General features: G+C 37.6%; 1 protein-coding gene and 1 long non-coding RNA gene across 4 annotated transcripts; one reads left to right on the forward strand and one right to left on the reverse strand.

Moving 5' to 3' along the window:
* Nucleotides 1-25,823: 25,823 nt before the first annotated feature.
* LOC135414583 (uncharacterized) lies at nucleotides 25,824-55,457 on the reverse strand. Its single transcript, XR_010430730.1, has 3 exons — nucleotides 55,234-55,457; nucleotides 28,476-28,546; nucleotides 25,824-28,315 (listed from the first exon to the last, which is right to left on the reverse strand). It is a non-coding gene; the product is annotated as an uncharacterized LOC135414583 (long non-coding RNA).
* On the forward strand, nucleotides 55,429-112,911 carry KITLG (KIT ligand). 3 transcript variants are annotated; one of them, XM_064655496.1, is made up of 10 exons: nucleotides 55,429-55,997; nucleotides 80,881-80,994; nucleotides 90,812-90,874; nucleotides 95,432-95,611; nucleotides 97,513-97,675; nucleotides 98,553-98,648; nucleotides 105,358-105,467; nucleotides 106,116-106,192; nucleotides 107,667-107,750; nucleotides 108,901-112,911. In XM_064655496.1, the coding sequence occupies exons 1-9, from the start codon at nucleotides 55,983-55,985 to the stop codon at nucleotides 107,704-107,706; spliced, it is 858 nt and encodes a 285-aa protein (XP_064511566.1). In that variant the 5' UTR covers nucleotides 55,429-55,982; the 3' UTR covers nucleotides 107,707-107,750; nucleotides 108,901-112,911. The 3 variants fall into 3 exon arrangements, with proteins under 3 accessions (XP_064511566.1, XP_064511565.1, XP_064511564.1); XM_064655495.1 differs by having other exon boundaries at nucleotides 108,924-112,911; XM_064655494.1 differs by having other exon boundaries at nucleotides 55,430-55,997; nucleotides 108,921-112,911.
* The last annotated feature ends 31,268 nt before the right edge of the window (nucleotides 112,912-144,179 follow it).

The following is a 144,179-nucleotide window of genomic DNA, read 5'->3' on the forward strand; positions in this document are numbered from 1 at the left end:
GATGTTTGAGCTTTTTGCATCCTGAAAGGTCATCTTGCATAGAGAAGCTTTCTGAGAGGATTTCTATGCTTTTTCTTCTAAAATTCTTTAAAAGATACCTTTAGAATTGTTCTTGAAATTAGAATCCAGTGTTCACCAGCAAAAGTTAAGCATGAGATGTTCCAGTAAAATGGCATTATCTTGCTCTCCATATCTCCCCTCAATCATTAAAAAGATTTTTTCCTCTAGATACCATATTAGAATTTGGATTTCATAATGCATCTGCCCAGCGTTTTCCGCAAACAGAGTATGAAGGCATGATAGACTAAAACATTTTCATTAATTAAATGTGAAAAACATGTTAGATGTATTTTCATTAAAAATTTTGGTTTGCTTCCGCTAGGTAACAAATTATTATTTTATTTCTTTTACAGTACATGGATCAATTTCAGAAAGTTGCTGGATGGAAATATCTGAAAATATGGTACTTCTCGAATTTTTACTTACTGGGTGTGATGCTTTGTTTGCAGCTTCTATGATGCAATTCAATTTGTGTATAGTATCCCCAAATAACACATACAGAGAATTAGGTGTTCGACAGTGCTGTCTGTAAAAGCAGTGCATTCAGCAAGGAGAAGCCTCCAGAAGACTTGAAACTAAAGGGTGTGCTACAAATCTTTCCTCTTCTCCAGAATAATTACTAATAGAAGGCAAAGGTTCATAAGGTAATTCATGATGGAAGGGCTGATATCTGCCTCTTCAATTAAGGGGGAGAAAAAGACTTACATTTTCAAATAAGAAGAAATTGAGCACTTGGACACCAAATCAGGCTAGTTTGAATTGCTGGACCCCCACAGAAGAGTCAACTGTCCTAGTTTATACTTGCACAATGTAGTGTTGATATTTAAAAGCTATCGTGTGACTCAGCAAATGCAAGCGCAACATGAACTGTCTGGAGGTACTCAAGAGTCTGGAGGCATTCCATGTGAGCTTTGGAAAAAGACAGAGCTTGAAAGGATCACGAAATTACAGGACAGCTCAGGTAGGAGGGGACCTTAAAGGATCGCTTTGTCCAACCCTTCCTGGAAAGGGGAGTCTGGATGAGATTATTTAGCACCCTGCCCAATCACATCTTGAAAACCTCCAATGAAGGGAGAATCTTCAGCCTTTCCTCATAAGACAGGTGTAGTGGACTGATTACAAGATGGAGCCTGCTTTGCCATTGTCTTGAGCATGGAGTTAAAAAGCCTTGATGCCACAGCTGGGCTGCTGCAGGAACCAAGCTACTTGCAAAAGCTCCAGGAGGTACCTACTAAGCCAGCAGAGGCAGGTAGACAAGCAAAAAAGATAAAAAGTTGTTACAATCAAAAAACACGGCAAGGACTTTCCCAAATAAGGTATGCCAGGCAGGTCTTGCTTGGAGACTGGGGAACCAGCCAATGGACACTCAGGGCCCATGAGGTACCAGGTACCAGGTGACCTTTCCTAGGATACCGGTGAACTGGCCAGTGGGCATCCAGGGGCTACCACAGCAAGGGTACTTAGGGCCGTGCCTGGGGACTGCGGGGGAGGCTGTTTGGGGACTGCTGCAGGAGCTGCTGCCACCCTGTTACCCTGCCAGTTCGGCTCATTCCTTGGAGTACACAAGGTGACCAGGGAAGAAACCCAGCAGAGATCTACCAGCTTGCAAGCCAGCAGCACTTCATGGTGGTAACTCCTGTCCTGTGCTTTTAACAGTTACCCTTAGCTTTTCCCACTTTTCTGTCTTCCTTCTTTCTCTCTGCTCTTTTGTGTTACAAAATAAAGTTGAATTATCATTTTGAGATCCAGCATCTAGCCTCATTTGTGCCTTAATCTCACTTATGGGAATGTTTTTAGAACCTGGTTTCCCTTTGTATCTAAGCAGATTGGAACACAGGCTCTCTACCTTGCAGCAGAGCTGATTGGGCTTGGTGGCACAGTTAGTGCCACAGTGCCACAGTCTCCTGGTTTTGCTTCCTTTGGAACACAATCAGGGTGAGCTTGTGTCTATTGAAGTGGCTGTAGTAAATATGCCCTACAGAGTAAAAGCAAAGGATTAGTTCCTCCAGGAGCCCTGAAAACTACAGAGCTCTGTAGAGAGTTCCCTGAGGTAGGTTTTTGGTGCTCCAGGATTTTATTAGCACCTGAGGGAGATTTCTAGAATGTCAGGCTTAAGCACATACATAAATCAAGTTATGAAACCCTGACTTTCTTTCTAGAAAAGAGCCTAGATGCAGTACCTTTTACTGTAATGATGCACATACTGAGTAAAATACTGGGTGTCCACTTTTAGAGATATCAGCCATCCTACCTACTGAAGGAAGATCGAAAATATGGAAAAAAGCTGTTTAAGTATCTAATTTGAGACTATATCATCTGATATATGTTCATAGAGGAGGAAGAGAGGGTTAATTAAATTTTTACTAGTTATCTTGATCTGATGTTCTCTGATTTCCTGGTATAATAAAGAACAAGTGAGATTCTAAAAGACGTCGTAGAAATAGGGAGAGAACTTGCAGCTGAGAAGCTGCACTGTTCAAGGCAAAATATTTGAAAAAAATGCAAGGAAAGTCCAATACAGAAGGAATAAGGAAAAGAAGTTTAAAGCAGAAAATGATAAAAAGGGGAAAGTGCCAACAGCTGAATAAAGAAGAAAGGTATATCTTTTTACTCTTCTCCATTTGAGTTTATAATTAATTAATGAAACCACATCTTATAAATGTAAAATTATGCTATATTTTAAGTTTACATATTTTATTATTTCAATATCTATCTGAAGAAAATAATAATAGTGTCAACACTGTGGAAAATGTTTTCACAATTAGAGAAATGTTAGGATATCAAACGGTAAGTCTATTGTTTTAAGCACATATATATCATATCAACCTAATGTCATCTAAAAATAATAATAATAAAAATTAACATTAAAAAACATTTAATGATCAACTCTACATGTGATCTCTCAGCATTTTTTTACTGACTCAAATTTAGATGTCCAAGCAATTATGCAGGTTCCCTTTATTAACACATTACATACTTCTGCAGACATCACACTGAAAACTCAGTAGTCATTATTGTTCCTCAGTAAATTTTACGCTATCTATAAAAGGAAGAGATACAGATTAATGTAGTAATGGCATCTCATTCTGAGAAGCCACCCATTCACACATCACAAAGGTTTTGCAAGAACAACCTGTCAAATCAAAGGACTGAAACATTAAAGAGTATATTTTTACAGGTCACTCTTTTTGTAGAATGTGGTAAAGGTATTTAAGGGAAGCCAAAACCTGCAGGGTGCTTCTGCACTAATACATCCTTTTGAACAAGGAACAGTAATGATGGCTAAACTTTTGGGCAATTTAGGCAATCAATAATTCAGATATTTTCATGCTCAACAATCATTTGACTTGCCTGCAATATACCAACACTGTCAAATTCATGTATAAGTACATCCAGCAGTTCTTAAATATGAGAATAATATACTTGTGGAGAACTCTTCACAGAATGAGAGATCTGAATCTATTGCTAGGAGATAATTATCTTAACAGAATTAAAAAATGGAAACCTTTGATCTTCTATATTTGACTTCTGATCTTAGTCCAAAAACTTGTTATAAATGTATGAAGAAGTTCATTTCTCCTAGAATATCTTTGAAACATCATGCCATCATCTATTCAATATCATTTTGAAAAGTGATTTACTCAGAGCACTAAATATATGTAATGATGATCATTTAATAATTCAATAATTATAAGAAACACTTTCATATACACTTCCAAATATTTTTGCATTCTTTCAGACATGTAGCTGTAATTTTTGAATACTGGGTCTATTTTCCCCTGCAGTAAATGAACTGTTTTGGAAACAGCTCTGGGTTTTTTCGTGTTGATACAATAAACTTAAATATTAAGAATGTACATTTCTGTTGGTTTGGATTTTCTAATAAACAACTTTGCTCGACACAGTTGCAGCATAACATGGGATACAGAGAAACAGAAAGAAGTCATAACAGAAAGGAGTTATAATCCCTATAATAAATTTTCAAATTATTATGAGCTCATAAATGAGCCAAAGAGGAAGAGAAAAGTTTTATAAATATGCGTGGTAACAAACTGAGTAGTTACCAAAACATTTTCAAAGCATCATGATGTGCCTTTCTTAAATATTTGAAGATTTTCCATCCTTCTCTAGAACATTGTTAAAAGCGCTTCCTCAAAAGTCAAAATGAAGTCCTGCTGAGCGTTAGTGGTTTCATATAAAATATAAAACTGTGACATGCAAGTTCTTAAAGTAATTGGACAGATAGAAGTGGATTATTGGATGTATGATTATTTTCTATTCCAATAATATTTAATGAAATCACTTACAAAAGGCTCTCTGAATTATTAGTAAACAATACAGTATGATGCTGGGATTTTTAGACAGTTTTTTCAAGGCAGAAATGTCTTGTCAATTAGTTCAATATTAGACAGAAAATTAACTTCTTTCCCAAAAAGCAATGCTGCTATTTTATGAAAAAAGACCTTTTTTTTGTTTACATATTCCAAAACTTACAAAATATTTGTGAAAACTTTCTGTAAGGTGGTCCTGCTAGCTGACCTGTACCCAAAGGCACAGAATTTATATACATGCCCCTCTGCAGTTTCAGGATAATTTACAAACACACATTATACGCATCTTCCAACATTCCAGAGATAGATATTGATTTCTGAAAAAATACATTAAAAAATACATAAAATTTATTAAATGGGATTTAACAGCAAGTGAGTTTTACAACCTGGGTAAAACTAAGGAGAATATGGCGGCCACATAGGGGTTCAAACTACTACACATTATAATCTCTCTCCCAATTGCAGAGAAATTACTATCAAGCAGAAGGTGAGTCCACAGGCTAAACAGATTTAGGGAATTTCATCCTTGTGTCACCTGTTCTGACAAGTTTCTTACTCTTTTGTATGTACCAGCTGCTAAAATAAGTGTTGAAATTACTGGGAGCTAATTTTTGGGGGCTCTACCGGCAAATAGAAAGAATGATTGCAAACTATATCTGTTGTTTTGGGGGTTTTTTGGAATAGATGTTTTCAAAGACAATGGGGGTCACGTTGTATGAATGATCTCATTCAATTCTGTTTGAAAAGAGGAAATTGAAACATTGCATCAACCCTGGAACTTTTTGGGATATTGCTTCAGTACTGTTTCAGTGAAATAAAGCTGTCCAACAAAAATGTCCAGGTTTGGTGGTTTGGGATTTTTTAATTTTTTCTTCTCCCACAAGAAGTATCACAGTAATACTTGAGGTAGCATCCACCTAGATTGGAACCAGTGTGTAAAAGTCTACTGTAATGTGCTGGTTTAAAGGTAAACCAGCAGGGGAAATGAACTCAAATCAAAAGAGAGATTATAAGTCAGAATAACAATTTAATAAAATAATACAATAAGTATGATTATACAGACAAACAATTGGTTTTAACCCACAAAACCCAAATTTATAACCCAGCACCCTGGGGCATGAACAGAGTGGTGTTCTTTGGGCCCCCTGAGTCCAAAGTAAAAGGAGAGGGGAAAACCTGTTGGTGAGAGTGCTCTTGCAGTCTGGTCAAGAGTGGTGATTGCAGTCTGGTTGAGAGCGGTGATCTGCAGTCTTCCTCTGGATCCCACGAGTGGTTCAAAAGGTCCCAAGATTTTATATCTTCCAGTTCAGGCAGGAATGCTCAGTACCTCCCTCAGGGCGGGGGGTTCCTTAATGGGTGTGAGGACAAGAGCAACTCCTATCTCGCAGGCCTCTTAGCACCTAGTTTATAGCCTGAGGAGTCAGGATCTATGTGCAGATGGTGTAAATGGTTCATTGATAACAGTTTGTGGGAAATGGCATAGAAGGCTATAGAATACACAGTTTTGGGTTACACTCATCCAGTGATGAACTGGTCTCAGCTGTTCTAACTAAGACATTATCCACCCCTTATTCTATGCCATCCATGTCATGCCCAAATTAACCCCCTTTAAAAACTATATCCCTTTAAAACTATATACATCTATATATATATATACAATGAAACATTACAGACCATTCTCACTCAAAATTAGGTCCCCTTGTGGTACACAACGTGTCTCCCCATCTTTTTGCATTACCCACCAGGTGAAACCCGGCCCTTGGGCAAAAACAATCCCTCAGATGGGTTTACCTTTGCTTGAGGTGGGACTAATCCAAACAGTCTTCCCTAACATACCTCTCATACGCACTACGGGGACTTTATCTCCATCTACAGTATGCAAAAGTTCTGATTGGGCAGGGCCAGCTCGATTGATGGAGCCTCTGTTTAGGTCCTGGCCCACTAAAGACCCTTGAACAGTGCTAGATCTGATGAATCCTTGTTTCCATCCACCACAATAGGATTATGAAACACATCATTACACAGAGCAAAGACCACACAATCTCACAGCACTGCTACTGTTAGACTAGGATTGACTACCCAGAGGGGGAAAAAAAAAAAAGAAAACCCAGGAGGGATAATTCATTTCTTCAAGGCAAGTGATAACTACAGCAAACAACCTTACAGGCTCTGTAAGGATACCAAATCTCTACACCTCCAACATTAGGGTAAGTATACAAATCCAGATAAAACACCTACATGCTTTCCCTTGTCTCAGTTTCCTCAGCAGTTTGAAACACTTCTTTGATCTCAGATTAGAATCCCCTAGGGTGTTTTTGATCTCTGCCCCTGTAGCTCATGATTCCTGATCTGATCCCGTCTCACTTGTGTATCCAGTTTTCTGCTTTTGATACTTTTCCCTTCTTTTCTCTGAAGCATACCTTAGTCAGTAAAAGACTACTTCACACTGTCTTAATCAGCTTTTAAAACCATAGCTGTTTCCTAGCTATCTTCCCCTGTAGCTTGATTTTAAAAACTGGCAACCATCTCCAAATGTCAAGAGGATTATGCAAGCGGGGGCCTTCTTCTGAAGACAGTGGCCCACTGTGCAACAGTGAAGAGGAAAAAAGAACGCAAATAGACCCCAGTCAAAACAACTTCATTTTGTGTTCAACTTGGAAGCCTTCTGTATCTTATTCAGTTCATAGAAGTGATTACTTAGGCATTCATGGGCAGACATTTGAGATATGAAATATTCATCTTAAATTTGGGTGATTTTGAAGAGTTCACTTTCTTGATGAAAAGCTGCAAATTTCTAGGAATAGCAAAGTATGGTTTATGCTTTGGGTTTTTTTAAAAAAAATTGTATTTCTACCAAAACCCACTTCCAATGAAATGCCCAAATTACTGAGAGAATTAGTTTCATAGACTGTTTGACAGAGTTGTAAGCTTATTTTTGAAGATATAGACAAGCATATAATGTTAAGGAACAGGATAATCTTTGGTGTGAAGCACAGTATCATAACTTTTTGAGTAACCTTGTGGGGTAATTGTAAGGAAACTGAGGTAAAATGAGTAATGAAGAGTCAAAGTTATAATGTTTGTGGAGTAGGGTGGCTGGGAAACCTGATGAGCTATAAGATTTATTATTTATTAATTAAGATAAATATTTTGAAATGTATTCAAAATAAGATTGGTAAGATTATTCCTGATGCTGTACAATATGATGAGTTAATAATGGTACTCATTCATAGAAGAATTAAAAAGGCAAAAATAGTAAGCTTTGAGAATAACATTAACCGTATTTTTAACACATTTATATAGGGCCAAAGAGCAACTGCAGGGATAACAGCAAAATAAGAATCAGGCAGTTAGACAGGTAAATTTAGATGCTGGAAATAAATTATTGAAAAAAATCACTAAATTTTCTATAAAGATAGTATACATAAGCTATAGCAAATAAATAAATACTTTAACTAAAAATATTTGTGAATCCAAGAACAGTAGTATTGCCAACAGATACAGAGAAAAAATAATTAGAAAAGGCTTGGAAAGAATTATAAATATCTACCTTTTGTTATCTTGCTTTAAATTTCAGCAAGCTGACATTAAAAAAGAGAAGAAATCAGCATTATCACTGATAGAACAGAGACCACAGAAAAAAAAGATGAATTCAAGGTGTGTTTATACTGAACGAGAAAGAAAAAATGGGAAGAGTAAATCTGGCAAATTAAAAATACTCAGAAGTTTAGTTTCTGGTCGATCTGATTTCTTTTCCTTCCTTAAAACACTTAAGTGATGCTTTAAGCGATTCTTCCTTAGATGATGTCAGTTTTGAAATGAAAAACACTATTTAACATAGATATATAGGTTTTCCATTTGTAGATTTCAAATCAGATTCTATTTTCTCTTGCTATGTGCTAGATTTAGGTGCCAAACAGTTTTCCTTATGAAGTCAAAAGAGGTATGATACACCTCTTTTTGATGAGCTAGATCTAGCTAACATGAAAACTCATATAATTCCCACAATAACACAAAATTTTTGATAAAGTTCTTAATACTAAAGAAGTAGAATTGCCTTCTTAGTTACCTCTGGCATGTATTTATAAAAGACTTTTCCTTAAAAGACTTTTCTTTAAAAGTTGTGCAAGAATTTTATTCATTTTTTTTGTCTACATAAGTACATTTCAAAAGGCCAATTAAAGATTTTGCCCAGATAGGCACAATTCTTTCTTTATTAAATTTCAAAAGGTAATCACTGCCTCTTAAGGTTTTTGTTCACTTCACAGATGTGTAAACTCTTGTAAATGTGTAAACATTTGTACTAGCTGGTGGCTGCAGCTGTTAGCAGCAGATACTCCCATACTAGGGCTAAGGATGGAATACCCATTGGAGTAGATGGAATAAGAATTATTACTGACACAGCATAAAATAATTTAAAGGCAGAGGTTTGGAAAATGGTTTCTAAGGCCATTTGCAAAATACATTGACAGACACATATCTAATGGTATCTAAGGTAAATAAGAACATTCCTCAGTGGGAATGTGATGACAGTGCTTCTAGTATGTGTGGGAATACAGACACAGGGCTATTGGCTAACAGAAATATTTTAATGTCCTTTGATCAAAATGAAAAAGAAAAACAGTTAAATAAATTTTGAATTTAAAATACTAATAAAGCTGAAGTATAACAAAGATGTGGGCTGAGAATTCCCTGTGCTACAAAATGGATTACCTTGTTATCCATAATCATAAGCAACTGTTCATTACTTTACCAGTCTGAACTCTTAATTTGGTTGAAAGAGTCTGAGATTTTGCATTTATACCCTGGAGAGCTAATTTTCTCTCCAGGATGCCCCTAAAGTTTTGGCAGTTGCTAGTGCTTTTCCTGCCCCTCCAGAAAATGAATAAGTTGATGAGGACTGATAAGAGGAACTATTTGCTGTTCCCTTGAAGACTAACTGGGCTGAAAGCTAGTTGTTTTCCTGGATGGGATAGGAAGATGAACCATTTTATGGTATCAGTATCTTTCCCACAACTATCTCATTAGACCTCCACAGCAAAATCTTTTTGGAAAAGTTTTAAACTCCCTTCTTACTTCACATCCAAGCCAGAACTAGCACGCCTCCTTTAAAGTGACAAACTTCCCCCAAATACAGAAGTCATTTCTCTTCAAGTCTTTCCTCAAGTTTCTGCAATCCAGACAGTTCTTCTCTACTGACAAGAAAAAAAATTGTATTTGGTTTTATTTACGAATTTTAGAGTTGTTTTACTGACTCATCTTCATCACAGGAGACAGATTAGGCAGTTGAGAGCTCTTAAAGAGTACACCATATCTGTTCAGCCATTATTATTTCTGCTACAATTATCTAAAGGTCAGTTGATTTCCCACTGCTGTATTAGAAAAAATACTGCTTACACAGTAGTGCCAACAGTATAAGAGTATTTGCATTTGAAACACTTGAAAACTGACATCAACAAAGAAGCTTAGATCTTTTTAGACATTTGAACAATTAACACGAAAAAGCTGACCCCTGAAAACAGAATTGTTACCTAAATGCAAAAAAAAATTAATAAATTAAAAGTAAAGAAAAATTAGACAACATACATATTGGCAATTACTACATTACTGCAAAATATTTTAAACAGCAATATTTCTAAAATGATCCATAAGAGCATATTTTTTTTTTTAAATCACAATTAAAGAAGCTAGGCTTGGATTGCCTTAACGAACCAAGTCTTCCCTTTCAGATCAAAGAAAAATATTCTTACTGGCTTTTAAAAACACTCCTGCTGATTTGAAACAATTGCCAAAATCAATTATTTTCATTCCTTGCCTATAAATAGCAATTCCAATGCCAACAAAACACTGTACACCAAGTTCTTTAAAACTTAAGAATTATATAGATGTTTCTTAGACAGTATAAAGTTAAGCAGATTATTAAAACACAGCATCTTTATAAAAGGGTTCTCTAAAACTGCTCAGTGGAGCTTTCACAAAACCTGTGGACTGTGGGAGATATGCCTCTCTTGAACCATCAAAATAATAATTTTTTTCCCCCTACCTCTTTACAAACTGGAAAGAAAGTTTATGAATAAATCTATAAGCTCTCAACTCTTGCAACATCTGTAGAATTTTTCCAGGAACTTTTTTATGTTTGAAAGGCCATTGCTACATCAAAAATCTGAAGCAAGGTCACAGAAATATCCTTTCCAACTTAGACCTTGGCTTTACTCCTTCTCAACACTGTTGAAGTTCCCTTGGAACTAGGAATAACAACACAATTATTGCATTATGCTGAAAATTGTGAGATCAATGTGGAATTTTAAAATCAGTTTTAGAAATTTATGTTTTCTGAATTATTAATGCCTAAAGCCCCTAAGATACAAGACCTTGGGCAAATGAGTACACCAGTGGTTATAATTTTAGAGATAAAAATTCTACAGGAGACACGGCTGGAAAAATATCTCCTGGACACTAGTTAATGAAAGTATTGAAATGAATGATATAAACAACTGCAGTGAAGACCTTATTGTTATCTAAAAGCACAATTGTGAGCAAAACCAACCACTCTTTTAAAATGAAGATTCACTTAACATCCTGAATCTGTAGTACATAAGTCTGTTACAAGGGAAAAAAGCCTGAAGGAAATTGCTTAGCCATGAAAGAAGGATGTAAGGTACTCTAGTTAAAAAAATCAAAATTAAAAGGATTTTTTTTTAAATTAGGCTGACAGATGAAATATATGAATTGAGTAGTCCAGATGCCAAAACAGGATGTATTTCTCAAAAAAAAAAAAAAAATCAAGGAAATTTACACTAGTCTGATTTCAAGGTGAATAGGAAATTATTAGTTCCACCTCAGTTAAACACTTCAAGATATCAGCATAAATTTTAAATTAATAAATAGAAATTAAGATGCTTCTGTTTACCAGAAATACTATAGGAACAAGAGGAGGTTGAAGAGCAAATCTTGCTCTCACACTCACTTTTGCATTGATTTTATTGAGATTAAATGAAGATAAGGAGAGAGTTGTTTTTTCTTTTCTGTTTTACAAAAAAAAATGGTATCTTAGATTAGTTGATACCAACCCATGAAAATGTACTGTTCTCTCATTTTATAAAAAATATTTTTCATACTATATATCCTCTACAGAAGCATAGTAGCCATCATACTGCTTGTGAACAAATGCATTTGAAAACATTCCTGACATTAGAAAATTAAAGACATGAGCAAACAAACAAGTTATTCCAAGGTATACTAATGTTTGAATCTTTGCCACATCAGTTTCTCTTCAGGAACTACCCATATGCAATGTTCTTACCCTGAGGCACATGTAGGTAAATGATAGGGAGGTTATTCCTCTCTCCAAAGGATAAGCTCTCTCATGTTTCCACAGAGTGGGAATATGCAGACTGCTCCTGTGGAAAGGCCCTGTTGTAAATTAGTACATAGTTTCACTTGGAAAAAAAAAAAGCCCACCCATAGTCTTAGAATTAAAGGAATTAATGCATCAAAGCATTAGCAGAGAAAAAAGATAATATAGAAAGACACAATGGCAGATGAATTAATGTCCGATACCTTGACTATTGTGTCATATTGGAAATAACTGGGATGCAAAGAATGCAGTAATCAGCAATAAATATTTGAGATCCTTGTACATTTCCTACAGAAGTGTTTACTTTAGTTACAAAAATTAACTAAATGATATAATTTTATTAGATCGATGAGTCCTACAAGCTGCACAACCAGTCACTCCATTACAGGTATAATAATTGGCATTTATCCAGAGGATAATTGATAAAGGCATTCAGTTTTGGCAATAAGAACTCCAAGAGGCGGAAGCAGTAGTAGTTTGCTACATTGTCTTCTAAAAACTTGAGCCTTATTCTTCCTTGAAAAATACACCACCTCACATTTCACTTAGGCACAGCACGAACCAGTCTCTTTCATGTGAGGAAGGTTTTATCAAGTCATTGTATCATCTCATTTTTAATAATGTAAACAGACTGAGCTTCTCAGTGTAGAGCAGTTTTCTGATATTAGAGCATTTTTTTTTTGTTTTGCTGCTATACCCTTCTCCAATTATTACAGTACTTTAAAATTACCAAATATGATACTCCATCATGGGGCACAACTATGCTGTAAGCATAACTTCTTCAACTCATTACTGCTTTTTTATATACTCTCTACATCTAGAGATTTTCTCCTCTGACATTCATGCTGGTAACACATTCCAGAACATCTGTCTAGATTTTCTTGCAAAGGAGACTTTGGAGGACAACTGAGAAGAGGAAGAATTAGTCGGACATTCAGAAATTTCAGAGAAACAATCCATGTGTGCGTGACTGGCCAAGAAAAATAGCAGTACTTCTTAAAAAGTTAAGAAACCATGAAATGGAGGCTGGCAGCAAAAGCTTAGCAGGGTCAAGAACCATCTATCAATATGATGTAGGAGGAGAAAACTCTAAAATGTACAGATAGAAAAAATAAATACAATCAAAGAGGGTGGAAAAATAGTTCTCACATGTGCTTAGAACAAAAAAAATGGTTCCACAAAGACCAACCTAGGAGAAGATGGGAGGATAGATGGAGTGGAATACACAAGTAGCATCAATGGTCTGTGCAAAAGCGAGTTGTTACCTTTTTCCAGTTTCCCATTCCACAGTTGAAAAATATCAGAACATCAAAATTCTTTCAGCAGTGCTTCTATGGCTTCACAGAAAAAGGTCGGCTGGATAGATGCAGAGCAAGCACTGTGACTCTCTGACAAGGATGAAGAATTAGACAAAGTTGTGGAACATTGATAACAAGTTAGAGCTACATACTATGTGCTGTCTCCTTTCCAAAGTTATTAAGCCTTTGATCTACAAGCTCATTAAACTTTCCAACACGCTTAATATCCAGTCAAAGGTGAAAAGAAGTTTTATTCTGAATAATAGACATAAAATTAGACACCCTGCAAAGTAATTAATACCACCCCATTTAGCCTCCCACCTCACAGAGAGCATGTTATCGCCCAGAAGGTGGATTCATTTAACTCATTCTTTTCATTAGAAAGACTGATGGCAGACCCTTCCTTGCTTAGATTGCTATGTACTTGAAGACTTACAGTTTTATTAAGTCCAAATAGGCAAGACAGCTATGCAAAATATGCTCTTCAAATACCAGAGATATTTTCACTTCACTTTTTCTGTAAAAATACTTTTGATCTGCTGCATTAAAATCACAATAAACACAACAAGTTGAGACATACTGTATACTTTATGTAGCTAAGTCTACATACAATGAAGTCTCTAGGTTTAGTTTAACAAATTTCCACATAGAAGAATTTTCAGTATTATACTTACTTGTTATAAAACAAATTATATTACAAATTAATTACATTTTTATACTGTGTTATTTATTAGCACAGGTAGATTTTTTAAAAAACCTGGTGTTGACAGTTTTCTGAAAGCCGTTGCACATTGCTTAAAACTCTTCTACATTAAATTGTGTAGTGATTTCTCTAGCCTATTTACTTTTTAATCCTACATTTAATTGTGCTCCCTTCATGAATTCAGGACAGTCTAGAGCCTCGGTAGATGATCTCAGATATGAACATGACAAGGTACTTAGGTTTCCATTGTAGCTATACAGAAATATAATTTTCTACAGTTATGAGAGTCTGGCAATCACTAACGTACTTCAAAATTGACTAGGTCATTTGTCCTCTCTGTCTAAAAGCATTGAATACAGGGTTAAGCTTTTAGTGAGAGGAAACTATTAAAATGAAAGGGAAATCTTTTTTATAAAAGCAATAAGGAGATGCTTTCCAGATTCCTACTGCAATTAATTTCTTTTAATTCTAACCCAAAACTTTTAATAAATTATTTCATTGTTAAACTCAGTATTTTCATTTTTGGGCAGTGTTGGTTTGGTTTAGGTTTTTTTTTGTTTAGGTTTTTAAATACCTTCATGCAACTGTCTTGATACGAAAGTATATTAAAAAAAATCCAGGAAGACATGCATCAGATGTTTTTATATATTTTTTTTTAAGGAGAAGATTTCTAATCTGTGGCATTTGAATAAAGAGATGAAGGGGGGGGCTGAACTAGTGTTTTTATTTTAAATGAAAAAATATATTTCCTGTTTCCTTTTTAAAATCAAATTATCAATAGACAGAAAATGCAATTCACTGAGCATCTGCTGTTCTTCTCTTAGATCAAATTGCTTAAAGAGAGAAAGTTATTCTGTATGCAGCAAAACAGAGGGAGCAGATGCTGATCAGCAGGAATGGCTTTTCAAGAAAAATGTATTTCAAGATGGGCAACAATTATTGCCTCATTCTCCTCTGTTTGTCATCTTTGATGGGAGAACAGACAGAGAGCAGAGTCAATCTTGTATTAAATTTTGGTTGAATTTAATTTTAAAGCATTGGTCAGGACTTTGCACCTCAGAAATATCTTGCTAAGGACTGTGTCAGAGCTCTGTACACAGTAGTTATTGTAACTAAAAACCCATTTAGCACATTTTAAACCAAATATATTGAAATCATACTTTATGAATACTCATTCACAAGTATGAAAAAACCCTAATATTGTAGGCCTGTTTGTTCTATCTTCTCACAGGAGCTTAAACTGGAGATATTTGCATTGTTGACCTTTAAATACCTGACCCTAGTAATTTATCTCAGAGGCTCATTTCTCTGAGCTATTTGTCTAGCAAACTGAAAGAATGTGTATGGGAGCTTTAGCTTAAAAATCACAGAATCACAGAATATGCCAAGTTGGAAGGGACCCACAAGGATCATTGAGTCCAACCCTTAGCCCTGCACAGGACCATCCCCAGGAGTCACACCATGTGCCTGAGAGTATCATCCAAATGCTTCTTGAACGCTGGCAGGCTTGGAGTTGTGACCACTTGCCTGGGGAACCAGTTCCAGTACCCAACAACCCTCTAGGTGAATAACCTTTTCCTAATATCCAACCTAAACCTTCCCTGACACAACATCAAGCCATTTCCTTGGGTCCTATCACTGGTCACCACAGAGACGAAATCATCGCCTGCCCCTTCTCTTCCCCTCATGAGGAAGTTGTAGACTGAAGTGAGGTCCTCCCTCAGTCTTCTACAGACTGAACTGGCCAAAACTGCACACAATATTCCAGGTGAGGCTGCACCAACGCAGAGCAGAGCAGGACAATCCCCTCCCTCGATAGGCTGGCAATGCTTTGCTTGATGCCCTCCAGAACACAATTGGCCTTCCTGGCTGCCAGGGCACTGCTGACTGAGATTCAACTTGCTATCCCTAACTTAATCCAGTCATGGTGCCCAGTTTGGGTAGATTACTGTAGTCCAGACATACTGTGGAAGACGAAGAGAATGGAACCCCAGGCCAACACTGTTTTCTGGTGTGACATGAGAAAGCAGCTGCATGTACCAGACTTCCAAGGTCATTCTGTCCCCAGGTCTATCTTATTGTTCATATTTGCAGTGTTTTAATTTATTTTGTTCCTAGCAGAAGGAGAACCATCTACTTTCCATCATGGTAAGATTCCTTGGCAGAGTAGTAGACAACACATTATTTTAGTGCATTAATATTTATGTTTGAGGGTCCTATTTAAAGTACATTTTTGTGAACACTGTTCAGACTTGCATCCAGAAAATATTTTTAATTTTAATCCAGTTCTTTCTTAGAATATAAACACTCTTCTTTCTACAATATACATAAGCCTCATAAAAAAAAGGCCTTTTCCCCCTCTGATATTTCTTGTTTTAATATATTTTTCATCATTATGAAGAAAATGAAATATGGCTTACCATATGCTAGTTGCTAGCTATAGGCTGAGAAATGCCCTCATGTTCACAGAGATATATTTTCAAAAAATAATGTAAGGCAGAACCTTGTAGGTTGTAGACCTGAGGCTCACAGTGTTCATTACTAAACTTTCCAGTGGAAAGCTAGATCTGTCTTTGTTTAACACAACAAATGAGGCCCTGATCTTGCTTTATGTCCAATTCACAAAACTTATTCCCAGATTAATGATGGGTTTGTTCTCATCAAATAAGCAAGAACTAGTTAAAAATGAAAACAAGGTTGCTGCAGGTCAGGATACAGACTGTGTTGTATTAAACAAGGGAGACAAAGCTTTTGCTGTGCCCATGCATATCATACTTCCATGAAACCTGAATTACCAGTCTTTTACTTCTTCAGTTATTAAAGCCAAAGAACTTGAAAAATGATTTTTCAAATAAAAATGTCTTTTAGTTTATGTGCTCCTTACTCCAGACTGTATTTACAGAGGCTAATAAATGCTGTTATGTTTAAGTATTTTCTTCTTGGTTAGATATATGATAACAGTAATAGTCTAGCATCAAAAGTGCATAGTAAATAAACACAGAGTTGATTTTCAAACACATAAAAATAATTTCAATTTTTTGTCCCTCATTAGGTATTTCATCTTTGATGAAATTGTAGATGTCCAGAGGCTTATATAAGCTTATTGACTTCTTTCTTTATCAAAGGTTCTGTAAGAACTTGTTTTAAAAGGGTGTTGGTATTATATATATACTTGAAAGCTTTTTCTCATTTAATAATCCTGAACATGACAGCCAGCTTTGGTTATGCAAACAAAACTCAGAGCTTTGTTTCATAATATTTTCGTCTGGTTATTATTGATAGCAAATAGCAACTGCTTCTCAAATAATTTTTCTACCCTTTATTTTCCTTTGTATTTCAATACTAAATCATTCTTTTGCATCTTTTCATATTGCTGTCACATGAGGATTTAGTCTAGAAGTTGATGTGGAAGGAATCAGTGTTCTCAGCTGCTCCCTGACAGCACTTTTTTGAACTGTATAAATAAAAAAATGCCAAAATAAAGACCAAAACTATGGGGTTTTTCTTGCATTTTATTTAAAATAGAACAACAGATATGAGAGAAAGAAGGAAACCTGAAGTATCTTCTAATTCAAACTTCTGTCCCGAGGCTAAACCAACCATCCTTAAAAACATTTGTGATGTATTTTCTTCCAACCTGTTTTGGAGAATCATCAGTGACATAAATTTTTCCATTGCTAGTAAACAGTCTCATTTTTTAGGTATTTATAAAAATTAAAAAAATCTTTCTGCTTCCTGATGTTCTGCTCTTAATTCTTGTGCACTGGTCCCTGGGATCAAGGAAGGACTGTGACCTGTTTGTAGTGGAAGTGAAGATGAAGTAGGGAACCTCATTTTGTTTTTTTTAGAAAACCAAAGACATAAACCCCAAACAATTTTTATGCCCCTACTTTGTAATGATAAAATTCTAATTTGTCCTCCCTCATCCATCCACTCCACAGTAAGAACAGTAGACATGACATGAAAAAGATTGAGGACACTGGGGATGGGCCTACTTCACCACCTGCAGACTGAGATGACTGGAAGCCCAGCATGTGGCCATTTCCTTACTACATTCTTCTCAGGATGGGCTCAGGGTAAGTAGGACAGTGCAGATCTATGGAACTCTTGCAAAATGAGTTGTGGTGAGCGCATGGCAGTATATGCTCTTGTACTGGGGTAAAAAGGTATTGGAAGCTGAAAAGTTAATGGCATGCAAACTTGGCTTCAGAGACATCCGCTAAATGAGTCTTTGAACAGGACTGGCAGCCAGGACATGAAAAGCAGCAACATCCTGCCAGAGGGAGAAGGCTTCAGGATCCTGTCCTCCCCTCTCTTTCTCTCCACCACCCCCTTATCTCTGTTGGCTCCAAAGGGGAAATCCATGCCTGATTAGAGAGGGCTTGGGGCACAAGGACCTCCTGGTAATGAAACATGCCACATCCTGTCATTGCGAACCATTCTGTCCACACACAACAGATACCATTAAAGTGCGACTGGGCAGCTGTCAGCAATTCATCCTGGCAATGGCCACCCACATCCAATGGTGTTTCCTGATGACCATTGGATGTAACTATACTGAGTGTTCTCCAAAACAGCAGCCTTGACAGAATTGTTATTTAGTACAGTGATGCAACGACCCAGTGATTGCAGACCCAATTCTCCCTCATCATGGTCCTTGAGAGGGTCTATTTCTCACTCTTCTCCCAAAAGCAAGTGGTTGACTGAAGCGTGCGATCTTCTCCTTTTCATCCCTTCCCTCACCAGGAAATGTTTGCCTGTTGTTCTGGCTATCCTCTGGGGGTTTTCCCACTCCACATAGGTCTGTTAGAGGATTAAAAACTGGGGTGACTAGTGTCATGAAATGGCTGCCACTCCAATGGGTATCAAGAGTACTTCACAAAATGACAGAATAAGCTGAGTTGGAAGGGATCCACAAGGATCATTGAGTCCAACCCTTAGCCCTGCACAGGACCGTCCCCAAGAGTCACACCATGTGCCTATCATCCAAATGCTTCTTGAATGCTGGCAGGCTTGGTGCTGTGACCACTTGCCTGGGGAACCAGTTCCAGTACCCAACAATCCTCTGAGTGAACAACCTTTTCCTAATATCCAGCCTAAACCTTCCGTGACACATCAAGTCATTTCCTCGGGTCCTGTCACTGGTCACCACAGAGAAGAGATCAGTGCCTGCCACTTCTCTTCCCCTCACAAGGAAGTTGTAGACTGAAGTGAGGTACCACCCTCACTCTACTCGAGACCGAACAGACCAAGTGACCTCACACGGCTTCCCCTCAAGGCCCTTCACCATCTTCATTTCCCTCTAATAGTTTAATATCTTTAATATCTCTAGTAGTTTAATATCTTTCTTAATTGTGGTGTCCAAAACTGCACACAATATTCCAGGTGAGGCCACATCAGTGCAGAGCAGAACGGGATAATCCCCTCCCTCCACCGGCTGGTGATGCTTTGCCTGATGCCCCCCTGGACACAGTCGGCCCTCCTGGCTGCCAGGGCACTGTTGACTCATCTTCAATTTGCCATTGACCCGGACCCCAAGGTCCCTTTCCACGCAACTGCTTTCCAGCATCTCATTCCCCAGTCTGTAGAAACATCGGGGGTTGCCCCATCACAGGTGTAGAAAGCAGCACTTCCCCTCATTGAACTTCATACGGTTGGTGATTGTCCAGTCCTCTAATTTGTTGAGGTCTCGCTGTAGGGCCTCCCTGCCTTTGAGGGAGTCAACAGCTCCTCCTAGTTTTATGTCATCTGCAAACTTGCTTCATATCCCTTTCAGTCCTGTATCCAAGAAATTTATGAAGAAGCTGAAGAGCACAGGGCCTAAGATGAAATCCTGTGAAACCCCACTAGTGACAGGTTGCCAGTCTGATGTCACCCCATTCACCTTCTGTGCTCGATCCATGAGCTAATTGCTCACCCACCACATGATGTGTTTATCCAGCTGTGTGCTGGACATTTTGTCCAGAAGGATCCTGTGAGAGACAGTATTGAAAGCTTTACTGAAATCCAAAAAGATTACATCAACTGGCTTTACTTGATCAACTAGGTGAGTTACCCTTGCCATAAAAGGAAATTAGGTTAAATGAGCAGGACTTTCCTCTCATGAAGCCGTGCTGGCTGTGATTACTGACTGTGTTGTCTTTCAGGTATTTTCCAATATTTCCTAGAATAATCTTCTCCATAAATTTACCAGGCACTGAAGATGAGACTGACAGCCTTTAGTTTCCAGGATCCGCCTTCCTACCCTTCTTGAAAATGGGGACAACGTTCTCCATCTTCCAGTCAGCTGAGATATCTCTGGATTCCCAAGACTTCTCAACAATCCTCAAGAGACGTTTCATGATGACATCAGCTAGCTCTTTGAGGATTCTGGGATGAATTCCATCAAGCTCCATAGATTTGCAGGGATCCAGCTGGAGCAGCAGATCCCGTACCATTTCACGGTCAGCTGGGAGTTGATCATTCTCACAGTCATAGCCCTCTAGCTCGGGGCACTGAGACCCCCTTGGTCCGTCATCTGTGTTGAAGACAGAGGCAAAGAAAGCCTTAAACACCTCTTGTCTCTGTCCCTGTTTGTGAGGTGACCATCCCCACCCTGTAACAGGCTGATGATATTTCTATACTGCCTGTTGTCATTAATGTATTTGAAAAAACGCTTTTTATTGGCCTCCCTCTTTTTTCTGACCAGTTTCAACTCCAGCTGAGTATTGGCCACGGGAATTTTCTCCCTACAGTGCCAAGCAACACCTCTGCATTCTTCCCATGTCACTTGACTTTGCTTCCACTGGGCATACACCTTTTTTTGCCTTATTTCCCAGAGTCGATCCGTACTCAGCCAAGTTGGCCTTCTGCCTCTCCTGCTTGACTTCTGACATTTGGGAATTGCCTGCTCCTGTGCCCTTAGGAGATGATGTTTGAAAAGTGACCAGCACTGATGGACCCCAGCATCTGCAAAAAACTTTTCCCAGGGGACCTTACTTACTAATTCCCTGAGCAGCCTGAAATCTGCTCTCCTCTCCGGAATTGAGGTTTTGCTGAGACTTTTCCTCCTGTCAATAGAGATTTTAAACTCTATCACCTCATAGTCACTGTGGCCAAGACAGCCACCGATCTCCACGTAGCTCACGAGATCCACTCTGTTGACAAGCAGCAGATCAAGGAGAGCACCTTTCTGAGTTGGCTCCCTTAGGACCTGTTCCATAAAGTTGTCATCGAGCTCCTTTAGGAATCTTCTGGCCTGGGTTGTACCAGCTCTATGATGTTCCCAGCTGAAAACGTCCCTTAGTTCCTCTGAGAAATGTTGGCATCATTTTCCTGGCTAGGAGGTCTATGGCATACTATCAGAGGCTGATTTTACAGAAATTACTTTTTCCAAAGCAAATGTCTTTAAGTGTAAATAATGAAAATTATAAAGAAAATAAATAATGTATCAAGATCTCCAAGTCTTCTTGTTTACTCACTGTGCTGCTTGAACACTGAGGATATTTCAGATTACCATACTGTTTTCCTGTTTGTGTCTTCTAGGACCTTATTATAAGTATCTAAATCTCTCCTGATTTTTAGTCCTGTTTATGCATTTGCCTTGTTAATATTGATGATGTGGTGTTATTTGAAACCACTAATCTTAGCTTAATGCCATTCTCACAAGTCTAGCTAACCTGTGGTCAAAGGTATTCTTCCTATTCTTCATGGTATGAACTCTGCTCCCTTTCTTAGAATTTGACTCTTGATTAAGGAAACCAAAACATGCCTAAGAAGGCATTCCTCTTCTAAGGTGTCCTTGTCTTCTCCTAGGCATTTTTCATCTGCCACCAGGGGTGGTGACTATTTAATGATGAATAGCATCCAGTTGGTCCCTGTGGAGAAGCTAGTCCACCTTCCAAGGTTTTGCAGCATTGCTCCTTCTAGCCAATTTATCCTTGGTGCTGCTTTGCCATCATGAACACTTGGCTGATTATGCCAACTATTCTCAAATGCTTTCCAATCTAACTTGTCCTATTGGTATTTTTATCCCTGTTTCCTGAGAGATTTGAGTAGGAGGCATGCCAGACAGTTTCCGATTCCCAGCTTTCACTAATAGAAACCTTTGGTTGTAGTGTCGAAAAGCAGATAAAAGACCAGGACTGGAATGGGTGAGGAGAAAGGGGAAGGAAACACTCAGGATCTTTGTGTGGATGGAGTAGTCATACTAAGAGAATCTTTGTAATCATTGGTTGTAATGATAAACATAAGCTTTGACTTTTTTTTCCTCTCTGCAGACTTTTCTTTACATTCTTTCTCAAAGCTCCCTGATTGCTCATGGTTTATCTTCCACTATCTGTTAATCTGTTATATACTGAGCTTTTTTTTGCTTACATCAAATCCCGTCCTTTTGCTAGGTATCACCAGTAACCAAAATCTGCAATGACAAGACAGCTAGTTACACCATGATAGTCACTCCAGCAGGAGGCCTGATATTGCCAGTCACACACATTCTTCAATATCTTTTTGTCCTCAACTTCTAAAAAAGGGTAAAGTGGGTAGATTTAGATTAGACATATCAAAGAAATTCTTTACTGTGGAGGTGGTGAGACACAGGAACATGTTGCCCAGAGAAACTGTGGATGCCCCATCCCTGCAAGTGTTCCAGGCCTGATAGGATGGGGCTCTGAGCAACCTAGTCTAGCAGAAGGTATCCCTGCCCATGGCACGGGGTTGGAACAAGATGATCTTTAAGGTCCCTTCCAACTTTACCTATTCTATGACTCTATGATTCTACCTTTGCAACAAAAATTACAATTTCTTACAGGACTCCATGAAAATTAAGAATGCTAATACTACTTTACTTTTTCATTCCCTCAGTAAAGGATGGTATTCTGCCTTGACCAGGAAGTTATACTGTTCTACAAATGAATATGATGTCATAACATGCAGTCATAAGGGGAGAAAACAGAGAACTAAATTTCACAGAAACTCTTGGATCTCTAATTTCACACCTTTTGAATACTACCTTAGTCACCTTAGATATTCTTAAAATTATTTATTAGCCCAGTTGAAATCACAGCTCTCTATTAAAAAAGTGCTGTTATTTTACTACAGAGTGGCTTCAATTACCTTGGAGGAGACAGTTTTTGTTTCTTCTTCAATCCACAGAGATTTGTTCAAATCTTCATCTCTGAACTTTACTCAAACAAGTATTTTGACACCTACTTTGCTCAATCTACTTTAAGCACAAACACATTTTTTCCTTATCATTGTAATCTTTCTATGTCTACTCTGAAATCCCCATTGAATAAAATTCAAGCTGCTGTTTCTCAGCATCAAAGGTTTTATTCTCTCTGCTAATCTAGTGCCCTGAAATTTATTCAGCCATACCTCAAGCAACCTTCTGCTCCTCCAGAAATGCAACATTTGATTATAGGTGTCTTTCCATTTTCTACAATTCCACTTATAAAAACCGAATTGTTTTAAAATTCATTTAACTCATTAAAATACTCAAATATTCTTTAAAGAATCAATCAATATTTTCCTTAAGACTACTCGTGATATCTTTAAAAAAGTGAACAACTCCAAAGTGGTTAAAGAATAGTCATGTAATATTTTTTCATGTGCCCATAAATACAACATATAAAAATATGTAATCACATAGGTAATTGTATATCTAGTATTTTATCTGAATTCTCTAACTTTTCTGTATTACATCCTTAGTCTTTTGAGCTTTCAGAAAATACCATATACTGGAATATCAACAATATAAAAAAAATTAAAATTCAAAAGTCACAGGTTATAATCACTTAGGAATTCCAACATATTTGAAAGTAATAGATTACTATAAAGACCTGAGTAAGAGTAGAAACATGGGCAGAATATATCAAGAAACAGACCATTAGACTTTCTGACATTGAATATCATCTTATATTCCTATCAAATCTGCTGAAATAAAATGCCAATTGTACCAGTTTTATTAGAACTATCAGAATCTTATTCAAATGCAAGTAACTGCAATAAATTTTGGAGAAGAAAATATAGAGACAAGATACTTGTTGAGATGTGTTATATGACTGAAAGATACCATGTTCAACAAATTAAATGTGAGAGATTTGGCAGCAAAAATACTAGTACCATCTAAGCTTCACACAGGGAAGAATTAGCACACTACAGGAAAGTATCCTCTATTACTGTGGAGACACATGATGACACTGTATGTGAAATAAAATATACGTCAGAAAAATAAAAGCATGGACAAACTGATAAGTGTTCAGAGAATTTTTAAAGTGCTTAAAGAAGGAAGACTTACGAGAAGAAATTAATGGAGCTTTTTTTTTTCTTTCTTAAGATACGGTTAGAGAAAAAGACTATTATTCACATTATTATTTATGTCCAAATGCTTAGAACCAAAACCTCAGCTTGTATAAATCTGTGTAGTTTATTTGAGAACACAATAACTATACTAATTTTTTAGTGGAGTGTAAGGGACTAAGAATAGAAGGAAAATTTAAGTTGATATGGAACAATGGAGACCACTATGACTAAGAAAGTGAAAGGTGTCATAAACTTCATGATACGGTTTAGTGGGTATGGTGGTATTCAGTCAAAGGTTGGATTTGATGATCTTGGGAGTCTTTTCCAATGATTCTATGATTCTGTGTTAAGTCTGGAACTGGGACAGGCTGAGATCCACAGCAACAATCAGGGGCGTGTAGGACAGAGAGATGGGAACAACTGGAAGACTAGAAATAGGAGACAACTCTCAAAGCGGTGGGGACAAGACAAGATGTGGTGGTGATTAGGAAGGTAAACTGAGGAGCTGAAGAAGGGTTGATGAGGTGGAGTGTAGAGTCCAGAAAGAAAGATTATAAGCAGAAGACAGTTGAAAGGAAGAGATACGTAGATTAGAAGAAAGCCAGAAAGAAGTAAATAGAGTTGTCTGTGCCAGAAGAATGAGACTGGGAAGAAATCAAGAATGGGAAAGAGATAGGAATGATCCTTGCTTCAAGCTAGAGAACACACAAAAAAGAAAGAAGAACAGGTTTTGAATGAATGGGCAGAAACATATGTATTCACAAGAGACATCTTTTCTGCAGAAAGCCTGCAGTGGAGCTGGCATGGCCTGAGTCTCACTCAGCTTAATTCTGGTAGTGTTTAGAATTAGAATGTTCAGGTTTAATCTTACAAGTTTCCCATAATCAGAATTTCTAAAAGTCACTAACAAACCAGACGTATAAGTCTCTGTTTGTTATTAATGAATTACTGTATCATGAAGTTCTTATGAAAAATCTATTTAATATGCTTAAAGACAAACTCTAAAAACAAAATGTTGCACAATCTGCTTTGTTATATTCTTGGCCAGAGTTAAATAAAATCCCATTATGAAATGATTCAGTTCTAGCAACAGAGCTCTGGTGGCTCCACAGTAAATGCATCTTAAAGGTTTCCTTTAGTTTTGTTACAAAATGCACTGTTCTATGTAAGCAACGTGGTAACAGAGGTAGAACTAAACATGGTTTTAATATCTCAGATGGCCAAAGGAGAGATCCACAGAGTCATAAATACTTTTACAGTTTTCTGTCTCTGAAGTCATATACAGGACGGAAAAGCCAAGGGTGATTATATTATTCTTCCCACTACTAATAGGTGTAACTTCCTCCTTTGATATCTGGAGGTTATATATAATATTTTTGTCATTACTGTCTTAGGAGGAAGGAAATGAAGTAATTCCCTACACTGACATCATCAGGAATCTTAATTTACCCTTCTCAAAAGAAACTTAAGGACAGAAGCTCTTAAAATCACCTCATACGCCTGCACAGAAAGATTGATTTTGTTCCTATCTATTCATAAAGGTGCATCTTTGGTCTTAAAATTATTATTCTGTTCTTGAAAAGTAAATTGTGGAACTGGCATCATGCTTCAAATTTTTTTGTGTTGTATCAGTTTAGTTTACAAACAATAAATGTTCTTGTGATTGTGCCAACCTTGCATACTCATTCTGAAATGTCACATTTTCTCATGCATATGTCAAAGAACTGGCACAAACACAACTTGAAGTTAGTAGGAATATATTGAAATATATTCAACAGGCATAAGACCAGATCTAGAGATTCCAGTGATAAAATTTTAATATAAATTCCAGCATTTTCAGAGGCATATATAAGTTTGAACAATCCCAGAATTTCACAGTGCAACATGAATTAATTTTTTTGGTCATGATACACAAGATAAATATCAAATATTGTGTATATCTGCCTAGGATACAATTAGATCTCAAAGAACTGTCCAAGTGTCCAGAATAAACACAGAAAAATAGCAAATAGCCTGACATACAAAACAGATGGCAGTGTATTGATGCGACACATGAGCCAGCTGTAAGCAAGAATCAGAGCATACTTAGTCACAAGATCCAGTAAAAACCGATATACTTTGTATGTCAGAGATTTAACCATCCCGAGTGTCATGCCAGACTGCTGCTGATAGTCCTTAGAGCTATCTTAGTTATCCTCATGCAGAACTACAGCCTGGGATGCAATCCAATCCATAGCCCCTGTATAGAAGTGCTTATAATCATAGGAAAACAACATGTGAAAGGACAGATGAGATGTTAATATACGATACGATTTTATCTTCAAATTTCTATCACTGAATCTACAAGCAAGATACTTAGTATGCACAACAACACTTATAAAAACACATTAAAAATGGCTTTGGCATTGAAATAAACATTAGTTTCTAATATGCAGAAGTCAGATGCATAGAGTAAGTGTGCTGCTCTTACAATCTAATTTTAATTACAAATCTCTCCAACACCGGGTTCCAGGACTCTGTATTTCCAATATGATTACCAATACCCTAAACATGGTTAGGTAAGACAACATAGCTATTACCGGTGTAATCCTACAGTAACATTAGGAAATCCAGAATTGAAATGTAAGAATAAACTTTCAGGCTTAATTAGAAAAAAAACCCCACAATGACCTGTTTGTAATGACACATCTCGTTAACTGTTTACTGTTAATTAAATTTTCAGTACTCTCTATCTCTCTCTGTCTATGATGACAGACATCATAGACAGAGATGGGTCTCCAGCTAGGCCGTCATCAACCTAAAGACCAAGCTCAGTTCACTAGGAAGGTTGGTCATACAATTTGCAGGCTGTAAAATTGCTTCTCACAAGAACCAAGCCTTCCTCTTTCACCTCTTTTTCTCTCCCTGCAAAATCAGGAGTCACACTCTTAATCTACCAGGCTTCTACCTCTCAGGTCTGCCCCAAGCTCTATGCACTAGCACTGTAGTCCCCCTCCTCTCAAGCTGTTTCCTCAAAATCACCATGCCCTTTTCCAAATTCTTCCTGCCTGCCACATAAATCCCAGTCACTATACACTTGTCTGGGAAGGTCTCCACTTGTCCTTGGCTCCAGCAGAAATCTACCCAGTGAAACCTCTGAAACCAAGTGTTCAGCTCCCAGCAGCAGAAGACAACGGCTTCTTAGAACAGTAGCCACCTCCACCCCTGCTGACAGGTGTGGGTGCTGTGGACCAGCCTGCTCCTTCCTGTAGAATGCTTGGCCAAGCCAGAGAATTGCAAGATGCCAAAACAATTCTTTATTTTCAGAGGAATTAGGCAAAGAACTTCTTTGTGACATTACCAATACTAATGGAAAAACATGAGAGAAAAAAATTTTAAAAATTATTCCTTTTTTTAAACTGATTGAAATTCAAGAAGCTGTAATGTTTGTCAGAATTTAGAATTAATTTGTGTGGGTTTCAAAATATTGTGCCTTTATTGTCCATTTTGCCCTGCTTCCAAAATGAAACTAAATCTAATCTTGTTAAGAGATTTGAAGTATTCTAATGCATCTCCCCATCAGCTTCCTTCATTTAACACCTTCCAACTCCTTGCATTGCAATCATTAAAGAAGTACCAGGATGGTAGTTTAGCTCAAAACTAAAAAGCTTTTTCTTTTCTGGCACCATATCGCAAACTATCATTGTAGAAGATCATAATATCTTTGGACTAAACAGTCAAGCTAATCAAATTACAATATTTAAAACGTTTCCCATAGACATCTTGGCAGCAAATTGGTCTCTAATGAGAATTTCCAATCTTAAAAACAAGAGGTTAAAGCAAAATGTTTAAAGACAAGGAGGGAAGATATCTGAGTCCATGATATATATTCTCTCTTCACTGCACATGAAGATCCAATCCAAAACATTTGGGAGTGGAAGTAGCCAAAACAGAGCAGTCATCCAGATACACATGCTACAAACCAACATAGGTTTGTTATTTCATGGCTCCATGCTTCAACTAGAGACACTGTACAGCCAACAGTGCTTTTAATGCAACCAGTTTATGTCCTCTTTTTCAATCACTACTGTTCTTCAGCTGAAGCCCTATTCATCAAGAAAGACAAAGAAATCATCCACTAGGAGCAGGGGCAACACGCAGTGTTTCTCCTTAATTGTTGACCCTTGTGAGGCAATAGTGGGAAGATGGAATTTTTTTGGTCAACTCGTCTCTCAAACACGATCTGTTGTTGGTAAGCAGCTGCAGCTGCAGTAGTCTCTGATCCAATGTGGTCCAGCCACTGAAACTGGGAACATAAAAACATTAACCATTTTTATTTTTAACACATATATATAAAGAGAAGGGATAGGTTAAATAGGCAATAAGTTGAAGTGATACTCAGGAAACTGCCACATGCAATAACAAAGATAATGCATGATGAGAAATAAGAGGGATCTGATATTTACTCTCTGAGCTTTCCACCTTAGTCAATAGTTTCCATTTTCTGAAGGAGGATAGTTTCATCACAGGATAGTTTCTGTGGAAAATAGAAAACAAAAAGACATAAGTTCCAGACTTGGCAGCTCAATGCATCACATTCTGGACAAAAATGTGAAGATTTCATAATCATCTGAATTGCACAACTTCTGGTGTGCAATTTTCTCATAGCTTGTCCTTTCATTGAAAGAAAATGTTTTTATTTTTTCTTTCCTAAAAATACAACATGCAGTGTAAACCATAGGTAGTGCCAATCCCTTCACCCAGATTTGTTCTAAAATGTCTTCTGCCAACTGCAGCTACAGGGAAAATAACTGTGGTGTCTCAGTGAATGTAGCTGTTCTTACAAGGTTGTGAGAAAATGTAGAAATTGGCAAAAATTACAGTTTTATTAAGCAGATGAGAAAAACCATAACTGAAGGCAAGGTAGTTTCGAATTCTCACTTAGTCTTCTCTTCTTTTTGTAAAAAAAATATAGCTCTTTACCCTTCAAAATATAATTTTCTACCAGTCACTACGACAAATCAGGTTTTTTTTGTAGTTTCAGGTTCTCTTCCTTTGTAGTGGCTGCCATTAAGGATGGGTAGATGGTGTCTTGGAATATGATAGTAAACAATTTCATACGTTCTACTAATGTCCCTTGTCATAAAGATCTAGCTAACAGTGAAGTCAAAGTCTTTATATGTTGGATATATAGCTTCAGAAACTTCTTTTGCTGTTTCCTCCTCTGACCTTACTACCAGTTCCCATTATTTTCTATCTCCATGGTGATCTGGGAGCCAACTCAGTATAAAATTAATTGCTCTAAATTAAAAAAAAAAAAAAAAAAGAGTTTTTGAACTAACTTTCATCTTTTTTTTTTCTATAGAGTCAGATGACTGTAAGGGCTGACATGAAACGTGTGGAGTATGAAGAGGACAAATTAGCTTAAAAATTATCTTGCTGCCTTATACTCCTGCTTGAAGTCCTCTGAATGAAATGTTTAAAACAGTAACTTAGACTAAACCCTCTATCATTTGTCCATTCCTGGGGCTATACAGGGTTATCTAAGCAAGGGCTCCAACTGGGCTGAAGAAGACTCACTAAAAATATGGAGTCATAGTTCGATTAGCTGAAGAAGAAACTTCTTGTAGCAATAGGACTAGGAAAGTATTAACATACCTACACGGATTTATTTTGCTGTGTTATGCACTTGGAACATATTTGGGGAAAAAATGAAGCTGTGCTGTTTATTTTTAAAATAAAAATAATAGAGGTTATTAACTTTGTAAGAAACAACAAGAGAAATAAGCTGATGTATGTTCAATCATCAGTGAATCACATCCCATACTAATAAAAATAGTCAGAGGTAGCCAGCACTACTAACACAATTGATTTTGGGTTAATTAGAGATAATGGCAAAAACTGCTATTATGGGGGATATCACAGTGCTTGCTAGAGTAAATTCAGCTGGTTATTTCACCAAATCAATTATTGGAGATAAGAGAAGATTTAAAAAGAGAGGGTAAAGGTAGATATAGACAATCCATTCGAAAAATGTACATTCTATTTTACATACTCTGAATATATGTTGCTAATTATATTAAAATAATATTATTGAGATTGAATGCAGTGAGAGCAAAGGCCTGTAACTGTGTTTTAAAGAGTCTTATGAAAATTGTTCCACGTTCGGTGAATCCCTAGGGTCTGAGCAGCCTGTTTTATTCTGTTCTTCTGACATTTATTAGCATATGACTGTGCCAAGACAGGCAGGATACTTCAACAATAGAGTCTAACCAGATATACTAAAATATTTTAAAAATAATTGCCTGTATGCTTCACTTATGCTCTTAAACAGATAGACACTGATGCAGTAGATTGCACTACACAGAATTGCTTAGCCTGTTTCCAGCCTGTATTTTAAAGGCAGATTTGAGTCCAAAATGAAGAATTCTAGGAAAACTTTTAGGAGAAATAATTGTACTTAAGAAACCGAACAAAAATTTGGTGTGTTTTTACCTTCTAAAGATATGTTCTATTTCAATTCAACTCAGCTCTATTCATGATTTACTGACAAAGAGCGACTCTATGAAAGTGACCACAATATGCTTTAAAACATTGGCAACAGCAACAAAACAAAACAAAATAAAATAATAATAATTGCAGTCAACTCCAAAAAGAGTTATCTAAGAATAATGAAACCTGTTAAAAATATGCTAAAGAGGGTAGCTAAAAGATGATAAAAAGTTGACTAAATGAGTTGAATCCCTGACAGCAGCAGGAGCACAATTTAGAGACTACACTGAAGGTAAAAAGGATATGCATGCTTCCTGTCATGAAAGATTTGAGAAAAGCTAAAGGAAGCCAGCATGGCTAAACAGTACAAGAAAGGTTAGCAAATACAAGAAGGCAAGTTTAAAAATGTTGCAGTAGTGTCCAAATATGGAAACTAGAGAGGATGAAAATTTGGCAGATTAAATATAAAAACAGAGTAAGACAAACCAGAAGACCACTTAAAGAAAGTTTGCAAAAAACAACAATAAATATTTTTTCAAATATAGCAGGCAAAGGAAGTCGGTCAGGGAGTCCAAAGACCCAGCCGATATTCAGATGATAAAAGAAGCACTTGGGGAAGACAGGGCCATAAAAAAAGAAACAAAATTAAACTTGTGTTTTTTTGTTCACTGTGGATGCAAATGAAAAGGCTTTCCGGCCAGAAACCTTCTTTACTTACAACTCATTACAGGAGCTGACTCAAATTTAAGTTACGGAAGAAATAGACAAAAAGAATGATAACAGTCAGGACCAGATGTCATTCACCAAGGAACTCAAGGATAAAATAGCTTAGCCAGTAAGTGTGATGTACAGCCTTTGAATTAGAAGTGCCTGAGTGCCCATGGACTGAAAGGGGACAGATGTGATGCCAGTTTTTAAAATGGGTTCCAGGACAGAGCCAACGAGCTAAGGACTAGTAAGCTTATTGTCTGGACTGGACAAATTGGACTAGTGTGGTTGACACACTTGAAGGATGGGATGCCATCCAGAGGGACACAGACAAGCTCGAGAAATAGGCCCATGGGAATCTCATGAGGCTTAACAAGACCAAGAGCAAGGTGCTGCACCTGGGTTGGGGCAAACCCTGGTATCAATACAGGCTGGGGGATGAATACATGGAGAGCAGCCCTGCCAAGAAGGATTTGGGGGTGTTGGTTGATGAGAGGCTGGACATGAACCAGCAATGTGCACTTCCAGCCCGGAAAACCAATTGTGTCCTGGGTTGCATAAAAAGCAGCATGGCCAGCAGGGCGAGGGAGGTGATTTTGTTCCTCTGCTCTCCTCTGGTGAGATCCCACCTGGAGTGCTGCATTCTGGAGTGCTGGGGTCCCCAGCACAGGAAGGACATTGTACTGTCGGAGCAAGTCCAGAGGAGGGCCAATAAGTTGATTAGAGGGATGGAGCACCTCTCCTATAAAGAAAAGCTGAGAGAATTATAACTGTTCAGCCTGGAAAAGAGAAGGTTTCTGAGTGACCTAACTATGGCCTTTCAGGACCTGAAAGGAGCCTACAAGAAAGGTGGAGAGAGACTATTTACAAGGGCATGTAGTGACAAGACAAGGGGGAATGGCTTAAAATTGAAAGAGAGTAGGTTTAGATTAGATATTAGGAAGAAATTCTTTGCTGTGTGGATGGTGAGACACTGGAACATGTTGCATAGAGAAGCTGTGGATGCACCATCCCTGGAAGTGTCAAGGCCAGGTTGGATGGGGCTCTGAGAACCCTGGTCTAGTGAAAGGTGTCCCTGCCTATGGCAGGGGGGTTGGAAATAGCTGATCTTTGCGGTTCTTTTCAACCTAAGCCGTTCTATGAAATTGGTGGTAAATACATCAGTGAACCCATCAGCAAGGAGGCTGGGGGGATTGCAAGGCAGGGCCTACACAGCTGAGACAATGGGCCACATCAACCAGAGGGATATTCCATACCATATTGCATCATGCTCAGCATATAGAACTGAGGGAAGGCTGGCCAAGAGGCTCCTGCTCAGGGAATGAATGGGCATTGGTTGTTTGGTGGTGAGCAATTGTTTTCATTTGTATCTCTTGTGTGTCTTGGGGTTTACTTCTCTCTGTTATTTTCCTATCGTTACTGTTTATTATTATTATTATTATTATTATTATTATTATTATTATTATTATTATTATTATTATTTTCTTATCCTGACCCATGAGTTTTCTCACTTTTACCCTTCCAGTTCTCTTCCCCCCCATCCTGCTGGGGGTGGGAAGTGAGTGAGTGTTTTCATGGTGCTTAACTGCCAGTTGGGGTTAAACCAGGACACAGCTGCTACAGTCTACCTGAATTTCCAAAAAGCATTGAAGGAGGTGCTTCATCTAAAGTTTTTGCAGGGACTTAGAATAAGAGAGAACATTTACCCGTGAATTAAAGATATAATAAGGATAGACAACACAGTGTAGGGTTAATTTGATCCCTGGGAGAAGGTCTGCATGCATGCATACTGAGTGCTGCTGAAAATTTTGGAACATAGCCAGAGTACAGTGTTTCCTATGACTACTACATTACTGAAGGATAGTGAAGATAAGCATTATCAATGAAGTGTAGAAGGAAAGCATGAGACATAGTGACTGGATGTTAAAATGGCAGATAAAATTCAGTGAAGACAAAGCAGTGCACAAGAGAAAACAAAAAGTACTAATGGATCAGTGCCCCACAGGAATGAGTTCAAGGATAGTAGATATTTCTGTGCTCAGTACTCACTAACTGTCAGGGAAAACAAAAAATGTCTAAAAGTATTAAGAAGAAAACAGAGAACATTAAAATGTCACTGAATAGACTGTACCCTTCTTCTTTCAATAAAAGGAGTCAACAAATACAACTAGTAATTGGCTGGATCAGAAAAAAGATAATGTATCTGAGACAAGAAGCTTTATGCCAAAAAATTTCAAAGAGCTAATAAAAGACAAAATGATCAAGGGCAATTAAAAAATATCCTCCCTAACACAAAGAAATTTAGTCACCAAGCTACAAATTCTTGAAAGTCCAGAGAGTGTTCCAGGGAAGTAATACCGTAGGCTCTCTTTACTTTTGTATTTGTTGTCCTGGAGACAAGAAGACTTAGGACAGATCTAGAAACAGTCTTCCAATACCTAAGAAAAGGCTACTGAGAAGACAGAGGTTGGACTGGAGATCTTCTGATGTTCTCTCCAATCTAAATGATTTTGTATTTCTACAATGTATTAAGTTTCAGCAATGCTGGAAATATGCTAGTAGGCAATCTGGGCTTTGGTCCAACCCAGTGTACCAAATCTCATAAACATGTATGCATTAGACACACTGTTAAAAACCCATGGTCACACTCAAGTTTAGTAGCAACTCATCATCTCTGCAAGCTGAATGCATCACTTATATTTTCAGCTTCAAGAAATAAGACTCACTGTCTGAGTTTTACCTTTACGCTTTCAAGAAGAAATAAGATTTAAGTCCTCACAAATAATATAGATTGAAATATCCTGTTTGAGTCCTTTGAGAAAATCAGTGTTAGAGATAAACTCATCAACTGAATATTTATCACTTTTTTGGTAAATAGTGAAGATAGAGGTTTAATTGGCAATTTAAAAGCCAGTCATAGGATTGACATATTGCTGCCAAAACTGTGATATGTTCAGGAAGACCAAGCAAGGATATGTGGGAGAAGGCACTCTACTGTAAATTTAGACTGCTATATGTTCTGTAGAAATACAACATGTATAGATGTATAAAATACATTACCTGGTATACAGGAAGAGCTGAAAAGCTGAATAAAAGAATGTGCACAAATGAAAATAAAAGAGAAAAAAGAATATGTGTATTATCAGTACATGAGACTCCTATAGCTACTTTCATTTGAAAGAAGTTTTTTTCTCCAGACTCTCCAACAAGATATTGAAAAACAGTCTGGCTCACTTTTTTATCTTGGAGGTAGAGGAAACTATTAGGGGGCTACTACCTTAGAGAAGACTATTAGATAAATGAAATAGTTGAGAATACAAAAATGGACAACAATTTGCATGCAACTGAACAGAAAATACTGCAGTACCGCTCTAAAAAGAGTAAGGAAGGGAAGGGCTGAAAGCAACAAAATAAGGACAACAAAACAGATGTTATAAAATCTAACTCAGGAATGTGTGGGCTTGATCTCCTGGGAAGGTACAGGAAGGGGAAAGTAAAGCATAGAAGCAAGTAGTTACTGAAAAAAACCTTATCAAACACACAACTAATCTGATACATAAAGAAGAGAGGAGGAATGACTTTTGCTTCATTAGGCTCAACTGAAGCAGAAATGAATCATACTGGAGGTAAACCACAACAAAATGCTCATCAGAAAGAATCGGTATAAAGGAACAGCAAGAAGTGCATGGGGTAAATCAAGTGCATGGGGTAAATTAAGTCATTGAGAAGTAGCAGATGAAGAGAGCTGGATAAGAACAGAAAGAAATTAACAGGGGTGCTAAAAGACAAAGCAGCATGGTGTTAAAGGAAGGCCAGCAGAGGAACACCCTAGCTCACATCCCTTAACTCCCAATTCTACAGAAAATGGGCTAAGCAGATATGTGAGCTGGAATGGGAAATACTGAGGAGCTGTGTAGAAATTGCAGTCCTGGGCCATATTAAAGATATGCCATTTTTCTACCATTTCAGGATTTCTGACATTTTTTGCATTAAACTAAATAATCTGGCCCAAGTTTTCCTGAATCTGCTGAAAGTAGCTTGGGCTGGTGAATGCCTGGAGTTCATCATGGAAATTACAGCACTGGCTGATAAGCCTTTTGGGCCTTTCCTGACTGAAAGCTGGAGCCACCAGCATAGGTTGGGTACTCTGTGGACAGGGGCAATGATGTGATTTGCACTCATATCTTGAAGAACGTACATACTGTCACATCACAGCAGAAAGCAGACATTTCTGTGCACATATATGCCTTCTACAGGAAGGCCACACAACAGATTTACATAGCAGTATTTCATCCAGAGTTACTTCAGCCCAATGTAAGACTGACTCAATCAAAATCCAACAGTTTTTATTTCGTTTTTACTTTCAGTACTCTTAATTATGAGACTTTTTTTGTAGATTGTTAGTCATATCCGTGAATATGATTTAGTGATATGTGGCTTATTTCATGGGCATATAGAAGTCTTTCATTCACATTTGTTTTATGGAAGTTAAGGATTTCCTGAATACCTCCTTGACACATATGAAACTTGCTATTAAGCTGTGTCACAGTGTAAAATCATAACATATTCTGGGAAGTCATTACTCTGCCTTACAGGTCTCATTCAAATATAAAATATGCAGTACTGTAAACATCAGCATTGTATACACTTGTTTAGGAAAAGAAAGGCTTCTGGACTTGTTAGCATCAGGCAAAAACAGCACTCTTACTCCTTGCTCTTTCTAAGCTCTTTAATGATATTTTAAAAAGCAAGAGTCAGTGCCTTGTAAAAAATTTAGGTCAACATTTATGTCCCAAGTTTGTAGATATTTCTCCTTTTTCTCTATGCTAATTATGAGTAACTATCTCAGTTGAATGCTTTTCTAAAAGGATGAAGCTTTTACAAAATCTATCAAATCTGAAGTTATGTAACAAACAATCCTATACAAAAGAACATTAAAGTATTAAGCTATTCTACTTAGAATTTAGAAGTAAAGTTATATAGTTTTTTTCTATAACGTAATTTCTCTGTAGTTTTCTATTAGTTTACTAATAATTTTTAAATTTATTAGAATTATATTGAGAATTAAATTCTACAACAAGTAGGACACCAGCAGTTTCACTCGGCTTCTTAACATAGCCCTCATGACTCTGTATCCTGTTCTGGCAGATACTGGTACCACCCTTGCTAATATAGGCATCACCAACACTTTATACACAAGAAGTTTATATTGAGATTCACGCTGGCACTGAGTGGACAAGTGATGAAGAATGCTACCAGTAAATTCATCAGCTTCTTTATAAACTCATAAGTTACATTATTTTAAATAAATCTGCACAGTTTAGGCTCAGAGAGCAAAAGAATTCATCTCTCTTGTTTCCAGTGAGTTAGATGTTCGTAGATAGCATTCATATTCTCTTATTCATTTTACAAAAACCACAGGATGCTAAGATCAAACACTATGAAGAATTTGGAAGAGAAATATCCCTTTTCCCCAAATGACTAACTGTTCTAGTGACAAATTGTGATTTTTCCGTTACCAAATAGATTGCCAAAGGCTTGTGATTCTTCGATTGTCAAATCACTATGAAGTTGTCATCAAAAAGATCCATTTAGAGGAAACACGAGTTGCTGGGCTATAGTAATGTTACCAGTTAAAATTTTATACTACATGTGATATATGATATTACAGCATGTGATTCTCTTCTTATCTATGTGTAGACTGCAATGATGAAACTTAACTAAAACATTGTATCTATAGAATACATCTAAACCCAATATGTATATATATAGTATATAATATGTAATATTTAATATGCAATTTGATATATATTTATATAATCATATGAATTCTATAAAACAGATTCAAAAGAGAAAAACTTTCAAACACAGCAAACAATGTCTAATTAAATACATAGTATAGCATGAGAAATAAGTGGAAAGACTATGAAAACATCTGGAATTCACTCTCTGGATAGAACAGAAAATCAAAACAAACAAGCAAAAAAAAAGAAATGTAAGAGTAAGTTTGTTCTTCCCCATCTTTCTTCTTTTTTATTTTTTTTAATATGGTCTATGCGATAAGAATTTTATTAAGCAATTATAACAGAAATAATGTAAGCAAAAATTTATATTTGTTCTGATGTGTTTAAATATTTTTATGGTACTAAATATAATTATTTTCTAGATAAGAATAGAAAAAATGGCATTATTCATATAGCTATTCAGGACTGAAGCATCACAGCCAATCAGGAGCCAAGGAGAAGTCAATAAAAATATTGTCTTAGAACTTATTGTCTTTTATATTCTTTTATATCACTTTTGATAAACGAGATTCAAAAGGGATGTAGAGTCTATGCCTGAGCTTTTTTTTGCCCACTGGGAAGTTCAAGAACTGATCAAAGTTAGAGCTTCCAGTGTGGAATGAAAGAAGAGCATCTAAAAAGGCATCTATTTTGCTTCCCAGGAAATAAAGGCACAAAGTATGAATTCCCACCAAACAACCTTATAAAACATAAGCCTCTAGGTGTTCCCATAGACATCATCTACCACAGGCTATTTAGCCCTTTCTCCTTCTAACTCTGGGCTAGTTCCAAAGAAAATATGAAGAGCCCACAAATCTCTCCTCAGGCATCTAAGCCTGCATCTACCTCAACATGTAATTTAGCAAACAAAAGCAGATTGGCAGACTGAAGCTACTGATGCCCCTACATCCACACTATGTATGTTTCAGGGCTTGTCCTTCACACTAGATCTGGTCTTGATGCCTTGAACTGAACATCTCCATCGTGTATATGATTCATAGCTGCTGCAAGGACTGGTCAATGGTTCGGACCCACACTAGGGGTTAGAGCACATCTGTAAGTTCCTGGAGAAAATCTTCCAGTTTAATTTTGCACAGATAAAAACTAGTGTGATGCGCAAAAGCTGCTCTATAAATCAAGTCAATATGCATTAAGTGGGGATGACTGAGAGTTAATTTCAAAACTACACTACTGCACTGAATCAACACATTCAGGCACATGAAGCCTATCTGCAACATTGGAGTGTTGACAGTCTGTGGATTTGACTGCACATAAAGCAAAATTTATACTGGTAAAAAACTAGCTCCAAACTTCATATGTGCAAGTGAAACCAAGTTCTATCTCCATCTTCAGGGCAGCAAAATTTACCTCCATTTGAGAAATGGACATACTCCATTGACACCGCCCTTCTGGAGGGTGTAGGCAAAACCCTGCTGGAAGGGCTGGTGTGACTGCAATGCAGACATCTGCAGGGAAGAATCAGAGAGGGCTTATGGCCAGGAAACACCTGATTTTCCATGCTTCATGTTCCTCCACCCACTGCTGGAGCTCTCTATTATTTGCACAGCCTCCCCTCCAGCATAGATGGGACAGGGTAAAAGTGAGTGATCAGACAAGTGAAGGATCATCCCTGCAAGCAGCAGGGCTATGGCTGACTGTTCCTGGAACAAGAAAAACCACTTGGTCCTGTCTAAGGAGGACAAAGTCTGGAGAATCACCTCACTGTAGCAAGACATGATACTTCCACTTCTCTTAGCTTCAGGCACCTAGCCATAAAACAACTGTAAGGGTGTTGCCTGTTATCCTTAACTTATTGTGTGATATAACTCTGTGCACATTTTTTTGTCACCCTGTATAGAGATGACTGTGCTGTGAAAAGAAGGCATATGTAGAATTAATCTGGGTTACTACCAGTGCTGGCCAAACAGGGCTGACCTGGAAACTAAGAGGACAATTTAAATGCTGTACAAGTTAATGAAGTGAAAGCACCAAACCTCCAAGTCAGGCAACTCAGTTTGTGTTAATGGGCAATAAAAATTGTTGGACATGTACCACTGCCACTGTCAAGGAAGAATGGTGGGTACTAAAGGCCAGATATATGATAAAATGATTGTAACTGGAAAAACTGATGGAATGAAAGCTAGGGAAAGACAGCATGTTTATTGAGCAGTTTTGTTTCTCAGACTGAGCACCATGATTAGAAAAACTTACAATTTATCTGTGAATTTTTTTCTGGGTCAACTGCTCTAATGTTTTATTCACTCACTGCCTTATTTAGAGACAAACACCAAAATGCCTTCCTTGGTATATGACTTCCTCTATTTCCCAGAGCAAAGTTAGCTTAGCACTTGCAGGTCTAACCTTGGCTAAAATGAAATTGGAGGTGTCAGAAAACAAAAAGAGGAAAAATGAGAATGTTGTAAGCCCCACCAATGTGCTTAACGTTGGCCTTGACTATTTTAAAAGCACTTGTTTAAATTTTAAAGCAGTAAGGGATTAAGAACAAACACGTGTTTCTCTTGTCTTACTCGTGTGTAAGTAATTGCAAAGACTGAGCACAGCTCTTTTGGTCCCTGAGAAAGCCCTCTGCATTTTGAAAGTTAAAAAACATAGGCCAGATCATCAGCAAATGTAAATCAGCAGAGTTTATCATAGTCAATACAGCTGGCCAATTTACACTGGTTGATATTCTGGCTGCTGTTTTGTAACATTCCAGGAGAAAAAGATTACAGTGTTTTTAAAGAAATATAACCTGAAAGAGGAGAAGCAGATTTCCCTGTTTGAGTCTCTGCCAGGGGGAATGAACTCAAAAGTAACATAAATCAAGACAATGAAAACAGGCAGTTAAAGTCCAGTTCTGGTGATGACAGCTATATTGTTTCTTTAGGTTTTCAGTAGAAAGATGGTTTGTGCATGCAGGAGCTTTCTACTGAGGCAAAAGGAGCACCATAGCTTGAGGATTCCATTCCAATAATTCCAGTAAGTGTATTGACTTAACAGTCATTAGAAAAGAATCACACATGCCTCTAACATAGTGGTTTTCTTAAAATGTTTTACAAGTCCTGTTGGGGTCCCTGGGACAGAAAAAACAAGTCAGCAGTCTGGAGCTCCCAGGAACTAAATCAGGTGTTTCCAAAAGCTGACTTTAGCATATGGCACTAATTACACTGTTTTCATCATAACGTATACAAGGTGTTTCTTCTGAGATATCAGAGAGGAGCTTTGTCAGTTTTTAAAAAAAACCATCATAATTAATTTCTGAGTTGCTTGTTTGCTGATTCTTCCTGTAATGATGAAAAAAAGAGCAGAGTGGTATCCCAGAGCTCTACTTCCAAATATGACACTAATGCAGATCTGAAAGATGCTTAGAACCTAATCCAAAAGCCAATCAAATCAATGATCAATAGAGCAAACAAAATCAATATTACTAACCTTATACTGCTTCCATGGAAGTCAAGGAAGTAAATTTTCAATGGCAACAACATCAAATAGTACTATTAAATTTAAAGTTCTGCATGAATAAAGCACAGAATCATAGACTCCCAGAATCATAGAATCATTGAATGGTTTGGATTGGAACAGACATTGAAGATCATCAAGCTCCAATCCCCTGCCATGGGCAGGGATGCCTTCCACTAGATCAGGTTGCTCAAAGCCCCATCAGACCTAGCATCTTGAAAGATTGTATGAAAAAAATAAGTAGCTCCTTATTAAAAAATTTTGCTAATAAAATCAGGCTTTTAATCATTTTTCCAGTGCTTCACAAGGAGACATTTGCAGCTCTAGGAGAAGGATTTTTGAATCTATCTTTTCTTCTCTGCTCCTATGCTGTAATCACTGCAGAATTTAAAGAGCATATTCATGTGAGAATACTGTGTTTTCTAAATATGGACAACTGGTATGTTCAGGTGATTATTTTTCTGAGTGAATTTCTGAAAAGACTTGATCCTTCTCAGAAGGTATTATAGGCTTAGGTCAAAACAAATGTTTTCTTTCACTGGTTCTTTCCTATTTCAATGTGTGTAAATAATAGCTAGGTTGCAATAAGTTTTGAACTTATTTCTATACCAGAACTGACTTGTAATCACAATTCAAGGATCTAATACAATAAACAATTATGCGATTACTCTTAACAGAAGCTTAATAGTAATAGAATAGTTAGGTAAGGATTGCTCCCAATTAATAAAAATTGAAAATTATAGAGAAAACTATCCATTGTAGTTGTAGCCTGGTTGTTTGAGAGGTTTCTAATGCCAAATTTAACAGCAAGCAGGGCCAAATATTAAGCTGGTCTTTGCTCCACATATAACAGCTCTTTCCTAGTCTAAGCAAGCGGTTGAGTACTGGGATTTAGGCCACCTGAATATAAACACTCAATAAAATTCTTTAAAATGTCAAGTTTTAGTATTTTGCATTTAAAAGTTGAAAGAATTTCTACACGAGGATCAAAGTGTAGGATTCAAAACCAAATATATGAATATCAATATACAAGCAAGACTTAAAATACATTGATTGAATAATCTTTTGCAAAAAAACCATGCTCAGGAGCCATTTCAAACTTCATTTGACACACAAGGCAATGAATTCCCTTTGGTGCCTTTATGTTATCATATTTTGCTCTTTGACATCCAGTGTGGTATAAATTCTGCTTGTGTAAAAATTCGTAAAATGATGGGGTCCAGCTTTGCTTCCTGGGGATATTTATTCTAAGGTGACTCTTTTCCCATTCTCCTCTGTTTTAACTCTGTTCAAAATCACTAATATATTTCTGTGATAATTAATACACTTTATTTTTTTCATTTGTAGAGAGTGATACATACTTAGACACTGGAATAAATATTATAAATACACACACAGGGAGTGAAACTATGTTCTGGATGAAGCATCTTTGTCATCTCTGCTCCCTCAAGAAACAGTAATATAAAGTATCACTATATACGGAACCTCCAGAATCACAAAGCTTGAGTTATCTTTTTAAACCATATGCAGAGATTACAGCTCTTCTGGCATGCATTTTCCAGCCTATGAAATACTAAAACCAATGCCATCCTGCTCATATTAAAATATTTTTAGAAAGCAAAAGGACTAAGAATCTGAGGAATGCCAAATCAATATTTAGTTTTGCATTGGTTAGTCAGGACATTTTATTTCTTTATGCATCTGTCCCACACATTAAATGAAAGGAAAGCAGAAGGTAGACACGTAATTAGACATTTAGTGCAAATAATTTGCCAAAGACACATAAGTGTGGTTTCGACAGACACAGTATATGTACAATTTATTAAATTAAATTCTGGAACATTCATAAAATATGGTCTAATGGTTACACTTTCCATAAAGAATTTCTTATCTTTTATTTAAAAGGTGGGAGTGGGTGAGGAATTTTCTGATTTGCAAATTAAGTGATATGACCAGGGAAAACCCCTAAACTCAAGGCTTCAGCATGCAAGCAGACCTGAGCTTGAGCTGCCAGTCTCATTTGACTAGCTAACAGCCAAGGCAGCTTCTACTCCACAGCAGAAAATGAGCCGCCATCGCCACCACCATTCCAGAAAGCCAAGTCCATCCTGTTGCCTTTTCTTTCCCATCATTAGAACCTTGTGTTTTGTTGAGTCTGGAAAGCACAGACAGTATACCCATCTTTCTCCTTCACCTTTCACTTCCATTATCATGGCCCTGAAAGCTTTAGGGCAATTGCAGTTTTCATGTACCTCTACAGAACAGAACAGGTTCACTCTCAGGTTGCTCATGTTCAGCTAGCACTTTGGCAGATTGCTAAAGTTTTCCTGGAGAATACCAGTCCCAACTGCATTTTTTGCAGTTTCTGATATAGACAAACATAAAGAGAGTTTCATGAGACAAAGGAAAACATATTTTTCTGGGCTAAATTTTTGATTTGCAGCAGCCTTAGAGGAGGTATTAGAACATTTAACAGATACAAGAAAAATGTAAAATGAAAATGGAACATATTAGGCAATGACACTGTTTCCAGCTCCCTGTATAATTATTATAAACCTGTTTCCACTCATCCTGTAGAAGTTCTGTATGTCTGGAGACAGAGTGGAGCCTCCTTCCAATACGAAAGTTCCCCTTGTATATAATTCCTTCTCTGCCAAGTAAGAAACCTAAAGACCTAAAGTGGTTACTGCATGCTCCTGAGGGCCCAGAATTCCAGAACTGAATGCTGCCATTTGTCTTTTCCTAATTACCATAAATTCTTCCTTTGTGCATTCAATGAAGATTGGATTAACACAGCTATTCTGCTTAAAAATCAAACCTCGGAATCATCACTTGCAGTGTTCTAGTAGCTAAATTTATAGTATCTTATCTCGCTGAGGAATCTTTGCTGTGTTCCAGGATCATTTCTTAATGTCAGTGCAGCCACTGAAACAGTGCAAGTTCATTATATTGTTATTATACACACAGCGTAACAAAAAACTAAACAGCAGGTCAAATTCTGATCATGTGACTATATATATAAATCAAGACTATTTCCACTGAGTAAAATGAAATTGTTGGAATAGCTGGCCAAAGATCTAATTTGTTATTATGGCTCTTACAGAAATAGCAATCAGAAATAAATACATGGGCAGACATAAAGTGACTAGGATATATAACACTATTTCACTGTACAATTAGATTTCTCTTAAAAAGTAAATGGGAAAAGATAAAGAATATGAAGGGATTTTCCACTAGTTTACAAGAAAATCCAATATGAAGCCTATATTGCTCGAAATAAAAACTTCATTTGGCTAAAGGAACTTTTCAACTGGATGAATATATTTTGCTGTAAACCACTTATTTAATTTTTCAGCCTTTTTTAACTACTCCAGTCAACCCGGGAAAACTGCCAATTATGAAAACAGATTTTTTTAGAATTGAGTGTTGTCCTTTATAATCCTGTGTTTTGGCCAGTGATTAGTGCAGGTTTTGTAAAATTAACAGAGGTAAGATTCACTGTTAAATCTGTCAATAACATTTCCCCTGGGTCAGAGATAGGATCAGTTTCCAACACCATTCTTAGTTCTTCAGTTTCGAGTACCCTTCCACCCCCCCAGAGTATTGAAATAGGTGAGACTACTTGAGGATACCTGAACATGTCTGAAACATCCAAAGCGGACATGTCATATCTCCCCTACACAAATGGAAAGCACAGAGAGAAGGGGGTTAGACTGCTGAGGATCTAGCTTATGTCACAGCACCAGCAAACGATCAGTCTCCCTTACTATAAATTATGGACACATTCATATATTTTTTGGAAGATCACTTCTAGTCAGCATTACTGTCTTGTAAAAGACAAGTTTAAGATAATTGCAGCTCCTTCCAACATAATTTGTTTCATTTCTAGCTTACCTTTACTGTGTAATTAGGTATTTTTCCTGATTCACAGCATAGCAACATACGACTTATGAAGAATTTAGAAAACATACTGATCCCTACAGTAACCAAGATATATGCCGTTACCTTATGCAGGCTAGGAAAAACTCTCTTAGACCTTATATTCTTGTATCACTCACTGCATCCCACATAAAATCACATCAGGTGGTTCTATTTCTGGAAGAACAAACACAAGATTATAAAGGACATTGGTGACAATGCTTGACAGGGAAATGCTTTTTGTTGTAGAGAGGCATCACATACCTGTCTACAGGGGTATACATGGCTATTAATCTTTTTTTGAAAACTGGATATTAAAGAATTTAATGTACTAACATTCACCAGAAAGTTATGATTACTATCTCCCTTCTGACAGGACAGCAAGAGATGGCACTGGTTTCCAGCTTTGTGCAACCTGCAATTCTTTCCTACAAGCACAACGTATCATCCCCTTTGTAAAATCACAGAATAATTTAGGTTAGAAAAGACCTTTAAGATCATCAAGTCCAACCATTGGTCCAGCAGCATCATGTTCGCCACTAAACCGTGACCCTAAGTGCCACATCTATGTGTCTTTCAAGTACCTCCAGGGATGCTTACTCAACCACTTCCCTGGAGAGCCTGCTCCAGTGCTTGAAAACCCTTTTGCTGAACACATTTTTTCTAATATCCAATCTAAACCTCCCCTGGCACAGCTTGAGGATGTTTCCTCTTGTTCTATCACTTGTTACATGGGAGAAGAGACCAATCTCCACCTGGCTTCAACCTCCTTTCAGGTAGTTGTAGAGACCAATAAGGTTCCCCCAATCCCCCTTTACTCCACGCTAAACAGTCTCAGCTCCCTCAGATGCTCCTCAAAAGTCTTTTTCCCTACTGCCTTCACCAGCTTCACTGCCCTTCTCTGGACATGCTCCAGCCCACAATGTCTTTTTTTAGTGAGAGGCCCAGAACTGGACACAGCACTTGAGGTATGGCCGCACCAGTGCTAAGTACAGAGGGACATTTACCTGGTCCTGCTGGTCACGCTTTTGCTGATATAAGCCAGGATGCCACTGGCCTTCTTGGCCACCTGGGCACACTGTGGGCTCATGTTCAGATGGCTGTTGACCAGCATCCCCAGGTCCTTTTCTACTGGGAAACTTTCCAGTCATTATTCCACCAGCCTGTAGATCTGCATGGGGTTGTTGTGGCCTAAGTGCAGGACCTGGCACATGGTCTTGTTGAACCACATGCAGTTGGCCTCAGCCCATTGATCCAGCTTGTCCAGATCCTTCTGTAGAACCTTCCGAGCTTCATACGCTGATTAAACTACATGTGGGTACGATTTCTTCCACCTGCTCATTTTGGAAGACCAATCCAGAATATCAGTCCTGTGTGGTTTATGTGTTTCCAGGTTAAATTGGTTATTAGATAATTTATATTACACATCCTTTTGTGAATATTACCACGTTACTGTTCCTGCTTTACTTCTATTTCCTTTACTTCCACAGAAAAGTATGTCTTAGCTTTTGACCAAGGAAACCAAGATCTTCTTATACCTTTCCACAAAACAGACTCTCCACTCTCCAAAATAAACCTTCTTTACAGGTGTCCAAGATTAATAATCTTTTCTTAAGGTGGTTTCAACAGAATTCTTCCTCCATTATTAAAGGTGAGAACTTAAGAGGGCCTCACGTCTCAACAATACTGTATTGCTGCAGGGTGTATGGTGGACCAACTAACATATCTACATTTTCTATAGCTACAAGTGGCTCTGAAATATTAAAAAGCACAGCTGATCTTACTTTTTTTCCTTTACAAGAGGGTTTTTTTCCACTGAAAAACTTTATTTCAAAAACTAAAGAAAACCTCTGCTTTCCAGATTGGTGATTTTTGTCTTTTAGGACTAGACTAAATATTTCATTTTATATAGAAAATGAATGTGTTGAAAAAATAAACATCTTAGAGAAGATGAAGCTTGAAGCTGTCTATTTGTCACTAGCTGCAATACACAGCTGTAGAGCTCCAGGATGACACACTGCCAAGGGAACAGCAACCAATTTCAGGGCCAGGGCTAGGAGGCAAGAAGCTGGCAAACATACACTCCTTCATCTCCTATACAGAAAAATGGATATGCAGGGAAGGGGGGACAACTAGGGCTCAGTCTGAGGATGAGGAAAGGCCATTCAAGCACAGAGAGCCAGAGGTACTGAGGAAAGGCTGACATTAGGGGCAGCAGAATTTGTTGATGGCAATTTTTAGCAGCTGGATCTGGTCAGATTTAACTACATCATTTCCAGTACCAACCTGAAGTGTGCTGTCTGCATCACTACATAATCTCATCTCCTGTCTGACAGAACAAGCACAAACCTCCTTTCTTCTTTCATCCTCTTTTTAACAGGATAAGCTATGATAAAAGGTAGATAATGGAATTTATCTGTCATTGTATGGTTTTTCTGTAAAAAGGCACTAAAAAGGTTAAATTAATAGTCTAGAGAAAACATAAGCAGATATGTGTTAGATATGTAACAAATAATGATGCATCAAAAGTATACTAAGTGCTCTTCTGTAAATTCTACAATAATTAAAGTAATCAAGGTAACTAAATGATACTGAAAAGCAGTTTGTTTAAAATAAATCACTTATATTTTACAAGATGAATAGTTAGCTTATGAAATTGATACCAATACAATAATTGAGGAATAATTTCTGAAATTTTAAGACTAAAATTAAGTGAATAACAAAAATATTTGCATTACATGTCCTCTCTCTCTCATACTTGCTTTTCTAATGCTTTCTGAAATATGCATTCACTAAACCTAGGACTGTGTGAGAAAATATGACAAATTATCCCTCTGAAAACAGCTGAGGATGATAACTGTTAGACACTATTGCATGATGCAGAGAAAAAGAAAGAAAATGAAAATCATTTCACACATCTTCCAGAGATGGAAACTCTGGGAAAAGAGTTGTGACATGATTCTGTCCTTCTAAAAACAATACTTTGAATTCAAAATACTACATAAGTGAAAGCTGACTGAATTACATATCCTTGTTTTTAGCCACTCTTCAAAATTAATGAAAGACTTGACAGATTGAATTTATTAAATAAAAATTACCACTGTTAAAAAATATTAAGAAAAATAAACAGGAAAATACATCACCATTTCATCACAGATGTGTTACTTTTTTATGTCCAGTGGAAGAGGAATATAGTGGTTAACCCCACATGAAATTTATCTGAGGAAGGACTCGGGCTTATGGATCACAGCTCTCCATTTTGCATTAATTGCAAAGCTGAGAGGCAGGAGAAAATCTCATCTTCACATTTCTTGAGGATGTATCCTGTCAGATCACGTGCATGGATTAGCACTGCCATCTCAATGAAAATCAAAGTAGGATAGCTTAGTTCTGTATTTTCTTATGCAAATAAACACAAAGTAAAATAAACTGAACTGTCAGTTTGGGGATTTAAACTATCACTCAAAACCAATTTCAAACATTTCTTACCATTCCTGTGCTGAATAGAGTCTCTCTCCACAGCAGCATAGAAGACATGCTAGTGACACTGAGTCCTTGTAAATGGAAAAAAATCATTAACTTTCTACCTTTCCTCTCTCTTTATCCTACAAAAGGTCTGGATTCATCACCTGCTCTCCCCATCCTCCCTTCTTCAGAAGTTTAGAAGCTTTAGCTGAGTGTTTCTCTGCAGTAATACATAAGGATAACAGTTTCTCAGTGCACCATAACTTCTTGTTGGCACACCAAGATCTCACTCACTTGGAGAGCTCCAAGAGCAGAGGACCTTAGACAGCAAGAGAATACTTCAGCATAAGGTCATTTCTGCATTCTCCCCTTTGTTCATGTTAATAAAATGCTTTGATTGCATTTCCAAACCACAAAAGGGATGAAATTTCAGAATTAAGGTTGACTTACTGCACAGGTGCTGTGGTTGGGCATTTCCTGAACACCTGTTTTACCAAACTTTTTTTTCTCAATATAATTTGCAAATACTATTTTTAGTGTGTACACTAGAAGAGGCAGTCCAAACCACAGCTTTAGGCCTGGACTCATTCTCTGGCCCCAGGGTAAGCGGCAGAGGATGGTTTTCATTCACGTAGCAAAACTCTCTTCCTTCCCCAGAACATGGAGAAATTGCCTGCTAGAAGCAGTACTTGTACTTGGCTTGTACTCTTCCTCTGGCTAGGTTCGGGTGTGGACATCATCAGCTGGCTGGACCAGAATCGTACCAAATTGAGTACTAAAGGTTAAGCTCCAGAGATCATTACATGCCAGTACTTGAGCTCAGGCTTTGTTTCTGTTTCGTTTGTTAATGTATCGTCAGTAGGCTGGGCAGGAGGATCAAAAAGCAGTAGGGAAAGGAAAAAGCTATTTGTGGTAAAGGATAACTTCAGCCCAAGAACAAATGTATAAATTACCAATGAATATATCAGGCTTCAAATTAAAATACGGATTCCAACAACGAGGTGAGTCAAATTTTAAAACAACATTCCCATAGAAGAGCAGGAGCAAGAAACTTAACTCATTTTATGTTGGAAATGGATAAACCTTCAAAAGAAAAACTGAATGATACAGTTTGTCTTTGTGGCCAGGGGCCTCAGCCTAGAAAGTCCTTCTACTCCTACATGCATTTTAGTCCTTGCAACACTCGTAACACAATCAGACTTCATAAAATAAAGAAAGGATGACATAATATGGCTATGAAGTCACCATCCCTGACACTCTACCTCTCCCTTTATTCAGAATAAATGTTTTCTACAAAAAAAAAAATCAGTTTTTTGTTGAAGAGGAAATGCCTCAGTTTTTCCTGTAAACAGTGAATATTTATATCCAATACCACTTACACAGGATTTTGTTTTCAAATGAACCCATTTTATTTTGAAATTCCCTAGGGTTGTGACTAGGATGACAAATACTAATGGAGATCAAGATGCATAGACAACAAATCCAGGAACAAAGATATTTATCTCTCATACATTTATCATCTCCAAATTACTGGAATCAAAATATGAATATAACAAAGGGCTAGTTAAGTATGGTACAAATTATAAACTGTTGTTTTCTTTGGAAATAGAATTGTACAGGCAAAGTAACACTTTTTTTTTTTAGTTTGTATAACTATAATTAACACATGAGGCATGACCTCATGAAAGGCAGAAAAAATGAATTTGAGACATAAGAAGCAGGTTGTCTTGTCCTGTAATAAACATCTAGTTGCACTGTATTTGTTCAAGGGGATGTATCAGCTCTAATCTGCTTACCTCCAACTCTGCCTGGCTTGGTGACCATAGTGTATATTTGTCTTCTTTTCTTCCAAAGTGGAAAATGGGCAAAATGAGAGAAAAGTCAAAAATCATATGAATGTTGGGAAATAATGATTATTTAATACAGTAAGTATAATTCCTTGCAATTGCTGTAAGCAGTGTGTTTTACTCTCTCCTTGGATATGCTCCTTGGAATCATGAGCTCCAGTACTTTTGATTAGTCATGCTTGTGCTTCTGGTATTCTTATTTAAGCAGTAATAACAAACCTCCCTGTTCCTTCATGACTGGAAGCCTGGGGATACTGAAATATCCCCTAGTATAAATGTGAGGATAAATTTCATCCTTAGAAGTCATACCAACTACAGAACCTTGAAAAAATCAATATCTGATAACTGCTCTTTTTTCATTCAAATCTCAGGTGACACTCAGCAGATGGCTGGTGGACTTCAGCAAGAGAATATTCTTCAGAGTTAGGACTAATAACTGCATCTGCTGATGAGACACTTGAGCACTTGTCTCCAATCCTTCAACCAAGCCAAATACAGAAACCTGTGCAAGTAAGAGTAAATTGTCCTTGTGGGTTGGGTATTCCATCATTTCAGAAACAAAACAAAGGTTTGTACTCTGGTAAATTAAGCTGTGCTGAACACTGTTGAACATAACCAGTAGCAACTACCACAGCATGGTGTACACAAACTCGAGGCTTGGAAAACAGCCGATCTGTCCATTCCCATGTTTACTCAGGTCTCTTTCTGACAATGCCAAGACCAGAGTTGGATGGGCACCATTCATCCCTGCAACCTCCCTCCCCATAGAAGGAAACAGAAGCATGCAATCAGAGTAATCACAGCGCACTCCAGCAGGTCTCCCTGATCCTTCAAAATCACAGTATGTAAGTAATTCCTCAGAAGAAAACATAGTGATTTTGAGTGTAATCCCAGCTGAATCATCACAGACATGAAAAAAACCTATGAGTTAAGACCAAAAAAATCTTTGAAATGCTGCTGTCCTCTGATCTTCTTGGAATCAGTGGCTGCACAATTTTATGAGAGTTTCAAGGAGCCTCACATTTCTACTAACGTCCATTAACATTGGAGAGTCATCATAAGACAAAGGGGCATTGCTAAGGATCACAAAACTCCATCAGTATCAGCTTTTCCCAGGTTGTGTTCTCCATGTACTACTTCTTTTCTATCTGAGAATTCTCCCATGCCAGTGAGATCTTCAGAGGTTCATTTTAGACCAGGTTAAAACTATAGTATATGGAAAGAACAGTAGAAATAAGCTTTCATGGAAGTCAAGTAATGGTCACTTCTTAGTATCTGCAGCTACATTTTTCCAGGCTCTGATTGAGTTTTAACAGCATCAGTGCAACTTCCTATTTTTGGCTTCTCTTCCTTGCCAAAAAGTTTTCTTAGTAAAACAGAGTATCCTTTGCAGGTTAAATAAATTGGCATTTTACAGCAAAATAAACCACTAAAGACAGAAGAACTTTTATGCTTTCAGTAAAAATCTATCATTCCTTCACTCCATCAGTATTTCAGATCAGGATGGTACTCAAATGAAATCCACCTTCCTTCTAGAGACACCAAAACTACACTCTAGGTTTTTCTACCTGCTTGTCTCCATAGCTCCTTCTGGAAAAATAAATCTTACACACAACTGTATAACTCTAGCCTCCTTCACTGGCACTTCTTGAACAGATTTCTAATAGTTTGAAGCCACCTGGCTCCACTCTTATGCTGCACTTCTTAGTTCTTTTTCTATTGGTTAAATGATTCCCTCACTTCTAATGCTAATTAGTTTGCATGCTCAGTCTTTTCTCTTGAGTCGGTAGGTTTCTTGGGTTGGTGGACCGTGAGTCGGTGATCATGATCTCCTCCTGCTAGAATTACATTTTACTCAGTCTGAGCTGATTTCAGCACAGTTGCTGAGTTGGCTTTCTTCATGGCCCATAAATTCTGCATTCTTTGTGTCCATTATCTGTGCTACATTTTTCTTCCTAAGCTTTTTAACCTCCCCCTAGGTCCAAGGTAACACACAGGCAATAATACCACCTTTATCTTATCTCAGGTTCCCACTGTGGTGGCTTAACTTATAGTCCAAGTTCCAGGTATCCGCGGAGGCATATTCAGGGGGGCTTCGGTGGTTTTTGGTGGTCACAGGTGGCATCTGTGATATAACTTTGGATGACCTTTGTTTGACTGGTGATATGTGCACGAGCAGTTGCTTCTTTACACAATTTGCCACAGTGGGAATTTTTGTCTGGATGTGTTAACCAGGATGTACTAACCAGATCTTGTCTCTGTCAGGCTTGGAATTAGCAAGATCCTGTTGCTCCATTCTGTGCCTATCTCATGGCAAAGTCCTTCTGTGGCCCTAACAGTGTTTGAGAGAGACAACTGTGCTCTTTAGGTCCTTAGAGCTGGTCTGCCAATTAGTCTGTCAAATGAACTGGCCAGCTAGTGATTTTATCATATAATAACATCATTATCCCTAAAATGCCAGTCTGTACTAATATATTATGAAGAATCAGTTACGTAGAAACTCCTTTTGCAAATCAAGCTTTAAAGCCAGGTCATGTGAGTGAAAAAAATGCACCTGAATCCTGTGCTCTTATGGCAGTCAAATAAATAAAAGTGGCTCCACACACAGTGGTGTATCACTTACTGATTAGTGATACTGAATAACTGCAGAAGTTCTGTTGTTTGTATAAAGTATAAAGGATATATGATGCTCAAAAGAAACCAACAGTCACTTTGATAACCATTAAGCATAAGAAGGCTCAATTAGAAATTCAAAATATATTTTTTGATTCAATATTAAAGTATTAACACTCAGTTACGGTTGTGCTCTGAGATTAGAATAAAGGAGTTCTCAATCACAGAATAACATTAGAACATTTTATGGAATCAAAGATAGAGAAGATCTCTTAAAGAGATAGTTATCCCTATGTACTTCTTCAATGTCAAATTAACTCATATAATTTTCTGTAGATCTTGCAAATTTGCAAGATTTTTCTTTTCCATGGAGAAGTTATTCCTCTATAATTAAGTACTTTTGTAAATAAAACCTAAAGAAGTTTGAGGGCAACTTTTGAGTTTCTTGGCTCTACATAACTCAATTTTAATGCTTATTTTTTATTTCTATGTGCCTCGTGTAGGTTAAGAAAGCTGGTACTTAGTACTCCATGTCCTTAAAAGAGACCAGGGACGAGGGAATTAACTGAGCTAATGCTACAGACTGGGCCTCTGTGACAGCAAAGCCTCCACATGCTCAGAATCTGTAACCAATTAGATTGGATTAGTGTGCTATCTTTCTAGTACACACACACTGGTGTTTACCTTCACAGTTTAAATAGTTTCATAGAAGAAATTTTTCAGTTTTCCAAGCTGACACAGAACACTTTTTAAACCAGCAATTTCAGTGGCCGAGGTTGGATGTGATTCTGCATATTCCCAAATTCCAACTCTTCCAGCCAGCAGCCAAGCTATCAACAGACTGAGTGGGGTCATTCTTTTCAGAGCTAGAGCTATAGAAAGCACTGCAGATATTCCTTAAAATTTCAGAATAAACAGCATTTAACAGCCATTTCTTAGCTGGAGAAGATGGTGAGGGTCTTCCATTCATGTTAGACGGGATAGGCTTAATTTTCAGTTGCTGTTATTTCCATATATGCTGAAGAGTATTCCTGGTGAGGACAATCCTGCTGAATGGGTGAAACTAAATCCTATGAAGAGCTGGAATGACCAAGACTGTTTTCTGTGAAGGAACAGGTTTTCAGAAAACTATGACAGGGGCCTGTACTCACTCTCAAGCATTTAGAAATACAAATGAGGTAGGCCATAAAAGAATGAATGAAGTTTGCAATTGTGCTTTGGAAACCTACCGCTCAATGCACTAATGGTCTATGGCTAATCAGTTCTCACCTGGTAAGTCAAAAGTTGGTACTATGTTGGAAATGGGCAAGACTAATAAAATCGTGCTTTCTTATGGGTTGTGGGCATAAGTTATTAATGAGTTTAAACTATTAAATTCTGAACTTCATAGAAAAGACTTCCCAAACGAAACTGAGGACAATGTCAGCAGTAATACTCTTGCAAATTGCCAGCACAAAGAACAAATGAAAAGGGCGTTATTCCACTATAGCTGGGCTTGGTAAAACGTAAGGGCAGGTTCAAGAAGTTGGATCAGGACAGAGAGAAAAGGTGCATGATGTCAGGGTAGTAAAGAAACTTAATTAGGCCCATTCTCTCAAGGCAGAGAAAGACCAGAACTGTTTTCCATAAGGTAGGTATCTGCTATGACAGACTGCTCTTTCACACTTTCCAGGGCTTCTCCCCAGGAGATTAAATTGGTCATCTGTTCTGAGGAGGAATTATGCCATAACATTTGAATTTCCTGGCCCTATTTGCTAAATGTGTAGACTGTGGAAGCTGCTTTGATTGACCACTACTAGGTGATATACAAACTGTCCTTTCAGTGAGTGAAGTCCTTGATGTTTTTTGTTGTTACAGGCTTCCTCCCTTTCACTGCTTGTGTATTGCTTTAGAAAAAGAGACTATTACTATATATGTATAAAACAGTCTGACAAAGCTCAGAGAGTAACACCAGAACTCCAAGGCGATTCATCACAGTAATAGTCAAGAAATGAAAAAAAGTGAAATATTTAATCAGTACTGTCATGCTCTAAAGAAAATTATTGACCTATTTTTCCGGATTGGATGTAAAAGCAAAAAAGAGATTAGTTGTTTATCTGCTCTACTATGAAACCCAAATATATAGCAGAGTTGGGGATGGGTTTAAAATCTTTCTGTACCTGAACAGCTCACCTTTACTTTGGCAGAAATATAGCCTTTTAAAATTTTATCATTAATTCTAGGTGAAAATTAGACAAACTTTTCTAATGAAATCTCTTACTCTGTACTTCGAGCATACCTAATCTCCCTTAGGAAATGACCATTGACTTGGGCAGACTATTCTTTTTGTTAATGTTCTTTTAAATTTTCAGCAAGCATCACTGTCTCAGGAAATACTAGGTCCATAAACTGCTCTACTTTCCATTCAGTTCACGCTTAAGATTTAATCCATGTTAACCTCGGAACCGTTTTCTCTAAAGAGGACTCAAATTCTGTGGCTACTGCTGTGATGGATTTGCCAAAAGACCCGACATAGTAAAAGTTGTGCGTGTAAAAGTTGTGTGTCACTTTTCCACACCCAACATTAATACATTATTTACACAGGATGCAAACTGTAATAGCATGTGAAAAAATCTGCAAGATCACCTTTAACAGAAGCGTTAGGAGGCACTGCTCAACAATTTTTTCTGTGGCTGAAACAAGTAAAAGGAGCTTCTAAGCTCCAGCTGAAATGCTCATCCCAGTACCTAACTGCATTCACCGATTATGGGAAGGTAGCGTTGGAATGGCCATGGCAAAGCCGGGGCTGCCTCCCGGCCCTGCGCGCCGCTCCAGCGGCTGCTACGCTGAAGCACCGGGCAGTGCTGGAAGCTCCGCCAGCCTCCGAGCCCGCTGCCCTCCCGCCCCGGGTCGAGGCGGCGCCCGGCGGCGGGTCCCGCCGGGGGCATCCCTCTTCTTACCAGCGTGAGTGGGGGGACCCAGTCCAAGGGCTCGGCGCCGCCCGCCTGGCTGACCTCGAGTGCCGCGGCGGCTCCTCTGCGAGCTGCCACAGCCCACCTCGAGGGAGGCCAGAGACCCCCGCCCCGCTCCGCCGCGGTCGGCTGCGGTCACCTCTCGCGGGCACCGCCGAGCCCCCAGGGCACCGGGCGGGAGCAGCCCTCTGCACCCACCCCCACGGGGCCCGTACCCGGCGCTCCCCGCCCCGCACGCTCCCCGCCCTCCCCGCATCCCCGCCCGCTGCTACCCGTGGCGGCCCGCCCGCGACCCCGCTCCCCTCGGGCGCTGACAAGGGGCAGGCTCGGCTTGTTCCTGCCTCCAACTTCGCCCAAGTTAACTCGGGTTTCCCCCGCCCCGCAGGGTCTGCCTGGCCTCCCGGTCCTCCGGTAGGGAGAGAGGGAGGGAGGGTGGGGAAAGGCGTGTCCTTGCCTGGGCTGCCGCCGCCGCCACCGCTGCCGGAGGCAGATCGGAGATATAAAAGACCTGGCCGGGGTCCGGTTGTGCTTTCAGTCAGCGCAGACGCTCAGGTCGTGGGGAGGGGGCGCAGCGGGGCGCGGAGAGCGGCGGCGGGACAGGCGGAGGCAGCGCGGGGCTCGCCGTGGGCAACCCCAATGCGTGGACTATCGGCTGCTGCATTATGCTGGAGCTACAGTTCCGCTGAAAGGAGTTTGCACACGGCCGGCTGGGCTGGACTGCAGCGCTGCCATTCCTTATGAAGAAGGCACAAGTGAGTGCGGCCAGGCTTCGGCGGCGGGGGGAGACTGGGGACACCCACCTGCCCCGCGGCGGAGCGGGGCCGGGGGCGGCTGGGGCGGAGGGGCTGCGCGACCCGGGGCAGCCGACCCGTAGAGAGTGCGCGTCCGCGGGGGTCGGTGGGGGCTGTGGCTCCCGGGCTGCCCGAGAGGTGAGGGGCGCCGAGGTGAGAACCGCTGCAGTGGGTGAGCGGTTTGGAAGAGTGAGCTGGGGGGAGAAAAGAATTATCACTCTGTCTTGCCCTCGGCGCCCGCAGCCTGTGGAAAAGTTGTAGCAAGCGACCGAACCGTCTGCCGAGACCTGGGAGACCTCGGAAGGCGGTGGGGAAAATTGCCGTAATAAATCAGTTGTCTGTGTTACCCGTGCGAGTGCGAGAACACGAAATCGGGGGCAGCAGCGCCGTGGCTGCGGTGTTCGGTGTCTCTCTCCCCGCACGCTGCCCCAGCGTGCGGCGCCTGGTGGGTGTCGTGGGAACCCCGGCATTCCGCCCCTCGCCCTCCCGCATCCCGCCGGAAAGTGCCGCTCAGTGCCTCGGCGTCGGCCCCTGCCATTATTTCTCCGGGTTCTGTAGAGATTTCAGTTGCTATGCTGTGCGTTTTTTAGAAAGAAGGATAGAGACAGACACGAGTGGAAAATTGTAACAAGAAGCAGCTCAGGGAAACTCTAAAGGGAGAAAGTTTAAGGCTGGTCTTTGCAAGGTGCTGATACCCTCAATCCTGGTAAACTCCAGCGAGAGCCAGGACTGCTCCGGGAGAGAACAATGCATGGACACGCACACCGCTGCCTCCGCGCTGGGGGTTTCTGCCTCCCCCTTTTCTTCTTGGTTAGAAGCAAGATACTTTTTGCTTCCGTCTGTTTCTTGACAACTGCTGGGTCGCCTACACACCAGTAGCCTGAAGACACCTCAGCATGCAGTCATTGGAAAAGACATAAAACATATTTTAAAAGAAAGTGAAAGATCTTACTGAAGTATTTTGGGCAGTTAAATAATTTATCAAGAGATGACAGGAATTAGAAATAGTCACTTTCTGAAATATTTAAATCTCAGCTGGCCAAAGCACTGGAGAATACCCATGTTTAAGGAGTTATAACCTGAAGACTTAATTTTTGTGATGCTGAAGTACAGTGGGGTTTCATCTTAAATTATCAGCTCTGATTTTTAGCAGTGTATATCCATTGCTATTATAATCCATTCCCACTAGATTACTAAAGATGCCTTGTACCTCAAAGCTGTTGTTTCAGACCCTATATACAAGTGTCTTTAAATATGCTGAATAGATTATTAATTGTGAAGGGCCTCTTAAAGTCTGAGAGCCATGTTTATGTGTGTTTAGTTATATGCATTCATTTAATATTGGAATGGATAGCAATAAAGTCACAAGATTTTTATCCTAGCTCATGGAAGCGTAAAGTAGGGCTGTTTCTTTCATGAAGAAAAAATATTCAGCAAATGAATGAAGATTTATGAGTGCAAGCAGTCAAGTGTTTTATTATATTCAAACTGTAAACTTTTAAAAATTAATGGAGTACTTCTGCAAATTTAGAGCAAAGCAGGAACAATCCCTCTCTCCCAATAAACGGGGAAAGAGAGGCAGTCTTGGCGTTCAGGACCATATGGCTTGACTCAGGGGCTCACAAACCATAGCCTATGGAACAGTTTCTTGTCATGGTGGTGAAGCATCTGTCAGCCTTCAAGCAGTTACATTTCCTGCTTTTTGGATGCAGTGACAGACTCCTACTTCTCCAATTATTTCCTATATTTTAAGGATTAGCAAACAAATGTGATACCAAACCATTAATCGTTCCCAGGGGATCAGAACAGGAGATACTTCAAGAAGACTTTCCATTAAAATCATGAAGACCCTATGCAAAGAGAGAGAGCAAGTGAAGCAGGTACAAGAAGGTAGACTTAAGCACATGGGGGCACTCGACACATTAAAGTAAATCTTAATCTATTTGCTGTCCTGTGGCTACTTGGGTCATTGCCTAGACTCGTAATTGGCATAGTGAAAAGAACAGGACTGGAAAGCCAGGAAAGAAGTTAATATTTCTTATAGTAAAATATTCTGCAATAGACATAGTACAGAAAGCAAAAACCACAACATCACTGAGTCTTGAAAAGACTTGGTAATGACTGGATAGTGCTTAAAATAACTCAGAGATTCTGATGTTTAAGGTAATGTTGCACAGGGACAATATATAACTAGTGCAGCTGAAGGAGTAGCTGAGTCATACATCAGTGCAATGAAAGTGCTGAAAGAAAAGTTGTGCTGAATGCTAGACTCAAAGTGAGCAGGTTGGTCCCTTTGTTTAAATTAGTCTTAACCTGAGAAACCACTGGAACTGCAGAAGCATGTTCCCCAAGTGTCAGTTCTAGAAGTGATGTTTTTGAAATGATGTAATTTGATAGACATATAATCCCCCTGTTTTAAACATACCAACACCTGGATTTTTTTTTTTTTTTTAAAGTCGTAATGTCTTTAAAAATGTGATTAAGCATTTAGGGTCTAGTCATACAAATCCTTTTTCAATGGGGCTATTTCCATGAATTAATCTTATTGAAGGATTACTTGGATGAGAGGATTTGCAGGCTTATATACTTAGTAATTAAAACTATTGTCAGAAGTGAGTTTATGTCCTTTTGCATGTTAATATTAAAAAAATTAAAATATCATTGATGTCTGTACAGCCTTTTACATTTTATATAAAACAGGATGAGTGATGCTAGTGTGATATGATCTTGCAAAAAGGTGTAGCAGTTTTCTGATTTGCTTGTTCATTGTTTGATTTGAAGATAATCTAAATAGGATTAAGTTACTAAGAAATATGCTGCAAAGAGGGGTCACCTATGGGGTAGCTCTGAAAGCTGCTGATGTTAAGGTATCACAGATACATGGTTCAGGCACTTGATCTGCAGTGACTTAGATGCACATCCTCTTAGAAACATCAGTATTAAAAACATCTTTGATCTCAGCTCAACTTTTTACCTCTGAACGTGCACATTATTGCTAGTTGTTCTTAGACTGTCTTGTCTGCAGTATGCTTATGTCACTGAGGCGGAAGCCTGTGTAGAATTTATTTTGGACCAGTACCTGGAAAAAGAATTAGACACAAATTGCCCATTCCAGTTTCATATGAACAGGCTAAATCAGAAACGCAAAGTAGATACCCGATACCTTGGTGCGAGCTTGCTTTTAGGGGAAATAGCGTGCTCTGATCACCAATCTTTCTTGCTCATTCTGCAAAAAAACCCTGAACATTAGGCACTGGAAGACATTTGGAGCTCATGATGGGTATAGATCTGCTGCTCATTAGATAGAAAAAGAGAATTTGCTGGAACCAGAAAGATGTTGTGCTATTCACATTGAGCAATGGGTTATGTCTCCTCTGATCCCTTTATTTTGACTCTGCTTAAGGGATGCCAGTTTGTGAGTACTGCAGCTGGAAGGAACATCCTGGAATAAAGAGTCATATGGGGAATAAACAGCAGCTGACCTGGAAGACTCAAGGGGGGGCATTTTGTAAGGCATGTTTAGTGATCTTTTTATTTATTTTTTTTCTTCACCTCCTTGTATTGTGGGCCTGCAAGTTTTTATCTTTGTGAACTATTTGGCACTTGGCTTTGTAATCTAAACTGAGGCCACTGACCCAGTTCTGCCATTGCACTGAAATCTAGTTTCTCCTTTTATGCACTGAATGTTAGTCCTTAGGTACAGTTCTGTAAGCTGGCAGTGTCATTCTCCAAGCTTTGTTGTGTGATTTAATGGTATGCTGGCTCATGTAATTGCCATATTGTACAAAAGTTAAGAGTTGGCAAGATGCAGCCCTTGGCTTTGGACGGGCAATGCTCAGTATGCAGTATATAAACACAACACCCATTTATTTGAAGCAAGGCAGGAAAAATCTCTCTACGGAATTCCATTTGAGTGTTGTGGTAGCTGACATGAAAACGAAAGTGCTTGTTTTCGCCCAAACCTGAGGTTAGTCAGCCTTTTAAACACTGTAGATCTGCTTTTTTTTTTTTTTTTAATGGTTGGTTGTTTTTTTCTTCATGTGTTTGTGGGAAAAGGAGATGGACAAATGTAAGGTAAGTGGAGAAGGGTAACACTTCTCTTTAATTTTGTTGTTTGTCCCGTGCTTGTATTGCCTACCCAGTCACATGTAAACCTGCAAAACCAACTTTTGTAAATATCACCAATGCTGAAATAACTGGCTGCAGGGAGCACATGAAATACAAACTTCTTTGCTGGATGGTTTTACTTATTGACAAATGTAAATAGTATCAGACATCTATTAGTATGTAAAGGAAAAGATGAGAAAACAAAAATAGTGTTAAATATTTTATTCGATTCAAGCTAGTAGCATCTATAATATCAAGAGGTCGATGACAGTAGATATGCTAATGAAGACATTATTTCTACTGTATGTCTAAATACAAGCCGTTTTAGGAATTCAGATTAATGAACACTTTGGATCACATTAATATAGGAAATAAATTGACATCTAATTTCCTATTGTTATCTAATAACGACTGAGTGAACAATTGGTTGCTGTTTCAGTTTAAACCATGTTTAAATTATACAAGGTAGGTGGATGTGGTAATGATTTTAAATCTGATTAGGAATTTTCTGCTCTATATGCATTTTGCCATTATTGTTGCTGTGTGGAGCAGACCTAATTTTGAGTGCAAGGTGAAAATAGCATCAGATCTAAGATGTCACTGCAGGTATTGCCTGAAGAAGGCCCTTGTGGTTCTCACAGCTTTGCAGCCGTGCTTTGGAGCACACTGTTTTGCAAAGTGGGTAAATCCTGAGCTTCCAACTATTTCATCACCACTTGAAGTGACATTAAAAGTAAGACCAGCTGGTGCAGGCTTGTGGGATCAAATGCGGGCTCCTCCCTTGCAGGTGCAATAGCTGATCACTAATTCACTGTGGCCAGTGCTCCAGGTCTTCTGTAGACCCAACTTTTACTCATCTCCTAGCACTAAACTTTCTCTGCTGCTAAAGAACACTTGTCAGCATACAGGGACTGCAGTATTTGGTTACTTTTCTCCGTTTTTTGCTGTAAAACCCACTGGATGGAGAAGATCAGGTTCAGGACCCTCAAGATCATATTTAGCCCAAGCCACAAAAGCTACCCATTCTCCTACCTGTATAACAGTCATTCACACTGTATTTCTTAATGTTCCAGTGAAGCATTTCTAGGAGTCCAGCTGGGTATCTCAGTACTATTCTACCTTCACTGGCTTTTCACTGATTTTGGGCAGCAGAGCTAGAAAGTCAGAGAGGGGAGAGTGCTAGCAGTCTTGGAGTTGGGGCAGGAGTGGGCTACACATTTTAGCTTAGACTGATGCTCTGCAAAGCCTGTAGGTTTAGGCTGCATTGTCACAATAGGATGAGTGTACAGAGATCACCTCTGGGTTTGCGAACAACCTTGATTCAATATGGACAGAAAAAAAGCTAATCTAGAAGAATTTACATGAGCACACTCACTGAAGTGAGACAGGTTCACATCTTTTCTTGAGTAGCCTCTTAGGTCTCTGGGAAGGTTCTACTATCTAGTTTGTCTTGTTGAAGCTGTTATGTTGAAGGTTTATTTGTTCAGTTTTGAGGGTGGCTTACATATGAGCTAGGAATGTGGGGGAGGGGACTGTATTTCAGACAAGTCCAAATTCACAGATTGTGAATCATGCCACCCTCTGAACCTCCATTCAGAAAGATTTAAGCATTTTCAAGTCAGAGTCTGAAAATATCAGTCTGTCGGTCCTGTCTGTTCATGTAGCTTTGCCAGTCCTGTGTGACTGAACCTGGCTTCAATGCAATCACCTTAACTGTCTCAGTGACGGTAAACCCTCATCCGGCGCCTTATTTAGTGGACCCTCTGCTTTTCATTTGTTCTGTTAACATCAGATCCAGGGATATCAGTTCACTGCCAGTTAAGGCCAGGGATAAGTTTAGTCCAATTACCTTTATCATCTCTTTAGGTATACTTTAAGAAGCACCGTAAGTATGGCTTTAGAAGCACCCTAAGTATAGTTTTAGAAATATGTTAAGAATATGAGTGTATTTATTGTGGACCTACATTCTGCATTTGCTGTGTCTGGAATCTCTCTGCTCGGTGAAGTGAGGATTAGTTGTGCTGATAATCTTTCAGTGTCTTTCCTCCTAAATGAATGACACTATTTTGTAATTTTTCTCACTATCTTGCGCTTCCTTGGTAGGAGCAGACCAAGGTATGTCTTCCATTTGTGTTTGCAGCGTGATACATCATTGCTGGATGGATTCTTTGGTCTGTTTAGGAACACATGACTTCTAATTACTTCTGGGAAAAAGTTATTCAGGCAGTATAAGTCAGACTGTGAAACTAAGTTGTGCATGTCCTGACAATCTATCTCTGTTTAAAACAGAAAATGAACTCTGCAAACCATGCAGCAACTTTTTTTGTTAGAGTTGCTTCTGGAAAAAAAAATGAACTTAATGATGTGTAAACAGCACATACCGAAAATATGGAGTAATACCATGATATAAAAAGTTTGTTTAAAAAAAAGTTAATATGATATATAAATAAACTGTAGTATATTAATATATAATATTAATAGAAAACAATAAATATTATAATGTTTATTGTTGTAGAGTGCTTGTAAATGTAGAAGTTTTAAAGTGTGTAGGGAAGTTTCTTCCTCCATTTCATGTTGATCCAAAAAAATTCCTGTCTCTTTATGGAGATTTCATAATGGTGTATAAAATGGGAGTAAGATATCAAGGTGCTGACTTTTGTGGTCTAACTGAAGTATGACACTAAGGAGTCAGGCATGATACATTTAAATTAATAATATGCTGTATATATGCAAAATAATTCACTAAATGAAAAGAAGTACTTAGAAATTTAGGGAGATTGAAATTTAAACATGCTAATAGTCTATTGTAAAGAAGTCCTAAGTTCCAGCCCTCTAATTTCCAGCCTCCATTTACTTGTTATTAAGTGAACTCAGCAAAATTTGTCTTTTGCATTAAATGGCAAGCAGACAATATTATGCATTATGTCTTTAAACTGATATAGATCTGAATGTCAGTTCTTCCTGAGATTTGTTTTTCTTTTACTACTTTGAAGCACGCAGGAATAGGAACATTAGTCAGCCAAACAAAATTAGGAAGCTTGTATAACACTGCTTGGCACCATATTTCATTTGGATTAAAAAATATGTTCCTGAATAAACAGAGCTTTTTGATGGTTATTTTGAAAAGGAGGAAAAAAATATATCCAGTGTTCATAATTGCTGTCTTTTTCAAGTTACTGTGGTTCAGCAATGTGTGGATTGCATTTGCATTCTAACAACAATAACTATCGGCACTGTAGCTGACACTAGTTTAAATGGTTCTGAGGGGTATTGCTTCCTTTTCAAGGAAACACAAACCTTTCTTGTAAACCGTAAGCTTAAATACTGTCACTGAAGTTGCTTTGATCTTCTGTATTATAATCCCTGGGAAAGAATGTGTGCTAGATTTGCCACGCAGTCTCTAAAAATTCTGACCATAACTGTAGACTGTTCTAAACTTTAGATATATTTCTTTGGTATTTGTTCCACTAGTAGCATAACACTGCTCAGTGAAAGCCCTTGTTTCAGGCTACTAAACAGGATACTTGGTTATCCTGCAAGCTTCTCTCTAAGGGAGAGGTCCCCCTTAGGATAAAAAACTAACTTTGTTTCTTTGTGCACCTTTCCTGACCTCCGCTCTGTTTAAGTCAGCATTCTCACCTCCTATAAACTTCAGCACTTCTAGCATCTAAAATACCAAAGGTGTGTATATCAGCATCTTTTCTCCCATGCAGTTTAAGCTTCATCTCCAGTGAATGTTCTCTGCATATTTTCATAGGAGTCTATCCAGTGGCCATTTTTATTTCCCATTACCTTTTTGAGGCCCACTTTAAATATTAGTCCTCTGAATAATCTGTTGTTATTGTATTTTGTCTCATCTTTAAAAATAAAGTGTCTCAGGTTTAGAATGAATCCACTGTTCTGTGGGATGGGTTGCATTTTTGCATTATGACACTCACCAGCTATTACTACAGTTTGGAGGAGCCCTCTGAAATATTGGTCTGCCATTTCTAGAAGTGCCAATACCTTTTACTCTGTAAAGTCAGTGATTTTCTTAATATATTCAGAAAATTCTTGCCCCCCCCCCTTTTTTTAAAGTCAGATACTTATTGAGACCAAAGGAAACCCTTTTAGAAGTAATTGTTATTACTTTACGCTGTATCTCACAACTTTGTTACCTAACCAAGTCAGAAATACCTGATTCGGTGATTTCATTTGACCTTTAAAAAATTCTGGCCTAAAAAGTTCTTTCAATCAACTGAAATGAATTTCCTGTCTTTCTTCTTTTTCTCTTCTCACACACGGGTTTTAAGGATCAACTAGACATTTGCCAGTAATAGTCAGATTGTCTAGAGTACTCTTGGTCATTTTCCACTTTAATGTGATGTTATTGACATTTACAAATGGTGACATGTGAAGTTAATATATTTTATCCTACTAAAATCTAGTTTATTTCTGTTGAAACAAGTCCATTGCATCCAAGAACATTATTTCAGTTACTGTCGAACTAGTATCTGTTTGAAGTGCTAATTATCAAACAATTATATTCTTTTTGGCTTTATTCACTATGATAGTCGTCTTCTCAGAATGCATACTCCATTACTTTTTTCAAAGTAAATGGCACAATTCCTACAAAATTGGGAAGAATTTTTTTTTCTGTACAAGTTGACAAATATCACTCAAGTAATCTCGCTAAGAAATGGCATCAGTTATGAAAATACTAGTCTTACTTTTTAATGTATATACTCTAAAATTCCAGTATATGTCCTGTGGAGATTTACATGAATCTTTTTGATGATAGGTTATATTTTCTGTGACTTTGATATTTTCTTTTCCTAATTAAGGAAGCAAAAAAATTTTATAATAGGCCAGGCAACTTAATGTGTGTTCTTTAATAAGAGTGATCCTAGGAAATATTTGAGAACTAGGTGTAAAAATAATCTAAGAAATCATGTCATACTGTGTTGATATTTGTATGAGTTTCTCTATCAGTGCATCTGTAACAAGGATGCTGTTGAAATGTACCAGAATAATTTCGCTACTGACAACTGCATGTTCTAATTCACGTGAATACTTTTGACGAAATGTAAAGCTCTATAGGGTGTAATCACACTACACATGATGTACAACCCTATTTTTTCAATAAGTAACCCCTATGAAAATTATCAGTAAAATTAAAGTAAAATAGCAGTTTTTTCAAGATGTTGCATTCTGTTGTATTATTGCAGATGCTGTGAGGATACCTAACATTTTGATTCAGTGTATTTAACTGTGTTACTGGTTTAATGGAATTATATTTTATAGGCATGTGTATCTAATAGGCATTTATATTTCTTCAAAACTGTACAGACTTGGGGAGCTTTTTTTTCTCAGATTATTTTTTTTCCAGTTATAGCTGCATCTTAATAGTCATACCAAGCTGCAAACTGAGTGACTCAACTTCTTTCAGAATGTTTATCCCACAATTTCTGTGTTTTTTAAGGAAAACCATAGGTGGAGATTCAGGTTTAAGATTAGATATTTACAGTTCTCTCTAGTTAGCATAACTCAAGCAAAAACATCCAAACAGCATTTGAATTACATTGATATTAATTCTGTGGTCACAATTCCACAATGACAAAGATAGCTGGGATATATCCTATGTCTCTTTGCTGTAAGCTGAGAGCACTTGCATGTTGGTATATATCATGGAATGTGCCTGCTCTTCCTGGAAACGTAGGAGATTATGGGGAAACACCGATACCAGAAATGCTTTGATGGAGTTTGTAGTTGTCAGCCTATACAAATCCCAATCAAAACCAAAAACAAACTAAAAACCACCCAAAGAAACACCCTAAACCCACTCACAAACCCCCAGGATGTTAAAAATACAATTTATGTGAACAGGTCTAAAGTTTGGAGGAGGATATAAATTATAAATCGGGATTATACATCAGGTTAAATTTAGAGTAAAGGCAAGGTGTTTCTAACTTCATAAAAATAGGTGATCCTGGTGTTTTTATATTTTTTAAATTTTCTTATGTATATAGTAACTCTTAACACATTAACTCTTAGTTCTTGTCTTTAGAGTCAATGAATATGTTTAAAAGAATTTTTCTTACCAGCTTGCCTCTACTGTTGTGTTGTCAGCAGATCTTGCTGTATTTAAATCATCAACCTTGGTAGAAAGATGATGGGAACTCTATATTAACAGAGTTCAATGAAAGGAGTAGAAAAACCCAGTTCCTGTAAAAGAAACATTTTCAATACACTAAAAGTCTTTGTATATCAAAATGGATGCATAAGAAGAAAGAATTGAAATTACTTATTTAGATTTTTTTTTTTTTTTAATAAAGATCTAAGAAGAAAATCCTAAGTAGCCCCATACTGTATCTCCCTTATCATAACAGTTTGAGGAAAAACTACTTAGGACAGAAAGCAAAGTGTAGGAATAAGTCATTAATTTGTAACATGGCAAAAACCTAAGAGGTAATATTCTCTAATTGTCACTAACCTCATATAGTTCAATCTGGTAAGAGGGTTCACAGATTGATGACAATATGTGCAAGCTACATAAATTACTCAGGTTAATTGAAACTAAAAGAGATTCTGAGGAACTTTGTTAAGGTTTAGAGAAGATAGGAGAACAGATGGCATGATGGCAAATGGAGTTCTTTGTGTTGAAGAGCAAGGGGATGCATTTTGGAAGGAATGTTTTGAACTAATTGTAACTACATTAATAATGGCAGTTTCAAATAGTTATAAAAGCTACTTACAAGCTCTTTTTAAATGTTCCTGTAGCAATGCTTGGTCAGGAAAAATGAGTGAAAAATCCCTGTGTTGTACCCATAGTAGAACAAATCAGCCAACACAATGGGATGCAGTAGGAACAGGAAGAAATTTGAAAGGAGAATGCTTTTATGATGGTGATCGTCAACGACCCTGGAAGAAGTTCTGTTTTCCCCATTGGAAAAAAAGAGCATAACAGAAATAGGGGTCCAAAAATAAGCAAAAGTATTATGTGGGAACAATTTGCATATGAAGGGGACTGAAAGTTGATGGCAGGAAACTACTGAATGATATGCAAGAAGTAGAGAGAATGATGGCTGGATATTACTTGGTACAAGAACAAATAAATATTTAATGCAGATGAAAATCAGAAGGTGCTGAAAAGGGCAACCTTCACCCACAATTACTACTCTGGAAAGGTTTTTGACACTAGATATAATAAGATTTGAAATGAAGCTTCATATATGTTAAACTGAGCCTGAGGGTCACTTCCAGCAAAAAGGGTAGTCCTAGTATTCTCACCGTTGCACATCTCATTTCCTTCTCCCCTCATTCCTCAGGGATTACTTTTTGTCTCTGAGCTGAATTGGCTAGTCACTGTCCTTGAATTTACTGACTTTCTTAGGGGTTGGGTGGATGTCAGAGGGAGGGAAGCTGTGGAGAAGGAGATGCTGAGAGCCCTCTCTCAGCAGCAGGAAGATGTTAGGTTGCTTCAGACCATCTCATTAACCTCAAGTGAAGAAAAAGGGATTATACACTTAAGTAGGTAAAAAGCCATGGTTACTTGAGTTTACACTCTGAGCTTGAAAGGTTGTTTATCTTCTAATTCATGTGATTAGGAAGAAATTTTCGTATGGGCAATATGTTCTGTAAATGTCAATGATCAACTTTCTTCAGATTTTGTTGGCCACCAGACCGATCATGTACCAATCTGACACTTCTTATTTTCCAAATCGTCATTGCCTTAATTGTACAAGTCAGATTTGGCCTAATTATAAACTCAGTTTTATATACAACCATCTGCCAAAATTACCATCTGTAACAATTCAGCCCTTAGCTTTGAGAAAAGGAAAACACTTTAAGATGTATTGTAGCTGAACTCAAATTACATGTGAAAATAATGACAGCTGAGACATTTATACTGAAAGATCGTTCTTTTAACATGTGACTATGAATGGTGAGAACTCAAAATTTTCTGCAAAATTGTCATGTTGCATAGCTCTAATCATCGAAAAACAGTGGAGTTTCCACATACTATCCCTGAAAGATACTCTTGTACAGCACTTCAGTATCAACAGGAAAAAGCACTTAAAAGTCTGTTGTCCCCTTTTAGGGGTGCATAGGAATCAAAAATATACTTGAGTTTCTGATGCAGTAATGCAGTCATTGGCTTTTTGTGTTAAAGGAAGCATTTTGATGAGTCCCATTGCATTTTTTGCCATCTTCAACTTACATCGTCCTGGAAAAAAGAACATTACATGTGGGTTGAAATTCCTAAAATGGCTGTTCTTACAATTGGCTTTCTTCAAACAAACAAACAAACAAACCAACCAACAACAACAACAACAAACCAAACAACAAAACAAAACAAAAAAACCCCACATATGACTCAGGAAAATAATTTCAGAAAGAACTTTTAAAATTAACAATGGCACGATACATTTTAGTAAATATTGAAAAACAAGGACATTTTTACCATGTGAAAATATTTTCAGTTTAGATAAAAAACTTGAAAAAAATATAGTAGATTTTTTTTCTTACTCATATACGAGCATAATTAAGACAAGGCAAAATGTGTTTGTAATTCCAGCTTGCTGAGGTAAATGGCTTATTGGCTACCCAGTGCTTCCATTGTCTTGCAAGCATACTTAAATGTTTTGAAGATTAGTTTCTAATTTGATGTGTCACTTACCTGATTTGTCAGCAGTCCCAAAAAGAAATGTAGATCCATTCTTAATGTACTATTTTGTAATAGCAATGTAAATGTAAGATTGTGCTATCCTTTTACCTTAAAGCTAAATTGTTCACTTTGGTTTTGGGTATGTATAGGAAAACATACAATTCAAATTATGTAGGAAATAAAATGCTGTCTGAGAGCTTAGAGCATTTTTGAAAGTAAAATTATTTACTGGGTAGCCTTCATAAAAAAATATGAGAGAATTGAGTTGAAATCAGGATCTTGAAAAAGTTGTGGTCTTTTTTGTTTGGTTTTTTTTTCCCCAATCAGAAAATATTTCAAATCTGATTTTCTTTTACTCTGTGTTATTTGGAAATAGATGAGATAAACTTGCATGATTCTCACAAACATCTCTTGGAGCACTACTAGTATGTCTAGCTCAGCTGGCCAGGTACAGTGATAAGAAGTACAAAAGCAGTATCTAGTGAAACCTCAAAAATATATCCTTTTAAATAGGTTTAGGGAGAATCTAAGCCTAGCAATGTTGTTTTGAAGGGCTCAATGAAACTTTATTTGATTATTGATAAATATGGAATCATGGGCTCCAAGTTTTTGAGTGATAAGGTTTAAATTTACAAATTTCCTAGAGAAATAACCTAACAGATGTTATGCTAGCTATTAATTAGCTAACTACTGTACTAAGAAATGCTATGTACAAAGAGGAACAGAATTTTTGTTGTGACAAATGAATTCAACATGTTGAAAGTCTTCAGTGATTTTCCTGTATCTCCTGGTGAAAGAAGATGAAAACTTAGCACCAAAGTCAGGAGATGCAGGTTTCATTTTTCACTTTTGTTAGTTTTCAGTATGCTGGCTTTTAGGCAGGTTTCCTGTAGGTGCTTGTAATCTTTTCCACTGACAAATTGTCTTCCTGAAACTTTTTGCAGTTTTTGTAAAAATTGACTATAGATTATTGTTAAAATGTCTGCAGTGGTTGTTTATGGGGCCAGAAGCTGACTTCATTGCCTAACAACACATGTTGTTGGAAACAGAACATGGTGTGGAAAGGGTTATGTATTTATCTTAAAACTCAAACTGATTCTAATAAATGAGGCACTGTTATGTTGAGTTTTCCTGATTCATTCTCTTATGGTACATACTTGGTCTTCTGTCTTCTATTGTCTTAGCATTTACAAGATACTTGTAAAACATTGCATTAAATCTGTAAAGCCATGTTTCTAAATCATGAATAGCACATCATTATTAGACATTATGTGGAATATAGTAAATTTCTCAGTGAAATGAAAATTAGTGAGAAGGAGCAGAAACTCAGGCTTCACTATGGAATACCATAATCTGGCCCCATTTTTGCAGCTGAGTTATGTAATGGCATTCCCTTTTCCTAGAGTAGATCAGTGTGTGCAAAATCCTTTTCATCCCTGTTACATGCCCCAAGGTAATAGTTTATGTTTGGAGTAGAGCTTGTAAAAGTATGTTTTGAATTCTAAAAGAACTACTAACAGCTTTTATTACTTATGTTCAAAATTTTAGGTGTCACTACTGATGATAGAAGGAAACCTGAAATATCTCTTAAGTATTTCCCAAAAGATCCAAGATTTAAAGCAGTGGAAAAGCAGAATGGCCTTCTTTCATGGATGTTATAGTTGGTGTTGAAAACTTTTTGACCACAAGCCTGGCTAACTATCTATTTGGTTTTTGGGGGGTTTTTTACACCTCTTTGTCCTGGTTTCAGCTGGGATATAGTTAATTTTCTTCCCAGTAGCTGGTATAGTGTTGTGTTTTGGATTTAGTATGGGAATAATGTTGACAACATGCTGATGATTTTAGTTGTTGCTAAGTAGTGCTTACCCGAAGTCAAGGACTTTTCAGCTTCTCATGCCCTGCCAGCAAGAAGGCTGGGAGGGCATAAGAAGCTGGGAGAGCACATGGCCATGACAGCTGATCCATACTAGTCAAAGGGATATTCCGTGCTACATGGTAAACTACCATATAAACTGGAGGGGAAAGCTGGCTGAGGGCAACTGCTGCTTGGTAACTGGCTGGTCAGTAGGTGGTGAGCAATTGCATTGTGTATCACTTGTTTTGTATATTCTAATTATTTTATTACTATTGTTACCATTATTATTTTCTACTTTTTCTGTCCCATTAAACTATTTATATCTGAACCAATGAGTTTTCTCACTTTTACTCTTTCAATTCTCTCCCTGATCCTGCTGGAGAGGAAGAGTGAATGAGCAGCTGTGTAGTGGTTAGTTGCCATCTGGGATTAGACCATGACACTCTTCACAATACAAAATCACTTCCCTCACCAACATACATGTTACATCAGAATTTGAAATTTATCAGCTGAGGTTTTGGGGGATCAGAGTGAAAACTTCTCATTTCCTGTTTTCAACCTTTTTAAATTGATGCAGGTGCTACTGTCTGGAATATATCCAAAGAAGCCAGCCTTTGTGAAAGTAAATTTGGAATACCTTTTATGTCAGCAGTTACTTATCAATGGGAGAAACTGCTCTGAATAATGAGGAGAGATCCCATATAAAAGTTACTTGACTTACTGTTGATTTGCTCATCTTCACTTTAAAAAGCAACCACCTGACTGGATACTGCATCCATTGTGACAATTGCAACAATACTCAGTAAAGGCTTAGGGTAATCCTCTATTTACATTTGCTGAAGCGGAGAGAGAAGAACCTGTGAAACTAAGGTATTGCAGAGAATAAATAAGTACAATTTCTAATCTGAGAAGAGGTAAGAGAAAGAGAATGTTTTGTTTATTTTCCATGAGTTTTTTTTTTTGGGGGGGGAGGGTGTTTATGCTGCTTTTGTGTCATGAAGCAACGAAAGTTAAATAGACTTTTAATTATGCTTAAGAAAGACTTAGATAGTAGGGTTGATCTTCACAAGTGCATGAAGAGAACAAACCAGAAAGACGGAAGTAAAAATATATAAGCAAAGGAGCAGCGTTGCCACAAGAACACATTGATATAAACCACTGCCATACACTTAGACTGGATAGCACAAAGCTTTTAACCATCAGAACAATGAAGATCTGGGACAGTTTCCAAAAGATTCACCTCGAACCCTGTGTTCAGTTCTAGGCCCCTTACTACAAGGAAGACATTTAGGTGCTGGATGGTGTCCAGAGAAGGGCAATGGAGCTGGTGAAGGGTCTAGTGCACAAGTCTTGTGAAGATCAGCTGAGGGAGCTGGGATTGTTTAGCCTGGGGAAAAGGAGGCTTGGGGACACCTTATCGCTTGCTACAACTACCTGAAAGAAGGTTGTAGCCAGGTGAGAGTCAATCTCTTCTTGTAAGTAACAAGCACTAGAACAAGAGGAAATGACCTCAAGTTGTGCCATGGGAGGTTTAGACTGGACATTAGGAAAAAGGATGGTCAAACACTGGAACAGGCTGCACAGGGAAGTGGAGTCTTCAACCCTGGAGGTGTTTAAAAAACAGGTAGATGTGGTGCTTAGAGACATGGTTTAATGGTGAACTTGGCAGTGCTGGGTTAATAGTTGAACTCGATGATCTTAGAGGTCTTTTCCAACCTGAATGATTCTGTGATTATTACCTCCACTTCCACTCCTCCCCTCTATTTAGTTTTATCCAGTCCTATTAAAAATGTACGCTACTTTATCAAATTACCTGAAGTCTACAGTGACTCTGAAAGCTGATATCTGCTGTGGAGTGATGGCAGATAAAGTCAGTGAAGAGATTTATGCTCCAAGAATACTAGTCTTCTGAATGCCTGTTGAGGAGAACTGCCCTGTATTCTGATATCACCCTGATATTACTGATATCATTTGCCTTAGTAGCAGATGATGCCAGAGCTTTTCTGGATGGACTACAGAGTACCACATTTGCTGATCTTGGTCATAAGATCTTCACAATGATAGAGGGACTGAGGAAAATGGTTGGTGCTGAATCCCATGATCTTTATCATGATGCTAACTATATCATTAGTGTACCCTCTGTTTCTTACCTTACCCTGAGTGCCCTGGTAGACCACCAATGTAGACAGCAGCTGTAAAAAGTCAGTATATTAATAGTCTCACAATATAAAGTGTAATACTGCTGTGAAAAATTATCACCCATCAGCACTGTCAAAGCTTATGCTGGTGTTGGCATATCCAAGAGATTCAAATAGTATTCTTTAATCACATCTAAGCTTGTAATTGTAAGGATGTAATACAATTAAGGTAGGTGGATGAAACACACTTAGTCTCGACTATACTGGCATCTAGTTTTAATCTGTGTTCAGAAATTATCCTCTTGTAATGAGGTGTCATATCAAGCAGGTCAGAGAAATTAGTTCTGAATTTATATCCCTATAAAGATACAGCACCAATTGGGGGTGTTATCAAACAAATTCAGTGTTCAGAAACAGAATAGAATGAAGTACCAGGGAGGACATTTTCATCATGTACATGAGTTTTAGTGTATGCCCAGTATCAAAATGGCTGTTGTTCTTGCTCTTCCTGATAATTATATTTTTTTTCATTTATTTTGGCAGTGTAATAATTCTTCCAACCTGAATTCCATGTAGTTTGTAGCAGATGGAAAAGATCCAGTACAGAATTTCTGAAACAAGTTTTACTCCATTTCCTTTACTGGTGCTTGAAGGTCTAAGATTAAAAAAGGTTACTTTGTATATATTTTCATTGTAATTCAAAAGAATATTCAGCATAGTGGACTTTTTTTGCATGAACTTGGCAAAGATGTAAGACCTCTGAAATAAATCTTCAGAAACAATCTTTAATTAGGTACCTTATTTAAGAGAATGTCTTTTCATTCCCTGAGGAAGTCAGATCATCTGTCTCTATACAGTGTGACAAGCTTGTCCTCCCTGCAAAGATAATCTTGTACGTTACGTTGCCTTCCCCTTTCAATTACTTAAAAATGCCTTTGGATCTATGCTAGAAAACTCTTCAGTAAGTTCCCAGGAGGGAAAAAAAAAGACAACTTCCTCTTTGGAGTTTATGGAAGGTTTTGTTGAGTCAACTGAAGTCTGATCTTCTGCTTATTTCTATTTTCACTGTGCATGTATTTTGAATCTCAGTGTTTTTGTTAACAGAACAAGTACAGACCTTTATCACTCTAAAATTAGATAGAAAAAATAAAAATTTCAATAGCAATCCTGGATGATTGTTATGGAATTTTACAACTGAAATGCTTTTGTCCTTTAAAACTCCTGGTTCTTTTACATAACTAGAATGTCACCTGATTGATTATTATTATCAGTAAATACTTGTATGGACGCCATTAACACAAGTTTCAAAGGCAACATTCATGTGTAACTACCTGTCTCTTGGTAACTTCACTTGCCAGTATTTGGGAACTAAACTAACTGGCTGTCATCCAGGATAGATCTAGGATGCATGGAAGCTGCCTCATTGTAAAGTGAGATTAAAGAATGGACAGAACTTATTGTGGATCAGATAACATTTTTAAAGAGCCAAAGCCTACATTTTTAGAACAACCAAATATTTTGCAATGGTATCCTTGCAGGGATTGAAAATAAATATGTTAATTTACACATTAAGAAGACTGTTTTGTAGTTTACTGGATGTAATTACAAAATACCTGGATTGCATTGATTTGCAAGGCAAACTCTATATCAATTTGCACTTCTTGCTCATCATGTTCATCTTGGCTTCAGCTGAAACGCACAAACCAAACTCAGCAGGAGTTTGGGTGCACTTCAAGTACAACAGTAGCACACTGGTTGGAGCAGCCGGCTGCTTCTGCATCTGTGGAGAAGAGCTACAAGGGGTAGAGGATGATAGCAGTTGGCCTGAGGTTGCATGAAATGAAGTTGACACAGTCTAAGCAGCTTCCTAGTTTTCCCAAGATCTGGATGGTGGGAAAGAATGGTGTGATTCATGATTTTCTCAGCACTGTAAGACTATATGTCTTAAATTTTTCTGTCTCGGGAAATAGATGTGCATAACTTGACAGAACCAGAGAATTGTTTCTCCTTCCAGCTGAAAAAAAAAATAAAATTGAAAAAGTAGTTCTGTAGTAGTCCCAAGAACAGCTTTGGGACTATCTTTTATCCATTGACCTGAATAGAATTATTTCCAATTCACTAACAGTGTACTTTATAAGGAACATGGTCTACAAGGATCTGAATACAATTGGTTTTCCTTTTGCACGTGTGGCTGGCAGAGTCTAGCAAGTGCTACTTTAGCATTCTGCAATCAAATGAGCAACTAGATGAAAAGTCCTGTTCTTGTCAGTTATCATTAGGCATTTTAGGAGTTCCATATGGGTAAGCAAGTTAGTGAAAAGGTGTGGAAAAAGAGGTTCTGTGGTTGGGAAAATCATGGAAAGGTAAATACAGAATTGTCACAAAAAGATCAAACAGCTGTGAAAGCAGGTTACCTGTCAAACTCATTTGAATGTAGGGAGCAATGGCACCTTTCCCTGCTTATATTTCTAAAAAGAACTTGCTAATTTCCTTCCCCTTTACCCCTTGAAGTACCCTCGTATTATGTGTTTGAGATATTATATAATGAATTGGGTAGAAAAGTATTATATGTTTTGTAAATAACTGAATATATGTTCATCTCATCTAAACCACTCCAAAACTTACTATGAGAAAGAGTGACTAGCATTTCTATAGGCTGTGTTTAAATCAGAACCTACATAAGTTGCTCTAATACTACACTGCTTACTTTTATCATCATACTCCCTACTATATATCATAGTTAAGAAAAACGGAGTTGTATCAGTCACCAGAAAAGTATGCAACTGTATTTTGTAATCATAATAAAGCATGTAGGGTGTGATCCAGAGATTTTTAGGTGTCTCACCCCAGCAGAGTGACTCACTGAAATGGAGCTAGCCAACGTTTTGTTCAATGTACTGCTAAAATGTTGTTCAAGAAAACACATGGTGACTGGGGAGCTTTCCAGAAGTTAAGGTGCCCAATGGGAGCGCATGTGTGGGACAAGGATACACATAAACCTTCTGATACCTGTTCAGTAAACATGTATTTTTTTCCGTCTTTTGTCTTAATAGTATAAAATGCATAAATGTTCTAAAAAATAAGGGACGGGAATACCAGTGTACACCTAGCTTACCCCTTTTATCCAGACAGCCATCATAGATAGGAAAGTAGCTTCAGTGGTAGATGTGTAGATGTGGTGCTTAGAGATATGGTTTAGCAGTGGACTTGGCAGTGCTGGGGTTATGGTGGGACTTGATGATCTTAGAGGTCTTTTCTGACCTAAATGATTCTATGGTAATAAGAAGGTAGATACCAGAGGAAGAGTCCAACTCCCATGAGTTGGAATTACCTTATAGGAATCTTAACCCAGGCCTGACACTTGTTAGTGAGCACCCTAGCTGATAGGCTATTATATTTGGTGAAACCAGTGCCAGTCTTTTGATGGACAGTGGATGTACACTAGACTTAATGCTTCAACTGTGTGTAACTTAGTGTTAACACAGTGATTCCTTCAGCTACTCTTCTGGGTACTTGAGAGTGTGTAGGGACACTGCCAGTTCCAAATGAGTTTGTCAAAATACTTCACTGTTTCCAGTGGTCATGGGTGGGTGACTTCTTTTTCCAAACTTAACTTACTTCTTGCGGGACTTGAGCAATGTCTAGCATTTAAGTAGTATTTAGGCACAACCTAAATGTATTAGGTTACCACTGTCGTTTGCAGGTGTGAAGGTATCACTGTATACCATGAAAATGGGAATTGGATTACATCCTGTATAAATACTCTTCTTTCATTTTAAGATTTTTCATGCTGACAGTTAATTTCTTAATTGGTTAAAGACAGTTCTTCCATGACTTTTATTATTTAATCTCTATCACAGCTAAATAACTAAATAGATTAGTAGGCGTAGGAAAGAATTACTATGCGTTTACACATTGCAATGCTGTGTGGTTTTAAAAAAGAAGATGAGAAATATCTTTCTTGCTATTTTCATTTTCTCCGAATCTCCTTACAAAAGGCTTTTTGAGGCATAAGTATGAACATTATTAGCTATCCATGACTGACCAACCGATGTTGTCTGTGGCAGAAGTTCACAAGCTGTGCCTCAGCAAAGCAGTGTGCAAACACTTTCTGATGAGCTGATATTAAGAGATTTTGCTACCCCAGCATTAACAAAATAGAAAAATAAATTTGGAAGCCTGGCCCAGGCTAAATGTTTTTCCACATTGTCAGCTAACCCTACCGCAGCCGTGGCTTGGTTGTGGTTAATTGGGTGATTTGCTCAGAAAACTAGGCTGAAAAGTTCTGTGGCTAATATGACTTAAATGCAAGAAATTTTATAGTGGAGAATCCATTCATCTGTGTAGTTACTACGTTTCCCTATGTTTAGTGCTCTTTGCGGTTTATTATTTCCCTTTTTATATGATTTCTCCCTAGCTGTGATTAGAATCATTATCAGAACAAACTAGATATTTGGCAATGTCCAAACTTTCCAATATTTATCTTATTTAGTAATGTGGTATTCCCCTTGTTACTTCCCACTTAAGGAATTAGCTGAACATTAACCAGCTGATTGAGTATCTTTGATACTCCATGAAAGAGATGCTAAACCACTCATTCATGTTTGTCAACACTTCAGATGGTAAATGAAGAATATAAATGAAAAGGATGTTGTTTTACATCTGAAAGGACAGCCTTCAACATATTGAATGGCTAGCTAAGCTTCTAAAATGATATTTCCTGAAATTCTACATTGTGGCTTACAAGCAATAGTGCAAATCATTTTCAGAATTATCAAATGTGTATATTGGAAGTCTTCAGTTTTAATTATCCTTTTCAGTCTAATCATGATTTTTTCCCTTTCACAAACTTAAATATTCAGTATTTAAGAGATTACAGAACCTAAGAAAAATTAAATAATTTTTGAGCCAAAAATAGGAAGAGACTCTTTGATATATGGGTCTGCCTCCTGTCTGCCATAGTTCTTCAATGTAATGCTAATATATGATGTGTGATTAAATCCTGAGGGCAGCTTTGAAAAATCCTATGTTAACTTAGGGGTAATTATATATGGAAATCTGTTGTGAGTGCTGTGTGGGTAACTTTTATTTATGCTTAGTAAAGTATGAAACTGGCATCTCTATTTATAAAGCTATTGTTTAAGGTTCCCTTTTGTTCTGTCCTTGATTTAATTCAGTCTATTCAAGTTTTGCTCAAACAGCAGGTTTGGTCATTAGTAAATAACGCAAAAATAGCTTAGCTCTTTGATCTGTACCGTCTTTACGTACAACATGCCTGAAGGCATGTGTAATATAAATATTTTGTAAGTGCAAATAAATAAAGGATTTTGGATAATAGACATGTTGAAACTAGCAGTATTTTGAAGATTTTCAGTTCCTGTTGGATAACACAGGGAGCAAATAAGCAAGAAAAACCTCAAATTTCAAAATTTACAAATCATTTGGTTTTAATAGCAGTTATAAAATTACCATGTTTTTAAATCCTGTTATTTACATAGAGGGAAAATGTATTCTTATTGATTTGCATAATTATAAAATGTGTAGTGATTTTAAGCTTCATGTATGGACTGTCTTTAGATTCAGAAGTATGAAAATTTACAATGCATATCAAAGTTCTGGCTTTATTTGGAGTGTGCTACTGCATTTATTAATATTATTATTAAGTTAAACATCATCCTATGACTGTGACACAAGTCAGAGAGCAAATCCCATCTTTACTTACTAGTCAATATTGAGGAACCTAATAAAGAAATTTCCAGTTTCTGGTGTGAACTCTATTTCCAAGGAACACACCAGGGCAACTGAGTGTAACTGCTAGTGTACTGTATAACTCTGAAAGTAGAACTACAGGGTTTTTTATTATTGAAAGCAGTGTAGTTAATTTTGGAACTGGTTGTCATTAACTTCTTGCCTTTTTCCAACAATTTAGTTCCAAAAATCGTGAATGAAGAGATAGTCTGTCAACATGAGGTCCCCTTTGGTTTCCTCTGTGATTCTGGATCTTATATGAGGAGAGGGACATGTTTCTCTGATCACTTCAAGGTAGTTCTTAAACAGCTTTGACCTCTTATACACTTCAAGGAGCTCTCAAAGATCCTTTCAGAGACTAGCAGCATCTTTGTTGAATCTCCCCAGAGCTCAGGTTGTTCATATATGTATAAATGCAAAGCTTTGCATAGCATAAGATATACAGAGATTTTGTGAGAAAGACTGTAAATTATTCTCAATTCTTCACACAGGGAATTATGCTCAGTAATTATTTGTACAAATATTAAAATAGAAGTATTTCTAAATGCTAGTTTTGTTGAAGCAAGAGACATTCTCAAAAAACATGTTGCATATTGAATGTGCACTTTGCTCGGAATATTTTTGGTTTCTTTCTGTGTATGTCCTGTGTATGCCTGCAGGTAGTTTAGGGAAAGCCGAATGCAGGCTGCACTGTAATGGCCAGTCCTGACTTGTCCCATCCTTAACAGAGAGTTTTGACTGTCTCCGTTACCTGGATCAGAAAGCTGGTCTGTCTGAAAAATACTACAGGAAGACAAAAATGGAAGTTGTCCGCCTGCTATAATTGACTAAACCATCTCACCAGTGCCAGGGAAAGAAGTAGGGAGAGGAGGCTGGATTGTCTTTTCCACCAACAGCCCACAGTGGTTTTAACTAAATGAGTCAGGAAGCTGTATTCTAGGAAAGCAAATGACCAGTTTTACTTGTAGAATAGATACAAGATTTAAGAGATACAAGAGAGATTACTCTTGAAGCTCTTTTAGGTAAAGTGCCTGGCACTGTTCTGTGAAGTTTATGTAGTTCCTGACCGATCTTTATTATCATACTTTCTTAGGCCCTCTAGGTTACTATAATGATACTAAATCTTTTTAATCTGTGATTTTTTTCTTGTTTTCCTAGAAAGTTTGTCTATGTTGTTTCATTTGTTTTGGTCTTAAATTGAAAGGTTGGATAGTGTATGAAGGTAAGGCTAGAGACCTGGTGTTTTTTACCTGTCACAGGGAACAGAAGGGGCTGAGATGTATCTTGGTTTGTGTAAAAGCAAAGTCTGATCTCAGTCCTTCCCTCATGAAGGCTGAGGAGCCTGCACAGGCAAATTCCATACTTGCCATAAATGTACACCATCATCCGCTTTTGCTGACAGCTTCAGTCAGCTGGCACAAGAAGCTTCACAACCTGAGGCAACTTTTGATTATCCATAGCTTAAATGCTTTAACATTCTGGAAATAAAGATCTGCAGCTTAAACTTGGCACAGGACTCTGTGGGAAACCAGTGAAGCACAAGGAACAACAGAAGGCAAGGAAGTTCAGGCAGTGTAGCCAAGGAGACACCCAGGTGGATCACAGCTAGTTATCTGGTACTTTTCTGGCTGAGTCTCGCAAGCCTGTGTGAGTACATTGCATTGCTGTTTCTAATTGGATTTAGGAGGGGAATGTAGTGCCAAAGCCAAGCTGGCACTTCTGAGACGCCAGGGCATGTCACTTGGAGAAAATGTACTGCAGTGCTGCTTGAGATCTCAGTATTTGGGCAGAGTCCAGTTGTGGGTTTGCTTGCAGTTTAAGTACTCAAATTAAATGGCTATGATTATGAACTTTCTCCTTTTATTTTGCTGTGGTCTGGTATAATTTCATTCCTTATCAACCATTATTGCATTAGAGATGCAGATTTATTGAATACATTGTCAGGTGAATGACAAGCATTTAGTCAACTTTATTTTGTTGATAAAGAATATTGCAAAGTTTATATCTTTCTCTTCTTTGGTATCTGAAAATTTTACAAAAACTCAAATTAAGCAGGATCCTGTGCAAGTAATCTGATGGCTCGATACCAAGTTTTCAATTATTACTTTAAAGATTCTAAAGATAGTTACTTCCAGAAAAGATCAGTTAAGTGCATTTCCATGGATTCATGCCATGAAGATTATATTATAAAGTTATGAGTATGTCCTTGTGGAAGATAAAGAGTATTGTTGCATCTAGATTTCATATATAAAAAACCTTACTACAGTCTCTAGTTGCTTCACATTTGGTGATTGCTTACTTGGGGTTTCTTGTCTCTCTTTTTTTTTTTTTTTTTTTTTTACTAAATAGACTTGGATTATCACTTGCTTTTGTCTTCAACTACTCCTACTTAATCCTCTTGTCAAAGCCCAGAGTTCCTGCGGGAATCCAGTCACAGATGATGTGAATGACATTGCAAAACTGGTAAGTAGCTTTTATTTTAAATTATTCTTTATGTTAAACAATAATTAGTGTCTAATGACACTTATATTTCTAAGTGAAGTCAGTAAATCTAGATTAGAACCAGTGGCATATTAAAAGAAAAACTAATCCATCAACATCTGTCACTTGAACAAAACCTTTTTTGTGAAGATTGGAGAGTAGTTTCAGTGTTCATTGAGGAGATGACCTTGACCAAGAAGGAGTGTATGTACACAGGTGGTTTCCTGACTCCAAACTTCAATAAAAATTGTCAACAGCCTTCATTTCATCAAACATTCTTTCAGATCAGATTATTTCCCAGGCAGATGAAAGATGATTGTCTGTGTGCTACTGATTTGTGTGGAGCAGACTGGTGGCAAACTAGCTGAATTGAACCAAAAGTCTTTACTTCATGTGTATGAGACTAGTGCCATATGTAAAGCTAGTGTGATGTTAGACAACTTTGTAGCAATCAAGACAATAACGATTGAACAGCTTTTGCAGCCTTTAGGTGTGGGTGGGTTACACTCGTTAAATGTTTCTCTATTTGCTGTACCCAGATGTTGAAGTCTAAAGGAGTCGCAGCTTCATATAAGAACTGAATTCATTTAAGTAGATTTTAAGTACTTAATTGACTGCTATATTAACCTGAAAAACTACATCTTCTTTTGATGTCAGTTGGTATTTAACTCCACTGAAGTCAGCAATTATGCTAACTTGCAGTAGTGTGGGATATAATACCAAAGTTTTTAAGAAATAACACACACTGAACACTTAAAAAGCATATCTTCATCTACATATGGAATCTAGCTGAAAGTTTTTGTTTCATTGTGGGAAAAGAGTTGCAACACCAGTGTTATTATTATCAAACACTTAAATTGGAGTCCCTAGCATTTGTTGCCAGCACAGTGTTCTTAACTCTTCTTCTTTGAGCATTTTCATACATATTGGCACATAGCGTAAATCTCTAGGGATACTCTATAGTCTTACTCAAATGCTTAGTGCTTCAAATCAGTCTCTTTAGGCAAAATTTTGAAGTATTGGCATATTTATTCCAGATAATATTTCATTTGTTGGAAGAGTATTAAGCTTTGATGTAAATCTGTTGAAAGTATGCAAGAACAAAAGAATTCCTGTGAGAGCTGGTGAAATTGTGCAGTGCAGGGTTACCAATAACTTTTTGTCACTTAAGTGTCCTCAGAACAAGTGCTCTAACTTTCCCTTTAGTACAATTTAAACTTAAGAATGTATAAATACAGGTTACAAAAAATTTGCATGCAGCTTGGACAATCTTTGCTTTTGAACAAGCTTTGCTCTTGAGATAAATTCTAAAGGAAACCTAATCTTGTAAAAATTAGGTTAGTCTTTAATTTGACTGTGTTTTTTCAAATCATCTTCCTACGTCGTCTTCTGGAGGCCAGCAGCTGCACTTCCTGCACATATCCCCACAGCATTATTTTTCCATACCCCTACCCTCCACATGCCCTCTTAGTTCTACACATGCAGCATGGTGACTAGTTCCCTCCCATGCCCCCGAGGCATGATGCCTACCAGTGCTTGCTGGATTTATAGCCCCTTTTTCTTGGGCTGCTGGCTGGGCAGAAAGGACTTTGTGTGGTGATTGTTATGGTATATGTGCTGCATATCCTGCAAGAAAACCACTGCCAACTGTCCAGGTTGCACTGTGCTTCTGCTGCCAAGCCTGAGCAGAGAGGGGTAGGGCTGAGCTCCTCTGGATGCTCCTCCATGAGGATGCTGTTATGGTCCTTCTCGTGACTTAGACCCATACCTTTCAGATCTTCCTACCAAATGCAAAATTTGGGTGAAGTTAACTAGCAAGTTCAAAGATATTTTGAATTGGAGAAAGAACAGAGAGATACAGGAAATACAAAGCCCAGACACATGGATTGTCTTTGTTTTGAGTTTCTTGAGTTGTTAGAGAAGGTTTTGAGGAAAGTCTGTCTCCCTGTTTTGTCTGTATTAATATTTGCAGAAACAATTTCAATAAAGCCACTTGAGAATTGAAAAGATAAGGTGAAAATAAGTTTAGTACCTTCAGTTTAGTATAAGAACTCTTTGTTTCAATTAATGTGACTATAGTAGATATTGGTCATTTTCTTTTGAAATTCTACACCATGACAACTTGACACAGAGAATGAAATGAAAAAAATATATAATAAGATTTAAAATACTTTTAAAACAAAATATCATTAGCTGACAGTGTAAATACAAGAAGGGAGAAGTACACAGAGGATACTGAATGATCACATCACTTTGCAGCAAGTAAAATATTTTATGCTATATGGACTATTTCCTTAGTACATATAATAGGGACTCTAACATTATGTTGTTTAAAAACATGGTTCAGGAGACCCTACAACTCATGTAAATTACAATAAAAGTTTTGTACCACTTCTGCTTTTCGAAACACAATATACTCATTGAATTAAGGAATGATATTCTGATGACGTGTTATCTTCAAAATTAGATATTGCACCCATATGTGGTTGGGTTCTTTATTAGAATCCTAGAATCATTAAGGTTGGAAAAGACCTCTTAAGACAAGTCCAACCTTCGAGCAAACACCACCAAGCCAACTAAACCGTAGCACTAAGTGTGGCGTTCAGATGTTTCTTGAACACTTCCAGGAATGGCGACTCCACCACTTCAGTGGGCAGCCCATTCCAATGCTTAACCACCCTTTCAGTGAAATAATTCTTCCTTATGTCCAACCTGAACCTCCCCTTGCGCAGCTTGAGGCCGTTTCCTCTTGTTCTGGGAGTTGTCTGGGAGAAGAGTCTGACCCCCATCTTGCTACAACCTCTCTTCAAATAATTGTAGAGAGCGATAAGGTTTCTCCTGAGCCTCCTTTTCTCCAGGCTAAACAACCTCTCAGACATCTCTCATATGACTTACTCTCTAGAGCCTTCACAAGCTTCATTGCCCTTTTCTGGACACACTCCGGCACATCAATGTCTTCCTTGAAGTGAGGAGCCCAGAACTGGACACAGCACTCAAGGTGTGGCCTCACCAATGCCAAGTACATGGGGACAATCACTGCTGGCAACACTATTGCTGATACAAGCCAGGATGCCATTGGCCTTCTTGGCCACCTAGGCACACTGGTGTCTCGTGTTCAGCTGGCTCTCAACTAGCACCATCAGGTCCTTTTTCTCCAGGCAACTTTCCAGCCACTCTTCCCCCAGACTGTAGCTCTGCATGGGGTTGTTGTGACCCAAGTGAAAGACCTGGCAATTTGCTTTATTGAACCTCATACAGTTGGTATTGGCCCATTAATCCAGCCTGTCCAGATCGCTCTGCAGAGCCTTTCTACCCTCCAGTAGATCAATCCTGCCGACCTGACCACATAGTGTCGTCTGTGAACTGACTGAGAGTGCCTTTGATCCCCTTGACCAAATCATCAATAAAGATACTAAACAGAGCTGATCCCTGGAGGACACTACTAGTGACTGGCTGCCAACTGGATGTGACAGCATTCACCTCCACTCTCTGGTCCTGGCCATCCAGCCAGTTTTCACCGCAACAGAGTGCCATGACCTGCCAGCTTCCCCAGAATAATGCTGTGGGAGACAGTATCAAAGGCTTTACTGAAGTCCATGTAGACTAGATTCACAGACTTTCCCTCTGGAGATCCTATTGGCCTTTGAAAGTCTTATTTCTTTGCTGATCCAAAGAACCTGTGCTAGTAGAACATAGTGTCTTTAAAAAATGTCCTCCTCTTTCACACTGAGAACAAGTTGTAGCGCAGATGATTTCAGAGAAGGTAATGTTATGCGTACAATTATTGCCCGTAATTTATTGTGATGTTATCCACAAGCTCCATCACACTTGCCAACAGTGATACAATAGTTGTTTCTAAATGCTTTATTCTCAGACAGACTGTCATATTCTTTAAACCTTTTCAGCCACAGTCATGAGTACAGTCCCATATCTGTGTGCAATGAACTATCTGTTTGGCAGCAGTGTGCAAATCGCATCATTTAGCTTAGGATATTGGCCTCTCTTCCTCCTGTCTCATCACAAATTCTTAGATATCAGTCTAGATTCAGTTTGGTCTGAATTCTCCACTGAGGTAGATTATGATTTGTTTGTGTCTCCAGAATATTAGTGTTCCCTGGGCCTTTTCTCTTGATGCTTCATAGACCCTTCTGAGTTCACTTTTTAAACCTTCATTGTTTTTCCTGTCACAATGTGGGGTTTTTTGTAGCTCTCTGTCCATATAAGTACATTTTTATTCCAAATTCTTGGTCGATAAAAATCCAGTCCATGAAAAGTCTTTTTCTATCTTTGACTTCCGTAATTTTGCCCTTCTATCTGTTAACGTGCTGCTCTGACCCTTTATCTTCTTATTTCCTTCAAGCTGTTCCTCCCTTTTTTTTTTTCACTCTCAGCGGCAAGCTTCTTGGGTTTATCTTCAAAGGTACTATTAACACTGCCTGTGTTGTTGTAACACATGTTCAGTTTGCCCTCTCGTACCAGCTTCTCATCATATCCATGGTATCTGTTATACTGTGGCCACAGGAAAGATGCTCCTTGATGTACTCCAGGCAGATTCTCGTGCTTTTCCCATCTTTTGCTAAAATTCTTTGCAGCATGAATCCATGTCCCTCATTTCTCTTATTCCTGCTATGTTTTTCCCTATTTCTACTGCAGCGTACCTGCAGTTTTCAAAACAGTGCCACAATTCCCTACAACCTGGCCTTCCTTTATTTGGTACTGGGCTTCTTCCAAGTACTGTAAACCCCCATCATTGCTTTTAGAAAACTCCTCAGCATGGCTGTTACTGTGTTCTGCTCAACTGTATTGTATTATAGGGATATGAGAAGTACATACCTCAGTCAAGATACTCTGTGAATATAGACCAGGGATGTCTACTAAGCCTAAGCTATTGGAGAATAAATAAGGCATGCTGTGCAGTGCCTGAAAATGTGGGTCATTTGCCTAATCAACTTTGTGTTGAGTAATAAATTGAGGACAGATGTGTGGCGTAACTTGTTTTCAGTGTTCTTAATCTGGATTTTCACTAGCATCATGCTAGATTTACATCAGAAGATAGAATCATAAAGAGGGAGCAAATTCAATAACAATAAGGTTTACCAAACCAGACTGATATCTGTTCTTAAAAAAGTGATTTGTATTTTCTGTAAGATTAAATTTATTAACATCTATGTAATATAATTTTGTCATATGAAGAATATGCCCTAAGTAAAATGATTTTAAGAAGCAAAGAACAACTGAACAATCATTTTTGGTTTTTAATAATGAGAACTTTAAAAGAGCACAATTTCATACCTATACAGAATGAAAGTATTTAGAGAGTATTCATTCTGCGCTACTAATCACTTGAACTCCTGCTTCTTTTTTAATGAAGATGTCTGGAGGGAAACACATTACTTGATGAACAAATGTTCTGTATTATAAAACTGTAATTGCATCACCTGTCAATAAAGCCTGTCCCCATTGTTCTTTTCAGCACAGTAAGTCAGCAGAAAGCTGCATCGCTGTAATTGTGACTTAGATTTTGCATAAGAATTAGGAATCTGTTGTATATATATTTGTTAAATATGAATATCAAACCTACATATAAATAGAATTGTCACTGAACTCTGCAGTATGTATAGAATATGTCTAGATATTTTAGTTTTGTCCATCGACTAAATCTAAGATACCTCTTCTTCCATGATTTACTTCTCTAAAGCAATTTTCTACTTTTGAATGTTGGAAGCCCAAATAACAGTCAGCATTTACTGACCAGGTTGCTTGTTCGAGACATGCTGTTTCAAATACTTTGCTTTCACATTACGTCTTTGCTGTAAATATGTACTTTACACTCTCTGCAACATTTGATATTTATTTTAAAATAGATCTAACTCTCATGCATGAAGGGGTTATAAAAAATTATCCAGTGTTGTTATCTTGCAAATAACCTGCCACTGTGACTGTAAGAAGTGTGAACGGAAATCGTTAGCATGTTGTCTTAAGCCAAATGACGAAGATTTTATTAACTGCTTCATTAACAGATGAGATGGAGTAGATCGTAGAGATGATAGAAGCAGAGAGAGTGGAAGGTACTGCAGGAAAAGAAAAGCCAGGGATGCAGTAAGGAAGACAGAGAAGCGCAAAGAGCTGGAGAGGCACTTTTGACAAGGGCATTTAGGGATAGAACAAGGGGGAGTGGCTCTAAAATGAAAGAGGGGCAGGTTAGATTAGATATAAGGAAGAAATGCTTTATTGTGAGGGTCGTGAGGCACAGGAACAGGTTACCTGGAGAAGTTATGGATGTTCCATCTCTGGAAGTGTCAAGGTCAGGTTGGATGGGGCTCTGAGCAACCTGGTCTAATGAAATTGTCCTTGTCCATGGCAGAGGGGTTGGAACTAAATGATCTTTAAGGTCCCTTCCAACTCAAACCATTCTCAGATTCCATGAAAAGAATAGGAAAAGGGAAACAAGTAGAGAGAAATGGGAGGTAGAAAGGATATTCAAAAGCATAGTAGGCTTTTTCCCATCATATGCCTCAGAGTAAAAAAAGAAAACACTGGCAATGGGAAAAGGTAACTTTTATTTTATTTACTTCCTTTATCTTTGAAATATGTATAAAAAAATAATGACATCTATGCTTCTCTATTTATAATTTTCAGAACAGTCACAATAAAGAGAAATTGCAAGAACAGTAGCCCTCATTTCAAAGCATGTGACTGCAGAGATAGGTTATCTCTCTTAAGTCTGCTGTTGCAATGAAAGAGTAGTTTATGGAACCCAAATCACTTTTGTATCCTTTTTTCTTTTCCCCATCTATGTGATTGTGAGCATATTTTTAAGGTATATTTGGGTTATGCAATGTTAACAGTGCTGTATTAAATATTCAGATGTCTCTATGTCAAAAGTAATCTTACATTCCTGAGTTTGAGATTTTGTTACAACTGGGAATATAGCACTTAGTGTTCGTTTTATATGTATTTGAAGACATAAGTGTGGATTCTCTGCTCTTCACCTTTTCTCAGAGCCTAATAGGATTTCTACAATAACACACACTAAATCAGATAAAGATATTGTGACATTTTAACAGCAATGCAGAATTCCTTTAGTTCTATGCATTCCTTTCCAAGGTTATCTGTTGATGTTCTCTATAATCATCAAAACTGTTACTTCTGTTTAAACCTAGGTAAGTCATGCAGGCAGGTGTTTTATGGCCCCCAGAATTAGTCACTGTACTTAAGGAATTGAGTAGAGAAACTAATAGAAAAGCCATTCAAGGATGCAGGGAATTTCAAGGGACAGTTGTTTTCCAACCACCCTTGCTCCAGCAGGTCAGAACCCCCTCATCATCTGCTCCTTGTGGAAGCCTCAGCAGTCAGGCACCTTGCACTGAGTGGCTGTGCAGACTGCGTTCATTCCTTTCAGGATTATTTCATCAGCTCACTAATGATGGCTAGCGTTCGATGAAATGTCAAGATTCATTTCAGGAAAGCAAGAGAGTACAAAATGCACAGATTTAGTATAGACATATCCTTCACTCTTGCATCAGGGGCTTTATCCTATTTGCTGTGTATGAGTTAGGAAGTCCAAGAGAGACACAAGTATAACTCTCTCACTTTGACTGAGATCCATCATTTACCAGCAAAGCACCTGATGTGGAGTTTAGTTGATAAAACTAACAAGTTCCGTCTTGAGGCAGGGCATATATTTTGTCTTTGACATGCTCTCCCCAATGATCTTCATTTTTAGTTGTAAATTCAAAAATATCTTTTCTGATTCACAGTCTGTCAAGGAAAAAATATCTGAGGCTGAGCTGTATTCTCCAGCTTTGATTGAGAAGTTGAGCTCTTGGGCAGTTAAATTTTTTTAACTATACATGGAAAGTGTTTTGCAGGCTTTCATGCCACGAAAGTAGATTGTATACATAATGCATATCAACTCTTGTAATGTTCATTGATATGGAACAAATTTAATCTTCCAGTGACCTTTCTTACAGAGCAGTGTTTTTGCTGATATTGCTAAGTATGGAATCCCTCTAGAGTGAGTATGGGACACTTCACACATAGAGTAGCATCTTCACTATCTATGCTGCTTGAAGCGCTGCTAATCCTACCTCTCTAGGCACGCAAAGGAAGCTAGAAAAAAAACTGGATTACCCATTAGTATGTCATGATGCCATATTTTTAGAAAAAGGAAAAATAGACAAAAAATTTGGATGAGGATTTAGAATAAATCAGATGCTCTAAAGAAAGAACAAATTTATTGCAATATTTTTCAGTATTTATAGCATGTTGAATCAACTCCTCCAAATTCCAGGTAAATAGAAATACAGAGAATTTAATGACACTTCTGGAACTGCTGCTTTGGGAATCTGTAGGTATAAAAAAAAAAAGAAAAAACTTATCTCTGGAAAGAATTTTACCAGGATCATTTGTAGAACAACTGCTTTTTTTAAAGCTGTAGGGGAAAGATAAATGAGACTGAACTGAAAGGTTGTGACTTAGCCCAGATAAATAAAAAAAAAAATGTTTGGAATTCACTTGTGTTTGACTGTGCATAAGTATTGTCCTTGATCATTTCTGGAACCATAATATTTTGAAATAGCTGTTTTAATTTTTATTTATTTGAAACTAAATTTTAATTAACAAATAAGACATTATATTTTGTCAAAAAAATATTACCTAAAAACTGCACAGGGGAAAAAAAAAAGATCCCTGTGTTGGTTGCTATAGCAGCAAAATCAAAACCATCACCATAACAGAATGATCTTTAACCTGAAGTAAAAATGCTTTTGCACCAAAGGATCTATGTCTGTGCATATTGTTTTTGAGTAAATGGATTTCAAACAAAGATGAGAAACATTAATTGAATCTCCCACTGATACAAAAGAAAATAGATTTACTCTATCATTAAGCATCGCATTATTGGTAAACTTTTTGAAAAAATACTTCAGAAGACTGTGGCAGTCCAGTGACTGTTGGACTGTTCATCTCCCAACTCTTCACATTCCCCAGATGTTCAACCATGTCTCACAGTAGTGTTGGATGCCATCTGTGGCAGATTGGTTTGTATAATTCAACAAGAACCCTTCTTCCACTCCTTGTCTTCGCTGCACCACACTCTATGCTCTCCCATATCTGCAAAGCCACACTCAGCTAACATGTGTGGAAGTTCTCCTTTGCCTCAGGACATTGCTATGACATAATTATTTTGCTCATCATTAGTAGGAGGAACAACTTCAAAAAGTTCATAAAGTTGTGAACAAGTGTTTTTCTGACCTGGTGTATAACTAAGCACAAGGCAAGTAAGTATTTCTTTAGGTTCAGATGCATGTTGAAGTTGGAAATTATTTGAAGGAAAAAGGGTTAGATACCTCTGCGTCCTCTACTGTCTACAGCAGTTGGGGTTATGTAGAAATTGTCAGGTAAATGCTTCAAGACATGCCATTAAAAGATGAAAATGCAGCGGAATTTCTCTAGTAATTAATAACTTCATATCACTACTCCTCAATACATTGTTGACTTTAATTCTGCTGGGAATTGGTAGCATTGAACATGATCAGATCAGAGCTGGGTGTATTACAGTGGAGAGTGGTTCACTTGTGAACAAATAAGGATAAATAGCGGTTCCACAGGAAAACGAGTATGAAAGTAACCTTTTTTACCTTCACCTTTACTGGAGGCAAACCTTTAACTTTACCTGCACCTGGCAAATTACTGAAAATTTTTGTTGAATATTTGATAGCTTTTGTTGAATACGATAGTGGAAATTGTGTTGTTTTGTGTAGTCAGTAATAACATTTTTATTATCTTTCTATTGTAGGTTGGAAATCTCCCAAATGATTATATGATAACCCTTAAATATGTCCCAAAGATGGATAGTCTGGTATGTACAACCACTTCAAGTTAATTCCAACAAAATAGCCCACTGGAAGCAGTGATGGCTGTAACATTTTGTACCTAGTCTCATGGCTTAGTAAGTTACAGTTAAATGTTGGTTATTTAACTTTTCATATGCTTCCCAAGTATTTATTTAAAAAAAATGTAGAGAGATTCCCACAGTCCCTTAAAATCTTTTAAATTACAGGAATCTTAGAAAAATGCTTCTTCATATTACATTTTTTAACCTTTTTTTCTGGAAAAAGTCAAACTACAGTATTATTTCATTGTGTCAGTTGAAAATTAATATTTCTTACCAATAATTTCCTGCATAGGTTCTCTCTAATTGTACTTTGCAACTACTGCACAATGGCCTTCTTGTTTCAGCCAGTGGAAATGCCATTAAAGCACAACAAATAGTGAGTAGCCAGCAAGGAGAACCCTAAGTTCAGCAGAAGGTAGCGTCAGTAACTAAACAACACAGTAAGGTTTCAAACCTGCTTTGTATTATTCTTTCTGTATAATCCCATATTTAATACATAGTGATGATGCTTTTAAATAAGCATCATCTATATACTTTAAAATTCTATAACATTTTCTACTAAAATCATATTATCTTATTGCTTAATCTACTAAGTATTTTTTGGTTTTCCTCAATTTAACAAAAAAAACATTTTAGAATGATGTATTGTAAATACTCACTTGGTTGTTGCATACACTGCAAGAAAAAGGAGAAAAAGAAACAAGGTGAAAGTACAAGTTGTGCTGAATGCTGTATTGTTTTAAGGAAAGGAAAAAAGTAAGAAAAGGATGATTTTGTCAGTTAAACTTAACAATATTGTGCCTGTCTTAAGAATGAATCACTGTACATACATCAGTAGCTGAAAATCATCTGCTAGATATAAGAAGCTGGTTTTGTGTCCTTACAAGGTTTTCATTAGGAAAGTCCAGTTCCTGTGTGATAAACATCTAAAAATGCATCCTATCCTACAACGTTATAACAAATCTAGCAATATTCCATACTGACAGTGGAGAATGATGCCAGAAGCAATACTCAGTCCTGAATAACAAGAATATGGGAGGAGAAAAAGGAGGCTGAGGGATAGTGAAGGGCCCTGAGTTGTGAGGTTATGAAGGGTTATGCCAGATGTAGAAGTGTTAAGAGTTTTGTTGGAAGCTCGAAGTTTCTACTAAAACTTAGAGTTTAAAGAATAAAGTTTAAACTTTATTCTTTAGAGAGAAAAATTCTGCAAAACAAAAGCTATGGAACTCAGGTACTAGATCCTATATAAATAAAACTAATGGAAAAATTTCCATTTCTTATAATGGTCAATATTCAGAGAAAAAGGAAGTAAGACTGGCTGCCACCATTCCCTGACTGCTGTGCTTTTTGAAATTCAATGATTTTGGTGCCTGATGTGATGAGATTCACGTCTGTGGAGGGCAGCCATAGCCTGAGTGCTGTTCCCCCAGCTTCCAGAATGAGCACAGTAGCTGTTGGGCTGGATTGAGGCTGCTCCCTCCGCTGCACTCCTGGAGAGGTTGTCACTGAAGAAGGCCAGGCAACCTGCTTGAGCGATGAGTCCTGGTTGTTCTCACTGTCTAATTCTTGCCTCTCTCTGTTGTTCAGTTTTGACTGCCAATATGCAGATTCTTTTCTGTAGTTTAAATGCCATGTCATCTTGATGCGTCATATCCAGAAACTTAGATCCAGTTTACATTTATGACGAGCAGCCAAGAAATAAATAGGAAGAAGTTCAGAGCTGAGATTTCCATGTTCCCTTGACTGGTACACCACTTTCAGTCATCATAATGGGAGATGCGGCTCTTGGGCTCTTGGCCACATGCCTTTGCAGAGGTATTCACATCCCACTTTGCCAAATTTCTCTCTGGGAATTTCAGGTTGTGTTATGCATACCACAGCAAAGGCTGGCTGAATAAAGAGGCTTTGCTCTGGGTTCTGCAAGGTTCCTGCAAGCTGGGAAACCCACAGCTTTGCCTTAAATAAATGCCCTTTTTTTTGTCTCTAAAGGGATTGGAATGGTGCTCTGCAATTTTTTTTCAATAGATTTCAATCTTCTGTGCATGCATAAAGGGGGTAGTGTACCTGAAGTAGCAAGTCTCAAATATAGATGACTAGAGGTAGAAAGGCAGGGTAAATGCAAAGCAGACAGGAAGCCAGTGTAGTGCATGTAACAGGAACAGACTGACCAATCCATTAATGAGAAGGGTTGTTGAATTATGCACGAGCTCAAGGCAACTGAGCGGCTTTAAAAGTAGTCTTCCATAGAGTGAACTGTGTAATCTAGCCTGCAGGTTAAAAGGCAAAGATGACAGCAGCAGGGGCTGAATTCAGAAGATGATATAAACTTCAAACTGTTACATAGGTGAAGAAAGTAAAAGCTAACTGAGAGTTACATGGAAGTAAAAGAGAAGTCAGGTTTGCAATTGCCCTAAAATGTAAATCTTGGTCAAAGTTTACACAAAAAATTGAGAGTTAAACCTCCATTTCTCCTAGCAAACAACATCAAATTTTTCAATTTGAGCAGTTTCATCCTTGTTTTGGTAGGTATTGAGGTAGCGAGTGATTGCACAGCTTGATGTTAGTGAAAAGAAAACTTAGAGCTCTCATGAAATACAGCTTTGTAGGTGAGAACAGTTCAGAGGAGACACCCACACACATGCTAAACCGTGGGAGCAACAAAATAGACTCCCTGCTGGAATTGCCAAATGCTCACTAGGAGAAGCAACAAGCTTCTAGTTCCTGCCAGAGGAGAATGCTCACCCTCAAAACCTCAGAGGAAAAGGGTTTCCAGTTCAGAGAAGCACGGTAGTTCTGTGTCAGTGTTCCTACACCAAAGCAGAAGAAAAAAAATGCATTGTCTCTCTTGTGGTGGCAGTGGGACGTGGCACAACATATGCTGCTTGAACAGAGTATGTTTCAACAAGCTTTCTCTGATTTATTTGCTTCTATCTCTCCCCTCACCTTGTTGTGCTTGAAGGAAAAAAGGGAAGCTGAATTAGGCCAGATGCCATCCATTCCACTTTTTGTTTCATTCTTAAAGAAAAAGTAATTGTTGACATAATTACAGAAGGTGGTATCACTGATTTTCCACTTGTTATCATTGTGTGAGAGAGTCATACACAGAAGTGGAAAGTCAAATGGAGCTGAACAACGTATTTACATTTAGTTCTCTAAGCCTGAAAGCCTAATAGTCTGATTATTCTTCAAAAACATGAAGTGTATTTTTTCTTGTCAAAAACATTTACACATCAAAGCAGAACAACACCTGTGGATAATTTTTTTTTTTTAATAAAGATTCTGTATGAGGGTTTATTAAAGAAATTAAGTAAAATGAGATTAAGTCTAGAAGTGTATACATCACCAAACGTTTGCTATGCATTGCAGGAGATGGATTCAGTGGATGGTGCCCATGCACTGGGCAGCAGTTGGAAACTGGTTTAGTGATACTGAGAGTACTTAGGTTTTATTGGGCCAAGATTTTTGTATCTGGAAGGCTTTAATGATCCTGAGACATTTTCAACAATGGAAAAAATAACTTCACATATGGAATAAATTCCCATAACGTTTACCAGTAAAAATTCAGCATTTATTGGGAAGGGATTTCCAGATAAGAGTTGCAGTGTGACTAGTGCATTACCTGTATTTTTGCTGATCATATTGACTTAGGTGTTTTCCAGGGTTGGGTCACTGTTTTATCTATTTGCCTACTGTTATGTAAATCCAAGTAAGATTCCAAAGAAGTTAATGACTCCCTCTAAGATAGCAAGATGAATTACAAGGTTTCAGTCATGTGAACAGCTGTACAAACTTTTTCTGCAAACTAATTGCATAGGTGTCAGTGAAAGGATTTGAACTCTATTCCAGTGGCACATACAGCAACAGGCTGCACAGAACGCTTTTGTCATTGAAAACCTTTTGTCAGGGAAAAAAAGATCTAGAAACTGTTTAGATCTAGAAACTGTTCCCAGTAACGGCATTTAGTGAAAAAGCTGAAGAGAAGAAATTAACTAAGCTAACTAGTTTAAAGGTGCATGAAATCACACAAAGATTTCATGCAAAATATTTATGGAAACCTTCCCAAGAAGAAATTTAAAGCAAGGATCTTTGGGGTTAACTGAGTCATGTAAGGTAACAATAATAAAATGAAAACTGATATTGGTTTAAAGAATTGTTAAAGCAGTAGGTGTTTGAATAAAATAAATAGGTTAATGAAACCATGGATTAGGGTTCATAGTAACATGTCCCAAGGCTCAAATTCTTAACAGACTGATACTCGGCACTCATTAAGAATTTTAATGAAGAGATGTCATTTAACAGACAACCATAAATATGTCAGTATCAGTGAGAATAGAAATTTGACCAAAAGGACTGAAGAGAAAGTTGGCCACACTAAAGAAGAATAATTTTAATTTAGACTCTTGAGATAATTTAAATTGGAAAGAACAGTCTAATCTACTTTTGCACATTGAGCTGCTTAACCAGTTTTTACAAAAGTCTGATATTTAATCTACCTCTGTTTCTCTTTTTTTCCCCTGACAGCCTGATCACTGTTGGTTGCATTTGATGGTGCCTGAATTTTCAAGGAGTCTACATAATCTTCTCCAGAAATTTTCAGATATTTCAGATATGTCAGATGTTTTAAGCAACTATTCAATCATCAATAATCTCACAAGGATAATTAATGATCTTATGGCATGCCTTGCTTTTGATAAAAACAAGGTAATCTCACACAGAGTTTCTGCTTTTATACTGGATATTTTTATTCTTACTTTCTGTTATGCAGAACTCAGTAGTAGTTTAAAAATGTCCAAAGCTTCCTTAGATTTGTTCTCATTTCTATTCCTGTACCTCTGAAACCCTACTTTGTTTAGAAACAGTTTACACTGTTCTAACATTGGCTAGATGTTATCTCTTGCTTCAAACAAAAATGGCTTACAGGGAATTACAGTGTATAAAATGACTTGTATACAGTTATTTAAACAGTCAAAAATGTGACCATCATATTTAGGATAATTCATTCATCCTGGACTGTTTGAAATGAGCAGATATCTTCCTTGTGCACCCAGCTTGAATGATTCATTTTGCTAGTGATCTTAATGTAAATTTAAAGATGATATGGTTGAACCTATTAATATATTCTTAGTATGTGAAGCTCTGTAAGCTTCGCCATGGTTTAATGAACTTTTTTGTACAGAGGCACAGCAAAGACCATAGCATATCAGCCCATTCCATGTGTTTCTGGATTCCTACAGCAGCTGGAAGGATTCCAGGTGTCTCACTCAAGAGACAGATGATTCTCTTGTGTGAAGGGGGGGGGGGAGAAATTAATTTTCTAGTCCCTTATATATCTGTAACCAGTAATTAAAAATAAGTTCAGTAGTTGAAGTTTTTTTCCACTGAATAAAACAGGCAAAATCTATCATGTTCTTTAGAGCAAGGATTTCATCTTCCATATATGTTTATTTTTGTCAACTAAATTCTTAGCTGTTGTAATTGTACCTTTTCAACACTCAGAATGAATCAAATGAATTAAAACACTCAGGTGCATTTAGAGAGGAAAAACTGTGTAACCTTGTCATGTATTTGCATTACATTGGTGAGAGTATTTAGACATTCCCTACTTTCCATTTCAAACTGAATTCTGTCAAATCTTCAATGTATATATAATTTTTATTTATTTTTTATTTTTGTCCTGATGATTCAAAGCACTCAGATGGGATGTGGTTGGGGAAAAGGAATTTTATTTTGTAGAATGGAAAAGTAAATATCCTGTAATTCAGAGAAACAACTACCTATTGATTTCCTCAGAGAAAAATGATCTTTAGTCTAGTACTTTCAGCATTAAATATAAAATAATTTTGGAGCCAAAACCAGGAAGTTTTCCTTAGGACATATTTAAACCACATTTTTACCGCTGTCTTCCTTCTTGGGAGTACAGATTAATCCCAGGCCAAATTTGACCTTCTGGCATAAGTAACAGCTGTTATGAAAGCCAGAATCAGGTAAAAAGAAAAAGAAAAAAAGATAACTCTCAATCATCTTAACATAGATCTCAATCTTATTGTTTAGTGTGGCATAACACACTTGTCTGTTAGGCCTCAGAGTGATTGGGCTTCCTTGTTTATAGTCCTGCTCTTATTTTTAGGTACATTATCAGGGATCTCAGCCTGCTTCTGTACAGTGGTGTATTTCAGCTATTGTATTCTGTTCCCTGTTCTCTTAATGACAATACCAATGACTGTGTTGGTTTCATGTGTTCAGATTAAAAGAATCATGTGAAACATTGCAAAGTAATGTGAAATCAAAGTATTTTTTTAAATGAGTAGAATTAAAAAAACATCTCTTCATTTTCAATGTAACATGGGAGACTGTCTTTCATTCCTTAGCAATTTTACAACGCTACATTAATAATTAATTTCTATTTGCAAAGCTAATTTGAAATCCTCAGATCAGAAGACTTATATGTTTTATGAAGATTGTACACAGCCAATCTGGTCTTCTGCAGGTTAAAAATTTAAACTGTTTTGTGTCATCATGGGATATTTTTATCATCTGTTGAGATATTGAAATGAGCATCTCTCTTGACCTTCTTTCAAGCTGAATTCTGTATTTTATGCTAGGATTTTGTAAAAGAAAATGGTCACCTTTATGAAGAAGGTCGCTTCATTCCTGAGGATTTTTTTAGGCACTTTAATAGTACCATTGAGGTCTACAAGGAGTTTGCAGACACACTGGATAAGAATGACTGCATTCTGCCTTCAACAGTAGAAACACCAGAGAATGGTAAGATGGCTCTTGTTTTGGGGAAAATAATTTGAGTAGATATAAATGGGTGATTTTCCTTGAATTTCAGAGATACAAATGTTCTGATACTGTACCCCCATGTCACCTTTTTTACTGCAGGTTAGAATTACTACTGACACTGAAGGTTGTACTTCTGTTTGAAGGCAAATTCTATGTGACAGAAAAACTAGTGTCATCATTCCTAGAGACATCATTCCTTGATATAATCCAAATAACCTCACAGTGCATCGCTCTGCTTCTTTTCATTCCAAATATATCCTGGATTGTCTTTTTACATTGCTCTTATCTTCTTTTAATGCTCTATTTAGTTTTTATAAGGCAGCAAAGGAACCTAAGATTGCACTACTGAAAGGACAGGAAGACAGGACAAGCTGCAAATTGCAGCAGCCTTAAGTCATCTTCATATTCATCTCCCCTCTACTGAAAAGGACCATGTTTACTTCATTTAAAAAATTTTAATAAGCTCAAGTTAGGCTCCTGCAGTTTTTTCTCATCCTTCCAGCAAACAGAAGTTTTTTATTATCTTTTCTTTTACTGTCTCTAGTGACAGCTATTAGCTTTTTAATTAAGGCAACATATCCAGTTGCACAGTTACACCCCTAGTAGATCAGTGCCATAACCTAAAAGCTTGTTTGCAGCAATTGCTTTTCCAGATTAGCTATTCAGCAGCATCTCAGTGTGTAGACACTACTGCTTCTTAATGAAACTGCCTTTTTTTGCTTAATCCACTTTATAAACATCCAATTTTGAAAAACAGCCCTATAGCCACATCAGAGTAGCCCTATAGCCCATCATCTTATATAGAGGGAACTGTATTTTAAGTTTCATAATGCTGACACACTCATTTTCTATTTAGATTCCAGAGTCGCTGTCACAAAAACATTTTTGTTTCCTCCTGTTGCTGCCAGCTCCCTTAGGAATGACAGCATTGGCAGTAGCACTAGCAGTAACAGTAAGTACAAGTGATTGAATATATGTGTCTCCATTTTGTTCTAGTATCTGATTTTTATGAGAGCTCAGAGGAAAAGAATGTCATTAATTGTGCAAATTAATGAGAAGTTACATGATCCTAATGGTGTACCATGTGTTTCTCAGCTGTCATGTTGAAATGCAATGAACTTATCTAACCAAAATGTATAGATGCTATCGAGTTACAAAGATGTGACAGCTCTCTACAACTTGGAGAGGGCAGGCCTCTTTGTTTTGGCTGCTGTGAGGTCTCACTAGTCACGTGGCCTCAGCAAATTTGGCTGTCCCAGACACTTCATTTTAACTCTCTGAAAAGGAAGTTGCTCCAAGTGAACAGAATAGCTATTATAAATCAGCTGAGGATACTCACATGGACAAAGAGATTGCCTGTACATTGCATTTTGGTAGTAATGTCAATCTGGTTTTACACCAGACCTGAAGACAGTCTCCATGTTTGCTAGCTGTAGTTGCAGTAGGGCTGCCTCCACAATCAGTGTGCTTTCGGTTGGGGTCAATGACAAAGCCACTACGCTTTTGGCAGGCTGTAGTTTTCTCTCTTGCATAATCATCTCCACGTTTCTCATCTGTCTTAGTCACTGTATTATATGACTGGTCACTGACGGATAAGAGAGCCCAGAACTGTTGATGTAAGAGCTTCAACGTTACCCATCGTGAGGTCAGAAGGGGTGTAGGAATCTGAGGTGGGAGGAAACAGTGAAATTTCAGGGGCTTTTAGTGACATCATGTACAACAAGGTGAATAATCCCTGGAGCTTCCCATGTGAACAAAAGAAGGGGATTTTCCTTAGAGGTTTCTGAAATGGTGATCAAAGCTCAATCATGCTATTGTTTCCTTGTTCCTGTTTCCCAGACGCGTGAGGATAACAATGTGTGTCTGTCTCTCTTCACAATTTCCAGTTTTCACTTCACAAACATCTATGTTATCACAATGTGCGATGGTGAAGCGTATGGCTGGTAATCCCTGTGCATAAGAAATCATGTGCAAGGAGGCAGCCTTATGTAGCCTGTTGGACACAGCCTGTTGGCAGCCTAATCTGTCCTGTTGGTGGGACAGATACTACTAAGCCTGAGTTTCTGCTCATGCTCCTTCTCTTGGGAATGTGCAATCTACTCTCTAGGCTTTTGGCACCATGCATGCTATCTCTTAGCTGGCTCACAGAGGCTATCAGATTTGAAGCGCTTCCTGATTGCTTTCTAATTAAGAGAAGGTCTTAAGTCATCATATCCCAGAACTCTTAGAGTAGAAGGCTGGAATAAAAAACCACCCTCAACTCCTGGCTGCTAGCCTACCTCTCTGGAAAAGAGAAGCCTCCCTGCCATAGATTCCCTGCCAAGAGGTCGCAGAGCTGTGACCTCAGCAAGCAACTTACTGAGCTCAAGGCCAACTGTGAGGCACCAGGAGGGGATTAAAGAATGCATACCTGTTTCTCTCTCGGGTCTGAACATGTGATAATTTTTGCTGTCACTGCTAGAGGAAAAATATTCAGTCACAGCCTGAAGCAATGGGAATGGATCAAGGAGCCAAAAGACAGACAGAGAGATTACAGGAGCAGTTCAGATAAAAGGATTTGGACCCAGTGTAATATCAGGAGGGATGCTGGGCAGTGCAGTGAAGTGTAGCACCTGTGTCTGTACTGTGGAGGAGAGCACAGAAGCAGGATTATTAATCTTGTTTTATAATTGGAACTGATAATCAAGTAGGAAAAAATCCTAATTAAAATAATGCAGTAAGTCAAAGAAATTGCTTGGCTGCCATATGCTGTACAGGTGTGTTTTAACTGATTATCATTCTCTTAAGCAATTTATTGGAAAATTGGATATCAGTTAACAGCCTTATGTAGAAATGACATGAGGACTGCGTGTCTGGGGCTGGGGTCAGTTTGAACTCATAATCAGATTAAATTACATTAACTTGAATGCTGACTGGTTAGACTACAGTTATTTGTTTGGAGTTTTTTGCAGGGAGAGAGCTGCGAAATCTTTATTGGCATCTCCGTTTTACTCCCTGAAATGGCCTTCAGTACTGATTTTAGTTTTGTCTTGACTTTATTGCTGAGGAAGTTTTGGTTTTAGTTAATCCTTATCTTCTTGGAAGGAACAACAATGAATAAACCTTATTATTTCCCATGTGAGAACTCCCTAGCACAGGGTCCCCTGGCTTCAGTACTGTTTTCAGGACAGCACCACTAGATTCAAATTTGGAGAAGGAAAACATTTAGAGAAGAGAGGAGGCCTGAAAAAAACATCTTCAGACATAAACTGCAGTAATTTTTTTAAAAAATAACTCTCTTTAATTTTAAATAGTTTTAAATTGAGCTGTTTTTTAGTTTAATAGTTTCTAAAGCATTTAGAAACATTCAGTGTTTGCAAAAGAACCCCTCCAGATTAATAATAAATTTTGAATTTATTAATAAAATCTGTGTAGTCAGATGACTTGGACTGCTCCTCATTCTAAATTCAACTTAGACAAATCTGAAGTGCATCATCTAATAAAATAATTTGTGAAATAATTATCATATAAATTGTATATAAATAAGCTAAATTATGTGTTTTAATGTTGTTCCTGCTTTTGTTGAAAGAGCCATGTTTCACAACTCCGTTGTTTTTACACGACAATAAAACTAAAGTATGATAATATAGTAGAATCTTAACTAAATCTACACCAAAAATCTTAGCCCAACTAAATGTAAAATAGAACAATTATGCTATTCTATTTTTTTTTTTTTGAATGGCAGTAGTGTTGTTTTCATTCCTGTAATATTGAATGTAGAGTTGTGGCATGTTCCCACTCCATCTTTTCCTCCATAGAATTCTCAAGACACCACCACCAGCATTCCCAATTTATTTAAAGAGGCTTGGTTTTTTTCTCTTTGTGTTCCATGACTGTAGTCCAATTGAAATTCCATTTAACTGTTTAAGTCCCAGTCTTGCTGGTATTTCTCTGGATCATTATACCTCACATAGTCTAGAGAATTCAGATGAGATGGTTCCTGTGTGAAGAACAAGTGTTAGGATAGGAAGACTTGAGTCCTGATCTCTTCTTTCAGTAGTTGAACAAAACACTAAATAGTAGTCTTTTATTTTTTTCCCCATAAGATTAATCTCATATTGCTCTGATCAAACTTGAATTTAGTAGCTGTTACTAACATTTATTCCTCAATTTAATGCCATGATGTTCTTTATATTTTCAAGAAAAGTTCAGTAGTTCCTTTTTCCATTTTTGCCTATAATTTTCTCATAATAATTTAGCTTTGTTATTCAGCACCAAGAAGCTCAAAGAATGTGTAAACACAGAGATCTCTATGATTGCTTTTAGGAACAAGGTCTACTTTTTTAATTAAGCAAAGAATACCATAGTTTAATTCAGTAATTGCGCTACAATTTGAAAATGTTCACCCGTGGCTTAATGCAATTGGTGTTGCCTTCTGTGCCTTTGTTCCTTTGTTCCAACTTCATAGTTAATGGAAAACCCTAATGAACAGGTGAGAGCTGCTCTGCATTTTTACAGATAAGATCTTGTGGTAATTGTGTTGGAGCTGAGCAGAGGTAAACTGAAAATTCCTTTGAGACATATATGGCAAAAAAAAATCAAGTCAGTGCTTTGAATCATAATCACATATGGCTCAAGTAGGAAGCAGCTCAGTAACTTCGTTGTGTAGCTGAGTGGCTTTTGATGTAAATATATTTTGTTCACGGCTTGAAAATCCCAATGTCCATGAAGACTGTGCATAAATCAGCATCAATTGAGCTCGACTCCTTAGGGTATCTTCCATGAGATGCAGAGTGAGAGCTCTGAGAGGTGGTGGCCTGCATCCACTCCCCTTTTCTACTTTGCTGGATAGAGTATGTTTAAAATAGATAATATACTAACTGCAAAGCCAGCACCTTCTCTGGTATTGCCCAAAGAGTTCACAGAGTTCCTGTTACACCTGGTTTCTTCCTATTCCTTTTCCTGCTCTGTCTTTACAACTGATGGGAGTCAGAATCTTTCTGTGTAGAGCTCTAAAGTTTCTAACAGAGGAAATGGTCCCTATGAAAGGAACAAAAACTTAATGGTAGCCAATTTGCTTTCCTTATCTCCCTTTTCTTCATTAGGACACAAGTCTCCGTGAGGTTCTCCAGACAGAGAATTTCCAACCTGTTCTGTTTTAGATATTAATATAAATAAAAGACAATGAAGGAACCTGTCATGACTCATTTCATTCTCCCTAGATCTTTCAAGAGACTTTTTTCAGGACTTCAGTGTAAAATTAAATAATCTGTTGTTGTTTGCTTTTTAAGGTAGTTAAAGGTTACTTAATTTTCAAATTAATTCATGCGTGATATATCAAGTCATGAAAAAAATAAATCTATTGTCATTTTTAGAAGGTGGACTGGGAAGGATGTCACAATGGGACTGTATTTAGGCTCTGTTTCTGGGTTACAGGTCCCCACATGGAAAGCTTATTATGAATTCCTTTCAGTTTTCCATAGATGATGCAGAAATCATCTACATTGGAGATAAGTTCTCAAAAATCAGATTTTTTTTTCTGTTTTAGATACCTCATTTTAAAGGGTCTCTTCTGTTGTGCAATATTCCATTAAGTTTGTGAAAAATACTGTTAAAAACAAAGGTGCTAAACTATCACTGGTTGCCCTGCAAACAGAACGTTTCTCTAGAAGTTCATTTAGAAAACAGCATACTTGCCATGACATGCTGCCCAGCATTGCAGGTAGGCAGAGGGTTTTTGAGGTTATACACTCTACCATAACGTTATCAAATACATTATTTTCTAAATGACCTGAAGAGTCTTTCCTTTGTTTTTTATTTCACTTCTGAATTTTTTTCTGAAGTTTGCAGGTTAGAGTCTGGAAAACATGACCATCTCCATACGATTTACATAATTTAGTTGTGTAACTCAGCAGTCTCTCACTGGGAGGAATGGCATTAGGCAAATGAGGGTTTTACTTTTCTTGCCTAGATCACAAGAGCAATGTAGGAATTTTCTTCTGAGAATACAGTTCAGATAAAGTAATGACAGGAAGGCTTTTTTGAGTTGTTCAGGCTAGCTGTACCCCACTTGAGTTTACCCAGTTTTTCTGAAGATCAGTTCTGCAAGCAAACATCCTCTGTGCCTAATCTGGGAGAAAAAGTTAGAAGAGATATGTCCCCCCCAATTATTTTCTGACCTTGGCTTTAATTTCTGAGCAGGCAGAGGCAGATTAATCAATAGCCTCTCTTTTTCAGTTGATGTTCACCTCTGTAGAACTTTATCTGCTCTCTTTCCCTTCTCCTCTGTAGACAGATTTCTTTCACGGTAAGCTAGCATTGATTCTGCTTGACTGATGCTTCCTTTTAGTGTACCGAGTCTTACCAGATTTAAGTGAAATTCAAGCCACTGCAGTCAGAACCTATACTTTGTAAACAGTGTATGAGATACAGAGAGCTATGTATTATATGAATGTATAAGATACAGACTTTATGCTGTCTTACTTTTTAGTTCTGTCTACGTTGAGCCTAGAAAACACAGCTGAATTTCAGGGATTAAAAGGATATTTGTCTAAAATTTACAAAATGTCAACCAGAAAATCTCAGAAAGTTGAAAATGAATTATTAGATAATTGTAAGAATGCTCCTTTCTGAACCGAAGTGTTTTTTGGAAGCTGTTTAGTAATGTACTAAACACATTGTTTGACCCAGTATATCATACTGTATGTGCTTAGACATTTGTGTTTGCATCAGTTGCACAAATTTGGAGTGCTGTCAGTTCATTTTCCTTTCCGTGTATCCAATCAGCTATACTTTTCCAGTGCTTACAGTTTGGTTCTTTTCCTGTAATCTGACAATATATCCACCACTGGAACTGCAGACTCCCAATCTTAAAATGAAAAAAAATGGGGTGGATGGTGTCTAAACTAACAGTCTGCTATGGTTCACTTTGCGTTTCAGAAGGAGAATCCCCAGGTGATTCTCTAGGACTTTTCACATCCTGCTCTTCATTAAATAACTGCAGGGCCAAATTTTAGTCTCAGCATGCGTGCAGCTTCCTGTGAGGGGAATGGAAAGACTAGGATTGGTGCTCTTCTGTTTAAAATGTTAAAAGCTATCAAGAAATGGTTATAACCAAATAGCACACAGCTAGACCTCAAGGTACCAAGGTTGCTGAAGTCAGTGGCACCTTTCCAAGAAGATGTTAGAAATGGTCATGCTTTTGTTAAATTAACCACCCTCAAGTGGCCTCATGTTGGTCATTCATTAGTGGCAAGGAAAAGTGTCTGTCTGCAGTCAGTGGGAGGTCTCTGATGGAACTTAGGAAAATGCACAAATTAACATATATTGTTTTCCAAATAATTACTTTGTGTTTCAAAATAAGACCTCCAAGAATTAATAAATCCAAAACTTTGAAGTGTGGGAAAGAGAGAATTCTCTACAAGTGACAGAAAGAGAATTAGTGTTGGTACTTTTCAACACAGTTATTTCAGAATTGGGTGAAGCATCCTTGTGGTCAAAAACTTCCTGTAAGATTTTGTATGAAGTGCTCTTCATGTACATAGCACTTTGAAGTATCTGTTCTGCTATTTAAGATGCTGTTATGTAGGTGGTGCTTGAAAGTGCTCTTGCTAATAGTGTTGCCCTGAAGATAGTTTTCTTCTATAAATCTGCCTTCACTAACAGAGTATCTTTAATTACAGAAGAAGCACTTGGCTTCATTAGCAGCTCCAGCCTGCAAGGGATCAGCATAGCATTGACATCATTGCTGTCTCTTCTTATTGGCTTTATTTTGGGAGCCATATACTGGAAGGTAAGAAATACTACATTTGATCGTTTACCTAGTGATACTACATTTCTTAGCTAGGGGGAGGTGAAAAGAACAGAACCATTCCGCATTTGAAAACAAGAGATACCTCTTCTGATTTTCACTGAACTGTGGAATGCAGATGTAAATAAAATACAGATGTCAAATTCTTGAATTCCACTGTCAAAGTACAAATTCTGTCTTATCAGCACGATTGCTGTCTAATTGGAAACTTGTCATGGCTGGGCTTTGCGAATGAAGGTTTGGGGAGGGCTCTACCCACGTTTGTTACAAGCGCGCTGGTGGCTAAAAAGGCCAATACCAGACAGGCATGTCCAGTTGCAAAAGGCACAGCAGAAAGACTCCTTAGGTGGTATATTCTGCAAGGCACAATGTGGGATTCACCCAATTCTCCGTTTCTCCTATTGTATATTGAGAATAGATTTTTTTTTTGCTTTTGCCCCTACAATACAAAGACTTCAATAGTAAAATTATATCAGTAGCAGATGTATTTTAGAGGGCAAGATTTGACCTGCATTGTGCAAGCTGACTTTGATACTGAAAATATGAAGCAAATTGAAACATACTGCAATTGTTTAGGGAGTTACTAGAGAAAGCTTTAGAATATTTATATTTAATGCATTTTCTTCCTAGAAAACACATCCCGAATCCAGACCAGAAAGTGTTGAAACTACGCAGTGTCATGACTGTCAAGAGGAAAATGAGATAAGGTATAGCATTTCACTTGATATTTACATTTGAAAATATGGTTTTATCTTTGAGAGCTACTTCCTGTTACTCTCTAGCTCTATGACAAACGCAAAAAACCTGCAAACATGGGGTCTTGCTGCAGAGGTAAAATATGTGCTTAGGGTGTGCCCTTTAAAGGACCTTCTAGTGTAAATATAGAAATTGATATGGAGAATATTTCTGCTTACAAAATTTTATAAAGAAGACATTACCTTTACTTTGTCTGTCCTTACTCCCACTGTGAGAAAGGATTGCTGAGACCTATAAGGGAAGCAACAAAATAAAATGAATGTTGTCATTTGCCGTGTGGTGTAAAGCTAGGCTGATATTATGGAAATAAATAGAAAGCAGTGTCTTCCTGGTTGTGTTCCTAAATACTTTTAAATACTTTTTACATTAACACTTTTTGTGTTCTTTTACTTTTTTGTATTCCACAGGGTATTATGTTTTCCAGGGGGGTTTTTTTGTGCTTGTAGAAAGTTGATGAGGACTCATTAAAATCCTAATCACTTCCTACAGTCATCCTGAAACGATTCAAGGCTGTGTTCATAGTTAAACTCATACTTAAACATGGCTTTATCTGACTTTTAAACAGAAGTTCTGTGTAACTCAGCAAATCAAATATACCTTAGAAATAACAATTAAAGACTTTGAAGTTCCTTGGATATGACTTGGGCAAAGAATTCTGTGAAATTCAGAAAAGGACTTAGGGATATTCATGCTATAGCATTTTGAGAGTACTGTTTAACTTCATATTTCATGACGTTTTGTCAGATTTTAACTATGAGGGACTTATGGAAAGATCTGATGCGGTTGGTAGAAGGACACATACTGTAGTCCTCTCACACTGTGAAATGTCCGGTGCTGCCCGCTATTGAATGCAGAAACAGGCAAAGTTCTGATCTAGCAGTTTGGTCACAGGAGCTGAAATTTTCAGTGTTTAGATTTGCTAAAATAATAAATCCTTAAAACAAATTTACTTCATGTACAGTATATAGAATGAAAGACTGTATATTCACCAAGTATAATAGTTGCTATGAGTAACTCATTCTGCACCTCATCCTCACAGATATTAAATCCTGTGAAATGGAACATACATCTTCCTTTAAACTTCGCAGGAAATATAAAATACTGTTTTATATGAAGAAATGAGGAAAAAAATTAGTTAAATGCAGGAGAGGACCTTAGCAGGAAATTTAGACAGACTGTGTTCTCCATCAGATGTCTTCTTAAATATGTGGCATATGTGCTGGCATATATGGCACAGATGAGTAGTAGAAATTTCTCCTTCCTGAGAAATTTGGAATATTCATCTACAAATAGAAAGAACTAATAGCAAACATAAATTATAATACTTTGGGTTCCCTTTTATTTTAACTAACTTACAGATCCTGCTATTCTACTGGAATTAAAAAACTAGTGTTATAGTAATAAAGTACCTTTTTTTTCCCCCAGTATGTTGCAGCAAAAAGAAAAGAAACATCTACAAGTGTAGCTGTTGCTTTTTTTTCCTCAACACTGTTACTGTTTCATGTACTGGTAAGTTTTTCTGGTAACAGTCTTACCATAGACTTAATTACTTTCAGTTTCTGCAATTCAGCAGTCCATTTTGGGAAAAAAAATATATCTTGCTATCGGTAGCCTTGATTTGCGCATAAGATCTTTAGCAACTACTTTAATTAATCCTGTACCATTAATTAAGACACTTGACTTTTAACTCGAATGCTTCAAAATGAAATGTGCAAGAATTCCAAAGTGAAGTACAGCTACTGCTACTCCTTTTTGGCTCAAGAGCTGATGGAGAAGCTTTCAGCTGTTGTCCTACAGCAGTTTGGAAGAAATGTGAACTAAAAACACAATCTGCTAAAAGTAGCAGGTGAGCGTAGGAGAACAGGTCAAGCAGAGCTGAGCTTTTATTAATTGTTGCTTGGTCAGCACAGTTTGCAGTCTCTGTAGCCTCACCAGATGCATCATTCTTGCTTTAGTATGCAAGAGTGAACAGCAAAGGCAAGTGAGGTTTCTCAGTCACAGCTGTCCTCTGCAAAATGGTGTGGTTCTCTGGCAAGAGGCTTCTTACCACAGGAACTGTGCTGTTCTTAACCCATGGCATCTATGAAAGAGTCTGGAAGATTCAGGCAGCACTGAATGGTTCATTTTATATCACGAGTGGAAAGAGCAATGCAAAAGTTAACAGGCAATCCAGATTTTGCAGTTCGTCCTGTAGCAGTTACTCTCAGGTGTTTGATGTGATCATGTTAGCTACAACTTGAGTGAGTTTCAGACTCCTTAGCTGCTTTGTTCTAACACCTGCTTAGTGAGAAGGTAAATTGTCACTGCATTGGACAAGTCATTCAATTTTTCCAGACATGTAAACTCAGTTTGGTATTGACTTGTCCAAGATGACTTCAAAGGGAAGTTTGCTGCCAGAGATTGCCGATACCAAAATGCACAAACAACACTTCTGTAAAACCATGACGGTTGTTTCATCACCTTAGATGACTTCGATGAGCTTTTGCAGGCAAGGGTGTTCTTGACCAGGAAAGTATATCTTATAACATTTTTCTTTCTGAGTAAAGAAATGTCTATACAAGTGTCATTAAATTTATCTAGTTCCAAAATTGTAAGGAAAAAATGTCTCTGTTATATGTCTGTGAGTTATACAGGGAGGAAGACTAATCAGCAAAATCAGTTTCTGTTTTTCTCTTCAAGCAGGTAACAGTTCCATGTTCGCTTCATAAATGAAGCAGCTTTAAGCACATTCGTATTCCTTCTGGAGTGACAGACTGAGTCTGCATCTGTTGTTGCTGCCCATGACTTCGTAGACATGATATAGAAACGAGGACAATTTGTGTTTGTTACTGTGAAACCAACAGTGAATTGAACAATTAAAGAAGAGTGTGCACTTAGCAGGACTGTCTCTTATATGAATATCTACCTTGTGTGACATTTGAGGATTTCTAATTGCATTAATACTTTCATCTGACTCTGGCAAACAAAGTATGTCCTGAACAAAAAGCATCTTTCAAATGCCTCCAACTATGTATAATCATTGCAAGTCGTAAATACCTTTTCACCCTTATTTAAATTTTGTGTCCTCTACCTTACATTGATGTCTTCAGATGGAGATCTCTGAACTGACAGAAAATGCAGAAATGGATACAGATAACATACTGTTCGATATTGTATATAAAACTTGAAAGTAAGGTCATGCCATGAACTAGAGTTCTAGACTTTTACTTATAAGGAGTTGTGTTTATGCCTGGCAAAGGTCGTGTGTACAGCAACATGTGGTCTCTGTCGGGTGCCAGGTGGCTGGTTGCCCACCCCAGAAAGCCTCAAGAATTTATCAGCATTGATGGTCTCTGTTCAGGAGGAGCAAATACTGGATGAAGACAAAGTAAACAAGAGGTGAATGTAACTCATAGAGCTTCGAAGCATTCAGAGTAACTGCTGGGGATGTGAACACTGGTGAAATTTCCAGCCATGCTAAGGGAAAGTAAAGAGTCTGAATTGCATTCAAACATCAGAATAAAGACAAATCCGTGAAATGTGTTTTAAATTCTGATGATGTATGCCATTGATACTTTGTCTTTAAATGTCTAGAGTAGGAAATCTGAAAGATACTGAGAGTGTATTTAGCTTTTACTTACATCAGCTATAATTAATGTTTGCATTGTGTTTTAAGTGATAAGTAAGCTTTAATATCCTGGCATTCTCCACTCTTGAAGGTTAATTCTTTTGAAACAAAAGAGAAAGGCTTTGTTTCTCACTTGTCTTCTGCATCTGTTGCTGTTATAGCATCAATGGAATATGTACAGGACTGATGTACAGATATGTATTTTCAAGTAAATCCTAAAAATACCATGGTAAAAGTTACAAGTGTAGTTGTGCATCTTTTCATCTTGGCTCTTTCCGAATAATGGTTGTGATTATTTATCGGTATTAGGGGGGGTTTACTCCCAAAAGGTAAAGGCTCACTTCAGATGTCAAACTGTCATCTGTTATCAAATTGACCAGGTCAGCAAGAGTTCTAGTTTAACCTACTTAAGAAATTAAAAAAAAAAAAAAATCCCTTTTAATGTTTTGCATAAAGTTTGAGTTCTCTTTAAAATGTATAGTCACTAAAGTTTTTAAGAGTTCTGTGGAATTTTTTTCATCTGCTGAATTTTCTGAGAACCATGCATAAAAAGAATATGTCATACATATAATATAGACGTATGTGTGCATATATGTGTGTGTGCGTGTGTGAGTGTGTGTGTATTATTGGTAAAACTGTCTTATTAAAAAGACAAAACCTCAGAACCTTACCATGTTTGATGACAGAGCTGATGTGGGCATATAGCCACTCTGTGTGGAATTTTTACTCTATGAGATCATTGTTAAAACTTCTCATGAATTTACTGATGCAAGGATTTGATCATGTGGAATTTTTATTTATACTTGGGCCCTTTTTGCACTTCCTGGATGTCAGAAAAGGGTCCTCAAGTCCTACTCAGCTGATATAAATCAACATAATTCCATTAAGTATAACAGAACTTTGCATCATCTGAGGAACTTCTCTTAGACAAGATCAAAAGAAGCTTAGTGTGAGAAGCTTCATGATTATTCAGAAAGATGCTCCTGTAGAACTCATCCAATTAATAATCAAGATTGTTCATCACATCTAAAAAGCAAGTGCATTCCTCAAATAACAGAATTCCCCATCTGCGATTAAGTTTCCTTTGACATTGTGTCGTTCTTTACTCACAAGGCCCTCAGACTCTGAGTTTCAAACCTATTTAAGAGTTACCCTAAAAAAAATGTCAATATGACCTATTTGATGGAAATTTGCACCTTATTGGTAATGTAGAGAATAACTGTGTTTTAGTTTTGACTGAATGGAAAAGTGTCCAGAAGCAGTTATCCTTACACATTGTACAAAAACCTTAAATACTTCATACAATATGATATTAAGGCAAGCTTATACATTTGAAGTTTTAAAAAAATTGTCTTAGATTCAGTCAAACAATAATCTTGTATTTATTAATGTTCTTGCTCCTAAATGTATTCTGTCCAGAAAATCAAATACACAATGATGTTGCACATTGGTGTGCCCCAAATTATACTTCGATATTCAAAATGTGCAATATTTTAGGCTTCTTAGTCTACTATTCAATACTACAGAAAATATCAGCTATGAATTGAAACATGCATTAAACACAGATTTGACAAAATATTCACCTTCCAAGAGCAATATCTCAAAAAAGTAGCTAAATCACTTTCAAATAATGTCAGATGCTTTAATCTTTCTGTGGAGCAAGGGAAATTTAAGGCTATATGAGAATAGAAAGAAAATTTATGTACAAACTTTCCACCTTCACATCACAAACTTTGTTCTTTGAACACCAAAGTCATATGACACATGGAGTAGCAGAACTGTTGTTCGACCTTATTGTTTTCCCATTCTCTGCAACTCCTTTTGAGAGATCTGAACATAACATCAGGTGTTCTCAGTCTCTTGCAAAGCAGGACACTTCTAGACATTCTATAGATACAGTAGATAGCATGGCATTGGAAATGGGATTGTGAATTTATTGGAAACTTTCTGTGACCACTGAGGAGATCTTTGCTTTGGACATAGTGACATTTTGAAAGACAACTGACTTGTGAGGCATCTTTGAAATAAATGGAAATAGAAAAAGTTACTGTTCAGTGGGAGTTGGGGTGGCAGAAATAGACTTTTAATTGTCTCTATATTCCATTGTAAGCTGTTTAACTTCTGGAGAGTGATCAGTTTTTCAGTCTTCTTTTTGGTAGACAGAGCCTACGCATTAACACAGTTGGAAAACTAACACCCTTCCTCTTAAAATGAAATTGGGGGAAAATGGGTGTTGTATTTTTTTTATACAAAAGTCAGCCAAATTTGGCTTTTGGATATCTGTGGTGAGAAACAACATTTTTAAGTTGCCTTTGAAATAGTTCACTTTTGCATGCAATTATTAAGGGCCTTGTGAGGAAAAAAAAAACAGATAGTGATATGCTGAGTAACTCTGTTTAGGTTTGTGTTTACTTGAATGAATTAATGGTACTTATTTCATCACAAGGTCATTTTATAAGCTTTCTTATAAAATGTGCTTGACTACAAATGTGCTTAACTATGGAGTGTGTGTAGAACCTGCACATTTTTTTAGGTTCTCATCTTCACCAGCTCTGTTTTCTCTGTTGCTCTCTCTTTGTAATATGCTGAAACTGTTCAGTACACACAGTACAACTACTAAATTGAAAATCTAACTGTATATATAAAATACTGATATTTTGAATTAGATTTACATTTAAAAATTATTCAACATTCTTCAATTCAGGAATCTGATTCAACTGCCTTAAATGCAGATCTACAGTAATGGTGACATGTTGCTATTATGTTATCAAATTGATGGAACACGGAAACTTCAGACTCTTTAGTGACAGAGACACAGACATTTGCTGGTTGCATCATGGGCAGATTCATTTATTTAAATGTAACTGTCAGCACAGTTTTGCATAGTTACATTCTGACTGAAGGTAATCAACAAAGTTTATAAAATGTGATGTGTGTACATATGTGTCCTCTTGAAGATAGATGTTTTCCCACATCCTTTTTTATATCAGTTCAAATTTGGAATTTACATTATATACATATACTTTATTGTTCTAAATAAAGATATTATGCACTGCCAAATAATTACTATATTGCTTTGTGTCAGTCCCATTTTAGACCTTTCCTTAAGTCCTGTATCACCTGGAAGAATTCTGTCAGAACATATGCTACTAGATGCAGACTCCTTCATAATGCATTTCATGAATGTTGCTGGTGCACTTCTTGCACAATAAGTAGCATTCACCAGGGTTTTTCAGTAGAAACTAGAGCTTATCCTGTGAGAATGGCATCATTTCTTTCAGGTTTCAGCAGTTTGTTGTGGCTTTTCTGTAAGAAGTCCAGGACAGGACACATCTCCATTCCTGAGAGAGAATGAAAGGATGCTGGCCTAAGAGGAAGAGATAAACCTGCTGAGACTCAACCTTCCTTGGAGAGCATTAAGGAGCCTTGGAAGAAAGAGAGGTGAAGCTGCAGTAGTCAGATACAGATGGAAATAAGAGTGAGGTAAATACAGGACTGGTGAGGAAGGGTAGAGAGTAGGATTAGTGGACTGGGACACAGGGCAGCAGGATTTGGGGATAGCAGAATTTAGGGTGTGGACAAGAATGAGAGCTGTGGCTGTTGGTCTGGACACAGCCAGAAAGGCAGAGCAGGTGGACTTGAAGGAGGCCATGGAGCAGTGGAGTAGCACTGATGCTGTAGCAGGAGTTGTGCCCTGAGAAGCAGCACTGGTGGCTCAGGTGGGTCAACCTAGCCCTTCAGCTAGGGCTACACGAGTACCATGTAGCTGCAGAGTTGGAAATGAGCATACTTCATGTGGAAGCTGCAAACTTCATGCAACAAAAAGGAGGCAGATTTGTCTTGGTATTTCAAGATGCCAAAAGTGACAGCTAGGTACCTGGAAATGAGATGTAAGAATTCTTAGCTAACAAAACAACTCTCACTAAAGTCAGGAGGTGGTAAATGATAATCTGCTTCAATGTCCAGATTGACTGTGGTGTGGAGATTGTTGGTGAGGGGTGACCCTCAGAGGAGGGAACAGTTGTGTTTAATATCAATATCACAAACAGTGGGATCAAGTGCTCTCTCAGCAAGTTTGCAGACAACACCAATCTGAGTGGTGTCAAATACATCCTGGGCTGCATAAAAAGGGACCGTGGCCAGCAGGTTGAGGGAGATGACTCTGCTCTGCTCTGAGACCTTACCTGAAATACTGCATCCAGGTCTGGGATCATCAGCACAGGAAAGGTATGGACCTGTTAGAAACGGTCCAGAGGAGGAACACAAAAATGGTTGGAGGCATGAAATATGTTCCTATAAAGAAAGGCTGAGAGAGTTGGGGCTGTTTAGCTTGGAGAAGAGAAGGCTCTGGGGAGACCTTATTACAGCCTTCTAGAACTTAGAGTTGGTTTATAAGAAAGATGGGGACAGACTTTTTAGTAGGGCCTGTTGCAAAAGGACAAAGGTTAATGGTTTTAAACCTAAAGAGGGCAAATTCAGACTAGATATAAGGAAGGAATTTTTTACAGTGAGGAAGGTGAAACACTGGAAGAAGTTGTCCAGAGAGGTGTTAAATGCCTTGGAAATATTCAAGGTTAGGTTGGATGTAGCTCTGAGCAACCTCATCTGGTTGAAGATGTCCCTGCTCATTGCAGGGAGGATGAACTAGATGGTATTTAAAGGCCTTTTCCAACTCAAACTAATCTATGACTATGACTCTATGAATTGTAACATATGTAGATAAAGTGCAAGAGGGAAAATCCGGGAAAACATTTAAATCTTCAGCCAAAAGAGACACCACCATAATATTTTGATGACTTACATAATGCTGACTAACTACATACCAGCACCACCACCACCACCACCTAATTTGAACCCTGAAGACTTAAATGTGCTAAAGGATTGAGAGAAATATTTACCTCCAGTTTTCCAATTTTAGTTTGTCCAAAACAATTAATATAAACATCTCAGTTAGTGGACAAAAACAAAGGCTATCTTTGTCTGAGGCATGGACAGTATTAATAATGGTGTTTTCCTACTTCTGTCATGCAGAAAAACAACATTTATTATAATAAACAACTTTTTCTTGATAGCAATACATTTTAACAGCTTAATGCTTCCATGAAATGACTGTATTTTAGATGAGTTGAATATATGTCCACTCCACATACACTCCATGTTACACTCTAGTGTAATTTTATTCCATGTTAACACGTGTGTTACTAAACGTATTTTTTGCCCAAAGTTTCTGAATGGTCATAAATAAGATGTTTTTAGTCTTAACAAAATGGATTGTTTCAGTATTTCACACTATATTAACAGCTTATAGAATCACTTCCTTACTACTCTTCACGTAGCTGTTGATGATAATTTTTTTCCAAAGTTCAAACATTTCTAAAATGGATTAAGTTTTCCCAATATCTACAAAGCAGCATGTGCTAACACAATCAAGTCTTGTATTATTATTATATACTTAAAAGGAATTACCATGTGCTGGTGTGTAATAGAAAATAAGGTTAAATTAAAGCAGACTGCAAGAGGGAGGGAATGGAAGTTTAGCCTCTTTTTCCTCTGCCATGTCCCAAGGTAAATTATTGCAACATGTATCAGGAAAAATCCCAATGTGATTATAGTTCCTCTGACTTCTGGCCCTTTCTGCAAGACGTCATGATGAGCAAGCAGGAACTAAAAATACAGAAGAGACATTTTGCAGACAGACATGAGCCTTGGGCTTCTGGCCAGTCACAAAATGCAGGGACAATTTTCATTCTTTTTTGGCAAGATATTTCTTGAGCTCATGAAAAAATGTTCAACTGAGACACAAAAGCTTCTTTGTTTGTCACCAGTTCTGCTCTGCAGGATAATAGCATGATAGTAAAATTGGCCCAATTAGAGTAAAGAAGCTGCAGAGCAGAATGTATAGCTTTTGTCAGTTTAAGTGACTACCACAAGTGACAAAATGTCATCTTCGAAATTTCACCTTGTCATCTCCTACATTGTGAATGATGCTTATTAGGACCCCCCAGGTTATTTAATCTGTCATGTTCTTAAAGTTAAATATTTTAGACCTTCCTTTTTCTCAGCAGTGCTGTCATCATTAACAAAACACAGAACAGCCTTCACCTTTAGAAGTGACAAAATGAGGATGTGTCTCAAAACCAATTAATAGCATCAGTGAAAGCAGAGACATAGCATCTAAATCTTTTGTATCTCATCCCCGAGAATAAAGCAAGGAGTTCTTTGTGGCAATTATTCCTCCTTTGCCAGAAGTTGGGAAGAAAGTAACCCATTGACATGTTGATACCACTCAGCAGTTTGTTGTTAAGTCTTGTTTCGTATTGTTCCAGAAGAATCCAATTGCCTCAGTCCGTGAGCACTGTGTTTCCTTGATTTTATTTTAAATACTCTAACCTTTGGATCAAAAAAAGAGTTGTGTGAATGAAGGATGCTGTTACATGCTACAATTGGGTGCTCATTACATTTCAAATAGAATTACTTATACACAGCAAAGTTTTAAACAGGCATACTAATGTACATGTAATGTAGTGTGGGATGGCAGGTGCTAATGGGGGTGGAGCAGGAGACAGTGGTTGGATTTAGCAAATTTTACAGGTAACTACTGTGAACTTCAATCATATACCCCGAAGGAATGGCTGCACGTTACAGAATCTCTTCACAAATCCAACTCTTGGCAAGAGTGAGCCTCAAGATTGCCAAGTCCCATGCGCTGATCAAAAGGCTTGCTGGGCATCCCACACTGCACTGTATTCCCCAGCCACTGCTCAGTACCGTTGCTCTTCCTGCTCAGTGGCTGCAAGTGCCAGAACCACATGCACCTACCATGTCCCTGGGGGTTCCTGAGATGAATCCATCTATATTTCCATATAGGCCACCAACGTTATTTCACTGAGAGCCAAAAATCTGGCTCCACGTTGCATGACTCAAACAGGTCTTCTGCATTTCAACCTGGACCAAAACTGGAAACTCAGCAAAGCCCCAGGTTTTTTCTCTTACACGCACCTTTATGTTCTGTTCTGTCATTATCCAGTACCTCCTTCAACCCCCACCCAGACTCCCTATACTCTCCTCTTGAGTCATACTCTGCAATTAAAGCCTCATGTATCCCACTTGCACTTAGCAGCCCTACCATTAGCAGTGTTATGTAGACAGTAAACATTTGAGTTAGCATTTAGGAAGAAAACACTTCAAATTGTTTAGCAAAAGATTAGACTTCTGGGGTCAGCTATAACTGGAATACTGCTAGTCTCACTGTAAATTGCACTGCACAGCAGTACACATGCTGGCTGCAAGCAGAGAAATTCCCACAGAGTTTTTCCTCAGAGGAACAAACAAAGTTTATGCAGCATAAATATGTTAACCCTATTTTCCCCTAAAAGTATTTGCCCGTCAGATTTAAGACAGCAAGAGCTGGTCATATTAATCAGATATGTCTTTGTGTGGTCCTTGCTCACAGGGTTCCTGTCAATAAAACTTCCTGAACTGACTGAAGTCTAACCTTTGCCTCTGATGACCCTCTTGTTGTTCTTGCCCAGACCGATTATAACTCGAGCTCATTTTGCTGTGTTTCATCTTGCTGCATCACCAGCAGCTTCTGTGGCCCTTGCCTATCCAACCATGAGTTGACTCAAGCCCCATGCTCTTCCCACCTCTAACTCTGTGTCCATTACAAAACCTTGCCATATTGACCAAGGCTGGGGAGCAGCATGTGTTTTCAGAGTCAAGACATACAACACACCAACACACCCGTCCAAACACCTCCTTCACCTTCTTATAGTAGTCTGGGCCAGGCTTGCGTGTTCAGACACCAAGGTATATATCTTTGGATGCAAAGAGTGTCCACAGCCTCTTCACCCCACAACAGCAGTGCTGCTCCAATGCTGCTCCACAGGCTGTGGGAAGCCACGCAGTGCCAGCCTTTAGCTTCCATCTGGTCTGGTTCCAGGAGTACTGCGTTATAGTTTGCACAGCAATGCAGATTCAAAGGGAGAGAGAAGCATGGTCTTGCAGCCAGCCTGGTGAGCAGGGGATTGAGAAACCCTTTATTTAATTTTCCCTCCTTCACAGGCAAACACTTTAAGGATTAAGCTATTGAGTAATAGGAGGAATATATATAATTTTCCTTGTGCACACTGATGGGGCGACAGAATCCCCAATATTAAAAATAAAAGCAGCAAAATAAAAGCACCATTTCTAAAGAAAATGTAAAGGTAAGCAATAATGCAGGAAGTTAGTATGACTGCAAGCAGTCAGAGATTGTTGTCAAATTCTCTGATGGTTTTGTAAATATCTTGTCTACATATCATTCCAGTGGCTTAAAAATAAACTGGAAATCTTTTTTATCAGCAAAAAAGATAAATAGCCTTCACAAAAATGGTAATGTTTTAAATTCTACTAAGTCTGCCTGACTGTATATAGTGACAGTAAGCAACCCAAAACCAAGAAAGCAATGCCAAATAAACAAGTTCATGTACAGCAGCTCTGCACTCAAGAGATCAGGTTTTAGAAGTTTGTAGGTAATTTATTTTTTTAGGAAAAAAATTACTTCCAAGTTCTGAAATTCTATGACCTCTTTGGAGGGCAGAATAAGCATAAAAAAAAGGAGATCATAGCAAATTATTAATTCAAATTAACCAGATAATTATATGAAACTCTTGTGCATAAACCATGGAATTTCACACAGGGATTCCTGAATTTAATCTGCCAATTTATAATGGACATTTTAAGTTGCAAATAACCATTTAATCTGAATTGAAAGGGATATGAAAGCAAAGTTACTATGCGGAAAACTATTAACTATCATTATGTAAAAAAAATAATTTAATTTCCACTTCAAACTTTTATCTGTGGTTCTATAAAGTGGCAACAGTGCTCTGGTAAGGGCAAAGTTCAACTGCAGGACACAGAAGGAAGCATCATATGATTTTGGCAATTAAATAAAGTATCTGAAATATCAGAACATGCCATCTACTTGATAAGATGTTACTTTTCATGGAAATGTAAAAATCTGTTTCAGGAGTAAGCAGCAAAAGAAGAAAATACAAGTGTGTATTTCTTTGAAAAGTGTGGGATATCCTTTCTCTTCACAACCTTTTTTATGACTTCTCTGCTCTATTAGTAAAGTAAGCAACTTGCTTTCAAAGCCGCCAAAAACATTTTTGAACTGAACTCCATTTACGGGATTTTTCATTAATTGTTTCCAGTCTCATTACAAGATTTTTTCCGTTTCAACATGTTTTGGATCTTAGCACTTCTGGAAATCAACCAAATCTACAGCTCTAGTGAAAGCTTATCTGCAGAGAAGTCTCTAGATGTAGTGTGTGTTACAGTTTCCCACCACTTATCACAGCTTCTCTGCCTGAGGTTAATGCTTTCAGAGCAAAGCTGGCAGAACAGCTTAGGTAAGACTTCCTCACCTGTTTCAGTACCAAATCAACTGGGCAAACTTGAAACACTAAAAACTGCTGTAATTTAATAAATGAAGGTGAAATAGATGATAGAGCACTACAAGGGTTGAGGACCTCTCTCATCACACATTCTGCCAGTTCTGGAGGAAGAGGCAATGTTCAGCAAAGACAACCGCTAATGGACACCCGAAAATGTGAAAAAAATCACATCACATCCAGTGGCAATCATTTGTCTGCAGTCTGCTACTAAAAATTAACACACAATCATGCAAATGACCCATCCTGAGAACAAATCGAGCACAGCAATACAAAAGCTGATGCTTGGTCATACTATAAGATCTTCAGAAACATCAAAGGACAAGCTTCTGTTTTGAGGTTATTCTCTAGAAACTAGATTTACAACAATCAAGAAGATTAAACCCTCCCTTCTTGTCTGGTTTCCCATTACATGAGGAACACTTTGCTCATTCCAGACAGTTTCCCAATGACAGCCAGGACCTCAGAGCACCAGTGGGGCAAAAGTAACCAAATCCACTGGCTGTTGCAGTTGGAAAAAGATATGGAAGGGAAATGGTTTTTAAGAGCTTTTGCTAAAACATTACATTTAAAAAAAACCTTGTGTGTCACCCAGTTTGTTTGCTGCAAGCACTGATATGCATCATTCACTTTCTGCTGTAACCTTGAGGACAAAGACTCAGTTTTTGCCCTAGAAAATAACACCAGTTACATTTTATCCATCTATTGGGAATATTTACTTTACCATGTACAAAATTGATTAATGCCTACAAAAATTTTCCATTTAGAATTCAGCCAAGCATAGTATATGCATTACTTATTCCGAGGAGTATTGTACCTTTTTTTTCTTTTTTTTTATTCTTCACAGTCTTTTGCTCTTAAGCTTAATCCACTTCTTCTTTCTCTCTTCAACTCTTTCTTGACCTTTTCTACTTACCTCTAGGAATATAAAACTGTAACATTTCATCAAATGTAAGCATTAAAAAAATATTAAAACATTTTCATTTAAAAATCTTAACTAATTTTTTGAAGGACATAGTATTTAATCTTATGTGAATCTAACTCAGGTTTGGCATGATAAGGTGGTCTAGATAAACCTCATTATATAAGTAGGTAGCATAGCAAAGATACAAAATATTACTAAGCCTCACAGTAATAAAAGGCATATTTCAGGTTTTGAGACATTACCTGTTTTCTTTCCCCTACTTATAATTATCTGTAAGCTCTCCTCTCCCATGTATCTAGAAATACAAAATTAAATATTTTATCAAAAGTTCCTACTATATTATAAAGCTTTAAAATTGATCAGTTTCTTATTTGCTATTTTAGGAAAATGGGCTGGAAGAATAATCCATCCTCTTTCCAGTACAGAGTCAGTGTTATCTTTGTCACTTCTGAAGTAAGTGGTTTCTACCTGCTGGTACTAAAGAGTCCATAATGGAGAACAGATTATTAACTTTCTCACTTCAGAAGCTTTCTACATATTTTTTCTACACGTTGGGTCTTTTCAGCCTTTTCCAGATTAAACAAACCTGATGACTTCGGAGCTTCTTCACAGGTCATGCTTCCAGCAAACTCCACTTGCTGCTGTCCTGCCAGCTTATTAAAATATATCAAAAAGGTGTTGTCTATAAATTAGAGGTACAATCTTGAGGTGGTTGCTATTTGAAATAGGATGAAAATATTTATTACTTCTCCAAACTTGATCAGTAGATGCCAAAACACTCAAACAGACTCCTGCAAAGATTTTATTTTTCTCTGTTGCAACATAGATATGAATTAGCTTCTGCTACTTATGTGTTTTATGTGTCAGAGTGCTTTCTGTGAACTCTGTCACCTTTTGAAGAACACAGCACTAGATGTTCCAGTTTATTTTTATTATTTAAAGTTTCATTATCCAGAATAATGGAATTTTTTTTTCTTAAAATTTTCAGTGGTCCAGAAAAAAAACAAGTTGGAAACTTTGCAAATGAAAAAATAAAATCAAAATGAAAAACTAAATCAGCAGTCAACAAGTAAGATCAGCTATGTAGTGTCTTAATCAACAAAATTACGCTGTATATTGAAAGGCTTTCTATTTTGAGTGTTTATGATGAAACTAGACATAGCAATTTCAGATTTGTTTTTTGGCTAGGAAGTCACTATGAGCCTGAGCAGCTCCAAAAGCTGAATAGTTGATTCTGTTGATAGAAGTTTTCTGTTAAGAATCCGTCATACATATTAAACAGAAATGTTAAGAAGTTTTCCACAGACATTCTGAAAAATGGTAATTGTACGTCACTTTAAAACATGAGCATTTTTCACATAGTACAGTATTTTCCTAAAGAATGAAATTCCAGCTCTGTCTCTGAAGGAAGATAAAAGTTTGCCTACATGAAAAGTATTCCAGAGTAGCTATTTCTGATTAAATGCAGGAGTGGGCCTTCTAAAACTGAGGTAATGCTGCCTGCTTCCAAATAAGTAAACGTATTCTGAAAAGGGATTAAGTTTATTTGGTATAAACAGCCTAATTTTAAGTCAAGATGTCCAACATCATATACAAATTAATTGCATAATATGAATAAAGAAGAAAAGGGGTTTTTTTGCTTTAATTTAAACTGTGCTTTGATAGAAATTAATTTTGCATCTAAGTCATAATTCCATCCACATTTCTGGTGCAACATAAATGCCAGCAATGGAAAAGTGTCAAAGCCCTGTAGATCAATGGGTTGTACAAAGCAGGGAAAAATACATTATCTGGGAACTAATTATTCAAGTTTTTAATAGATATAATTATTACTGGAATTTTTCAAAATATTAGTATATATTATTTAACTGTCTTCATTAAGTGCACATTATTTAATTTTATAGTAATTTTATCTCCAAATATGTTTTCAATTTAGAAAAATTCTATGAAGTTTTGGGTCTCAGTCATTAAAGCCATCCTAAGTCATCAAGTTTTATATTTTTGAGCAAATTAATCAAAACAATAAAAAGGTCTCTGAGTCATATTAGAATAAGATCAGTAGGTGCTGATGTTTCACCAGCAAACTGCAGTGAAAACCCTATGTTTTTAAACATGGGGTTCACACTCAGGTTCTCTCTTGGTTAGATGAAGAGTCACTCACTATCAAATGATAGCATCAGTCTAGCACTCTTTGGAGCTCTAAATTATTCAAAGTATGTTAGAACTGCCTATAAACCCCTGACTTGTATTACCAATGGACATACATACAAGGTTTGCTCTTCAGAGAAAATATCTATATCTCTGCAGCCAATTCTGTGTTACAAGCAAAAAGCACAAAAGAAGCTCCTTTTGAGTAGAATTTAAATCACACAAGTATCATTATGTATTTGAATCGTCTCCTTTTTTTCTGGGAAGCCTTAAGTTCAAGGGAAGGATGTAATATTTCAGAATGATTTGTATTTGCTTATCTACCATGAGGCACTTGAAGCTGATTCAAGACATGGGTGGGAGCAATGTGGCAACACAAGGCTTGGCAGATGGGCTGGTGACCTCTCAAGCTGTAGGAAGATCTTCAATGCCAGTCACAAGGGTTAGACATCATGCTTTTCCATCAGAGATTGTGGAAAAGTGATACCCAGCCCAGATACTGAGCAGGTCTGCAATTTCTTCTTTCCTATGACTTCTCCTCAAGAATCTTGATATTGTCTTTTTTTTTTTCCCTTAGACCCACCCACTTTTGCCAGAAAAGGTTGGGAAACAAACACCCCAAGTGTGAGAGATCTTGTGAAGCACAGACTACCTCATCACAGATCATCACCTTCACTGCGAAGACCTAACTGTGAAGGTTTCATGTAGGGGAATCCCCAATGGTGATGTATTTGTTCTTATGTGTGGTGGAAACATTATGGGGGGAATATTTCATCCTTCCTACCACCACCTTAAACCCAGCTTTCTCTGAATTCATTTGCAACCTGCTCTATCCATTTCTTTTTCATCTCACCTAGCGAGATGCAGCTATCTAGCTGCTAGCAGTGACATGAGAACAATACTTTATGTAAATAACTTGAAAGTGGAAGCTGTCATTAGTGCAGATAATTCTGAAAGCAAGTGAAACAGCTTTTTGCAATAAGAACCATTAATGAGACTGTTGCTAGGACTGTAGTCTGATTCAGAATATGCCTTTTTGGCTTTCTTATTTTTCACTGCTTTTCCAGGAATACAACTCCCCAAATGGTAATGCTTTCTCCTATTGCAGCAAAAAGTATTAGAGAAGCTGTTCATCTCCTTCTGCCTGAGCAGGACAGACACTCAAGCACAGCAGAACACATTAGAGCATATTTCATCTGAACATGCACAGCCCCATGAAACATTCTTGTGCAGATGCCAGCTTCCAATGGCTGAACACAGCAAATTGGTCTCAACTGAAGATGAAGAAAGGAAGAGCTAGCTGTTTTGTGTAAACCATAGATAAGGAACGTAGGTTAGAAGGGCTGTGTGGAGATTGTCAGGTCCAACACCTATCAACATTTAGCAGCTCAATCACCAATGTGATAGAGGGTATTCTAACATTCCAGAGAAAGTTAGAATACTTTTTGGAGTGGGAAGTGGGATTTCTAAATGTAGCACCTGAGTCAGATGTACAGGATAACTACAAGGAGAAGGCACCTAAATGATGTGAAGAAAAACACAAGGGAGAAAGGAAGTTGGAAATGGAATGAGATGTAGCAAAAAATACAGAAAAATACTCATACTTCCAGAAGGATACCATACCCACACTGTGTGTATTTTTTAGGACCTGTTGCTCTCTGCCTCATATTGTGTATCCCTGTTCCCTTCATTAAATGTGGTGTAATGAAATACACTCAGTGATTACATTTCTCCAGTTTAATAGGAAAGTTGTTGGAATATGAATCACTATCTAAATACTTTCACTTCACCCTTTTGAGGAATAGCTGTTAGACTGAGACCAAATGTACAGTCTGCTTTACCCTGAAGTAAGTTTTATGGTTTTTTGTTTTTGCGTAGGGATCAAGACATAAAATAATTGTCTGTAATTTCCTAGGGAGACTGAGAAGAAAAAGAGCTTTCAGCCTTTTAAAGGAGTGAGTTAACATGGCATTGTGACAAAGTGTTATACTGTGTGTATGACAAGTGAAAGGACTTGTAATGAATCAGAAACACGAGCCTGGAAACTCTGTATTTTTTCCAGATATCGCCTCCATTTTCCCAAGGAGAAAGCATTCCTTTCTGGCCCATCACAGTGCAGAATGTATAGAAAAGTTTAACTCTGTATCCTTACAACAAAAATATGTGTTCTGCCTTATTTCAAAACTACTTATACACTATGCTTTCAAATGTATGAGTTTAATCTCTGTGGAACTCAGTTTCCATTCCTTACTAGTTACTGGACAGTGAAAAAAACCCTGCAAACCACAAACACCCATGACAATTGTAAACAAACACTATGACAGATGATGTGGAAGAGAAAGGAAGAGCTAAGTGAAATTATTTACTGATTTCAAGTAATAAGAAAGACTAAAATCACTGGACTGAATGAACTCTAAAGAAAAAAAGATGAAAAAATGTGTAACATATGAAATGTGAAATTTTCCTAGAATAATCACTGTAAAATTATTTTTTCTATACCAGAAATTCCATATATTTCATACAAAAGTGTGTGTCCTGCCTCTACACTGGAAACTATTGGAGTTTCCAATATTCAAAGAGACTGTCTGTATAGAAAGACACTCTAGAACAACCACCATAGAAGACCTCTTACCAAAGGTTATATAATGGGCAATTTTACTATCTTACACAAGATTCAGGGTAGTATTTCTAAGTCTATGTGTATTTAGAACATGTTTTTCAGAAGGGGGCAAACAGCTGCAATATGATATGAGTCTTGAACCAAAAGGAACAACTCGTACAGCCAGTGACTTTCCCAGCCACACATCATCAGGCTCAACAAAAGAACAATTAAGGTCTTTTGAATATTACAACAACAACTTCCAAATTAGTTGTTGGAAATTCCGAAGAACTTAGATCTTAGACACTAACTGTCAATGAGGATTTTCATAAGTCTCCATTTAGTTTGGTATTCCATCATGTCTGCAAAACAAGCCCATAATAAATTAAGCTGCAGATGAAAGGGGCTACTGTTCATGAGCTTTTTCCAAATCTAATCTAGGATCCAGTGTAGGGTTGACAGTATTAACACCAACTGTGGGTTTCTGAGAGGACAAAGGCAGACGGAGTTAAAGCATGATGCTAGGAAGAAAGAAAGAAGACAAAGCTTTCTCAGCAGTAAGGTTACTCAGGTGACATATCTGACTATTTCTGAGCAAGAAAAATACTGGTTTGTTGGTATTTTTATTTCTCTAGTTATGCAAGCAAAACACTGTGATCATATTGTGAATAAAAATTTTACTAAAACCACAGCTGTTTCACATACTAAACTTTTCATCCTAATTTTAAAAAAAAGTAACAGAGGCCTATTTTGGCCTTTAATAATGTAAATATACTTAAAAAACATTAACTTGTTATTAGTTTCAAAGTTTGAGCAAAATTTTCAGGCAAAATATTATTTCACAAAAGATTGAATTAATCTATTTTATTTTGTACTGAAGTGAACTAGAAGCACATTTATAGATACAATTTATCTATACACACACAAGAAATTATAATATCTGGGTAAAAAGGTATTTGTCATATCATAACTGCTGAATTTTATTACAAAACCCATTCTTGGAACCTCGCTTAGCTACTGAGTATCAAAAACAACCATTGAAGACCATAGGTAGCATTCTCCATATCTTTTGAAAAGCAGACCCTGATATAAAGCCCAGGTTAGAGGCGTGTAGCTGTGTACCTTAACTCTTTCTATTCACATTTTAATGTGTTTATAAGCATGCCGGTAATTTTTCACTGAGAAAATTTGAAGTTTGAAACTTCTCAGGCAAGAAGTTGTATTTTTTTTAAATAAAAATGTGTACAGATCAACTGTTGCTAGAAGTTACTACAAGCATTGAGGTAGGGTAAACTGTGAAACAGCAGTACATTTATGGGTGAGATAGGTTGTAGACCAGGGAATCTACGAATTGGAAGTCTACTTAGGTAACACCCAAGTATCAAGAGAAAACCAAGACCTTTCTATAATCTGCCCTATCTTCTGCCTTCACTAAGCTTACAGGATCAAAAGTACATTTCAGGGCAGCTTAACAGTCAGCAGACTTAAAACAGAGAGAAATATCCATTCAGCTGATGTTCAGGCTCTCATCGATCTCAGTGAAACCTGGGAGAAAATAAAAAGCTTGCACAGCAAGCAGATTATAGCGCTGGGTAGAAGAGAGCCAGCACAGCTCTTGGGTGGTAGGGACAGCAGGTAGCATCAGTGTGCCCTAGGCTCCCAGCATTGTTCCTTTCACAAACAATTCCTAAAGAGTTTCTCTCTTTCTAGAGAGTTTCTGACCGGCTTTCCACGACCATCTTCTGTCCTATCCTTGATGTGGTGTGCCCAGCTCTCACCCCTATTCTTCTACTGCCCCTAAACCCACATCCTGCACATGTCCATTTCTCCCCTTGTCCTCCTCTCCTTTGTTCATCCCCATCAAACTGTTCAACACAGAATGTCTCTGTTATGTCCTTCCTTCCACTTAACTCTTTCTAGCTCCCAGAAAGCTTTTCCTCCTCTCATGGAGGAGCAGCTGGGTCAGCAAGTGCAAGGGTGTGAGGAGGACCCAGCAAAAGGGCCCTTCCTGGGCAAGACTGGGTGTGAAGCGCTGGGAATGAGGAGGAGGGCTGGGTGAGGAAGGAGCTGACTTCCATCTGCTCTGGAAGGCTATAAGAACAACTCAGCTGCTCGCAGGCATACAGCATCAGCCTAGGGGGATGCAGATATAAGGTCTGAGTGTAAGATTTTAAAAGACTTATTATAGACAACAAGAGGTATGTGACATACACGTGTCAGTGAGGAAAAAATAAAGAAAAAGAATCATAATAGGCTAGGTGGAATAGGAATGCCAAGAGCCATTAACTAAGACTGTGACACATAGCCTTCCACTTAAAATCAAACCAAACTGATTTACAATGGAATTTAAGTTTAATTAAGATATGGTATTAATGCAATAATGACAATTGTCTGCAGGAGACAATTTACATATGGAATTACTCCTTTATTTACAAACTCCATATATAAATGTTAAATCTATATCATCTCATTGGAGAAATACTACAAAATAATTTTAGGAAAACAACCAGAAATGTTACAAAGGCCAAAAGATCTCTACCCCCACAATAGTATTTATTCTTCAAAAATTCTAATGTCAAAGACTGATTTCATATTTTTTATTTTTCTGATTCTCATATCTAAGGCTGATAATATTACTGTCATCTCTCTTTCCTCCCTAGCATTCCTTCCTAGGAAACTTATTTTTTCTCTTGGCAAACTTGTCAAACCTGAAGGACCAAATGCTTCTAATCATGACAGAAGATTCTATGTCTTTTTTCATCCTCTTATTTTTTGGTTCCCTCCTGAAGAAACTTATCAAATCTGCTTCCTTCCATATGGAACATTTCTGAAATACTGTGAGGAGCAGCCAACAGTAGCCACTTCAGATATGTTTAGCTTGTTAACTCTTTTTTCCCTTGCTCAACTCAAGGATTGGGTATGTCAACACAATAAAAGTATTTTGATTTATAAGACTGCATTTTCCAGTTTTCGTAATTGGATCCTTTTTAAGTGAACAAAATTGTCATGTGAATCCATAATGTGTTAAACTGGTCACTACAGATAGAAAGTAAAATATCTTAGTCAGAAAGGAAGCCCACAAATAACTAAGGAGTTACTACTACACTGTTCCCACCCTCCCATTACCATCCGCCTTCGGAAAAACCTTTAAGAACTTCTCTTGAGTGAATGAAGCAGTATAAACTTAGATTAGAGTGAAACCAGACTAAAAATAACTAGATCTCAAACAGAAGTAGCTTTTTTATTTAAGCATTACTTGCTAATAAGCTGGATCAGATAATTTTCATCAGGAGGAGTGTAAGGGTTGTGTTGAAGCTCTTATTTTTTGCAGAGTCTTACCTGATTAAAAAAAAAATCACCACATCACAGTAATCAAACATGATATCATCTTTCACTAAATTAAGCAGCATTGAAATGTACAGAAGCACCATTTGATATAAACTCAGCCTATGAAATTAGCAGTGTTTCAGTCATTGCTTGAATAATTCTGCATTTGAAATGCAAAATGTACTTCCTGTTAAAGTATGTTGGCTATTATTTTGAAGATGCCAGATGGAAATAATTCCCTCTTAATCTTGTGAAAATTCAGAACTCTCATCAAGTATTCACATACACATTGAGCTAAACCTAAGAAATTTATATCCCTAGAAGATTTATAAGATTCAATGTCACATCAGTGGTACTGAAAATGAGAGAGAAAGAGAGAGAACATCCTGGCCCAAATCCATTTCATTAATGCCTGGGGAAGGAAGCATTAAATGCAACTATTCACCTTAGCTTACTTGATGTTTTTCACTGAACAAAATTGCCTCTCACATGCCTTTATTTACTAAAATACAAACCAAATTCTCCTCTTCTTTCTGTCTGTCTGTATGTCTGTCCGTCCTTCATGTGAGAGCAAGAGATTAATAAAGTTTATAGAAAAAACATGGGATTTTTTGCAGAATTTTCTACTTTATCTCAGTTAATCCAGACATGCTTATTACAAGGTTTATGCTTACTAGAGGTTAGGTGGTCATAAAAACTAGTAATTTTAGGTTCAGTCTTTAAAAATCTATACTTTTTGCAAGGTCTTCCTTTCCATTGCAGCAACTGGCTTCTGTAACCTGTGACTTTCACATTATGAGCTGTGCTACAGCCCCAGCCCATACCAACCAGAACTCTGAAGCTACCCATGAAACAGCACCCAACTTTTTAAGCAGTAGTTTTCACTGAAAGCGCACATTACTAGATTGTAACTTTGTCTATGCTGCCAATGACAATGTCCCCTGGGAGCATTCCCTGAAGTCCAGGCCAAGTTGCTCAGCATGGGTCACATTCTCACTGCAGATGGTGGTGCACTTTGAAGCACACAAGCTGTATGCATGCTGAGTAATACTCAGCTCAAAGCTGTCCTCTGATTGTCCTCTGAATCTCATGCAGTATGCAACTGAAAGCTGTATAATTTTGTTGTGATTTTTTCTGTTGAAAGCACCTAAACCGAGATTGATGCAGAGCCCAACAGGGTGTTAGTAGCGTAGTAGTAGACATTCCATACACTGGGATATATAATAAAGGTGAGAAGAGTTAGCTGAGGACTTCAAAACTGCTGGGACAGTGTCAAAGGCAGGACAGAATAGGGAGAAACTTTGTCCAGAGAAACTTTGAGAAATCATTACTGAAGCAAAGCACTTCCTAAGCTACATCACAGAGGGAGAATCAACAAGTTTGTTCTAAACAAGAATTTGGGAATTAACATGTTTATTATGTGCTAAAGAAGATGGGATCTGAGGGAAACCAGAATGAAGTCACTGTCAGCTTGTCTTCCCTGTCTGCTTGCTCTGAGCTGGAGGCATACTTGTTTTTTCCAACTTCCAAAGAGGATTTGTGACCCTGTCTCTTACCTACCAAAACCTCACATTGTGTAACACAGTCTGTATCATCTATCACGATTCCTGTTTGTGTTTCTACTTTTAGCATTATATCTATACAACAAGAACAAAGTTTGCAGAAAGGCTTCTGCTGTCTACTGGTTTGCTTTACTTGAGGGAACTTTTCATAATGAATGGTCTTCTGATATTGCCCAAAGATAATAGGAAAAAGAGTTTTCCCTTTATATAGGTAAAGTCTTTTTAATGAATAATTATTGGGCAGATTTGGTTGATGAAAAACGTGAGTTTTTTTTAAACTCAGTTTTGTCTTATTTAGCTATCATTTTTACTCCTTGGTAAGGGAGTAAAACCTATCCAAGAGGATTTGGTCAAAAAGGGCATGATACCGCAGCCTGTCTCAGTACCTCCAGAAAGCTGAGTGTGAGTCAAGGGCTCCCAAGCCAGCTGTTTTTCAGGAGAGCAGTGGTTTTGTTTATGTCTTGGGTCTCTAAATCATATTCCTGGACTAGATTTCTTATTTCAATTCTTGCATAAAGCAAGGGTGATGCTGTGCCCAGGCCACTGAAATCCTCTAAATACCCTGTTCTTGCCTTCTCCACAAGAATAAAATGGCATTGGGGTTGAGGGGATCAACCTTGTCTCTCTTTGAGCCATGTTTTCTGTTGTTGTCTTCATCAACATAGATTATGGGTTTGATCCCTTTTCAATAACCTGGTATTTCTCCTCATGCAGGCAATCCTTTCCAGGAACTAGCTTAAAGTGTTTCCAGGTTTCATAGGTGTATGGGCTCTGGTTGTGGTGTTTTTATGCATTCATTTAAATATACGAATAAAAAATATATAAGGATTGTGTTCTGTGGGAAAAATGCAGTGTTTTTTCTATTTCTTCAGCATGATTTTTTAGTAAATGAGACAATATGTCATTAGCTTTGAATGATGTGCTATTGAGTTGGCATCTTGAATTAGAACTGCTTTATTAAAGAAGACTGATAGTAAAAGAAGTACTAAAAGGGCACTGAAGAAGGTTTTTAAAGGGATTAATATTGTTGACCTCTTCAAAATGAATTAGGACAGTGTTGTACCATTTCTCTTTGGAGAGAGCAGTCTCATTTTTGGTGATCATGTAACCGCCTGAGATAAGATTTTAATGTTTTTTTTATTTATGTGCATTGCTCTTAACACAGAGAGGTTAGACAACAGAATTACAAAGATATATGTTTCTTAAAAAAAAAAAAGGAAGGCACGTATTTGTTTACTTTTTTGGTCTGCTGGACAATACAATGGTGGGAGGCAGTTTATTACAACTTTTCCCACAGGCCTGCCCTTGGGAATAGCTCTCTATAAAATCCTGCTCTTGTGGCCCTACAGAAATAGAACATAGTGCCTTTTTTAACTTGATAATTACCACACCAGGCACCCTGCAGCAAATGAGCTAGAACAAAGCTGTGTCCTGTAGCCTGATATGTATTTCTCTGAATACATCCATGTGCTTTCATAATGGAATATTTAGGGAAAGTGGCACAGCCACAAAGTGCATAAACAAAGAAAATGTGACATTCTCAGCATTTTTTTAGTGTCCTAAATGGAAGTGAATTTTTAAATGGAAGCAATAATTTTAACTTGGCCTTTCTGATAAGGTCTGTCACAGTCAGCCTAGCTGAGACATGAAATACCTACTCTCCACCTGTAATGTTTAATATAATGCAAAAAGTAAGAAAATATTTATGTAGCATCACAAAACATCCATCAAGACACTGGCACTAAGTGTATACAATCCCCAGAGCAGTCTGCAAGGAACACAAAACCTAGCCAAACCCCAGAGATGGTAATGTAGATTCCTTGGGATTATGTAGATCATCTCCTGAAGCTGCAGAAATGCTAGTGGGTTTAGATATTATAAAGAGCTTGCAAGAATTTAGCAGGACAATGGGAGAGAAAAACCTTTTTTCACACAGTAAGGTTAAATGATATATTCAAAGTGACTTTTATCAGGGTAAGGTTTTTACAGTCTCCTAAGACATTCTGAGTAATCCCCTTGGGTCACTGATTTTCTCAGATTTTAACTAAGAGAGATAATCAAATTGAGCTCTTCCGCTCTCCAGTGTCATTCTGTTTGCATTTGCATATGCAAATTGCTTTCTGCCTGAAGTTCTGCAGAATCTGCTAGGACCCTGTAAGGGAGGGAAAAACACAAAATAGAAGAAAAGCAGATGGAAAAGTAGATGCAAGTTCTGCATAGGTTGTCACTTCTCATTTCTGTGGAACATATTTATGCATAAGCTGCTAAATTCAGGGTTGTAGCCAAGTATTCAGATATACTGTGATGGATGTGGAGATCAACTTTTGCGAAGGTAGAAGGGGTTCTAACCCAAACTGATACTTTTAAGTTAAACAAATTATGTTATCTTTTTTTTTGCATAACCAAAATATTTACAAATATTACCTGCTTATATGATATGGTCTTTTCTTTTTCATGTAGGTATAGTCTAAACTAGGCTAATGCTGTTTACTCTAAAAATCTAGGCCTGTAATCAACACACATTTGCAACAATGTTGTGAAAATGCTATTTCTAGAAAATAACAGCGTTAATGTGAAGGGATACCAATCATTGACTTAGGAAGTAGGAAAATACAACACATGACTTAACTACTTGCTCAGCTCACCTTGAAAATTATCTTTCATTTACTGTATGGGAAAATAAGGTTAGCTCTGGATCATACCCAAGAGACATTAACTTTTCCAGGTTAGATAAAGCAGACAGATTTCTGGTGCCAGGAACATTGAAACTTTGCCCAAAATTCCTGCGTCTTGCAGAGGGAACTTTAATTCTGCTAAACCTCATCAGGAGAATTATGGTATTTCTGAAGCAGGAACAGCAAATCCAGGATTTTCTTCCATGAATGTAGTCAGACAAAACTGGGTTGTTTGCAAAACAGACTTCAGACAGGAAGGCTCTGAAGCATCTTTCAGCTTCCTAGCTGACCTCTGTAGGATGGATGGATCTTGAAAGCTAAAATGTTATGTGGATATATGTTACTTCCTTTTGTTCTGAATGTTTTCGAAACAGTGTCATGTATTTATATTTGGTAAATAAATACTTCTTCTGTTTGTTCTTACATCGGATGGTTTGAGAAAAAAGCTTATTTAAGTGTGTTGCATGACCCCACAGCATTCCATTCTTACTGACACGGAGGGCTTAAAAGCCCTGACAACATTCAGTTTCCCAGTGCCTCTTATTAAAGGATCGAAGAGTAGTAGTAAGAGCACGCTTTCATGTAAGCTGAACAAGCTGATTTTAAGGGTGTTAATGCAGATGTCTGAGAACAAAAGAGATTTTTCCGGTGAGAAGCTAATATAATTTGATTTCTAACAAAAGATAATTTCTTTCATGAATTACATGTCAGCTTTATTGTGATGAATACAAACATTATTTAGTGCAGTGTTAGTTTAGCAATGCAAGTTAGTCCATCAGTGTAATATAATAAAGGTACCATTAATGATACTTGCATTACATTTAATTTCAATTTCCCTTTAGCACTTTCATACTTTACTATCCCATATTTTTATTGCTATAAATAGAATTAATTAAAAAGCCTCATACATTTTACTTCCACTATACATGGCTGAAGTAAGCCCCAGTTGGTATTACTGAAATCATCATAATCATAAATTACCTATTACTTCTCATTTTGCAGGTATATGGACAAGATAATATAGTAATTTTTGGAAGTTTTTTTCTGAAGCACTCTGGGAATGATCCCCAATGACAATAGTCTTAGGTTATCATCCATGTTGCCCAACAAATAAAATATACTTTGATTCTGAGTTAAACACAGTGCTTTAGAAATTTCTTTTAAGGGTTTGTATAAATAGGACACACATGACACCTGCATGCATGGGTTTGGGATTTTTTTTTAAAAGTTGGTTTTGACCAAAAAGGAAAGACGAGCAAAGACTGGCACAGAACAACTGTCCAGCAATGAAATAATCACACTCCAAAGACCACCATACCTAATCTGAAGATGTTTGTCCAAAATATAACTTTTTAAAAAGACTTACAAAGTATTGTGGTTGAAAAAACAGATACTACAAGTGTCACAAAAGTAAAATACTTATTTTTTAGTTAATGCAATAAATAAATTTAAATAAATACGTGCAAAAATAACATCTTCCAATTTAATACTTTGTAAAAAAGTTAATGCAAAATTTTTATATTATCCTTGCTGTTAATCCCAGGAGATGTAAAAAGATGCTAGATACAGCTCTGAAACAAGTATCCACCCTCCTTCACTTTAAAGTGCTTTCAGTGCTAACATGAGATAGTGTTTGTAATCATGACATAACACAGTGTTCAGGAGACATATTTAGATACCTTCTCCAGAGCAATTAAAAACATATCAAGAAAAAGAAATTTGAAATAAGGTTTTGAACTTAACCTACAGCAGAGTTACATGTGTCCCTCCCCAAACATACCCACAGCTGAGCTGCTCTGTTTGACCACTACCATCTACTGCTGCTCCTTCCTTACAATTCAGAAGACCTGCAAGCTCCCTCCAGCCTTTGCTGGGCTTGCTCACACCAGGCCCTTCTTGGGGCTACCATAAGTATTGTAGCAGCCAGCACCCATCCCAGAGCCTCCTGTTTGCATGTACATCATTATAATCCTCCATAATCCTCCACACTCCTCCCAAACAACTCTGATTTCTCAGTCTGACACAGTTTTTCCTTTCCTCTCTCTGCCTCATTTGCATATGGAGGCTTTCCCTCTGTTGCTATCACAATTTGTTAAGGGTGCTCAGCCCACACAGGTCTTCCCTGCTCTCTTCTAGTAAAAAAAAAACCTCTTGTTTGTAAGTAAGTGATTAAAATATAGCATCCCACCTACTTTCCTCTGAATTTTTCACTGTCTGGTTGCTATGGTACTGAAGGCTTGTGGGGGTTGGTTTGCCTTCTCTCTGTTGGTGCTCACTGCCCAGACTCACATATTTCTGCACTGTCCTTCTTCTCCTGAGTACATGACTTGAGGGCCATACGGAATGCTCCCCAGCTGGAGCAGAGATCCTCCTTGCCTAAATCAAGGCAAGTCAGTGACTCTTGCACTCCACTGCCAGTGGGGAGGGGAGGTGGAAGGCAAACAGCTAAAATTTCTCTGAAGTCAAGAGAACAGACACTCTGTTTTAAAGTGTAGAAATATTTTCTTATTGCCAAATAAAAAATATTTTTCTTTTGGCAAGTGCAAACTGTATTGACCTTGAAAACCAGTCCATACTTGACTTCAAGAACTGACTGCCCTTTTGGAAAACTAATAGAAAACAACAGAGAGAATATTCACATCTTGGCCATGCCTTCTAATTGTCCAGCATACATTAGTCACAGTGCAATGAGAATACATCAGTGAAAACCATCCTTTCCTACTGGAGCCATCTGGACTCTGTCAAAACCTTTGAGATTTATGTTCCTAAAGGCTCTTTTCAGGCTTCGGTGTGGGGAGGTCGCTCAGAGGAAGTTGTGGAACACACATAGCGGCAATGCCATTGCTTAGCCTTTCAAGGCAGCTAAGGAATAAAGTTGCAGTACAGCAGTAACTTGTGGCCAAACAGCAATTAATAAAAATAAGAGTTGCTTCTCCTCTGTTGGAATTGGGATGTCTACGACAGCCAAATAAATGTTGTCAATGGAAGAGGACAGAAAAACCTATTGAACTTTTATGTTCTATGAACACATCCTGTCAGGCACAATTCATGAACACTCCCTTTTTTCTTCCTGTCTGTCACAAAAGTCATTTCTTTAGTTCAGGGATCCTCTGGCAGCATGACTGCCATTCTGACTGGACAGAATGACCCCTGTATGTTACGAGGAGGGAGAAGAATTTCTCTGGCCTGACTGGATTGCCAAATATTTGGAACCCATGGAATCCTAAAGACCTCTAAATCCAAGCCCTAGTCACTTTGACAGTGTGAGACAAGACAATCACTCTTTCAACAAGTCTGTGGCATGCTTTTGTCTTACCCTGGTCATAAAAAGTGCTGCTCAGACAACGCCAAGTTATATGTCTTGGGAAAGAGGCATCTTGCTGTTATCAGGTGATGGTCCTACTCAGGTTAGTGGATGTTCCAATTGTTTTGGTGGCACAAAAATATAGGCATATGAATATCGCCCTTTTTCACACCAGGGTCAGAACTTTTATGTTCTCCTCTTATCTCCTCTCTTCTTCTTTGCAATGGAATGGATTTTCTTTTATCTTCCCAAATTTCTGAGGAGCAAAATACATTGCCACAAAATCCCTTCTATGGACTCTTATCCTCAGGACTCCTGCTACAGATATACTTGACCTTGTCCTGTTTGAGACAGAAGAGTTTCTTCTCTGTTCTTCCTCTCTCTCTGCTCCCTCTCACCTATAAGCAGTTCTTCCCATCTTTGATCTTGCTGCAAAAGTGCTTTCACCTTCATTCACTGCTGATGTCCTACCCTCATGTAACACAGATCACCATCTGATCAGAGATGTAAACAGCTGTAAAAAGCCTTTCAGCCATTTATGTACTTCCTCTTCCATGGAAAGGAACATATGTGCCTCCTTGAAGATTCAAAACAATAAATGAGAAGGATGCTGTTAAATTTAAGAGGAGTCATTCAAAACTGTGTATTCATGTTCCAAACTGTTTCTAAAAATACTGTGGAGGGCACAATAGGCCTAATAGTCCTAATATTTTACCCTTAGTGATGTTTTAGCCCTCAGTATATTATGGAAGGCATTCTAAGAGCTGGAAAATGAGAATTGTCAAGGCATTTAGCATGACCATGCTGCCACTGTACAAATCAGCATAGCACAAGCCATTTGTGTCTGGCTGATTTTGTAAAATGGAATATATAAATATGATGCTAATGTCAAGAGTTTAGAAGTCTGCTGCCTTCCCACTTGTGCTACTTATTAATCTGACAACCTTCATGCTGTGGCACCAATCTCAGTCTAATAGCATGTATCTCTCTCTCTCACATTCACAGTTACTCTGTCATTTACATGAGCCAGACGGTTTGATCTGCAGGTCTGTGATACACAGGAGAAATCAAGGCCTTGCACTTCAACTGAGGAGCCTATCACATAGTTAATTTCTGAGTTTGTAAGAGCCCTGCTAGAAGAGACCTGAACAAAGCTTGTTGCCAGATCCTTCGTTCATTACATAAACTGATCCAGCATATACTCCTGATCACAGAGTGAAGTGGCAGTTCCCTGTTTATGTTGCAACAGCAGTTGGTACTGCAATATATAATGTACCTAATGGCAGACTTCTTGAATAATACATTACAAAAAGCTGCATGTAGATTCTGCATGCAATCCAGTGCTTTATGTCTAATAATTGAAGTCAAGGGAAGTAAAAAGGATGATTGTGTAGTTTTAATTTGAAGATTAAATAAATTATTTATAGCTTAGGTCAATCCATATACTTTTAACAGGGTAAGACATTGTGAAGAGAAGCCAAAAGACCTACATGCCTTTCAGTGCATCAGTATGTTTAAACAAGAGCACTGTTTACACTGAAGGGCTATGTCTATGTTGCTGTTAGATGAATAGAAGCCAAGATTTAAAAGATTGACTTAGTAATAAGCTTAGCTCCAAATGAATATGGCTAATCTTCTAAAATGCCATTTAAGTATGTTCTTTTCCAAAATGTGTTAGAGAAAAAATCATCTACTTTGCTTCTGTATAGAGCAGCTGAGTCATTAAAATATCATATAGTGTTTTATTCCCCAATAGACTGGTAGACAAATAATCATAAGGATAACTGTCTTGAGTTTGTCAGATCATATCCAGAACAATACAAAATGCAACTATCCAATGTCCTGTTGAGAAAGACTGGTTATAATGGGAAGTAGCAGTTACGTGGCTAATATTTACAAAAGTTATCCAAAAGAATAAAATGCTCACACTATACAGTAAAATGTCATCTTTCAAGATTTTACAGTACGTTCATTAGCTGAGCAAGAAAACAAAAGATTTGCCTATGATATTAGATATCAACCAAAGAGTTATCAATGGTAATTATGGAGCACATGCCAGCCTACATGTGAAATTCACAGTAGTTTGCTCAGAAGAGTTAAAAATAATTTCTAGTGATTTCAAATCAAAACTGAAGTAAAAGCTGAGAGAAATTTTGGGTCAAAGGTGTTTAACTGAGAATGGTAATGCTGGTACTTCATTTTTTTAATGGACTTCTTAGAGTAAAGAAGATAACTGTAGGACTTTTAATCAGATTAGAGTGAATATCTGGTTAATAATCTTGTCTGATTATTCTGTAGTTAGAAATTTAAGAGTTAAAACTCTGACTAGAAATGTTGATAAGATTATGTCCTTCTAATGCACACCATTAATCTAGAAAGAAAACTCTGTGGAAAATCGCAAATATTTACTTAAATTCCCTGGCAAAAGTGTTTTCTTTCTAAACACAGACCTGTGACTAAACCTAATAATGAACTTATACTCACATAGTAGAGGAAGATGATTCTCCTGGAAACAGAGAACTGACCTTTCTCGAGTAGAAGAGATAATTAAATCTTGACTTCTCGCTTTGTCTGTAAGTATTTTAATCACATCAGAAACAAACTATTTCCTACAATTATATCTGTCTGTGTGTCTTTGTGTGTGTGTATGTGTAATCAATACACTCATTTTGAGAAGAATCAAATTTTAGCAAAGCACATAAGCTACACACACTGCTATGCACACACTACAGCTCTCTGTATTCCCTCTAACCAGTTTTTGAAAACCCATTCCAGGAATTATCCACTCAGTTGCTTCTGTTAAATATACACAGAGAATTGTCAAGTCAAAATGTGTGAGAGAGTATCTATTTAGCTACTTTCATGTTTGGATTGTTGCTCAGTATTTCAGATGATAGTTTGGGATTTGGGATTTGGACATCTATGGCCCTTAGTAGGTCTGCCTCAAGATTTTGATACTTCCCAAAACACAACAGTCCTGAAATGGTGTGTACACTGGGTAATTTTAAAATATAATAGTAAAGGTATACATTTTACAACATGGGAAATAAATGTGAGAAGAAGCAGGAAGGAGGAACACACCTTTATCGGTGAGAGAAAAGCCAAACAGACTTATGTTTGGATATTCCTTTGGCACACTCTCTTAACTAGGCTGTGAATCAGACTAATACCAGACAAGCTAATTTGTTATATTTCTGCCAAATCTGGCAGGGAATTCTCAGAATGCTAAGGTGCTTGTTTTTAACAAATTATTTTCATGAATATATTTACAAAAGGATGGGCCTGAATCTTTTTAGGTATTACTTGGCACAGTTCCACTGATTGCAAAAGCATATAGTTGATATACACCAGATGAGAGTGTGGACCAATGAACAATGCCACAAATATGAGACCATTTTATCCAAATAGGCTTGAGTCCACAACCAGGAAAACCAATATCCTCATTATCTCTCTGAACTGTCTGCACTCAGGGCTTCCATAGTATTTTGAAAGACTTCAAAATGCCTGAAGCCTTCTTGCTGTTTTGAGTCCTGATAAGGGTAGTTCCCAAAACTCACAAAGTAGAGGACTACTGAAGCCAAGACTGCTGAAATTGGTAAAGCCCGTATTTTAGGCTTAGCCTAGCGCTGGAGGCTAGTGCAGATGAGAGGAGGCTGTGTCAATGGTCCAATTGATGCAAGAGGTCAACGAGTTTAAAGTTACAGCAACCTATTTATGGCCTAGACTACCTAAATACTGTATTTGTAAATGGCATGTGCTGCTGGGCTTCAGTCTTAAGCAGCTGGATGAGATTTGTCTACTGGATTGTGTTCTGTGGGAATACAACTTAGTCTTCTCAGATGCTGCTACCTAAATAAACCAGGCTTCCAAATAAGTATTCTTTCTGAGCTGAGAGGAGGAGACAATAGCAGTGTATCAATGATACCCACTCATCCCTGTAACATGACAAAGAATAGATCTTATGTTTTGTGATGCTGCCAGGGATGTTATATTTCTATGGGTGGGGTTTTTTCATATCTATAAATCTAAGTTTACTTTTGCTGGCTCAACAGGTGAAAATATTAAACCAAGGCATCCATATCTTCACTTCATCAGCCATGAGCCAATACCAGAAGAAAAACTATTGCCAGAGGGAGACATTTATCTGCCAGCTTCCCACATCTGCCCATTCGCTTCAGGTCAGTTGGTCCTAGCACGCTCTTACAGAAAGGCTGCAAAACTGTGCATGGTTTCCAAATGGGATTCTATAGAAGGCTGAGTCTGCACTTGCAGCTTTGGCGATCTGTAGGCAAAAAACTGATTGTATTTTGGAAGGGCAGTATTCTTTGACGAAGAGTCTAATATTTGTGTAGAATAGTTTTGGGTTTTTTTCTGATCTTTTTGGCCTAGAAAGTGAATATAAAGTAAGTCTCCTCCTTTTCCTATAAAAACTTGGATCATTTTGAATGCATGATGGGTTCCAGAAGTCAGAGAGACTGCGTGCAATGTATGCATTACTGCATCGCACAGCAACCCTGAGCGAGTCTTCAGGGAGGTTAGTTTCATAGAAGTCCTGCTACATTCTTTCTCTAGTTAATGAAAGAGGTGAGCTACCCTAGAAGGGCAATTCAGAACATCTGAGAGTTTCTGAATTGTCATCTGAAATAAACTCTTTCTGTTAACCTCCTTCCATCTCCCTTTCTAGGAGTCTCCTGTTTTCTTGTAGGGACAATCTACAAAAACATCATTAGTCTTCAGGCCTGTCCCCTTGCTCCCTTGAAAAAAACAAAAAAAACAGCCCGCCCTCCCTTTCTCTCTCCCTTCCTTCCTCCCTTCCTTTCTTGTCTTGGCCTGCCGCGTAACTTTGCCCAAACTTGCATACACATCCTATAACTTATTATCCTACAGATAATCAGAGGCAGAATTTGAAACTCTACCAGAGGTATTGACTTATTTCACTTAGTCAACCGAACCAGTATTACACCTTAGCAGACTTAATCTAACATCATTAAAATTGATCCAGGAATTTTCTGTGAAATCACTTTTGTTGAAAGATGCTGATTCACTGAAGCCAAAATTTTTATGAAGCTAATCAGTTCTGGGATGAGATAGCTGATGACAACTAGTCCAACTAGAAGGGATCATCCCCTATAGGGACTGCTGCAGCTCAGCATACAGCTATGAAATTGGACTCTAGCAGCTCCTACATTTAGTAGTTTGTTCTATCTATCTATCTTGTTCTATTTTCTACAAATTAAAACTGCTCCACTTTCATGACTGGTTTTTTCACACACACAAAAGAAAAGTTTCATTAACTAGTGGCAAGGCCACTCCTTCAGTCTGTGGGAGACCCGGCTTCAAGTTCTACCTCTAAATTAGAGAGGCCATAACACAGTTTATATGAATGGTTTTGTTACTCAGTGGTTTCCCTTCTTGCGGAGGTGTGAGAAATTTCAGAAACATCAGTTTCAGCGATACAGAATAAATCAAATTCCCTTAAGCCACATTTAAACATGACACAGCCTGACTTTCACCAAGCAACTTAAAATTGTAGGTTCTGATGTTCCAAAACCTCTACTGCTTTTTCTTTTATGCAAAACAAGATTAAATATGCTTTCAGCCCTTACTGGCCCTTTTCCCAAAGTAGGTCATGAGAGGCAGGCCTAGAAGGAAAGAGAGATTTGGGCAAATTATTTCACATTATTTCTATTTCTAATTTGTGAATTAGTCTTATTTCTAATAAGTGAAAATTTTTGCCAACAGAACCTCAAGTTAACAAGAAACTTTTGTATCGCTTTCACTTTATAACAGAAGCCTTTGGGGGATGGGAGGAAAGCAATTTCTTTGTGGAGTAATGCTGTCTGCCTTATCAAAGCTATGCAAAATATTATGGTTGCTAATGATATTCAGTATGATCAGCACATGTCAGAACACAACTGGGTCAAAGCAAGTGATATGTCCCTTTTTTGGTATAACAACAATATTTTTTGAAAGATTTTTTGAAAGATATTTACCATATGAATATATTAAGAAAATATTTATATAACAAGCCAGATACGTTTCTTGTTTTCATCATGCTTTTGCCTTAAAAATGGTTTAATTTGATGCCACTTACCAACTCATGAGTGGGGAGTTTCAAAGCAGTTCACATTTGGTGCTTCTCTTGAAAATATTTTACAGGCATACTAACAAAGCTCCCATGAACTGAAGCTAAGGAAAACACACTTCTAGTGTAGCCCCGAGATCATATCCACAAAAAGCGTAAATGGCAAAAGTTGGAAGTAAACACCCAGGTCAAAATAATCTAAATCACTTTTCAATTATTGCCCAATTCAGTTATTGCCCACTGAAATACTGAGGACGCTCAGAATTTGCAAATAAGAAATATGAAGTTCTGCCTCTCCCTCTGGATATGCCCAGGAATGGTGTATCTCATGTCCTTCTAGACATTTGTCTTATGCCTAAGACTAGTCAGAATTCGGACAGGACATATGTTTTCTTCCTTGTGCTTCCTACATGCAGCCTCACTTTTACCCCAATAGGTCCAAGGGCGGAAAGCACATCCAGTAACTTCAGGATTTCTTGGGATGCAGAAGAATAAAAGTCTGCCGCTTTCACTGTTACATGTCACTCACTTTATCCCAGAGAGATCTCCAAACAAGCAATTCTCAAGCCTTTTGTAGCCAAGAATCACATGAGAAAACTGGTGCTCTATGCTCCATCCACTATCATCCCAGAGTGGCTATTTCTGCTTTTTACTTTCCTGTACCATGTTCAGGGATGCTTTTTACTCCTTTCCTTCGCTGCTCTGTAGATTAAGCTATTAGAATTTACGTTTTCGTGTTCTGTGCTTCCAGAATACCCCTTTCTGAGAGCAATGATTTGATTGGGTTGTATCTACCATCTTGTGTGAAAATCATGGCTATTATATGTTCAGGAATTAGATTGCTCATTATCACTCATTTAAAGTACTCCACTTTAGATAGTAGAATTAAATATTCATGAAACAAGAAAATGTAAGAAAGAGTGAGATCCTGAGGGAATTCACCTGGGAAGGAGAACTGAACTCTAAAGTCTGCTCCAATTAAAATTGAATTTTTTTCTTTATTAATTTTTCTCTGGTTCAATGAATGCTTCATTGTAAAGCCAAACAGCTCTCTTGAGAAAATCACTACCAAGGGTACTTCCTCGCAAAGATGAGAAACCATTCAGACAAGGTTTCCCATGTCACTTCTTTTGTAGAAAATGGATATTTTTTTCTGAGTATACACAACCAGAGAGGTTGTGAAGTCTCCCTCACTGGGGATATTCAAGAACCATCTGGGCACAATCCTGTGCAGTGTGCTCTAGGATGACCCTGTTTGAGCAGGTTGCTTGGACCAGATGACCGCAGTGGCGGTCCCTTTCAACCTTACCCATTCTGTGATTCTGTGTTTCTCTGACTCAATTGCCCAACCCTTTTCCCTTCCCTTGTAGCATGTGCACATGCTACAAGGCCAAAATCCACATAACAGTAAAGGAGACATACTTCCAGGTGCTAAGGGACTAGACAGTAAGTCAGAAGAATTTGTACCTCATCTTTGGTTTTCAAGTTATCCTTATTTAATGATATCCTAGTTTTTACCAACATTAAATCAAATCAAATATCAAACTAGTTTTCTTTTCAAGAAACAGAACATAGGGATTGATCAAAAATATTAGTATGTAAAACAAGGTAAAGAGATAGAGCAGAACAGAAAAGTAAGGTATGACATGTTATAAAGCTGTTTGTGTTACTTTTGACTACTGTCACTGCAGCAAGTCAGGAAATCTTTGCTTCCCAATCAGTGACTGTAGTGTCATGCCAAAACTACTCATACTCTTCCTGACTTCTGCTGCAAACTGAATTATTCAAAAATTTTATCAGACATGGGATAAAACTAAAGTGTAAGACTTATCAACACAAAGAATAATTTGCTTTCTGATGGAAACAAGAGGGTAATTGTCCCTATTGAGAATCCAGTATTATGAAAACCAAATAATATATTATTATTTAAGAATCCCCATGTGTGTTTTTAAGTAGAAGAATGGTACATAGATTGCTTCATAAGCAATGTTCTTTTATTGCTTCCCTGAAGTTACAAGAAACTGTTCTATAAAATTTATGCTAAATATCACTTTTTCAGTTCTTATTGCACCCTAGAGAACTTAGTTTAATCATGAATACGTGAGGGAATTTTTAAAATGAAACTAAATATTTTTAGGGAAAGGAGATCAAAGGATATTCGCTAGAGACTTGTATGATACAATTAGTAGTAAAACAAAGATACTTATGCAGTAAAACAAAGATGCTTATGTGCTACTGGCTTAGTTAATGATATTCTCCAGTAAAA

This window comes from Pseudopipra pipra, chromosome 5 (genome assembly GCF_036250125.1).
Source record: "Pseudopipra pipra isolate bDixPip1 chromosome 5, bDixPip1.hap1, whole genome shotgun sequence".
Taxonomy (NCBI): Eukaryota; Metazoa; Chordata; class Aves; order Passeriformes; family Pipridae; genus Pseudopipra; species Pseudopipra pipra.

Bases quoted from the DNA above. Each gene is read 5' to 3' on its own strand.
- KITLG (XM_064655496.1), top strand. The intron at 95,612-97,512 runs GTAATCTCACAC...ATTTTATGCTAG, and splicing joins TTGCTTTTGATAAAAACAAG to GATTTTGTAAAAGAAAATGG. The intron at 97,676-98,552 runs GTAAGATGGCTC...TTTTCTATTTAG, and splicing joins AGTAGAAACACCAGAGAATG to ATTCCAGAGTCGCTGTCACA.